Source organism: Lacerta agilis, chromosome 5 (genome assembly GCF_009819535.1).
Source record: "Lacerta agilis isolate rLacAgi1 chromosome 5, rLacAgi1.pri, whole genome shotgun sequence".
Lineage (NCBI taxonomy): Eukaryota > Metazoa > Chordata > Lepidosauria > Squamata > Lacertidae > Lacerta > Lacerta agilis.
The window spans coordinates 72,479,314-72,623,492 of NC_046316.1; the positions used below are offsets into that span (position 1 = coordinate 72,479,314).

Genomic DNA, 144,179 nt, shown 5'->3' on the forward strand with positions numbered 1-144,179 from the left:
AAAAGAAGCACGTAATTTTCTTTTGAGGAGACTTATCAGACTCGGATTGTCTGACAGGATTGGGTTCTTGTTTTTCCTTTCTTTCCCCAACTTGCCACAGTTTATTTTTCTGTGAAGGCTTAAAGAATGTGACTTCTTTACTATCTTGGCTCTGAGATAATTTTGCTCTTAGCCGTATCTCCTCCAGCCTCAGTCTTCCCAACTGCACTTCTCTCTCCATAGCAAATCTCTCCCGTTCTGCCTCAACCTTGGCTAATTGTATTCTTTCAGATTGCATTCTCTCCTCAGCAGCTATCTTAGCCTTTTCTGCCTCAACCTTGGCCAATTGAATTCTTTCCTTTGAAGCTATTCGCTCCTTCTCTACTTCAACCTTTATTCTTTCTAATTTGAGTTTCATTAACTCCGGTTCGGAACTCGGATCTTCCCTTGCCTCAGATCCTTCTGTTCTCTCATCTCCCCTTGCCTCTTTAGCTTTCCTCAAATGTGCCATTTTCCTGACTGGAAAATCTTATCAAAATCACACAAAACTTGGCGTGTGGGCTTTGTATTCGAATCGCGACGCTGCCACCAATAAATGTGAGGGATCCCACTCCCTCACCCTTTCGATTCTTCCCCAACCGTGACTCTCCCTAAGTTTCACTGTCCACTAGGATGAATCCTTCCGTGGTTATATGGGAGTGTCTCTGGGGTACCTCAGTGCTTTACGTTCGAAACAACTCTTGCCACCTTTGGGATCTCCCGCCCTGGGTTCCCAAAATACTGCAGCTTGCCTTCCCTTTTTGGCAACTGCGTGGCACCTTTGGCTTCCCTGCCCAGTCCTCTGTATGCCAGGAAAATAAGCCACCCGTTCCCTCTATCACAGGAAACCCTTAGTGCTTTTCCCCTCAGCCACACCTCTTGAGGCACTGACGCACTGCCACAGTCAGCGAACGTTTAAACACTTTTAACTTTATTAAGGTAACGTGAAAACATGGATGTCTTGAGTTGTTACTGGTACAAATCTTCTCATATAATCCAGCTCAGTTATAATCTTTCCTGCATCCCGTTAGCATTGGTAATGACCTTTCCTCCCATTCCCCAAAGCCTAACCTCGCAGTTTCTCTTTCTAAACCTCCACACCCAACTGCCAAACCCCCAACTGCCTTTTCAGGTTGTTCCCCCTCCTTTTAGAATGCCCAGTAGCTCCGCCTCCCAGGGAACACCTACCTAACATGGGAGTGATAGGTTAACCCATGATGAACCAGGCCTTATTCCGCCACAAGCTCCATGCAGGAACCATATTTCTGCTGACTGGCTCAGCTGTGGCTAAGTGTGGAGACATCCACAACCCCCCAAGAAATATTTTCTTTAGAGTTGTACCCTGGATTCAAACATAGGACTCCTGCATGTGAGACCTGAATTCTTCCACCAAACTTGGGCTCCTTCTGTAGGCAAATGTGACCTTTTTTGTTTTTGTTTATCTTACTATACATGTGAGGTTCATTCTCTACAATAGTGGTTAAGAGAGGAAGGTCAGAGACAAAAAAAGGAGATAAAAAGGCATAACTGCTTAATTTCTGTAAGCTGCAAAATGTGCAAGTGGCAAGTCCGTTTACTTTTTGTATTTCTCCCACACATGAGACAGAAGGTTCCAATTTTAATCTACAAATTTAACCCTCAATCCAACTCTCCAAAGACAGCACCCATTGTACATGTTGAGTAGCCTACACTGGATGGTCTGAAAATATTCCTCATTATCCATGAAAATCACACGCAATCTCTCTTGAGCCTTTACTCTTCAGTTTTTAACTAATTTTGTTTTTATATAAGCAAGTCTTTGTCAACTTTGTATAGGTTTATTTGCTGCAGTAAAAAACAACAACTGCAATTCAGTCCTCGGGGGGGGGGGGGAGTTCAGCTGTCAGTTCCAATTTACTAGCTTTCAAAAAAGATTCCCTCTCAATCTACTCCCCTCAGATGGAATTTATGTAAAGTACCATGCTGACTGCTTACAAGGCCTGTCAATTTACAGTGCCTGACACTAAGAGCCAAAAATATACAGTCACAAATTATATATTACATTTTGAATATATCTGTCTTATTAATATTCCATGATGTAATCCTCTTTGTATCTAATTGGTGGGGTGGGAAATACAGCTTAAAATTATCAGCAAATGTGTCAGGATCTCCAAACACAACTTTTCAAGATGGATCATCTCCAGCAAATGCTCGTTTCAAATGGAGGCTGGTAAGCGCACAGGTTTGTATATGCTTTTTTTAGCCAGGGTTCTTGCAATGCCAAGTTGTTCGAGCCAAGGTTTCTCTTTAAATGCACTGCAATAGAAGATTTAGATATGATGTCTGTTACTTTTCACTGTCAAAGATAAAGCAGAGAATAAGTACGTATCACACCTCGTTTAAAATATATATATAAAAACACAAACCCAAACATTCTGTTTTAAATCAAGGAAACTTAAATATGTGGCAATGCTATAGTTGGTTGATGCATTTCCATTTCGTACTATTTTTATTTATGTAGTACTGTAGGTGTTCGTAGAGCTTTGCAGATTAACAAAAGCAAAAGTAGAATTCCTTGCCCCAAAGAGACTGCAACTGGAATTTATCCAGAAGGAGAGATACCAGGGAGAAAAGAGGAAAAAAGAGGCAAGGTGATAAAGGAATAAATGTGAATATTTACATTCAGATGTATTTAGGGGTTGTTTCTGCAAGAGACAAACACAGAGAGATTAAACCAAAGGCTTAATGCTGAGGTGGCTCATCTGCAGCCCTTCTGATGTTGTTGGACTACAGCTCCTATCATCTCAGATCGTAGACCATACTGCTTGGGGCTGATGGGAACTGGAGCCTACATTGCCTCAAAACTTACTGAACACAGAAAGTATCTAGGAGCAACCTCCACAATCTGTGGTTACCTGTGTGCAGGATTCCACCCTCTTTCCAACGGGGAAAACATTCAGACATATTAATTCCCCACTTGCAGCTTGACGTGGTGCAGTCTAGGAAGTTTTGCTACGTGATGTGAGATCCTCAACTCCCATCAGCCCCAGCCAGCATGACCAATGATCAGGAATGTGGAAGCTGCAGGCTAACAACATCTGGAAGGCCACAGGATCCCCACTCCTAATCTATACCACACTAAATAGGGTCAGATAGGGACTGATTATCACATGGAGCTATTTCAGGAAACTTCCATGCAAACATTAGCCTGTTTCAGTTTCATGTATCATCAAAGAGAGACGACAGATCACAGCAGTGATCAGTTTTTACCTTTCACCTAAGATGGGCACAGATAATGCTGCAGAAATCTCCAATCATTTAAACTAGGGCAAAATATATTCATGGGGGACATCAAATGACTATTAGCCATAATAGCTATATTGCCTCTCATTGCCTCTCTGCATAACAATTAGTGGTGACCATAACCAGAAGAGGGCCATTACACTCATGTCATGCTTGTAGACTTCTCATAGGTATATTGCTGTATGCTGGACTAGATGGGCCTTCGGTCTAACCCATCAGGGATCTGCTATTGTTGCCTAGGAATGTCACAAGCATCTGCCTCTGGCCCTCCTTCCCCTTGCTAATAAAGATCCCTGTTTTGGTCTGGAAAATCCGCTAGTGAACGGTATTGCTCTTAAAAGGTCCATCGTGGAAATGTAGGTAGATAAATCCTCAGTAAGTAAACAATACAGGAACTGAAATCACAGTTTGATTCTTGCTTGGTTTTAACTCCCTTTGGTTAGAACAAGCCACCGTTCCCAGACTTCAGATGTTATGCAGAAGCCAAGGCTCGTGATAGTTGGTTCCCAATCAGCCTAACCTAAAACCATGTTTTGGGGTCATCATTTGATGCAGATCAAATGTTTTATTTCCCTGCAGAGTTTAGCAACTGTCAGCTTACTCAAGCAGTTTCCTGCTGTTTCCTACCATCCTTTAGCTTGTAGCTGCATAAGGTACCTGTTATTTTTCTTCAGATGGAAACACCAGGGTTACTATTGCTTAAATCACTACCACCACATGGTGGCAGTATGCATTCATCAGTGAGAGTCTCGCTCTCAAGTCTATCCAAGACACCCTATTGTACCTGGCAGGAGTCACTCCCAAATAAATATTACAGCTAATAAAGAAGATTCAGTTACTGCATCTACACTTCTCTCTTGCATATGCAGTTAAAAATAAAATCTTTAAGAGCGGGAGATTATGTATTCTGTGTTTTTTCTCAGAATAAAGTAGCCTACCCAAATCCTGAGTCAGATCCAGCTGTCATACATTTGTTAAATAAGCTGCAGACTTCATTTACAGTGGTACCTTGGTTCTCAAACGCCTTGATTCCCAAATGCCAAAAACCTGGAAGTAAATGTTCTGGTTTTCGAGCGTTTTTCAGAAGCTAAACGTCCGATGCAGTTGTCGGCTATTGTTTCCGGGGCGCCTGCACAAATCAGAAGCTGCGCCTTGGTTTTCGAACATTTTGGAAATCAAACGGACTTGCGGGATGGATTAAGTTTGGCGCTTTTGTTTTTGCTATTTATTTTGTGTTTTTGTTTTTGAGGCTTTTTCGTTCGTTTTTGTGACTGTGTGGAACGCAGTTCAGCTACTGATTGATTGTGTGACTGTGGAAATGGATAAAATCCCCCCACCCAAACAATGACTATCTTCAAATATTTTAATTTTTATCATCTACAATACTGTCTCATTTATTTTATAGTACAGTACATTGATTATTGCTTTCATTTTATGGATCAATGGTCTCATCAGATAGTAAAGTTCATGTTAGATTTCTGTTTTAGGGGTTGTTTTTAAAAGTCTGGAACGGATTAAACCATTTTGCATTACTTTCTGTGGGAAAGTGCGCCTTGGTTTTGGAATGCTTTGGACTTGGAACGGACTTCCGGAACGGATTAAGTTTGAGAATCAAGGTACCACTGTATTTAAGTTTTTAAAAAACAAAAAAACTTCAGTCCTGCATTATATCAACTGATTTCAGGGCAGGGTACATACTCCAAAAAAATAAGGCCAGGGGTGTAGAGTGAGGCACCCCTGAGATGGGGCTGTTCAGGCTGCTTTTAACCTACTGCGGGTCCCTCCAGGTGTTCAGATGAGCAGGGTTCTCTGTGAGACCTCAAGCCTCTTTTTCTGAACAGCTCTCCCCAGGATCTGAGTTGGATTAGATCCTGACAGTACAGCCTTTTCAGCTGTGGTGCCTAAGTTGTAGAACACCCTGCCAAATCAGGTGTATCTGGCCCCCCTCTTTTCTTGCTTTTAAGAAGATTCTTAAGATCAAACACATTTTATGTTGACAGGTGTTTTCAATTCACAGTCCAGGCTGGCATGTTTCCTCTGCTGGATGGATGCTGTGCTGTTTTTACGATATTTCACTACTGTATGGTTGATAGAATCTCGGCTTTTCTAGTGCTTTTGTTTTATGATTTAGGTCACAATCTTACGCTTATCTATCGAGAAGCATGTCCCATTGTTTCCAGTGGGTGATATCCCACTATGACTAATGGTTAGATGGAACTTCTTTCCAGGAAAGTATGCTTATTTTTATTTTCTTAAGTTGCCTCGACTGCTGTGCTCACCCATAGAAATACAGGAGGTAAATGTTAAATAAAACTGTAAAGATCAGTGCAGTTTGTTACTGCAAAGAAACACAGAATTGGGTGAACCGATGGAATAAAATAGCTTGTGGCAAATCAGGAAAATGCATAACACATATGCCTTTAAAGCACACCTAACACACTTTGAAAGAAGATGTTTCACCCAAAGAACCCTGGGGATTGTATTTTATTAAGGGTGCTGAGAATTATAACCCTGCAAGGGGTAAAGTATAGTTCTCAGGATTCTTTTGGGGGAAGCCATGTGCTTTAAAATGTCACTTTTTTATTTCTTTGTTTATATTTTATTCAGTCTTGACAGTGGGGTAGGGGCAGAATTATAAAGGATACAACACCAATAGGTGTGGTTAGCTGCTGCCTTTTAGACTGGGGTGTTTCTGGGTACATTGCCCGCCCTTGGTAAGAACAAAGAGAAACATACCTGGCTATGGCTAAGCAGTAAATTGCATTCTCCCTTGGTGATCTTCCACTATGTTCTGAAAAAGACTTGACAGAAGAATTGAGCAGAATTTTTGCATTGGAGATGGAATAACGAGAAAGAGGCTTGACAACAGAGACAGCGGGTAGAGGAACTCTTGCTAAACACATATTTTGGTCCATATTTTCTTCACTGCTAACATGCAGAATCTTTCTCCTGGCGTTACTTTTCTGTGTCAGTCTGCCCGCATTAGCAATGTTCTTTGCATCTGCTACCAGGGGCAATTTGACATTTGTCCCTAGGTACCCCTTTGAAATCGTCAAACACCAGTCACCCTGCCCGTGCTGGAACGGATAGTTTATGTTTGGGAGTTCATAGCGTCTGCTGCCTGTGCCCTTGACTGTGGCCGAATAAAAACTTTTGGAAGTCATTTTGGGTTCTGTGAAACCATCCACAAGGACGGTGTCCCCAACCCTAGTCCTGAAGACTGATGTCTGCTTGCGCCGCTTCTTTGTACAGATGTTATTTTGAGCCTTAAGCAGCCACAGTTTTAACTTGATGTAGATTTTCATGGGAAGAGAGAAATTAGGGTAAGAAACCACTGACCACAACTTGGTGACTAAATACAGCACACAGTTCTTGTGTCTGTGTTGGATGCATAGCTGCAAGGGAGTTTGTCCTGCAGAGTTCTGGCATTCCAGGCATAAGACGCTGTAATTGACAAAGGCTTTCAGAACCATGAGTTGGCCTGCTTCAACAGCTGCATGAACTGGACAATTGGTGACATCCGGCTGGCTGTTTACGTGGCACCACTCTCGATAGGGATGTATGCCAACTGGTTCAGTGGGTTTCACACCCTGTTTCAGGAGCCACGCCAAAAGCTGAAGGTGCCCGAAAAAGGCTGCCATATAAAGAGCTACCCTCTTTTGATATCTGATAAAGAGAGAGAGAGAGAGTACATGAATGAATAGTGAAAAGTATAACAAGTCCTTTGCAAAAACCATAGTCAGGCACGGAGTAGAGAGAGGATAACGCAACAAGTTTTTTTTCCAAGTCGTGAGTCTGAAAATCCTTGAATGAACTGATTGCTTCTGACTGTAAAAGCAACTACTCGCTAGGGCTGTGCAGATAAAGCTCCATCTAAGGCTGGATCTAGACACATCAAAGAAGCCTTTCAGTTTAAAGCGTTGCGAATTTAAACAAGGAAAACAGGTAGAGAAAAACAAGACTCCACATCTCCATCTGGTGGCACAATGTTATATCACATATACAATGCATATAAATCGCTTTTTAAAAAAAACAAAAACGCTTTTTCTTTACCAGTCTAGCTGAGTCCTAAGTACTTTTTGGTTTGCATCTTGTTTTTGTTTCTCTCCCTCCCTCCATTTGCAATCCATGAAGGGAGGCACCTAATTTGCCTGAGAAGCACCTTTCCTAAAGGTATCAAAGTAAGATTAGAACCTAGGCCAAATAATAAAGGTTGTTTTTCTTTCCTTTAAGCGGAGGGGCATTTTGAAACTGACCGTCTCGGTCTCAAATGGAAAACCTCTTTATAAAGTTAACTATCATTTTAAACTGTTTGTACCTGAGCACTGGTTCTTCCTTTGAAAGATAGCGCTGGACCTTGGGCTTGTTTCCTAAGAGACATCCAGTCAGGAATTCTTTCCACCCATCCCAAACATCCAGGTGAAGGGTTGTGCCTGCCAACAGAAAGTTCCAGTCCTTTGCTTTGCTTCTAGCTTTCTCGTGAAAATTTTAAAATCTCACATATTATAATAGACTTTTCACAAGGTCATTGGAATTGTGCTGGCGGGAACTGTTGTTAGTTGCCATCACAATCGAAGTGTCCTATTTGAATTCTATACGGTTCTGCTTCCCCCAACCTGCAAGTCCTCCAGATGCTTTGAACTACAACTCCCATCAGACCCAGCCAGCATAGCCAATGGGAGCTTTGGTCCAAACATTGAGAGCATCAGGTTGGGAAACACTAATACCGTATTGGCCTGAATATAAGCTGTATCCAAATATAAGCCGCGCCTTTAAAATTCAAAGGGGGGAGGGAGAGACAATACCCCAAAATAAGCCGCTTCCTTAAAATCCCGCAGGCACTCACACCCATTCCATTTTACCGTATGTCTGTTTCAGCAGCAATATCGTAAAACCCAATTTTTGTAAGATCACGAATTTAAGCCGCACTTTAACTTTTCAGAGTTGGAATTTGAGAAAAAGTGAGGCTTATATTCAGGCCAGTATGGTATATTCTTTGTGTTAGTTTGCATTTCTTAGTACAGTGGTACCTCGCAAAACGAATGCCTTGCACAACAAAAAACTCGCTAGATGAAAGGGTTTTGCGTTTTTTTAGGTGACTTGCAAGACGAATTTTTCTATGGTCGTGCTTCGCAAGACGAAAACGTTTTGCGATTTTTTTTCGCACAATGCATTCCTATGGGAAACTGCGCTTCACAAGACGAAACTTTCACAATACGAAACGACTCGCGGAACGAATTAATTTCATCTTGCGAGGCACCACTGTATAGAAAGTATTTATCTGTGTAGAGATCTTTCCTGTAGTCTGCTTAGTTCAAGAGGGTTCTGGAAGGTTTCTTTCTGTGTCAAAGAAACAAGCAGAAGGTTCTTGTTTAGGTTATTCCTTCAGAGAAGCTGAGTACAGCTGGCTTAAACTGGTTCTCTTATCTCTTTCTGTCAAGGTCATGCTGACTATAAAAGTAGGGCCAGAAGGAGCCAGGGTTTCACTTTCTCTTTCTATCTCTCTTCTGTCTGGTCTGGTGTTATGTACATAGTATGCTTAGTGTTAAGGTTTAGACTTATTATAAGTTCTTGTAAGTTTAAGTTAAGTCTGCTGCAACTGGATTTCTTAACAACAGTGCCAATCCTGAATGTATTGGATTTGTGGCCATTATGCTCATTTGCCTTTAGTAGCAGGAAAGCTCTGCTGGATGAAATATTAATTTCCTCTGGTCTATTTTTGGGAATCCTGCAACAACATGTTTAAGTTGTTGCTCTGCTAACTACGGTATACAATGGAATCTACTCTGGATCAATACTGAGTAGAGTTCCACGACACTTTGTACATCTTGCAGCCTGTTCATGCGCAGGTTTCTGTGGAAGTAAATATGTTTAATGGCTTCTCTGTTGAGTGTACGCTGGCATAGATTCTAAAATTCCAGGAGGGCAAAGCAGGACACCCCTGCCCCCACCATCCCACCTGTCCCATCTTTGTACTCCTTCACTCGCTCACCAACCCAATCTTGGCGCTACCTGCCCAAGCCATCTCTGCTCTCCTTCGCTCACACTGCTCCTACTCCCTGCCCTCCTCCCTTGGCCTGCCACCTCTTCCTCCTCTGCCAGCACTGCAGATGTACTTCTGGAAACTGGCTTCCAGAAATGTCAGGTCAGAAGTGAGAAGAGCAGAGATATGCAGGGGGAAAGGTGGGTTTTGCTTCTGGGTTGTTGTTTTTGGGCCCCGTGCTCTGGTGTGAGCCGATTGACTCGCACCACAGCACGGAAGCAAAAAATACACCAATGTTTTGGTCCTGCACTCTGGCACGGCCAGAGCATGGGACTGGGGCATCCAGGATTGGGATCAGAAGCCGGGAAGGCTTCTGTCAATCTGGAATGCCCCACTTAAAATGGGATAGTTGAGTGGTATGCACTGGACTGTAGCCTTACACTGCAATTCTATACATATATCTTTGCTCAGAATTACACCCCACCAAGTTCAATGGGCTTCACAGCCTGGTAAGTGAGCATAGGCTTGCAGCCTTACTCTATGACTGCACTTATTTTGCTTTTCTATGAGGCAAACCAGTGTATCAACAATGCTTCCTTTCAAGTCGTTTTTTGGAGTGGGGAGGTCTTGGCCGTTTCATAGGCTACTTAGATAAAGATTGCTTGCTACAAAGTGTTGTTGTTGTTTTTTTAATGTGCAAATTGCATCAGCAGTATCTCTGAACAAAGGCTGAATTATCTGACCTCATGGTTCTAAAAAGTTAAACTTAACTAGCTTTTTATCAGCTTTGTTCGTTTTAACATTTCCAAATACTCTATATCACTTGCAGGTGTTAAGAAGGCACTCACGGGAAGGCCCAATAATATTGCAAAATATGGTGTTGTCCAACATACACAAAAAAATATTTTTATTCAGGGAAACAGTCCAAAATGATACCTATTTCTTAAGTTCAGATATTTCTAGAAAAGTGTGGAGATCTATGTTATCACATGGGAGTAGATAAAAATCCACAAACATTCTTAATACCTATATCTAACTGATAATCACTCAAGGTATTGCAGTCGTACATCTCTCTGCCCTCTGGCGTCCTGAGACAATAAATGCTGTTTGGAAAGCCGCACTTCAGGGTTACCAGGCTTTTAAGCTGGGAAACCTTTAACCCCAGGAGATAAATCTTTCCCATGATGGGCATTTTTTCATGAGTGACAGCATTGTAAACATAGAAAACTGGCTTATCTTCTTCCTGGAAAGGAAAACCAACAATGAGATCAATATTCCAGTGGTAATATCCTTTGTAAAATTGTGCTTATAGCCCATGTAGAATTCTGACTATAAGACATGCGGGCATCCATTGCCCATACATAGAATGTGGTCTTGTGGATGATGCTGTAGCCCACAACAGCAACAATCAGCTTTGTTTTAAAATTCAATTCAATTCAAAATCTCTACAGTGGGGAGATACAGGAAGATATGAAGACCTAGCACTGTCCAATACTGTATACAAAGAGCTGGATTTGAATTCCAGATCAGCCTAGTTACAACTTAGTGCAAGTCCTTCTTTTGCAACCTTCATTCCCATCTGTGAAATAGGAATAACCACTGACCTACCTCACAAAGTAGAGGTGTTCAGAGAGAAACAAGACAGGAGTTGTAGTACACCTGTCACAATTAAAGGTCCCGTCGAATGGAAATAATGGTTTCTAATATAGGACTTCCAGGCCAAGAGAACAATGTCTGGCTATGTTTCTCCATCTCTGTAGATGCCCCAATATGAGTGCAGTCCTTTTTTTAGTTCAATTCTGTTTACTGCAACTGAGATCAGAGGATTGCATTCCTAGGTAACCGGGCAGAGAATTGCAGCTCAATGTTCTATTCTTTGTTTTCATCTTCTGTGATCCTAGTAATGCTGTGCCAGGAACAATAAAAATTCTGGCAAACTAACTCTCAAACTGAGAAAACAAAGCGACCTGGGATAAATTGTTTCAGGATTCTCAAACAACAGCTAAGCTGAATTCAGAAATTCTCTCTGTTTGCATATCAGCTTCAAAAGAGGGGGAGAGGAGAATTGCTCTGGGCATTGGGGGAAATCTAAATGGCGGTTTTCAAGTCACCCGGTACTGATTCAGGGCACTGCTGCCACCGCCGCCACCACCAGGAAAGTCCACCTGGTGTCACTAAGGTAAGGTTACCAATGTCCCCGTTTCCCGGGGACAGTCCCCAGATTTACAAATCAGCCCCCTGACAAAATCCATCTATTTAGTAGGAAGTTGAAAAGTGTCCCCAGATTTACAAATCAGCCCCCTGACAAAATCCATCTATTTAGTAGGAAGTTGAAAAGTGTCCCCAGATTCATTGAAAAAAATCTGGTAACCTTACCCCTTCCAACTTTGCCAAGAGGCTGGCTGTCCTCAAGTACTGCAGCCAGCCACCCCATTAGCACCTGAGATTTGTGTTTCCGGGACTCACCCTACTCTTGTGACTGTAAGATGTTTTGACTGTTTTTAATTCTCAATTTTTACATTGTTCTTAGTAGCTCTGGGACCTGCTGGTGAAGGGTGGGTAACAGATAACAATAACAATAATAGCAACAACAACACCCTGCTCCTCTGCCTCACCTAGGGCAAAACCAGCATCCTGCTAGATGCAGCAGGTAGGGGCAAAGAGGAACTGTGTGTGAGGCAGAACATCCTTTCATATCTCACAGGCATTGACATCCAGGCAAGGAGCTGGCTACCATATTAATATGCTTTCTGTCAATTATGTACAAGATCTACCTTTTCCCAGTTTCCATTTTTCTGAAGAACTACAGAATGTGATAAGATATGGGATACTAAGCAATACGGAATATTCAAGGTTTAGCATTTTAAAAGAGAGCCTTGAAATCTTCCAAAGGCTGTGCTCATACCATACATCCAAATCACCCCCCCCACAAAGAATCCTGGGAACTGTAGTGCTGGGAACGATAGCTCTGCGAAGAGTAAACTACAGTCCGCATGATTCTTTGCAGGAATTTAAGTGTATGCTGTGTGTGCCTGTAGTCAAAGTTCCTTACAAATCAGTGTGAGGCTAAAGTCTGTGTACATGTGGTATTTTATTCTATAATCAGTGGAGACTGAGTATCTCTCCCCCCCCCCCCCCACCACGTAGGCCACACACAATCAAGATCTGTTGCGTATTTTCCTGCCCCTGGAAAGCACTTATTGAGAAACTGGTTTCATTCCAAAACCAAAAGGTCACCATAGATTACCCTGCACAGCGTTCTTTTGAAAACAAGTGTCGGCAGCCCTGGCAACAGGGTGTGTATACATAACTGCCCAATGACATAGTGGGTGGGCACCTAACTAGGTCACAATCACCACTTCCTTCCTCTTTCACCTAGGATATGTGCTGGGAGGACAAGGTGTGGATAATAACCTAATCAAGGGGAGGGTTTTCAAAGGAGTATCAAGAAACCACACCCATGCTTGTGGATGGCAGGATCTAGAATCAATCCAGATTGAAAGCAAAACGCTGAGAATAAGCATGTACAATTCCAGATAGAAAAGGCATATTTTTTATGCTACAAACACGTTGTTGTGTGCACAGCCTAAGGTTTAACTCTCCTTGCATTAGCGCTTTCCTGCCATCGATATCTGAAGGTGACTGCATCTCACTGGAAGATCAGGTGCTTTTGATTCCTGCTGAGTGATCCTAGCCCAAGATCTATAATTTAGCGAGGAAATCAGCATGCATGGAGACTTTCCGTGCTAATTAGGCAGCCTAGGTTTGTTTGTTTGTTTCAAAACCATACTATACCTTAACAACACATTTGATGGTCGAAGAAACTGATATGCCCACATCAGCAAGTATCCAGCTGTCCTTTAACACTGCTCCTGCATAAATTAGCTCCAAATACCGCCTGCCTTGCTTATCTTCCGAGAGAGGAACGTGAAAATAATCCTTAATGAGGGAGGAAATAGATCATTTTAGAGATAGCCATAAACACTTACATCCAGGGCAAATAACCTGTTAGCGTTCAAGTCAATACCCACCACTGAGGGAGCTACAGGGAAGGCCTATTGCTAAGTGGCAAAATACCCTTTCCCAGGCTTAGTTCCTGGCATCTCTGTCTAAAAAATCAGAGGCTCACTGACAGTCAGTGTAGACAAGGGGCGGGGAACCTTTTCAGCCTGAGGGCCACCCTCCCTGGCAGGCAACTTTCCGGGGGCCGCATTGCAGCAGTGGGCAGGGCGAGAGGCAGAAGTGGGTGGAGCCATGGATGTGACTTGGACCTTTGTACAGCAGACTTGCATCCTAACCCTGCAAAAGTCTCTATGCATTCATCCACATGCATGTCCTCCATCCAGGCAAACGAGGGGTTGCCGCAGTCCTGAGGGCTGGACAGAAAGGCCTGAAGGAACCCATTTGGTCACTGGACCTGAGGTTCTCCACTTTGGTGTAGATGATGCTGAGCTAAATGGACAACTGGTGTGACTCAGTATAATGCCAGCTTCCGATTAAAATGGGACTTAATTGTTTATGTGGATCCCATCCCCTCACCATCCTTGCCTCCTCTGCAGCTATGTGGACTAGCCTAACATAGGCATTTGGCGATGACTTGTTGCTTCGGTACAGGAGGCAGGGCCTGCGCCCAGTACTAGAGACTGTAAGGCAGTGTTTTCCAAACTTGGGTCCCCAGCTGTTTATTGAACTATAATTCCCATCATACCTGACCACTGGTCCTGCTGGCTAGGGATTATGGGAGTTGTAGTCCAAAACCAGCAGGAGATCCAAGTTTGAGAAAATCTGGTGTAAGGGGTCCCATTGGAGTAGGGGGACACTTAATGTGGGGTGGGCAGCCGGCAGCCTTCCTGGTGCCAGTGGACTCCAATTCCCATCAGCCCCAGCTAGCATGGTCAACAGTCAGTGAAGCTGGTAGTTGTAGCCTGATAACATCTGAGAGGCCACAAGCTGCTTATCACAACTCAGTGCCAGATCCTGTGCTCTGTTTACGTTGTACAGTGCAGCTGAGGACCAGGTTCTCTCATGCTGTTCTTCATGGCTTGCGCTTATAATAGGCTTTAAAATATATCTTTTTTTTATAAAGAATTTATTGGTTTTTGCAAAACAAAGAACAACATAACACATACACCAACACAAACCCTAACACAAACCCAACAATCAAACCATAATAAAAACAAATACAAATCACACCAATAATTCTTTTTCTTGTTTACACAAAAAAAAACTTTTCTTGTTCGAATCAATACTAGGTGACTTCCCCCATTTTCTCTCCTTTGGTTCCAATTCTAATTTTACTTTAATAACTTCTCATCTCTAAAATTAAATCATTCAAAAATCAAAACTAAACATACTTCTTAAAATCTAGTTTTTACTCCAAAATAATCTATCACTTCTTAGCTTGAATCAAATCTATTCCAAATATAACTTCATAATAATTAATAATATAATTACATAACACAACATATTACTTCTTGTATCAAATCATACATCTTCTTTCACTTAGACTGCTGCTAATAAAGAAATTCAAATATCTCTTCTCTAGTTCAAAAACTTAAAATCTTAACACACCGGCTTCAGGGTACCATAATAAACCATCCTAATTTTATCCTTATTATATTTCACCCTATCCCTTTTCTAACCATTTTCTTTTGCCATCTCGGGGTCTCCCCCCAGACATTCCTCCATCTTACACCAAAACCATTTTTCAGAATGTCCTCTTTTCTTATAAGTCCACAGTTCCAGACGTAGTCTATAACAGTCCTTACAGGGAGCATCAGGGTACACAGATCATCACCTTCCAGCATCTCCGCTTCAAAATTCCGTTCGTCTTCTAATTGTAGATATATAAATCTTTTCCCCTTTAAAATATATCTATCTATCTCAGTTTTATTTCCCTGATGGAGAACATGAGCCCTTTTGAATTCAGTGGGATATACTTGCAAGTAAACATTCATACTATTGGACTGTAAACGTATTTGGGTTGCAATCCTATGCACACTTACTTGAGGATAAGCACCTTATAATTCAATGGGACATACTTAATAGTAGAAATGTATAAAAACTCTGATAAATTAAAACATATTGAACTGTATTTGTATTTTGTGTTGTTTCATATTGACTTACAGTGCCCTGGAGTGAATCTGAAGCCCCCCTCAAATGTTTTTGGTGGTTGCGCCAAAATACATAAATCTTTGTACACAAATTTAAACTTTCTCTTTGGCGTACTGCAACTGGAAGGGTTTAGCTGAACCTTACAAGACAGCTGAGCACTTAGTTATTTAAGTTTTTCTGCTCAGCTTTCATCACTCAGAGAGAATATACTAATCATCTCTCATGAAAATATATGCAGATTGAAAACTACCTAGTGAAGCTGAGGTCACATTCACACCATATATTTAATGCACATCTATAGCACATAACTTCTTCCAAAAAGAATTATGGGAACTGTAGTTAACCCCTCGGGGATAAATTCCCAGCACCCTTAAAAACTACAGCTCCCAAGATTTTGGGGGGAAGTCATGTGTTTTAAATGTATGGTGTGTCTGCAGCCCTAATCAGATGGATTGAAATGTAAAATACTATACTCTGATATAAAAACTGATAATATGAATTTAAACCAGGTGCTTGAAATGAAATACTGTACAATGAAAATGATTCCATTAAATTTGAACTCTCCTTTTTTTGAAGAACCCAGCATGGGTAGTAGGAAGACGTTCCTTAGAAGTTTCATTTTGGCAATGAATATTATCTGATTCAGATTCTCACATGCACTTAAAATCAAAATAATAGAGAATGAAGCAACTTGGCCAAGCCCTTACCTTTATCATCAGTTTTAGATCTTTCACTGTGTTCTCTGATGAAATGTCGAAGGGCTCCCAAAGTCCTTCAAAAGCGACGAAAATCCTCATTTTGGAAAAAAAAAGCTTTTTAAAAACGCCTCCAATGTCTTTCCACTCCATCAAATTCCATGTCAGATGCAAATCTTATCTCCACGCTGGAGGCAAAAGAAAAACTATTTAAAGCAGGCTGTAAACATCCGAGCGAAATGTGCACATCCCACCCTCCCCCCGCCTCCCAAAAGGCAGCCTGGAAAACCCAGGCTCAAGCAGGCAGTGTAGACCCTGCAGGAAACAATGAGCTGAATTTGTTTCCCAGGCTGCACTGAACAGCAAAAAAAAATGTTCCCTTCTCTAACCCGTAAACTTAATTAAACCGGCAAACCACGTATTGATCAAGGCAAGTGCAAGCAAGCATTCAGCATGTGCATGCATGTTCCAAGCTAATCACACCCATCGTATTTGCTCAACAGGCACTTTTCAAACCACAGAGCTCCAGAACATAAGTGAGTCTGGTGTTTGTTTTATTGCTTATGGTAGGCTTTGCACTTTCTGTAAATAAATCTAATCTCAGCACTCATGTTACCATAACAACTTTATAAGCCAGCTCCACCAGTTTGGATCAGAAGCCAACTGTACTATTCCCACCCACCCCCCCTTACAAGGATCAGACAGCTTATGTTAATAGCTTGAAACTATAGGTATCTGGGAGAGGGACGCGGGTGGCATTGTGGTCTAAACCACTGAGCCTAGGGCTTGCTAATCAGAAGGTCGGCGGTTTGAATCCCCACGACGGGGTGAGCTCCCGTTGTTTGGTCCCTGCTCCTGCCAACCTAGCAGTTCAAAAGCACCTCAAAGTGCAAGTAGATAAATAGGTACCACTCCGGCGGGAAGGTAAATGGTGTTTCCGTGCGCTGCTCTGATTTCGCCAGAAGGGGCTTAGTCATGCTGGCCACATGACCCAGAAGTTGTATGCCGGCTCCCTCGGCCAATAAAGCGAGATGAGTGCCGCAACCCCAGAGTCGTCCGTGACTGGACCTAATGTTCAGGGGTCCCTTTACCTTTACAGGTATCTGGGAAGCAAGTGCATGAGAACTGGGTAAAGAACCATTTAATATCCCTGTGTTATTTCATACGCTTTCAAGCTTGGGAAAGGCATATCTTAATGGCACCATGTTTGTTTGTTTACTAGTTTAGTCGTGTCTGACTCTTCATGACCCCATGGATCACAGCACACCAGGCACTCCTGTCATCCACTGCCTCCCGCAGTTTGGTCAAACTCATGTTGGTAGCTTCGAGAACATTGTCCAACCATCTCGTCCTGTCGTCCCCTTCTCCTTGTGCCCTCAATCTTTCCCAACATTAGAGTCTTTTCCAGGGAGTCTTCTCATGAGGTGGCCAAAGTTTTGGAGCCTCAGCTTCAGGATCTGTCCTTCTAGTGAGCACTCAGGGCTGATTTTCTTCAGAATGGATTGGTTTGATCTTCCTGCAGTCCATGGGACTCTCAAGGGTCTCCTCCAGCACAATAATTCAAAAGCATAAATTCTTCGGCGATCAGCAAATTGACTACCTGTAACTGGAGCCTTCTTTATGTTCCAGCTCTCACTTCCATACATTGCTTATGGCACCATAAAGACTAACAAATCTCTTGTGGCTAAAGCTTTCGTGGACTAGAGCCCACCATTAGGTGTGTGACATGTTATCCCTAGCTGGATGCTTGCAGATGCACTTATGGGACTAGAGGTGGGAAATATTTTCTTCTCCGTGTGCCCTCAGAAGGCCACTCAAAGGAGATGCAGAGGTAGCTGCATAAGAATGGGCTTTCTTTAGTGGCGCCCTTCACCCCGTCCATGGAATGCTCTCTCCAGGGAGTAGCACCTAGTGCCATCCTTGTCGGTCCTCAGGTGCCATTCTAATACCTTTTTGCTTACTCAGGCTTCTGGTCATTAGGCTCCTATGGTGCTGCCCGTCTTTTCGTGGGGTAGGAAGGACATGTCCTTATTAATGTTACTAGATGTGCATTTTATGTATTTTGTATTGTTCATTACTTTAAATTTTTTCTGGTTTTAAATTACTTTTATTTGTTGCATGTTATCCTGTCAAGTCGCTTTTGAGACTTTTTTTTTGTTATAAAGTGACTGTTAACTGTAATAAATCAGTGTCGTCGGCATCATCAGATGGCCAAATGACAGTGGAATTCAAGAGGCATGCATATGTTTAAATTTTAAATGTATAAAATATAATCAGAGCCAACTGAAATGCTTGACAACTTGTCTTTACATCAGACTCTTAGTTGGTTTTGCTGCAACAGGGCAACACAGCAAATCCTCTGGTCTGTATCTAAAACTGAAAATATTTTTGTGGCTAACAATTCCTGCAATAGTAAGCTAGCTGGTACTTCGAGAGCAGCCTTCCTGCACCTGGTGTCTGATGTTCCTTTTGTATTGCAGTAAGTTGTTGTATTATGCAATAGTGGATTTTTGATCACTCCATGTTCTGCTAAATTTCAAATGGCAGGAAAAACTGTATGCCAGTATTCTGACCCAAATTTAATCAATGCAACATTCCATTCAATGGGGTTGCTATTTGATTTTTGTCTAGTAACAGCACAGAAATGAGCAATGCACATTCACTGGATTCCAGTAGATTCCCAGAAGCAGCTTTTATGTTGTCTGAAAAATCATGCGAAATGTGAACATGAACAGGTACGGAAACATTGTGAAGATGGAATAAAATGCCAACTGAACACAGACACAGACACACCACAGATACGACACAATATTTTGTTACAAGGCCCTACTTGTTTGTTTTTATGTTGTTGGGGGTTTTGTTTTTTGTTTTTTGTTTTTACAGATGGGGCACTAAGGATAAGAGAATATTGCTTTTATATATATATAAAAAGCCATGGTGTTTCTCCCTTTCTAGGACTGAATTCAGATCTTCTACATTCAAGCATAGTACTCTGTCGCTATTAAAGTTCTGCCCAATGTAGGTTTTGCCTCCAAGAAATGAATCAGAAAATCTAAATGCTGTTCTGACACACCTCTATTTATGCTGAAAACCTATGTAACAATCAAGAAGTAGCCAGACAACCTTCTCCACGCCACTTTGTCATCACTGCCATGATCAATAACAACTGAATGTATGGCCTACATCTCTGTCACCTGTTAGTCTCTTTCTGCGATTCCTGGTGGTGCAAGAATTGGGCCCTAACCACAGTCACACTCTGAATGACCGATGGCCTTTAAAATGTCATCAGGCTGGTTTGCACAGGTTTGCTTTATCATCTGATGACTGTAACACCAAGTGAGAATAACTTCTATGCATACTATTTATTTCTTTACCAAAACTGAACGATCACTTAAACGTTGTCGATGGGCAGCACCAATATATCCAACAGAATTATAAATTGCTGTCATACCAAGCACAATGTCTTGAACGGGGGGGGGGGGGAAATGCTTCGGCAAAAACAGAAAACACATCTGCTCACACAAGGCTGGCCTCCTTATTTTCACCAATCCACCTGTCTACTGCTGCCTCTGCACTACTTTGCATAATGTATCAGAGGATCTCCCCCTCCCGCAACATCAACTTTTTAGTGGGTGCTGTGGCTCAAGGGACTTAGTGTAAATTTGGAGGCTCCAACTTTTGGCCACCTCATGAGAAGAGAAGAATCCCTAGAAAAGACCCTGATGTTGGGAAAGATGGAGGGCACAAGGAGAAGGGGACGACAGAGGATGAGATGGTTGGACAGTGTTCTCGAAGCTACTAACATGAGTTTGGCCAAACTGCGAGAGGCAGTGAAGGATAGGCGTGCCTGGCGTGCTCTGGTCCATGGGGTCACGAAGAGTCGGACACGACTGAACGACTGAACAACAACAACAACTTTTGGGGATGGAAACACGCTTTACTTGCAGAAGAATAACTCTGGATACAAGGCACCCTATCTGCATAATGTAAGGCCCTTTTCAACTGAGCTGTTACTTTTCTATGAAACCAGTTCACACCACGGGAAAGTCAGAGGACTAAGGAATGATATGGCAATAACAATGGCATGTGATCTTTTACTCAGAATGTACTTCAACTGTTCTGTAGTCACACGGCAACTGGTAACTGGAGCAGAGTTATATCTGGCAGTGAAAGAGGAAGGAAGCTCCCTTCCTTGATTGAAGCAATAGATGGGGCAAAGCCGCTCTTCCCCTTCCCGTGGTGTGAACTGATTTCATAGAAAAATAACAGCTGCATTGAAAAGCAAGGGCCTCACATTATGCATATATAGTGGCTTGTATCCAGAGGTATTTTTCTGCAAGTGAAATGCTGAACAGCCCCTTGCCCCTCAACTTGAGCATCTACATTGCTGTTACATGTGAGGAGACCAGGTTGGTTTGCGAGTAGCTACTACAGGCAAAACAGGCTAAAAACATTTTCTTTATTATTTTTCTGAAGCAACATTTTGCCACTTCCATTTGTCTCCTGTCTTCTATTCTTAATAAGCGTCATAAAACTGGTCTTGGGTGCATTTGTACCAGCCTCAAAGGGTTATTTCAATCCTTTGTGTGCCTACGCTATTTGGGAGCCATTTTGGAAATCATTCCTGTCTGGGGGTAAGAGGGAACCTAAGGAAGTTTAGTAACAGCTTGCCTAAAAGTCTCTGGTATGACTGTTAGGTATGGAAAGAAAAGAGGAAAAAATCATTTATCCCCTCCTGCTACATTTCGTACATCATTTCTGAAGTGCTAGCATGAGAATCGTAGACTATTCTTGCGTAACTTCAGAGTAGACATCAAATGTTATTCAGTCAAATCTACATCCAACTGGGGTAATTCTCCACAGACTAGATGTATAATAGAAGTGTCTTTTCTCTTTCCTACTCCCAAAGCACATGGAGCCTCTTTCCTTTTGCTTCCCACCCTGCACAATATGTGCATCTTCCATCTTGCAGAGATCAGTTTCCTCATTGGCTTGTTTTCCCTTATATTATTAGCGCTTAGCTTCTTTCCCCTGCACAAAACTCTACCAGTACTCCCCTCCCTTATTCAGCACTTCTTCAACAATTGCCTTTCTCACTTCGTTGCCTTGTCACTTATCACCTCTGTTCCGTGTCCCCTTGCTTTCCTTCTTTCTTTCCATTTTAAGCCACCTTTTCCCACCTGCAAGAAGGGCTTCCATCCCATGCATTGTTGAGGGACCAGCGTAGCTTCCTGATGGTTGTCTTCATGAGGAGGGCAAAACCAAACCAAAACCACTTTGCACATGCTCAAAGCCTCTGCTATCACTTGCAACTGGTTCATTCCAGCACATAATATCGTATATAGAATAAATGACCTTATCGTATATAGAACAAATGACCTAAGTATATTTTATGCCATCATTTTGCTTTAATACAGGCTCCTGGGGCCACCCGCCCTCACTCCCATTTCGCCTCCTGCCAGGGCAGGACCAGCCGCCGCATCCTCCTCCCTCCCTCCTCCTCGCGGGCCCCGCCCCTCTCCGGCAGGCCGTCACGTGCGAGCATCCGTGCGCAAAACACCGTCCACCCTCCTGCGACGGGCACCCGGGAACGGCCAATCCCCGCTGCCCTCTTCTCCCTCTCCGCCTATGCGTGGGCGCGTTCTCCGCCCGGGGCGGGATTTCCGCCGCTGCTTCGTCTGAGGGGTCGAGAGAGAGGGGTCCTTACACTATGGATTCCGCCTGAAGCTCTTCCCTCCCCGGGCAAACCCCACTCGCCCATCGCCGGCTTCTGCCTCCGGATTCCGGGTAAGCGAGAGGCGGGCTTCGCCGCCGCCACGGCCGGGCTGAGAGGAGGCGGGCGCCGGAGGCTCGGGGCTCTGCCGGCTCCGGCGTCTGCTGCGCGGGGTCGTTCGGAGAGCCCAACGGACCCTCTCGCCTTTCACGGCGCGGGCCATTCCCGCCTCTTTCCCCTCTCCCCTACTTGATCCAGCGAGAGCCCACTTTCGCGGGAAAAAGAGACGCGTCACACGCGCACGTCTGAATGGGGCGAAGGGCGGGTGCGTGTTGACAACCCAGAAATCGGGAGGAGCCAAGTTGGCAAGTTGCACTTCACTTTTTAAGGCCTTACTTTCAACTCCTCGTTTCCTTCTTTTTTTGCGCTTTGCGTCGAAACTCGCGCAACGCAGCGTCGAGTTTCGAGACGCTCGTCTTCGCAGAAGAGCGTCTGATGCGCCGGCCTTAAAATCGCTCCCCCTTTTTTTAACGCGGTACCGTGCCAGGTATGTAAAGGTGTGCTGCATTTGCCTTGGTTCTTAACGGGGGGTGGAACTGGGCGCGCGGTGGCGGCGTGTGGTTTTGTCAGCTGGGTTTTGTGATGTAGCCGGTGCTTGTGATGACACGACTTAGGTTTTCCAGAGCCTCTGTTGGGGTTGAGAGGAGGCTCAGGGATGTATACTGAATATCCTGCAAGCTCACCTCTTAGGCGTTGCTAAATGGGGGAGCAGACGAGGGGTAGCCGCTGCTTGCGCGGCACTCAGCTGTGCGAGTCTGGTTTGCTGCCCGGTTCTGTGCTTTGGTCGTACTGAATCATGAAGTGGGTTAGAACAGTGTTTTTCAACCACTGTTCCGTGGCACACTAGTGTGCCGTGAGATGTTGCCTGGTGTGCCGTGGGAAAAATTGAAAAATTCAAGAGAATTACTTTATATATAGTCAATATAGGCACAGAGTTAAATTTTTTAACATTTTCTAATGGTGGTGTGCCTCGTGATTTTTTTCATGAAACAAGTGTGCCTTTGCCCAAAAAAGGTTGAAAAACACTGGGTTAGAAATTCAATATGGGTCTCTTCCTCCTCTTGCTGTAAATTTCATTTGTTTCCAGCATGTTGGGTAGGTGTACCCACCAAAATCTCACCCACATGGCCTGATTCTGGTACTAGTGGTCTAAGCCAGCATTATATATGTATGAGTGTCCATGCTCAAGGCTGGGGTGTGTTCCACAATTGTGTAATACTTTGTGAGGCTTCCCTTGATGACTTCAGGGAACATTAGCTAGCGTTGAATACTGCAGTGTTTACCTTTACATCCTGTTATCTGCTACAGATAGGTCATAAATGGCTTGGGACCAATTTATGAGGGCTTTTCCTTCCTCTATGTAGCCAAGAATGCCCTCTTTGGACAGCAAGGATATACGGGGAAGCGGGGAAGCGTTTTAAAGTGACTGCTCTGCAACTATCAAGCTTCCTGGAAATCTGGTAAAAGCTGAGCATGCCTTTACAAGTGTGTTGTAGGCTTACTTGGGTAGGTAGTTTTAAAATTGCTCTAAGACACTGGGATTTACCATTTATTAATGTGCTGGCTGTACTGGGACAAGTTGACTTCTAATTTTGTCACTTGTCCTGAGTTTTTGCTATTTAGCAGCTAAGACTGCACCCTGGAAGCAGTTCCCATTCTACTCAGAATTGCATTGTAATTTTGCTACTAAAAACTTCTAGCTGTTTAATATACTTACTGTTTGGGTCTTCCTGCACCTGACTGTGCTATTATAGTAGTAGCTGTAAGATGTTACAACCAATAATATATTGGCTGCTCATACTGGTAGTGATTGCACCAACCTATCATTGATAAATTTAAGAGCCTTATTTGTGATGTTATTGTGATGTTATGATTATCTTAAACTCAGGGATCCCACTATGTGACCACTGAAGGCTATATCTATAGCTGCTTTTGTTTCTGTGCTGTAGCAGATAGCTGCTGGCACAGCAGATTTTTCTGTTCAATTTGAAATTTGCTGGTGCCACTGATATAGCTGAAACAGTCATTGTGGTGGCATATCCTAAAAACATTTGATGCAGCTTATTTTGGGAATAGGCTTTAAAAACATTCATTGATAAAGTGCCTATAGTTTACTTAAATGCTGCACACAGGACTGCATTATTGGAGATAACACATGTAAAGATATGGTGAGGGAAGGTGAAAGCAAGGAAACACTGTTGCTAGTCCTTGGAGGAGTTAAAAAGGCAGCCTGAGCCATTGGAGTGGGCCCTGCTGTTCGGTTTTTCTAATTCCCAAATGGTAATTGCCATGATAAGAACTCAAAGCCTTGAAGAAAACATCTGCTGAATATCAGACTTCAGCTGCCTGTCCCCCAGTAGAAGGGACTTGTTCAAGATAATTAAGAAATCACCATGGTAAGAATCAGAATAATTTTGAATTCTCTTCTTAGTTTAAAAAATGAATTACAGAATTTATAAGCAATAGAACAGGATTCAAAACCTGTTTGAATTCTTTTTAAAAAAAATTACTAGAATTATGCTAGGGATAGTAGACATAAACCAAATTATATTACCGTATTTTCCGGCGTATAAGACGACTGGCCATATAAGACAACCCTCAGGTTTTCCAGTTAAAATATAGAGTTTGAGATATACTCAACCGCAGATTCTCCATCTGACGTTTAAGACGACCCCCGATTTTTGAGAAGATTTTCCTGGATTAAAAAGTAGTCTTACACGCCAGAATATACAGTAACTTTCTGTATGCTCTTTGTGAAATAATAATTGCTTCTGACCACATTTTAGCAATCTGAACCAACAGGAAGAAATAGCTCAGTTGATAGAGCATGCAACTCTTAATCTCAGGGTCATGGGTACAAGACCCACATTGGGCAAAATTAGACTATATTACCCTTGTGGTCCTTTCCAACTCTACAATTCTGATTTTATGCAGTGCTAGAAATCAGCCAGGCGTGTTTTGCTCCTGGCATGGGTCAAATTGTGACTATGTGGAGGTCGTTGGATGCCAGGTTGGTGACTGGGAAAGGTATAATGTCACATAGAGAAGGATCTGAAATATTTTCCTTAAAGCTTGAAATTGTTTTATTCTGGATTGTTTTATTTGTTGTTTTAATGTGTTGTAAACTGCTTTGAAATTTGTTCTTTAAAATATAAAGCAGTATAGAAATGACATGAAGAATGATAATGATGATGATAAATCCCATTGGGGGGAAACCCCTGGTACCTAAACATTCCATTGTCTCGACTGGAACCCAGGTTTAAGGTGCAATTTGGTGATTAGATTATATACCTGAGTTTCTAACATCTGAGATTGTATGATAACGTACTGGTCCCTTTGGTGTTACCTGTTCTTTTCATTTCATTTCATCTCAATTCATTTTCAGAAAGGCAGGATGTTAACTTATAATACACATCAGTAGACTACATCTGTTTCTAACAAAATGGGCTCATATTAGTCTCACTGCATCCTTTCTTTGCTAAAGAATGAATTATATAGTCCTTCCCAATCTTCTGGCATTGCTGTTACTTAGATGGAAATGTGATACTGAGAAGATACTTTGATTTTTATTTGCATTTAATGCACTTTAGAATTCAGAGAGCACTGAGCTCTTAGTTCTTACAGATTGCCAGGGACGTGCTTGGTAGACTGCTGTTAGTTCAACACACTGCTGATCAACTTGTGTTGTCTGATAAAGCAGTCAGTATATTTGCATATGGATTATGTCTGTGTAAATGGTGAGGAGGCCACACACAGTAGGTCACCTGTTCAGTATCACTTTGTTTTCAACTAAATCTGTCAGAGCAAAAGTAAAGAAGTTCTGGACATGCTGTTTTCATACTTTCTGGATTAAACTACTTCTGTTAGATAAGTAGTGTAGCTGATGTGTTTCTCAAAAAATAAGCTTAAGTGTTATTTCTCCTGTTAAATGTGTATTGGGTGACTAGCTCCTCCTCCTTATATGTTAATGGAACATTGACTAAACCAAGGAAGATCCCTGCCCAGCTATGATCTGATTCCTGTTGTTGTAGGCACTTCGGTCTCGGAGTTGGTCAACAGCATGAGAGGATTATCACTTGCTAGAAGAGCAGGGAATTCCAATCTGGAAAAGCACCCTGTGGGAGACTGTAAAGGATAAAAAGACAGAATCTGTGAAACAGATTAAAGCTCACCCATCAGATGCACAGGAAGAGAGAAGGTTTCTGGGACAGCTATCAGGCACTTGGAGAATTAAGATTGGATATTTTATTCAACTACATAACTTCTAAAATGAGAAATGTCCCTATACTGGAGCTTGTGAGTCAAGTGATCTTCTGACTTGGCAGATTAAAACTACAAGTTTTCTAGCTAGAGCTCCAAGCTGCATTTAAGTATATTGGACCAGTTTTGGAAACAGTGAATTGGTGTATATATTGCCTGAAGCAAGGATTCAAGGCCCATAACACTTCTATCTCCCCAACAGTCCACCCTATTGCTTTGTTACCTGTTCAATAGGCAACTCTGAAGCAGCCTTACATGAACCAGGAGAGTGTGGAATATGGGCAGGGCTTTTATCGTATATAAAAATCATTTGAGGAGGAGGACAGTAAAGATAAATCCCTTAAAGGTACAGTGGTACCTCGGGTTACAGACACTTCAGGTTACAGACTCCGCTAACCCAGAAATAGTACCTCGGGTTAAGAACTTTGCTTCAGGATGAGAACAGAAATTGTGTGGCGGTGATGCAGCGGCAGCAGGAGGCCCCATTAGCTAAAATGGTACCTCAGGTTAAGAACGGAGCTCCAGAACGAATTAAGTTCTTAACCCGAGGTACCACTGTATATGTAAATTGCACTAGAGGCGTGGGCAGTTCTTAGCCTCAAATATGAACCTCTATTTCTGAGTCCCCAACAATCTGAAGACCTGTATTCCCTTGTGTCACACATAATTTCTCCTTGGTAAGAACAATTCTTGGAACTTGGAGCTTTTGATAAGATTGGGAACATCCGCTATCTGAAACCCTTGACATCTGATTCTCAGTTGCTGTAGAGAGTACTGAGTTGATAGGCAGTTTCCTGTTTTCACAGATGCTCAGGTAAATTCTGAGAGCAAAATGATTAAGCTGTTCCCCTAGTTATGGTATCGAGCAGCCTGATCTTCCAGTTGCTTTCATCATGTCTTAACATAATTTGCAGTCTTCTTGGTTTGCTCTAATTTCAGGAAAGTAATGACTTGGCTTCTGAGTGGGTATCATGAAGCTACCTGGGCTTCTAAATGGGGTGTAGGGACAGTATCTATTTCTATTGCTGTGCCTTAGGGGAAGGTGTACTGAGAAGCAAAATATGGCACCCCTGTATTTAGGCGGCTTGTAGATGCAGTTCTAGTAGTGTCACAAATATTGCACAATGTCCCTTCCATTGGTGCACTTAAGTCTTGGGGTGGAAAAGACAGGACGAAAATACTTGGCCCACCTTTCCTTTCAGGTGGAAGGTGCCTGGCCCAGTGAACCGAAACATGCTCCAATACCTGGATTCAAATATCCCTGGCAGGTGCTCACTAATTCACATTGAGTCATATTGAAGTGTGAGTCAGGGAATGTCTATGCAGTCAGAATGAGACGATGTAGACAAGGGATGGGTCTGTTTTTAGTTCTGTAGGGCAGGACAAATAGGCTTTCCTCTGGGTTACAGTCAAGAGGAAGGAGAGCCTACTGTTGGTCTAGGCATTGGGTTAGGGCAGGGGTTTGCAACCTTTTTCAGCCGTGGGCTGGTCCACCAGACTATATTTTGAAGGGGGGGAAATGAACGAATTCCTATGCCCCACATTCTACTCATGTAAAAACACACTGATTACCAGACTACCCGCGGGCCGGATTGAGAAGGCGATTGGGCCGCATAAGACCCACAGGCCTTAAGTTGCCTACCCCTGGGTTAGGGGATAGGTTAAGTGTTCCTGAGTACTGTATATTCTGGCGTATAAGACTACTTTTTAATCCAGGAAAATCTTCTCGAAAGTCAGGGGTCGTCTTATCCGCCAGGTGGAGAATCTGCGGTCGAGTATATCTCAAACTCTATATTTTAACTGGAAAAGTTGGGGGTCGTCTTATATGCCCAGTCGTCTTATACGCCGCAAAATACGGTATGTGCCTTTTATTTTCTCACATATAAGAAGTGAGTTATTCCTATGGAGGAAAATAAAGCCCTGCTTTCAAAAATTAGGTACTGTATTGACTGCTCTATCTGGGCGTAAAGTGGAGTGTTAAGTTTCTAAACTTCCCCCTGCCCCAACAAAAAAGTGCCCAGTAAGGGTAGCAAGAACAAGCCAATATAGAGCTGGATCGGGAGGGTAATTAATTGGAAGAAGGAGGTGTGGTTGTGGGGGAGAGAATATTTTCCAATCTTCAGCTGGCCTTTTTTTTTAAAAGGTGGTAAATGCTTTTTAATCAAGGCCACATTTTAGAGACTTAAGTCAGCAAGAAAAATGTATTTATTAAAAGCAAAGGGGGGGAATCTTCATAGAAGTTGGAACTTTACTGCCAAGCCAGGCATATGTAGGAGAGAGAAAAAATAAGTTACTGAATAAGTGTCTTCTGCTTCACAAGAATCCTTCAACCACTTGTCTATCTCAGCAGTTATAAACTGTTCTGAATGTGTTCATAGACTTCATTAAAGAGCTCCTCTCTTGATTTTCTTCCATCCAACTGAACCACATCAACATTAAGGTATTCCATTAGCATCTTATGTTTGACGTACATGGGCCAGACGTGAACGTCCAACAAACCCGGTGGATGTGGTACAGTGTAATTCCTTGAACTTCTCCTCCTCTTGCATTCTTCATAGGGAATAGAAAGAAAATACCGGTAGTCAAATACATTAATCAAGGGCCTGTAAGTATAAAGCAAGAATCCTACGATAAGAATATGGATGGTATTCTTCTCTGAATCCTCTGTTGCTCTAGTGTGTTAATGCCATGAGATTGTTCAAACTTGTTTGGGTTTTTCTTCCAAGCATTGATGGTACTCATCGTGGCATCCATGTCCAAAGCACTAATAACATCATACTGTTTAAATCCATCTCCAACCTTTATCTCATCCTGGGGCTTAAAGAAGTCGTCTTGATGCACAACTCTGCAATTAGGCAGTGCCTGCATATGTTTGTTGGTCAGAGTGGTCTTCCCACCATTGGTGATCCCGCCAATGCCAACGATGACTTTCATGATGGTGATGCTGCTGCTGCGTGCAAGGCGCGGAGGCGTCAGCTTCCCTCACAGTCGGTCCCTTCCGAGGGTAGAGGAGGAGGCCACAGAAGGGGGAAGAGAGGAACCACGAACGAACGTCAGCTCCCAAGGGGCGCCATTATCTTCGGGAAACTGCGGAAAGAGGGAGAGCCGTCCACGGCGAAGTGTTCGCCGAAAAGAAGCTTCAGCTGGCCTTCTTCATTATGATACCACTTGCTAACTCTCTAATCTTTTATCAAAAACTTACTTTTCCATGAATGTTTGATACACCCTGTAGTGTACATATCCCACTGTAACTAAGCTGAAGTCAACTCAAATAATACATACTCAAATAATACATACTTTCCCACTGTTTACACTGCCTCTGATTCCATTGTGTTGTATTTTAGATTGTAACTCCTTTGGGCAGGAATTTGACTTTTATGCTTTGTAAAGTGCTGTTCATACTCAAGGATAGCACTACACTCCCACATATCATAAAGATGCTTGCTTTCCTACTAAATATAGTAAAAGCTATACCATTGAATTATTGAGGACTGACCTTGTCTGACAGGGTTGGTGGCTTTATGGATTATAGATATAGCTTATTCTAAATTGCTGAGTTGTTCTTATTTATTCTAATGTTCTTGCTTTTGGTTATTAGCCACCTTTGAGGTTTTAAAAGGCATGCATGCATTTTTAATAAATATGAAAAAAGATCCAAAATGAGTTTGTGGAGCTATTCCTACTAGGCCTCCAGTTTTAATCAGTATATTTGTAGGTTGGATTATTAAAATGCTAATCACAAATTAAAATTTGCATGCACAGCTCATTCTTCCCTACCACCAGTGATTATTTTTTTTACCCAAAGCTAACATATATGCCAACTACTTTTCTCTCCCAAATTTGATATTTTTAAAAAGTAAAATGTGGGCTGCTTCTCCTTTAGTTTGAGACCAAAGACAGCAGATATCTTTCACAGGTGAAACTGCTGTGGCTTTTTCTCTCGCATTTATTTAGCAAGAAAGTCAATTAAGGCTAATAGTGTCCCATTGAAATCTTGGCAGTACTTCTTTTACCTGTACATCTTTAATCTATCTTTCATATTTCCAACAGCATAGGAACTCTTCTATGTTGCTGTGTTATTGAAAGATGGGTTGAGAATTGTTTATCAACTTGAGGGCCACATGCCAGTGGTGGTGGTACAACGAATACGATTCTTATCTTTGTAGTCCAGTCACACAAGTCAGAGTTTTGTATGTATGCATTTCCCCATCCAGGCAAGCAGTTGAAGGTCACATTCCAGCCAGGCAAAAAAACTGGAGGAGGGAGCAGAAAGGGGGCAGTGAGTCCTATGGGCTATGGAGAGATAGAAGGTCTCCAGTCCTGAAGTTCCTCATTCCTGCTGCAAGATTTGTGTTGGAGAATATTCTGTACTTTGGTTTCCAAAACTAATAAACATTAAAAGCTACCCTTGTTTTCAAAATGAGTGGTAGCGTTTGTAAAATGGGAAGTTGGAGCTGTCACGTTCATGAAGTCCTTATAGTCCTTTATTTTCTTGTTCCTTGCATCTATTTCTTTCTTTTACTGGAATAGGAACACATCAGGTTGCCCCGACACTTGCAGTAGCATATATTTCTTAATACAGAAAACAGTTGTTCTGCAGTCAAAGTTCTTGTGATATCAGTTTACCCTTTTTCTTGCATGCTCTACAAGTTAGTTCAGAACCTTCAGAGATCTGTCAGTTTTATGTATTTAAAAGCATTTATAAACCATGTAAGTGGTTTTTAAAAATGGGACTTCATGTAAAGTGGAGTCATTAAACTATTGACTTTGCTTGTGTTCAACATTTCATGAGGAGGCACATCTGGCTACAGCCTCAGTTATATTCTGTAACTGGACTAGGGTTCAGAAAAGTAACCTACAGAAGTATGTGAAAAGGAGTATTGGAGATGGGGAATGCTTTGGGGCTCTTTCAGAATATTAATTAGGCTTGGTTTTTGTTTCAGAGGCAACTGGGATTTGAAAATAGGTTGCATCTGATAGTTGATAACTGTCAAAAGTGAAGAAGCTTGCCCTACTTTAAAAGATGAATTGCAACAGCATAGGAAGAAATTAGGCGGCAAGACCTGGCCGTATGTTCTGTGGATGAATGACAGTTGTCTCAGTAAGCTACTGCTGGATAGTAAGCTTAAGAGAAGATGATGAAAAGGAAGTGAGGTTCAGATGGGCCAATCAGACTTAATTCACAAACTGTCCATTCCAGGTCTGCTGTGATGCTAATGATGACAGCTGAGGTTGGGACTTCAGCAGCCATGGGTGCTAAAAGGTGTGTCGTGGAGCAAATAGGTGCTGCGGCGGGAAGGTAAACAGCATTTCCATGTACTCTGGCTTCCATCACCGTGTCCCATTGCACCAGAAGTGGTTTAGTCATGCAGGCTACATGACCCTGGAAAGCTGTCTGTAGACAAACGCCGGCTCCCTTGGCCTGCAAGTAGAGATGAACGTCGCACCCCAAAGTCACCTTTGACTAGACTTAACCATCCAGGAGTCCTTTACCTTTTTACCTTACCTATTTCTGGTGCAATACTTCATGTATGTGATGACTCTGTCCCATTTCCAAAGAGAGATTTTTGCACAGGCAGGATAGTTGGAACATCTGTGAGATCAGTGCATGAAGCCTTGACAAATGGGAAAATGCAGATTTTTGGCTTTCAAAAGCCAAGGCTCTCTAGACTTGGTGAAGTGTAAGGATAATGGGTAGGGACGTGGGTGGCGCTGTGGGATCAGAAGGTCGGCAGTTCAAATCCCCACGACGGGGTGAGGTGTTGCTCGGTCCCAGCTCCTGCCCACCTAGCAGTTCAAAAGTACGTCAAAGTGCAAGTAGATAAATAGGTACCACTCCAGCGGGAAGGTAAACGGCATTTCCGTGCACTGCTCTGGTTCACCAGAAGTGGCTTAGTCATGCTGGCCACATGACCCGGAAGCTGTATGCCGGCTCCCTCGGCCAGTAACGCAAGATGAGCACCGCAACCCCAGAGTCTGACACAACTCGACCTAATGGTCAGGGGTCCCTTTACCTTTACCTAGGGATAATTGACACTAGTATTTGAGGTGGTTAACGCATCTAAAGGATCTTTGCAATATTGAGCAGTAGATTCTGGCCTGAAATTAGTTTTTGGAAAATAGTTAAACGAGAGCCAAAAAAGTGAGCATGTATTGTGTGAATGATTCAGCCGCTCAGAGTGTAACTTCCTGAAAGTCAGACTTTGCCTTTGAACATTAATAAGAAATGATAAGAAATTTAAGCTATTAACTATGCATTCCAACCTAGCATAGTTCTGTACTACTAAAACTCAGCTGCCATCTCTTGCCAAGTAGATAGTTAGGCAGTGTTGATGATTCCAGACACCTCTTGAAAATCAGGGGTGGTGGGGCTCTGCTAATGTTTCCACAATTCATACAGAGGTGTGTTTTAACACCCTCCCCAAATGTCCTGTGTACCTTAAAATAAAACGTTCAAGTCTGTAAAGTTTTGAGGTTGGGGGGGGGTAATTGAGATCTCTTTCCCTCTCCCCAACTTCCATTTAACTTAATTGAATTGCTGTTAGTGAAGCCCCTTCCCAATGGGCTGGAGTGCAGCGCGCAGGGGCGTCGCGGGGGGGCGGGCCGCCCCTAGGTCAAGGGGAGGGGGGTGACACTTTGGCCGGCCCCTGCCACCCCGCCCTGCCGGGCGGACCCGAAGGGGGGGCATGTCGCCTTTTCCCCCTTCCAGCGGCTATTTTTCGGCAGGGGGGCCGACCAGCGAGGGGGTGTGTCAAACTTGTCACCCCCTCCTCACTGGCCACCACCCCCCGCCAAAAAAACCGCTGGGTGGGGGGCGGGGAAAGGAAGCAGAACAGGCGCATTCAAGCGCTTGCTCTGCTTCTTTTTGCCCTTTCCGCCGCTTTTTTTCGGCGGGGGGGGGCCCGACCAGCGAGGAGGGGGTGTCACGCTTGTCACCCCCTCCTAGCTGGCCACCACCACCCCCGCCGGAAAAAAGCCTCGGAAAGGGGGAAATCCCCCCTTTCTGCATACACGTGCATCGTGACGTCGTGATGACGTCACGACGCACGCGCTGTGCCCCTCCCCCAGGGGGGTGCCTCTGCGCTGCCGCCGCCCCCAGCAGCGCAGAAGCTAGCTACGCCACTGGCAGCGCATCAAATCTTCTCCCACCGAGCTGCAGAATCTTCCCCAGGACAAATAACAAAACTCCTTTTTTAACTTCCACCACAGTTATAATTGTCTATCAGAAAGTTATGCCGCCCCAGTACAAAGTAACTGAGGGCTTTGAAAATAACACTCACTCAGCAGGATTTTCCACTTCCGTCTATACTCCTGCAACTCTGTTTCCTGTGCCATGGTTCTCACCGCTGCCTTTTTTAAAAAATGTATTTTTATTCATTTTCAACAAATCAAAACAGTTAAAACATACTTACAATAACAACGTTAAAGATACATAACTGACTACACTAACACACATATAAACTTTTTATAATCATATCTTTCCTCACGTGATAACATGACTCCTCAAATCACTCTTTGCTGAATTTCATTGTATTACATCTTTAGCAGTCTTCCAAATTCATTATTAAACTTGAATATTCATCAGAATTAACCTCCTTTTTACCATCTTCTATCTTTCCAACCATAATTTTCTCAATAATACATATTTAACTACAAACCTAGGCCTTTATTTACTTCTAAAATATTTTCTATTTTTCAGATATTACAATATTTTTTAAAATACACTCTAAATTTACTCCAATCTTCCTCCACCGTCTCCTCCTTCTGGTCTCGGACTCAGCCAGTCATCTCGGCCAGTTCCATATAGTCCAACATCTTCATTTGCCATTCTTCTATTGTCGGAATGTCCTGTGTTTTCCAATTTTTGGCAAGTAGTAGTCTCGCAGCTGTTGTAGCATACAAAAAGAATATCTTTGGGGGGCATTTCTTCCCCTATTATTCCAAGTAAAAAGGCTTCTGGTTTTTTAATAAACTTATTTTAAATACTTTTTTATCTCATTATATCTTTTCCCAGAAGTCTTTACCTTTGGACACGTCCACCACATATGGTAAAACTTTCCTTCTTTCTCTTTACATTTCCAACATTTATTATCATGTGTATGATAGATTTTGGCTAATTTTACAGGTGTTAAGTACCATCTATAAATAACAACAACAACAACAACAATTTATTATTTGTACCCCGCCCATCTGGCTGGGTCTCCCCAGCCACTCTGGGCGGCTTCCACCAAACATTAAAATACATTTAAAATATCACAGTTTAAAAACTTCCCTAAAGCTTTTCATCATATTTTCTTTCAACACATAGCATGCGGTAAACTTAACACCCTCCTTCCAAAGCCTTTCCCAGTCCTCTAACATTATGTTGTGCCCTATATATTTTGCCCAATCAATCATCACTGTTTTCAGCATTTCATCTTTCATGTGTAACTCCAGCAACAAATTATACATCTTAGATAGGTTTTTGCTGTTTGTATTCAACAACTCCGTTTCCAGCTTGGATTTTTCTATAGCAAAACCATTTTTCCTATCTTGCTTAAACATTTCATTTATCTGATAATATTGCAACCAATCATTCAATTTGTCTTTCAATTGATCATAGGATTTTCACTTAAATCCACCTTCTTTCTCCTGCAATAAATCCACGTATTTTAACCATTTACTCTCCATATTCAACTTTTTCTTTGCTTTAGCCTCCAAAGGTGATAGCTACCTAGGTGTTTTTCTTTCTAAAAGGTCTTTATATCTTATCCGCACATTATACAAAGATTTTCTAATTATATGATTCTTAAAGCCTTTATGAACTGTTATCTTGTCATACCATAAATATGCATGTCATCCATATACATTGTCAAAACCTTCCAAATCTAATATATCTGTGTTCTCTAACATAATCCAATCCTTTATTCAACAAAATGCAGCAGCTTCAAAATATAACTTTAAATCTGGCAAGGAAAATCCCCCTCTCTCTTTTACATCTGTTAATATTTTATACTTAATTCCGGGTTTTTTCCCCTGCCAGATAAATTTTGACAATATTTGTTTCCATTCCTTGAAGCATTTCTTGTTATCAACAATAGGTACAGCTTGGAATAAAAAAAACATCTTCGGCAGTACATTCATCTTAATCACAGAAATCCTACCCAACAGTGACAATTTCAAATTTGACCATATTTCTAAATCTCTCTTTATCTTGTTCCATAATTTATCATAATTTTCTTTATATAAATTGAGGTTTTTATTTGTTATATTCACACCCAGGTACTTCTTCACCTTTTTGGCAAAATTCAGACCAGTTGCTTCTTCTATATTTTTCTTTTCCTCAATTGATAATTTTTTTATCTAAAACCTTGGTTTTGCTTTTATTTAACTTGAAACCAGCAACTTGCCCAAACTCTTGTATTATCTCCAGTGCCCTTATCGCACTGGATTCTGGTTCTTGTAAAGTCAACACTGGGACGGACTCCCTTTTTACGCCCCTCAGCTATCCGGATCTTTTCCAAATTTTCAAACGATAAATTTCACGGGATGAAAGCATCCAATTGTAATCCAAAATCTGTTTCTCTTTTCTGGAAGCTCGCCACTTTCACCAGAAGCCTGAGACTGCACAACATGGGGTTAGTGATGCTTCCCCTTCGCGCCTGCAACTCAATCCTGTCATTCAGATTTATTGACAAAATCCGAAGATCGGGAGAGCACGCAAGGGCGCTGCTGGGTGCCACGTCCCTCAAGGTACCCCCCTTGAGGTTCCGAGGTCCACAGAGCCTTTGTGTGACCTCTAAAAACCCCCATGTTGCTCAGAATTCCCCAGAGGGCTATTCTGCACTTCTTTCCGATGGCCGCGGCAAACCGGAAGTCCTCTGTGACCTTGCATTATAGGGGAAGATCTGTACTGGTGGGCAAAGTGTTCTTCAGGGAAGCTTAACATAAGAAGATCCTGCAAGATTAGGCTAGTGTCCCATCTAGTGCAGCATCCTGTTCTCATCATTAGCCATCCAGATGTCTATGAGAAGCCTGAAAGTGGGACCTGAGTAAATTTCTGCAGTTTCCTGCAACTGAAAATTTGACAGCCATTGCTCTTCTTCTCACTGATGAAGAGTGTCTCATCATCTTCCAAGGAATCAAAGAACCCACTCCACCAATGACCAGTTTATTTTGTGGGAGAATTAAGGCAGAACAGAACACCAGAGGCGAATGACATCTGTGAAATTAATGGTAGTGTCCCAAATTGGAATGCCTTCCCCAAAGAAGTACACCTAGTGCTAATATTAGTCCTTGCAGTCACAAATTAAACATTTCTGTTTACCCTGGCATTTTAGGGGTTTCTTTTATTCATTTAACAGTTGTTTGTTGCTGCCTCCAAGCTTTAATTTATTGATGTTTTTAATTGTTTTAGTCTTATTTATTTCAATGGTTTTATATCAGTGGCATATAGGAACTGCAAAACATTAAGACTAAAATGAGTACAAAATTATAAAATTATTCAGTTTAAAAGCCTGCTGGAATTAAAAAGTATTCAGTAAGCACTGGAAGTTCAACTGGGAGGCAATCTATTTGACTTCAACTGAAAGGAAATTCCACAAAATACTGAACACATGGCCCCTTGTGGATACAGGCTGTACATCTGAGCCATGGGGTACCACTAGCAGTGATTCCTTCAGAAAAGATGGTGATCAAACAGGTATATGAGATTAGATGGTCCTGGAGGTATCCTGGACCTAAGTTGTGTAAATTCCATTTGGATAAAGGGTGGTTTATAAATATTTTAAATAATCAAAACATTTAAAACTCAAAAGCACCTATGTATCTAGTCAGAAATGTTGGAATTTGTGTGCATAATGTGAATCAAGAGTGAGACCATAGTAAAACCCAGTGAGGTTTACCTTTGGATCCATCATCTGGTTTTGGAATTTTTCACTTGTGTGGGGCACAATCCAATTACCGGTAAGCAAGAGCCTGTAGTCCCTGAAGGATGTGCTAAAATTCAAGATTTTTGTGTGCTCTGTTGGCCTGCATAACAACAACAACAATAATAATAACTAATAATAATAATTTATAATAATTTATACCCCGCCCATCTGGCTGGGTTTCCCCAGCCACTCTGGGCGGCTTCCAACAGAACATTAAAATGTAATAATCTATTAAACATTAAAAGCATGTGACTGCTTCTGTGTACTAGGCTAGCATCTGGAAGCTAGCACAAGTTCTAGCTGCCACAGTGTGGGTAGTTATGAGGATCACACTTTTCTTCTTCAGTACATTTTGTGTTCCACAATTTGGCAAGTTAAAGTCATACCTGTAGGGGCATTTATATTGGCTCTCAGATTGCAGCAGGTTAACCAACTTTAATTCTGCAACGACTTGTAGTAATCAAGTACAGTATGCAGGTTTTCAGGTGTGAAGCAAATTGTAAGTGAGCATTTCAATTTCAGTATGGTTTAGTGGTGCCTTCTAATTCTATTAGTACAAGTAGATTTCAATTAATCAGTGTTTGGAAGACTGAAACCATTAATGCAAATGAAAGCAGAAGGGTGGAGGAGTGTGTGTCACTTTATTGATAGAACTTGTAAATGACTCAGTAAATTTGCTTCAGAAGCCATTGTGCTTCGTGTGCAGAGAACAGTTGTCTCACTTACCTGCCAAAGTCTGGTAGAACTCCTTAGCAACTTTTAGCAATTCTAAGTAAATAATAAAGGAATTGAAATTCAGAATAAGTTATTCTTGCATATTAATAAAGCAAAATATTTCAGCATAGTCCTTGGGTGACTGACTCTGCTTATGATCTTTTTTCTACAAGCCACTGGACTGGTAGAACAATGTTTGGGGTGCAGCTTAGTATCTGCTGCGCTAGCAAGTCATCACAGCATTCATCTTTGCACTGGTCATGTGCTTTGTCTTGGGATTAGCACTTTGCATTAACTCAGAGGCCAGAACGGCACTCCTCTTCTGCCTGTCAACTGCACCCATCCCCGTGTATGATATAACTATGTGATATGAAGCCACAGAGCAGAAAGTGTATGTTTTGAAGATGAGGAAAATGCAGAAAGGGGTAAGATAAAGTACAACATGTTCTTTGTCTGAGCATTTCATCAGAACAAACCTGTGTGCCTGATGAACAGAACAATCTTCTGGGGTTGGGTGAGGGAGAATCTGGCAGAAGAGCTGCCAGATCCTTGATTGAGTTTCACTTGCTTGAGTCACTTTATGCGCAGTAGCAGCTATGTGTATTTATTGGATCAGAGTGTTAATGCCTTCTGCCAGTCTTGACTTTCTTTGTTTTTGTCTTGCAGGAATTTAATTAAAATGCTGCTGTCAATAGGAATGTTAATGTTGTCTGCCACTCAAATCTACACCATTTTCACAGTTCAGCTGTTTGCTTTCTTAAACCTATTGCCTGTGGAAGCAGATATTTTGGCCGTAAGTATTATTTAAACAATTTTTTTTCTGTGGTTGGGATTTACCCAATGGGCCCCCATCAGCGGAAGCACTGAACAAGGACTTCTGCTTGTACAGCGGGGCTCCCCCCCATGCACCCCAAAATTGGCTGAGAGCGGGGCTGGATGAGCATCACAGCAATGCATGGGGAGATGAAAGGGGGGCTTGTTCCATCTGGCAAGCTGAAATACTTGTGTAGATGGAGTATTCATCATAGTGCAGCATTAAATCACACCATGTGTGTGTAAAGCATTCCTAAAGAGACAATGAGTTTGTCAAAGGGTCCAAGGGGCTCTCAACCCTTAAACTGACATAGGAATATCTTTGAAAAATCTGAGCTAGCTTTTAGGTAATAGGTATGCATTTTCTGTTCTCTTTCACATGCTTGCTTATGAGTATGGGGTAAGGCAGTTTACACTTATTTTAAGATAGTAAAACTAATCAAGGGACTTTGCTACATTAGTTCATCTACTTGCAACAGTCTCTACTTAGAACTTGTAAACATGCATTATTTAGCATAGAAGGTAGTAAAATGTCTCCAATGCAAAGAGGAATTGCCTTAGGAATGCCTGCATGGGTGATACATTGCTTTAGATCTGCTGTTTCCATTTGATAAAGTTACTGTGTACCTAGTGGCCTAGCAATCTGTTGAGGCTGATCAGTTCTAGTCAGAGGGGCCCAGTTTGCATCTCAATTCAACCACAGTTTATGTTAAAAATGGTTTAATGTGAACTCAAGGTTCTGTTATATAAAGCCCTAAATGGTTAGTGACCTGGTTACCGGCAGAATGCCTCTCCCTACCATCTAGCCTGGGGCATGAGAACTTCTGTGGAAGCACTGCTGGTAGGTCCAGGCTTAACTTTCCTCTGGAGGTTACTTTGGCACCAACATACAGGGTTCTGTCTTGGGCCCAGTCTTATTCAACATCTTCATCAATGACTTGGATAATGGGTTTGAGGGCATCCTGATCAAGTTTGCAGATGACACCAAATTGGGAAGGGTGGCTAATACCCCGGAGGACAGGATCACACTTCAAAATGACCTTAACTGATTAGAGAACTGGGCCAAAGCAAACAAGATGAATTTTAACAGGGAGAAATGTAAAGTACTACACTTGGGCAAAAAAAATGAAAGGCACAAATACAGGATGGGTCACACCTGGCTTGAGAGCAGTACATGTGAAAAGGATCTAGGAGTCTTGGTAGACCATAAACTTGACATGAGTCAACAGTGTGATGCAGCAGCTAAAAAAGCCAATGCAATTCTGGGCTGCATCAATAGGAGTATAGCATCTAGATCAAGGGAAGTAATAGTACCACTGTATTCCGCTCTGGTCAGACCTCACCTGGAATACTGTGTCCAGTTCTGGGCACCACAGTTCAAGAAGGATACTGACAAGCTGGAACGTGTCCAGAAGAGGGCAACCAAAATTGTCAAAGGCCTGGAAACGATGCCTTATGAGGAACGGCTTAGGGAGCTGGGTATGTTTAGCCTGGAGAAGAGAAGGTTAAGGGGGGATATGATAGCCATGTTCAAATATATAAAAGGATGTCATATAGAGGAGGGAGAAAGGTTGTTTTCTGCTGCTCCAGAGAAGCGGACACGGGGCAATGGATTCAAACTACAAGAAAGAAGATTCCACCTAAACATTAGGAAGAACTTCCTGACAGTAAGAGCTGTTCGACAGTGGAATTTGCTGCCAAGGAGTGTGGTGGAGTCTCCTTCTTTGGAGGTCTTTAAGCGGAGGCGTGACAGCCATCTGTCAGGAATGCTTTGATGGTGTTTCCTGCTTGGCAGGGGGTTGGACTGGATGGCCCTTGTGGTCTCTTCCAATTCTATGATTCTATATCTTCAGGCACCTCCTGAGCCCCTCCATTTTTGAACAGGCCTTTTAAAGCTGCAAGATTGGCTTGTGTAGTAAGAACTGTTGCTACTATTTGTTTTTTTACCTTGTTCTGTGTGTTTGCAATTCACACTGGGGTCTTGAGATGAAGGAAGGATATAAGTTTTACAATATAAACAATTTTTTGCTTGTTCACATTAAACCACAATTTTAAACAAACTATGGTTTAACATGATGATGGTCCCTGCTTTTGGCCATTTCTAAGTGTTCTGTAATTTACAGTCTCCAAAACTTCCCTTTGTATGACCATTGCACTCCATTCACTTGTGGCAATAAATTCATAAATGTGAAACGTCCATTCTTTTGTCAGTCTTGAAACTCCTGCCAATCAACTTCATTGGCACGCCCTTAGTTCTTTTACTGAGAAAGAGGGGAGGGGAAAATTTCTCATCGCTTTCTCCCTAACATACACACTCCAATAAAAATTTCTCCCCTCCTAGGTCATCCATGCTTACAGGACTGGATATAGCATTACTGTCATGCAGGCTTGAGCTGTAGTGCCTCTCTTGATTTACAGTGGTACCTTGGGTTGCAGACATGATCTGTTCCGGGGTGCCGTTTGCACCCCGAAAACTCTGCATCCCGAGGGGCGATATCGCGCATGCGCGAAAGCGCAATATTGCGCTTCTGCGCATGCGTGAACTGCACAGACCGCTTCCGGGTTTGCAGTGTTCTCCACCCGCAAAAATGCAACCCGCAGCGGACGTAACCAGAGGTATGATTGTATAAAGAAATCTTCACCAGCAATAATGTGTGATTGCAGAACTTACTCCTTCCCCTCTGTTTTTCCCCTATCCCCCTTTTAGTTTCTTACAAAAGAGTTTTATTCTCTGATAGCTGTTCTCTCCTAGCAAATTCTCCATTCTTTGCTCTTCCCACATCTGCATTAATCCTGCGGTCAACCCAGGAATCTGTATTTAATAAAAGAGTCCCTTATTTCTTTTGACCAGAAAGTCCTCCGCTTATGACAAGGATTCACTATCACAAACACACTGCAGTGTAAAGATGTAGTTGGCTCTAGTTCAATTTTCACAAATAGTACAATTTCTTCCTATGTTGAAAAAATAACTTTTATTTTACTTAATTGTATTTAAAATGGCTCCCCCCCCCCCTTTGGTCAGAAGCAGTAAAAAGAGCTCAGGCAAAAGAATGCAGATTACATAATTTTAGGGGTTTTCTGCAATTTGATGGTTGTAGACTCTGAACTGCCGTAAAGAAAGCATTTTACAATGTGTAATTTTTTTTAACTGCCTAAAAAACCAAGTTCAAAACACACTTTGCCTCTTTTGTCATTTTAAAGACATAGTCTTGATTTTGCTTTGTAACAATTTCCAGGGGCTCGTCGTGTTAGTCTGTTGTAGAAAAACCAGCAAAGACTGTTTAGAATTAAAAACTTTAATGTTAATACATTTTGCAAACCACTCTTTACTTTTTACTGTGCTTTCTTTTTACAGTAATAGCAGACTTTAGAGTGAAATTTAAGGAACTGGAACACTTCCAAAGAGTTGTTCAGCATTTAACTCATTGCAAAAATGATTGAAGGGGGAAGAACCTTGGGAATTAAAATATTGCTGAGCTATGTTATAAACTGAAACTGAAGCAGGTCATTAGGTGAAGAAAGGAACTTCAGGGGTTGGTCCTGGGCGCAATGTGGGGCATATGACAAGATTTTGTTGAGACAGTTGAACTGTACTTTGAGAAATGAATCATTTGTGTTATTGGTATCTTATTTCTTAGTAGCATGACAATGGTTTTATATGGTCCCCTCTCCAGTTTAGTACATAATATAATCCTTCACTTTCTTTTTGCTTTTAGTTTAATTTTGAAAATGTAACACAAACATTTGATGACCTGCCAGCAAGGTTTGGCTATAGACTCCCGACGGAAGGCTTGAAGGTAAGAAACAACAGCTTGGAACAGCAAGTAACAGAATAGGAGCAAATAAATAAAATTTAACATGGTGCTTTGTGAGTTCTTAATATGTAGCTTAGTCTCAATTGCCTCTGGATTTTACAACTGCAGGACGGTCTTAATCCAGAATCAGCTGGAAAAGGTGGTAAGCACTACTGTGTCCCAACAGTAAGAAAAGGAAAGAAAAACTTTCTGCCAACAGTGTTGCCTAGAGCAACAGAAGACAATGCGGAGAATTTCATTCTAGTGTGGAGAATTTCAAGAATACTTTTACAATCCCTGCTGATATAATTAACGGACAGGGTGTTGAGAAATAAAGCTTTGAGATATAAACCCTTAGTTAAACCTGCAGAATAGCATTTATGACAACCACTGGACTTCTATGTGAAGATGTTATTAGAGAGCAGTCAAGTAAAAGACTGAGCCCAGAACATTTAAACTAAGGCTTGGCTTTAGAATGATACTAATTAAAATCTGGCTCTCTAAAATCACAATGTTGGAAGGAGTGTGGGAGGTCAGCCCTTGCTCAATGTTGGATCTGCAGTGCAGGATACCACTGTAGCATCTCTGACCTAAAGTAAAGGCAATTCCACCACTTTCCAAGGCCACATTGCCAAACATTACTTACAGTTAGGAAGCTTCTTCTAATGTTTAATCAAAAAAACTGCTTCCCTGCAGTTTTCACCCAATGATTCTAGATCTTTCCTCTGGAGCAACCACTTTTCCTCCCTTCTGTGGCAAACAGTAGGTCTTCCTTTCATCAAAGACCCAACCCTAAACCTACCTAAAATAAGTGTCCTCCTATTAACTTCACAGGCTTTATTTCTTGTCCTGCGATCGTCCTGTGCGCACTTGCTTGACAGTAACTCAGTGGGATTGAATCCTGAGGAAATCTGCACAAGATTGACTTGTTAGGAAATGTTTTTATTGCTCCTGCTTTTGCTTATAATACTTCTGATATACAACTATTCCCGCCACTTAATGGATCCAAATGGTTTCCAGAGAGTGGTAGGGGATACTTTATCCCATGTTGATGGCCTTTCAGCCGATTCCCTGGTGGCCCGCTGGAATGTGGAGCTAACCAGGGCTATTGACTGTTTGGCTCCGAAGCGCCCTCTCCGGTTGCATGGAGCCCGGACAGCCCCGTGGTTTTCCCCGGAGCTGAGGGCGATGAAACAATCGTTGAGACGGCTAGAGCGCCGGTGGCAGAAAACCCATTCTGAATCCGACCGAACACAGGTTAGAGCTCAACGTCGAGCCTACCAAGTGGCGATAGCGACGGCAAAGAAGACTTTCTTCACCGCCTCTATTGCATCTGCGGAAAATAGCAGCAGGAGACTCTTTCAGGTGGTTCGGAATCTATCGGAGCCACCTTCGTCATCGGAGCCTGGTAGGGACCCCAAGATCTCCTGCAATGCGTTTGCAAAGTTTTTTGCGGATAAAATCGCTCAGATTCGGAAAGAGATAGACTCCACCGTGGGAGCAGGGCCAGGGCGGGAGAGTGCCAGAGTCCTGTCTAGTCCAGTTGCGTGGGATCAATTTCAGTCTGTTACCTCCGAGGATGTGGACAGGCTGCTTGGACGAGTGAAACTGTCTCCTTGATCCTTGCCCATCCTGGCTTATAAAAGCTAGCCGGGAGGGGCTGGGCGATGGGCTGCGTGGGGTGGTGAATGCTTCCCTCTGTGAGGGAGCCTTCCCAGCCCCACTGAAAGAGGCGGTCATTAAACCGCTTCTTAAAAAAACATCTTTAGACCCGGCCAATATGGCCAACTATCGCCCAGTCTCAAATCTACCATTCTTGGGCAAGGTGATTGAGCGGGTGGTTGCTGAACAACTCCAGGCACGCCTGGAAGAAGCGGACCATTTGGATCCCTTCCAATCGGGATTCAGGCCTCACCATGGGACTGAAACCGCCTTGGTCGCGCTGGTCGATGATCTCCGGCGGGCTAGGGACAAAGGTGAGAGCTGTTTCCTAGTTCTGCTGGATCTCTCAGCGGCCTTTGACACCATCGACCATAACATCCTTCTAGACCGGCTAGAGGGGTTGGGAGCTGGAGGCACTGTTATACAGTGGTTCCGCTCCTTCCTCCTGGGCCGTGTTCAGAAAGTGGTGGTGGGGGATGAGTGTTCAGACCCCTGGGCTCTCACTTGTGGGGTGCCTCAGGGTTCTGTCCTCTCCCCCATGCTTTTTAATATCTATATGAAGACGCTGGGAGAGATCATCAGGGGGTTTGGGCTGGGTGTTCATCAGTATGCAGATGATACCCAGCTCTACCTCTCTTTCAAATCAGAACCAGTGAAGGCCGTGAAGGTCCTGTGTGAGTGCCTGGAGGCGGTTGGAGGATGGATGGCGGCTAACAGATTGAGGTTGAATCCTGACAAGACAGAAGTACTGTTTTGGGGGGACAGGAGGAGGGCAGGTGTGGAGGATTCCCTGGTCCTGAATGGGGTAACTGTGCCCCTGAAGGACCAGGTGCGCAGCCTGGGAGTCATTTTGGACTCACAGCTGTCCATGGAAGCGCAGGTTAATTCTGTATCCAGGGCAGCTGTCTACCAGCTCCACCTGGTACGCAGGCTGAGACCCTACCTGCCCGCGGACTGTCTCACCAAGGTGGTGCATGCTCTGGTTATCTCCCGCTTGGACTACTGCAATGCGCTCTATGTGGGGCTACCTTTGAAGGTGACCCGGAAACTGCAATTAATCCAAAATGCGGCAGCTAGACTGGTGACTGGGAGTGGCCGCCGGGACCACATAACACCGGTCCTGAGAGATCTGCATTGGCTCCCAGTACGTTTCCGAGCACAATTCAAAGTGTTGGTGCTGACCTTTAAAGCCCTAAACGGCCTCGGTCCTGTATACCTGAAGGAGCGTCTCCACCCCCATCATTCAGCCCGGACACTGAGATCCAGCGCCGAGGGCCTTCTGTCGGTTCCCTCACTGCGAGAAGCAAAACTACAGGGAACCAGGCAGAGGGCCTTCTCGGTAGTGGCGCCCGCCCTGTGGAACGCCCTCCCATCACAGGTCAGGGAAATAAACAACTACCTGACATTCAGAAAAAACCTGAAGGCAGCCCTTTTTAGGGAAGTTTTTAATGTTTGATATTTTTGTATTTGATTTCTGTTGGAAGCCGCCCAGAGTGGCTGGGGAAATCCAGCCAGATGGGCGGGGTACAAATAATAAATATTATATTATTATTAAATATTATTATAAATGAAGTTGGTCTAAGCTGTCAGTTAGTTAGCTTTAAAACTGATAAAAATAACAGCCATGTTTGATCTTGTCTAAAACAAGGGACCCCTGACCATTAGGTCCAGTTGCGGACGACTCTGGGGTTGCAGTGCTCATCTCGCTTTACTGGCTGAGGGAGCTGACGTACAGCTTCCAGGTCATGTGGCCAGCATGACAAACCCGCTTCTGGCGAACCAGAGCAGCGCACAGAAATGCTGTTTACCTTCCCACTGGAGCAGTACCTATTTATCTACTTGCCCTGGTGGGCTTTCAAACTGCTAGGTTGGCAGGAGCAGGGACCGAACAACGGGAGCTCACCCCATCATGGGGATTTGAACTGCCAACCTTCTGATCAGCAAGCCCTAAGCTCTGGTTTAGCCCACAGCGCCACCCACGTCCCTTGTCTAAAACAAACTTTAGCATAAATAACCATACTATATTTTAATGCATGCTTGCAGTTCTTACCTTATTTGGTTGTCCCATAACAATTGTACAATTGTTGCAATACCCCAGTATCTCTTGTAGTTTGATTGCAAGGTTTCTGCTGTAGGCAGTGACTGCCAATAATTGCTCTGCAGTGTTGCCACCAAAAGAGGGGTGGGCAGAAACTCTTTCTCAGTCAAATATAAGTCACTTCTGCATTTTGAACACTTTCTTTAGTTAGACATTCTTGGATAATATGACCTTGTCCAACAATGGCAGTGAGTCATCCTTTGTGTTTCTTTCAGTTGATTCTAAACATTTACAGCCTTAATGAATGTGTATGCTCAAGGACCTCTGCGAAATACAAAAACTTGGCAAAAAGTTTTTTAACAATGCTGGCAAACAATGTTCTTGGAACAATTTGGTTTAAGAGCTGTAGTAGCCTCCCACCCAAACCCTGGCAATTTGAATTATGAAAGCACCAAGGAAAATCATACTTGAGTTTATTTCAACTGTTGTTTAGAACTGTGGTGACACATGTTCTGGTCATATATCCTCGTGAATCAGGTTGTTCTTGATAGACATGAGCACAACCGTATGTACACCTGGAAAGGTGAGCCTGTAGTCCAGCAGCATCTGTGGGCCATAGGGTCTCCTCTGCTGATGTTGTCTTCTCCAGAATTTGTGGTACTCTTGACTTAGGGCAGAGAACAGCTAGCAGTAGGTTGCAGTATTGAACTCACTTGTACATCCCCTCAAAGACAATATTGTTTGTTCTGAGAATGAGTGGTTTGAGGATTGTGAAAACACTACCCACAACTTTGATCCTCCTCAGATGTCTCTGCAATACCTAGAGCTGATTTACTATTGAATTTAATGCAAATACTTTCAGGATTTGATGAGTATCTTTAACTTGATACCACCACACACACACACACACACACCACACACACCATCTAGCCCTTCACAGTTTCTGATGTGCAATAGTACGTAAGGGAACTAGGAAGCAGCAGTATGTTGTACTGCTGTTTGTAGTGCAACATATTCCAAGAGCGTTTTGGTTTCTCTGGATATTGACTGAGGTCTGCCTCCCTTGCCTGGTAATGTAATTGCAGCAAGCAGCAGCATTCAGTGTCTCAAGGTTAAAATCAGTACATGATAGATGGTATGAATGCTGAATGCTAGCAGTGTTTTTCAAACCTTGGTTACTGAGAGTCTTGTACGTGTATTTTCTAATAGTGGTTTTTGTTAAGTTAACTAACAAAATATAGGGGTTTTGGTGAAGAAATCTAAAATCCAGACGTATCTGAAAGAAGCTTTTATCATGTGCCCTAATGGTCGGGAAGGTGATAGAAATACAGTTGCAGTAATTTTATTTTGTTTTCATTTTATTTTTTGAGGCAAGAAATAAGAATTGCAAGAAAAAATAGAGGTATTGGGATAATTGCCATGTTGCTATTAAGAGAAGATTATATTTATATTAATTTCAAAACAACATACCATGCAACAGTCAGATGCTATTCATTTTTTTCATATATCAGTAGAGCATTTGCTTTAGTGCCAGTCTTTATTCAGATTTGCAGTTCAGGAAAGCAACACAGAAAATTCTGCTACTAATGTGGGAAACTGGGGAGCAGCGGGGAATGGTAAGATGTATATTGATATTAAATTCATTGAGAGCAGCTGAGCTTCTGAATGTACAACAGACTGGACAGAAGTATTCAAATTATAGGAATTCCTTGCCCTATAATGAAATAGTCATACACCTGGAAGACATGTTCCTCCTTTTGGGAAGTATGGTTGTAGGTATCCATTGTCTGTTAGCCTATAGTGAATACGAAACTTGATACAAAGCACAGTAGATAAATAAAATGGGGATTTTAGGATATCCTCGGAAACAGTTGCTTGCTGAAGTAGTGACATGTGGAAGTGGGTGCTCCGATGCACACTTGGAACCTCCACACTGTTGGTGTTCATATTGGTAGAGGAGATGGCTCTATCTGCTTTGCTCTAGGTCAGGCACCCCCAAACTCGACCCTCCAGCTGTTTTTGGATCCCTAACAGGACCAGTGGTCAGGGATGATGGGAATTGTAGTCTCAAAACAGCTGGACGGCCGAGTATGGGGATGCCTCCTCTAGGTAAAGCTTCCACTTCGTTTAAGTGACTATGTTAACAGTCATGCAAGAGATCCATGTTAGCACTAGAGTGCATAAAGTTTTCTGGTCACACGGTTTCAGAACTGCTGAACAATGAAACTTGGGTGAAGACAATGTGCAAACAAGGCTAAATGCACTGCTTGCTTTTTATTCTTAAAACCATAATGCTGTTCCTAATATACGGATTCACAATAGCTACTGTCACCAAATCGCTAATAAAAGAAGATTGCACCTAAACCTGTGTTGAGGAGAGAAAGTTGTGACATGCTCTTTTTTTCATTCCAGCTGCTTCGTTCTGTGTATGGTTACATTTGGCAAAATAGCTAATCCTTGTTAAGTGACCTTGGGTGTTCTGAATATTTAATTTCCTGGCTTTCCTTTGTTGGGGCGGGGAGTCACTTGAAAGTGATTCCTTTAAAAATCCAGCAATTATTCCAGATTTGAAAGGCTTGCTTGAACAAGGTGATAGAAATGAATGCTACCCAGTACCTGCCATGTTTTAAATGCAGATTGCAATAAAAATCCTACCATCATGCTGCCCATGAAAGTACCTGAAAGCTTCATTAGTGGAGTTCTGCTTTTAAAACACTGAAATTGGCAGGCTTCACTCCAGTAGAGCACTTCAGCATATGTTTAACTTTAAACTTTAGCTTTAGCTTTCATGAGACAGTGTGCATGTTTAAAACAAAGTAAACACTTAAGTGCTTTGTTGGATTAATGCCCAGGTGAAGTGGTACTGGAAACATATCTCTTTCATATTTGACAAGTTGTCATTACAAGTTATACCATACTTTGACTTTTGATGATTTTTAGGTTTTGCTGAACTTAAGCCCCCTCCCTCTTACTACTTTATTTAAATTATAAACTATTCGTTTCCTGGTGTCAGAGAGAGTGATAAACTTCTACCATGTTCCTAATCATTGTGGCGAGAACTTTCTAAAAATAGGCATACGTGAGAGGGTCGATGTCATGTGAGGGTTAGAGGATTGGACTGTGACCTGGGAGACCAGGGTTCAAATCTCCACTTTGCTATGAAGCTCCCTGGGTGACCTTGTGCCAGCCACTGTCCCTCAGCCTTTCCCTACCTCACAACATTCTTAGGAGGATAAAATGGAGAGAGGACAACAATTTGCACCACCCTGAACTTGGAAAATCTAAGTAACTACCAGCCAGTTGCCAATCTCCTCTTCCTCCCTCCCTGTTTGGTCATTTCCTTTTGAATAGCTTATACCTCTCAATTTCCTCATTATTATTATTATTTATTATTAAAAAGTTGTATACCTCAGTGTGTTCTGAGGTCTGCAACTGCTGTCCTTGTTCTTCTGGCCCAGAATTGGTATCCGAGGTGAGGGCATGGTATCGATTTTGCAGCTCCAATGACACAGCATGGCCCCTGACAGTCCTGCTTCTGTGTGTCAAATTCCTCCAGGAGTTTGTCTCCTACACTGGGCGATCTTCTCCCTCTCTAGGGGCATCCTCGCCCCTCATCACTGTTCCAGGACAGTCCTCTCTGCTCTAGCAAGAAATTCCTCATCTTGTTCGATAGCTCCAAGTGTGGAGAGGTGGACCTTAAGTTGCTGTACCTTCCAGCAAGGCAACCATTCTGCACTTGCTGCAGGTATAGTTTTGCACTTTCTCTGGCAGAGGTGTTGCAGGTATAGTTTTGCACTTTCTCTGGCACAGGTGCAGTAGCTCCCTCACCACCAGTGTATCTTGGTCGTACGTACACCGTGAGACAGCACTCCTGTTTACAAGTCCTGGCCATGAGCTCCCAAAGACAGCAGTCAGCTAAACAGAACTGCTGCTGGCTGCTAACTTCTTCCCCAGCTCACTTCCTACTTTAAATTTGAAACCAAATGTGTAGACATGGGTGCTGATCCTGTCTTCTAATCAAAGGAATATGGAGAATAGCAAATAAAGGTTCTAAAACACACCCTAATATAGTTTCTTAATGCTCACCGGAAAAAATCCAACTACTTGTGGATACAAAACCAACATATAATATGTTGTTCCCTCCATACTAGTTTTCTAGTTAAAGGAATTGTCTTTAAAATAATACAGGGGCATTGAGAAAATGTGATCCTGTCACCAGCATCTTAAAATAGTAGTCTGTTCTACCACTGCTACATGTATCAATCTGGTCAAAATTATTTTCACTAGCTGCAGTGTTAAGAATTTTCACAACTTGCATTGGAGTTCAATGATATGAGGCAGGTAGCTTCTTCTTATGCAGTCATTTTGTGACTGAGAACTGATTGATTTGCTTTTCAGGGTTTTCTAATAAATTCAAAACCCGAGAATGCATGTGAACCCATAACTCCTCCACCTCTGAAGGACAACACGTCTCATGAATTCATTGTATTAATCAGAAGACTTGATTGCAACTTTGATATAAAGGTAAGTAATTTCTCATATGTAAGCATTCTGAACAGTGTTTTTGAGGATTCAGAATAATCTTTAAGTTTGTTCCTTTAAAAAGAGCCATGCAGATCTGGTGTATACACACACATTTCTTTAGGAACGTGTTACCAGTTTTCACCATTTGTGGTAGTTGCTTGGGTTCTACACAAATATTCTTTTAGTCATTTTCTGCATCATTGATTAATGTTCTGAATGTCATTTAAAGTGTAATATTTTGTGCTTTACTTTGATCGCCTCTATTTTTCTTAATTTCACAAGATTTATATACCACTTGATTGTAATAATACCTCAAAGTGGCTTGTGTCATAAAAAAGATTGCATGAAGATACTTACCCTCAGCAAAATCAGTGTTATCGGTGTTGCTGTTGTGCACCCCACATTTCTGTTCTGTAAAGAAGGAACAGTGCTGGAGGGTTTTTCTTGGGGGGGGGGGGTGACTTGTATTAGAGGGTAGGATCATATGACTTCCCTGGAAGCACATTTATGAGGGCATACTTCATGGAGTGTAGCCTACTGTACATAGGAAAGAGTTATACTGGTTGTTCTGGTTCCACCCACCACTAGCATGTGACCCCTTGACGTGGTTCATGAGGCAGTGTGGCCCTTGGACTGAAAGAGATCCCCCAGCCCTGATGTAGCAGGAAACAACGGTTTCCTCATGCCTGTCTGATCTGGATAGGTTCTTATATAATATATAATATATTTTTGTTGAATATTGCATACCTTTCACCTCATCTGTAGTATTAGGAGTGTGGGTGGAAATACTACATTATTATTATTATTTTGTGAACAAAGTTGACAAAAAGAACCTAATGAAAAATTGTGTGCGCCCAAATGGAAAAAATAATACGAGAGTACCATATTTGAGTGGAGTGCCCCTAGCAGTCCAGTTAAATGACTTACTGTTGGCATACACTGATTAAAAACCAAGTCACCTGATGTTATGCTGCCATTGTAGGGATGTTATTGTAGCCAACGAGGCACCCTCCATATACTGGTTTCCCAACTCCCCTCAGCTCCAGCCAGCATGGCCAATGGTAAGGAATGATGGAGATTAAAATTCAGAAACACTTGAAGGGCATCCCATTGTGTGGCAGTATACAACACTGTTTAGGATAAAAGGTAAAATAGTGCTACATTTTATCTATCAATGAGCTATGCTAATGTATTGCAAACGATATTTCAACACAAACTTTTCTTTTTTTAAGATTCCACTTTAAGATACATGGAATGAAACTTTGTTGCTTAGTTCACATTGAATGCAGTTTAAGGCAGTACAGTGGTACCTCGGGTTATGTACTTAATTGGTTCCGGGGTGCCTTCGTAACCCGAAAAGTACGTAACCTGAACAGCGATATCGTGCTTTGTGCATGTGCAGAACGAGCGCACAGCAAAAAACACTTCTGGGTTACCAGAGTACGTAACCCGAAGCAGATGTAACCCGAGGTACAACTGTATACCTCTGAATACCAGTTGCTGGGGAGCACTCATGCTTAGAGTGCTCTTGCACTCTGGTCCTGCTTGTGTGCTTCCATTAGCATCTGGTTGGCCACGGTGAGAACCGGATGCTGAGAGTGGGTGGACCTTTGGTCCGATACAGCAGAGCTCTTCTCGTGTTCCTAGACTTTGCCTTTTTATCATCTGCCCATCCTTGCAGTTGCAAGATGGAAAACTAAAGCATCTCAGTATTCTAGAAATAATCTAAACTGAAATAAACACTGTGTACTGTATTAGGTACACTACACTGGTGGCTATAATTCCAACAGATGAAGTGTATTAGGAGAAGGCTGATCCTAATTTACAAAAAACTTACTTTAATGACAGCAGAGAAATGTCTCGCAGGAAAGGGTAACTCCCCCCCCCCTCTTTTAGTTTTGTGTAGTATTATCCTTTCCCTTCTGGGGCTGAATGCCATTAACACTATGGCATGCTATTCATTATTCAATAGGTTTCTGATTCCCATACTCCTTTTATTTTTGTTATAAGAGCCAAGCCACTTTGAAGCTGGAACAATCTTGGAATAAATTTTCACAAGTAGATGAAGGAATGGCATGCATTTTTACAGCAGGAGCTTTGACAGCCTTAGGGTTGCTTTTGTTAGATGGAACGGAATACTATAATGTTGCATTGCTAATGTCACCTCTGAAAGTGAGAGCAGGAAAGCAAAACAGCATTGTCAAATCAAAGCTTGAAATGTTGGGCTTGAGCAGGAGTGGCTAACTTGTGGCCTACCACTGCCTTTTCATTTTCAGTGCTTAAAATCCTGGGTAAATTACCTAGGTGTTCTGGGATTATAGTACTACTACATACACCATAGCACACAAAACTTTCTGTGGTTCTCCAAGGTGTGCATGCACATCTCCCTAAAACAGAATCAATGTGTATAAATACAGTGGAACCCCGGGTTACGTACCCCCCGTGTTGTGGACGTTCAAGTTGCGAACGCCTGCAAACCGGAAGTGTTTCCGGAGTGCCCGCGACCCCCGGATGCGCAGAAGTGTTTTGCACACCTCACGCATGCACAGAAGCGCTCAAATCGCGCTTCTTCAAGGTTTTTTGTTTTTTCTCGTGCGTTCGTGATACGCCCGCCCGCGTTACGTACCGCAGCCCGGAACAGATCACTTATGTAACCCGGGGTATCACTGTAAACTTAGTTGCAAAAAAACCCATATAGACTCACTGCACATTTTTTCTCTTCTATTATCATTGTCTGTACTGTTCCAGTTACTTGGGCAAAAAAACTTGTTGATTTATTTCGAAAGTACTGACTAAATAGCGGCTACGTTTGAACGAGCCTTGCACACTCACACAGTAGATTTGTTCTTCCGTTCTCATGAGCCAGGAAGTGTTAGTTAACAGTAGTTTCCTGCTGCACCAAAACTGGTTATTGATGGTTAATGGCTTCTAAACTATCCGGAATATTAAGCCATGCTTTAAAGTTGGCTTCATATTCTAGCTTTTTTGGAAACCATTCCCCATTGATGCCTATTTCAGACTTAAAGGGAAGCTGTAGTTAATGGAGATGTCCCAATGTGCCAGCTCCTTCTCAGCAAGCTACATGAGGCATGTTCATATTTATTTATTTATTTCATTAAATTTATATACCACTTGATTGTAGAAAAAGCATCAAAGTGGTTTACAACAATAAAATGACCACTACAAAATTTACAACCATAATTTAAAGCATACAGAAAGTTAAAACCACAATAGAATAGACTAAAACAAATCAAAACTCATACAAACTTTCTAAACATATGGGTAGACACATCTACATAAGAATGACTTTAGCAGGCACTGAAAATAATAGAGTGAAGGTCAATAGGCAGGGAGTTCCAAAGTGTCAGTGCTGCCACTAAATGATTGAGTTTTTATAGATGCAGTGCAGGTACTATGTGGCACCTGTAAAAGTTCCATTTCTGCCAATATCTCAGCTTTACTATGCTGAGGTATGATTGCTTGCCCAAATGGGGCCAGTGAGTTGCATCCAACGGTTCCCATCATCCAATGGAAAGGAGCCTGTCTTGGATGGAGGGTTGATCTAACCCTGTGTGTTCTGTATAGCTGTGTTAAAATATTCTGTGTTGTACAAAATGAATAATATATTCCTGTAACAGTTTATCCTACAATTAGCTCAACTTAAAATCTTCTGTGGTACCCAAATCAGAAAAAGTATGAAGCATATCTTGTGTGCTTTCTGATCCTGTGACATCAGCATAGAACAGATCTTGCCTCAAAACTTCACAGCTGAATGCAGTAATGAGAACTGCCTGTAGCTCGTTCATTTGATCTCTTGCTGCAATGGAAAAGCAAGCCGTGGGAACAGATGACAGCTTTCTCTGTGCAGCATCCAGAAGTATAACCTATGCATCTCCCAAAGGATTTGGATGCCTGTAGCAACAAGAGCTGTAGGAATGTAAATGCCAGTTTCCTTTAGGGGAGATAATTGCTGTGACCTGGTGGTAAAAAGTGCAGTATGGTTAACCTACTGTAACAGACGAGGCGCCAATGTAGGACAGATTCTACTGATGGATCCAGTTAGACAGCCCACGCCTAAAGAAATGCTATTGACTTTGCAGAGCACAGTTGCCAGGAGAGTTGGGTTATTTGTGCTTGAGAAATGCCTACTGAGCCCCAGGCAGGTTGTAAATTATCCACTAATAGAATAAGTAGCAGGCAATTGGGAATGACACAGAACTTGGGCATGGACAAAGTCTGCTGAAGTTGTGTGTCTAATAACTGAAACAATAGACTGAAAACAACTGCAATCAATTCTTGATTCCTGGATGGAAAACCCGCATGATTTGTTTTTGTTTTTTAAGGCAACACATTTCCACAAAGTTTTGTTTTTAGAGCTCTTTCAATCTATTGAGAGGAAATATTCAGAATTTTTTGGGGGAGTTCAGTTGAATAAACAATAAGTGAACTTGTGAGTTGTTGGCATATTTTGCTGGCTCCTTTTGTGTGTGTTTCCTCTTTTGTAGATCAGCAGGTTATGAATATCCATGAATGTCTGCCTGGTAGATCAAATGGTTGTTTAGACATCAAAATCTAAGCAATTCAGTTTTTTGTTTATGTATTTACTTGGTGCTGGAGGAGACTCTTGAGAGTCCTATGGACTGCAAAAAGATCAAACCTATCCATTCTGAAGGAAATCAGCCCTGTGTGCTTACTGGAAGGACAGATCCTGAAGCTGAGGCTCCAGTACTTTGGCCACCTCATGAGAAGAGAAGACTCCATGGAAAAGACCCTGATGTTAGGAAAGATAGAGGGCACAAGGAGAAGGGAATGACAGAGGACGAGATGGTTGGACAGTGTTCTCGAAGCTACCAACATGAGTCTGACCAAACTGCTGGAGGCAGTTGAAGACAGGAGTGCCTGGTGTACTCTGGTCCATGGGGTCACGAAGAGTCAGACATGATTAAACAACAACAACATTTACTTGTGAGGACTTGCAACAAAGTGTTCCAATCTTATCCCCAGCCCCTACCAAGACTGCTTCTGTTTCTGCTCTAGCTAGATTGAAACAGGAGCCTTGGAGTGCTGTTTAGGGCTCACAGAAAACTGCTGAAAGCTTCCTTCACTGTGCTTTCTGATGCTAAAGGCTTCTTGGTTTGGGCAGGCTGCCAGCCCTGAACCTTAATACTTTATTTGTGGTATAGCAGAGGTAGAGAACCCCAAGGTCGGGGGCTCTTAGAGTCTCCCCAGGTTGTACTTCCCTGACCACACCCCTCACATGTTCTGCTCCTTGGCTGCCTTGAATTGACCTTCAACTGTGGAAAATATATCTTGTTTGCCTGAATGGAGAGAGGTGATGGTGAAGGTGGTAGAGATGGAGTGTAGAAACCTCTGCCTTTTTGCACTGCGGTATACAAATTGCCCACTTTGGCCTCTGGTCCTGTCCACTACTGGTAAGTGATACCCTCCAGAAGGTTGCCTGCAAGTTAACGTAGTTCTGTGGCTGGAAAAGGTTTCCCACTCCTGCTGTATAAATTAGGTTAGTGTACTAACCTCATGATGCATCTTTCTGGCTCAAATGCTTACCATAAGAATAAACTGTTGGGGGTGGAAACAGGGCCATACCCTTATTCTCTCTCTCTCTCTCTCTCTCTCTCTCTCTCTCTCTCTCTCTCCCACACACACACACTGGTATTTAATGGGCACCTTCAGCATCCCATGACTTAGCTGGCCTATAAACCTAGGCTCACACTAGCTGGTTTTTTGTTTTTGTTTTGCACAAGCAGCCACAGCTCTGTACAGCATATATTTAACCTGTGTTGTCCTTGTGAGAGATGTTGCTATAACTGCTGAGTAAGAGAGGGTGGTTTATCCAGAACACATTTTCCCCTGTTTTGCAGGATGTGATGAGAGATGGTTTCATGTGTAGAGAGATTCCTCTGCTCTCTTAGAGGCACAAGCCTCACTGAACATACCAGCATTGCCTGCCATGTTTTGATATGGAATTTGGGGTCAGCCTTGGTATCAGTTGGCACCTGCAGTATAATGCAATGGAGCTATGAGAGCATTTTAAAACCCTGAAAGGAAAATAGAAATTATTTAAAAGCATCATTACCTTCCGGGAGCTCTGTTCTAGCACAGTGAGCATTACACACTGCAATTAGTTTTTGTTTTTTTTTGTTTTTTACTATGCTGCTACATTGAATCCTTATAGTTCTAATTCAGATCACCATATGTGATGAAGATTTAGGACTAGATTTTGAGGAGGCTTGGGGGGATTTTTTAAACCCATTTATCACTGTGCACATGAAAGGAGGAAATAATCTACAGTTTGAAAGTGTGCGGTTTTGCATGAATGTGCAAGCTTCCAAGGAGGAGATTACAGCTATTTTGCACTTCCCCTGGACCTGCTACACTGCTGTAGGCTAAGCCATGCTTTGACTTAGTATGTTGTCTGAGCCAGGACTCATGGTTTGTCTGAAGGAGACAAACCATGAGCCTGGATATGGATGACACGCTAAATTAAACTGTAGCTTAGCTTGGAGCAGCAGGTGAACTGTGGGAAGAATTCTGTGGTAACTCCAGGAACCTTCACAGAATTGTGCTAAGCCATAGTTTGGTTACGCTTATGTTTTAACCAGCTTATTTTATTTTGGTTATGTCTGTGATTAAATTAGGGAGTTTCCCCTTCCTTCCTCCACCAGTGGAAAGCTCTTAACAGAATAATGTGATCAAGCCTAACGTTTTTGCATGATTATGCAGAAACAGACTGTTACTAGGATCACTGTTAGCTATTTTTAGTGCAGTAGTATAAAAGTAGGACATCAAATTCTGTTGATAGTGTAACATACCTCACAAAGTTCCTGGAAGTATTCTACAGAGTTAAACAAATTGATGTCTAAATTATATACTTAGTCAACTTCAGTTGGAAATGCAGGGTATTGAATAGTGTACATTAACGGCGTTAAACAGTAGTGCACAAAGGACAGTATACTTCCAGTGTGGTGGTGTGATTAGAAGGCTGGACTGAGACCAGAGTTCAGATTCCCTACTTACTCATGAAACTCACTGGGTGATCTTGAGCCTGTTACTATCTTTCAGCCCAACTTACCTATTTAACAAGCTTGTGGTGATGATATAGTGGGAGAAGGGAAGGTGGATATATGGATGTATTTTGCGTAGCAATTTGAATACTGCATGAATGAAAGGGGACTTGCTAATATCTTTAATATTTGCTAATGTTCTTATGCACAAAATGTTCTGAGTTATTGTCTCAGTTCTGTGCAGTTTTTTTTTTTTTTGTTGACAGGCATTTTGTTTGGCTCACAGGTTCTGAACGCACAAAGAGCTGGCTATAAGGCAGCCATAGTTCACAATGTTGATTCCGATGACCTCATTAGCATGGGATCTCAAGACAGTAAGTACAGGTATCTTGCTTGATGACATTCTCCCACTCTTTGCAACAATCAAAAACAGAAGCTTCAGAATGCATACAATTCAAATGAAAATTCATTTACTTCCAACTCAGCCAGTTGGAAGTAACATTTTCAGGCCTGCTAATGTTTTGAGCATTGTAAGCCTGTCAGACGTTTAGTCCTCCTCCTTAAAAAGGACTGAAATCAGTAAAGGCTATCAAGATAAAACAGTATGACTAGAGGGCATAATAGACTGGGTGGTATATAAATGCCAAAGATAGATAGATAGATAGATATCAAAAATATGTGCTATTTTTGTTGCAATACTCTTTATAGTGCTGTGCTCTCCTGAGGGCCACTTTCCATAACTTATTTTCCTCCTTTCCTGTTTCTAAAACTTTTTTTTTTGTTCTCAGAGTGTTTTTTTAAATTGCAATAAAATTCAACTGGGGGTGGAGGGAACTAATTGACTCGAATTTCTTGAAAGTACTGATGGTTGTATACTACAAATGTGTAAAGTGTGGAATCCAGCTTCTGCAGTAAGAAGGCCAGTTCAGAGACAGTAACTTGTCAAAGCCAAATACCAAGCATTTTGCATAGCCAAAGTGTTCCAGCAGATGCATAATAAAAATGCTGCTAAAACTTTTAGGCCTGGAATGTTAGTTCTGTTTTGCTTTAGTGAAGGTCATGAAGAACACCCACATTTCCAACAATAGTCCTTGTAACTGGGGTTCTGTCAAATGCTAGAACCTCTCACACCCTGACATGCTGCTATAAATGGAGATTTAATGCTCTTTCATTATGCAGTGATCAATACTTTTGCTCTTATAAGCCCATGAGCTTGCAGAGCAGGTACATACAGCTGGTATAAGTCAACTAGCAATACCACTAGAGGGCATAATAGCATAGCCTGTAACGGACATAATAAAATGAGCAGATCTTAGAAACCTGGGAACCACTTGCCCACAAAACCTCCGTCTTGCCAGGATTCAGACTCATTCAGCCTACCACTGCATCCAGACACCAGTCTAGTATTGGGCAGCCATTTCCAGTTTGGATGTTACAGAGAATTAAGAGTTGAGTATCATTGGACACCTTCCTCCAAAACTTACTAGGACCACTCCCAACTGTGTTGGTATTTGAAAGTATTGAAGCAAGGGACAAACAAGATACTCTGTCTTAGATTGTAACTCAGCTTTTGGTGTATCACATCATCAAATCTTGCATTCCTAAAATGTGGTTTTGTAAGTGATTGGAAAATGGCTGCACAGGAACAAGAAAAGCAGTTGTGAGCAGCAGACTTGTATTTGCACATTACATTAGAGCTTTTTGCAAGATATGAAAGCACACTATTTCACATGTAACAGAGGTGGTGAGGAGTAGGAAACATGAGAGACATGTTTGTTGTGCCCCCTCCCTGCTGCATCTCCCATCACACTTGGAGTCACTTTTGATTGAGGTCACAAATTACTGTACCTACTTGCACACCACCAGAAAGTTCTTTCTGATTGTGGCTGTCCATTCAGAAGCAATTGCACCTGGGTGTTCATTACCCACTGCAAGGCATAGTTGTATGTAGGCTATCGCTAGGATATTCCAGAGAATAGAGGGGACATGCATTCTTATGTGGTCATGTAGGCTAAGGAACGTTTACATGTTACTGTGTCCATGTAAAATACTTTTGAAGGAATTGGATTTTTCACAGCACACACACACACACACACATCTGAAGAAGTGTGCATGCACACGAAAGCTCATACCAAGAACAAACTCAGTTGGTCTCTAAGGTGCTACTGGAAAGAATTTTCTATTTTGTTTACACACACACACACAGAGAGAGAGAGAGAGAGAGTACCTGAACAATTGTTTTACAGTGGTACCTCTGGTTATGTACTTAATTCGTTCCAGAGGTCCATTCTTAACCTGAAACTGTTCTTAACCTGAAGCACCACTTTAGCTAATGGGGCCTCCCGCCGCGCCGCCAGAGCACAATTTCTGTTCTTAACCTGAAGCAAAGTTCTTAACCTGAAGCGTTATTTCTGAGTTAGTGGAGTATGTAACCTGAAGCATATGTAACCCGAGGTACCAGTGTATTAAAGGTGCATTTGCACAGTGATTTGCTTATATTCACCAATTGTCACTAGTATTAAACCCATATATAGTAGTATACAGCACTCATAAACTGTATATTGTTGCTCATCTTTTCTCCCTTTCTGTTCTCTCTCTTTAAACAGTTGAAGTTTTAAAGAAGATTGACATTCCATCTGTCTTTATTGGTGAAACATCAGCTAAGTCTCTTAAAGAATTCACCTATGAGAAAGGGTATGCAAAGATTTACTTTTATTTTAGTTGTTTCTGAACTGTTATTATCTAAAATTTTCTTCCAGTAGCACCTTAGGTGCTGCTGAATTATTATTATTATTATTTTACTATGGCAGACCAACACGGCTACCTACCTGTAACTGTTATTATCTAGTGATTTTTCAAACTTTATATGGATTTTTAAATCAATAAAGTGTGATTCAGATTTAAATATTTCAGTAAAATGTGGCACAACCTTTTTTGTCAGGGGATGAATGTGGATATAGGACATATGCAATGGTGATTTATATTCAGCTACCTTAATATGAATTCCATAATCAATCCTCCTCCTTTTCCCTCCTTTAACAGAGGCCATATTCTGTTAATCCCAGAGTTCAGCCTTCCTTTGGAGTACTACCTAATACCATTTCTAATTATTGTGGGAATCTGTCTCATCCTTATTGTTATTTTTATGGTGAGTATAACCTTCTCTCCTGCTCCCCTTCCACAAGTGATATAAACATACTGCTGTTGTATTGCTGGGATTAGTTTAGCCTACGATAGGGTGCTTCTTTTTTTAAATGAAATCAAGACTTTGTGGTGTTGTGCACACTAAAGCTCTTAAGACATACACTAAGAAATATCTAAAAATGGCTTTGAAGCTGTCAGCCAATGGAGATCCCCGACATGTATACACCAGTTCAATGAGAGATTCTGTGGGAATGGGTATTCATATGTATGCAACGGGCTGTAAACATGAAGTTCTGCATCTGTCAATATGAAAAGGGAAGCTGGTGTGGGTCGGGAGGATCTCTGTATGCATCTGCTTTGCTGCCCACAAGAAATCAAAAGTGCACGTCCTTCTTTCCTTCTTACTGAAAGTTTAAATGGTGCCATTCTCAAAATTCAAAGCTGTCACTCCTACCACTCAGTGCTTATCAGTTTGGATGTGAAACAGTGCTGCTCCAGAATAAAGTAATGATTTATTTGGGGGACTCTGTAGGTTGGAGGAAGTTCATACATAGGTAAATTAAAATTTTAAAGAATTAGAAACCCAGAACAACAAGGACATGTGAGCTTCTAGAATTTTGGGACTGTTATTGCAGTTGATCCTGTAGAGCAGAAACGGAGAGCCTCCAGCACATGGGCCTGTCATCACCCATCAGTGGGTGCACTTTGGCCCACGAGGAATTTCCCCCCATACTACACCTACCTTCCCATCTGTAGACATCACTGCTGAGGGAGGACAGAAAAGAGACAAAGCAGATCTGACTGCTGAGGCAATCCCTCCATAAGGCCAGTTGGAGTTGTATATTTTATGCTACAGGTGAAATTGATAGTTTTCTGCATCACAGTTGACACAAGCATGTTACTTTGATGCTATGCTTGGTTTGCAAGTTTCATGGATGAGATTGCAGCAGATGCTCCAGAGACAAAACTCTTTTACTCTTTTTAGACCTAACTTTTTTATATATAAAATTCCTTGAAGACCGAGATACCATGTTTTAGGCTATACCCAGTGATTTTTTTCTGAGTACTGCTGTTACGTTGAAGACACAGCAGCTTTAATTAGATTGATTCCTTGCAGGTTCAGTGTCTTCCTTGTATGTAATTTTGAAAAAAAGAAGAAGGAACCTTTACAACTCTCCTAATTGTCCTTCATCAAAAGGGAATTACCAAAGAAACTGCATGTGGTCCCTAAAGTGCTTGCAGCTCTTGTTAGATGCTCATGAGTTATGCCTTTATTTTAAAAGCAATGTAAAAGATCCTTGCCTTTTTAGCCTTGCTGAGGTAGCTTAGAAATTAATGACAGAATAACAGTGAAATGCTAGAAACAAATAGGTTTTTAAATAGCCTAAACAACATATCCCCAGTTAAGAAAATTATGTGAGTGCAGATGCTCACATATATATGTAGCCCATGCATGGGTTCTTGTTCATTTCAGTGGGGGAAAACATCTGCTTATACAAAGGATCTTCTTTTTTTGATTTTACAATGTCATAGTTACTTTTTCAGATTTATTTCATCTATAGAAGGGGAAAAGTAGGCTGTGTATTCATTTACTTGCTTAAAATTCAGCTAGGTCATTCTTTTTCTCAATTCAGATCAAAGCTGGTTTGGGAAAAACACACATCAAAATGCAGTATTTAATAAGAAACAACAGGATAGATTTGGATTGTGGCTAACGTCATGTGTACACCACTTCCCAAACCAGTGGTGGGAGTGTACTGGATGTAAGTGATAAACACAATCCTCAACTTTCTGGGGATTTCTTGAAGCATAGCTGGCCATCTGAATTGGAATGGACAAAGGTTTTTTTTTACCTTAGAAATTACACTTTCAGTTCTATCATACATTAAAGAACAACAACCAGAAACAATGCTGACCTCAAAGGGTAACGCCATAGAACAGTGCTGCTAGGAGACAACTGGTCATATACAATGGAATTCAAACTCCCAATGGAAGAAGCATCACATGTTATTAAAAAACAATTGTATCCCTGGGGATGCTGCCTTTGATAAGCTTACTGTATGTCCAATTACAGGAAGATACGGAATTGCAAACCTCTGGAGAATTTTTCTGCGGAATACACAGCTATGTACTATGTCTAGTTTCTCTAATGTACGTATCAGTCTGAATTGTAGAAAAGAGGCAAAGCAAGAGGAGGTGATACCCAAAGATGATAAACCCAGGGTTTAACTTTCATTAAGATTATGCAGGCTCCATCTCATAACCTTGTTCCATGGCCACAGCTGAGCCCAGAGCATGAGATATAGCAGAGAAGGGCAGTTTCTCAGCCTCCTCTTTGGCATCTTTCCACAAAGGATGGGTGCACATTCTCATTTTCAGTATACGTAGCCACTTAAAAACTCAGCGCATAGCAACTCTAAGCACATGGGAGAGACAGAATCACTTGTAGCATCTGGCCATAGCATGGTGGCTCTATTTTCCTGCAACCATAGCTAAAGGCTATAAAGCAGATGGGGAGATGGCTTGAATACAAACTTGCAATGAATCGGATGGAACACAGGTGAGAGCTGTTTATTGAACCTGCTCTGTGGCAGTGATGATGGTGAAGGGTCATTATTTCTCTATTGCCATTTCATCTTCATAGTGCTGTCCAGCTGAGTATTCTGAGTGGCTTTAGGTCCATCCTGTTTTTTTTTTAAAAAAATGCATTTCTATCACACCATTTTATCTAGGTAGCTCAAGGTGTTGTACATGGTTTCTCCCCCCCCCTTTTAATCCCCACAACAACCTTGTGATGTAAGTTAGGCTGAGAGTGAGTGGCCCAACGTCACCCAGATAGCCTAGTGGAGATTTGAACCCTAGTCTCTCAGATCTTAGTTTGACATTGTAACCACTACACAACACCAGCATTTTGACCCAGCAGAAGATGTGAAGGAGGACTCATATGACATGTACTTCAAGGGTGGAATTGCTCACAGCAGCTGCAGCCTGGAAGCCACTATTCAGACAGTTCAGTCTGTGATGTATCCAGAGAGCATCTGGTTCTGATGGATTATTTTGTTGAGGCCTGATAATATGGGCAAAGTCCAATCTTTCCTACATGACATTGTGTAGGTAAGAGCTGACCAGCTTGGTTCAAGAAATAAATGCTTTGCTTTGAGGGGGGTGGGTCAGTCCCATCTGCAATAAAGGAGGTAGGAGTGCAAACACTCCTGGAAAAAGTCATCCCTGGGCATAAAAGATTGTAACAGCTTGGCTAGTGGGTAAGAACCATTCACTAGGCAAGGTGCTTGAGCAGATGGTTGCTGTACAACCCCACAACTCTCAAATTATAGTAATTGTGTAGATCTACACCAGTCAGGTTTCAAGCCTGAGTTTGGTCCAGAGATTGCTTTGGTCGCCTGATGGTAGGAGGGAGACTGGGAAGTGTGACCCTAGGTAGACTTCTTTAGAGCTTGTCACTTGTCCACTAGCTATACTAGAGCTGCTTTGGTCTTGCTCATAGTAGCCTTGAGTAGTGGCCACTACAACGACTTCAGAGAAGATGAAGCAATATAACCTTATGGTGGTGTTGGTGTGCGGGATAAGGATGTGTACATAGGTTTTTCATTCCCACTATTAAGTCATGTTTCTATGTGGCTGATTTTGTCTTTCTTCTTTTGAACAACTGTTCTCAGAATGAAAGGAGACTTGAATTGTGTCGTGTATTACTCTTAAAAGTTTCTGTCTTCTATTTCTGTCTCTTTCAAGATCACAAAATTTGTCCAGGACAGACACAGAGCAAGAAGGAATCGGCTTCAAAAAGATCAGCTTAAGAAGCTTCCGGTACATAAGTTCAAGAAAGGTAAGTGTGGCTTTTTAGAATTGATTGAATAATCTATGCCATTTTAGAGCTACAGATGACACAGGCTAATTTTGCCAAGACTGCAATTTATGCATATTTACCACGGAGTAAGTCCCATTGAATTCAGTGGGGCTTGCTTCTGTGCAGACCAGTACAGGATTGCAATGAAGAACTCTACGTTGAGTTTTCAAACCTGAGCAGGTTTGATGTAGATTGAATGGCATCACATGATTGATGTTACAAAGACATTGTGCTCTGTCCCCAGCTTCTCTGGTTAAGGCACTCAGGATTGGAAAATATCTCTGTGTAGTTGAACTGGCAATACTGTATAGGTTACTACTACTGAACCAGTTCATATATTGCTGGAGTTGGCTAAATCTTTTCATTAACTACTCATAACCAAGTTCTATGGTGGAAAAAAGCAGGCTATAAAGGTACTTTTAAAAAAATTGTACAGGGTACAATTTGTGAGGGCAGTGCATGCTGAAATGCTAAATTATTACATGAACCAATAGACATTACAGTGCAACTATCCCTATTATCCATATTGGTAAAGGTAAAGGACCCCTGGATGGTTAAGTCCAGTCAAAGGCAACTATGAGGTGTGGCGCTCATCTCGCTTCAGGATGAGGGAGCTTGCGTTTGTCCACAGAAGCTTTCCGGGTCATGGGGCCAGCATGACTAAACTGCTACTGGCGCAGAGAGGACTGTGACGAGTGCCAAAGCACACAGAAACACTGTTTACCTTCCCACCACAGGAGTACCTATTTATTTACTTGCACTGGCATGCTTTTAAACTGCTAGGTTGGCAGGAACTGGGCAGAGCAATGGGAGCTCACCCCATCGCGCGGATTCAAACCACTGACCTTCTAGTCGGCAAGCCTAAGAGGCTTGGTGGTTTAGACCACAGCACCACCCGCATCCTATCCATATTGGACAGGCCAAATGAGGACATTAGAATGAAGGACTTACTAAGGTTTTTGTAAGTGGTGGCAATTCTGTCTGGCATATAGCCATAGTGGAAATAAGCAACTGGGGCGGGGGACAAAAAGTTTTATGCCATGGAAATGCAATGGCACAGGATTGAAAAACACTCTGCCAGCTGCATCTTACAAATATGATCTTCAGGATTTTGTATATACTAATTGTACTCCTGATCATCTGTATAGACAGATTGGAGCACCTCTGGAGTCTCCTGGACTGTACTTCCACATTATGTTGAATTACTGTTGCGGGGAAAAGGAAAGAATAACATAATTATCACCTTAATACTAGCAACTGGTTTATGTGGGTTGGGCAAGTTCGTTGGTTGCAGATCAGTGTTATGTATTTAAAAAATAAAAAATTAAAAATTAAACTTGTGCAAGTAGCCTATTCACATGAGCTTCTTTGGCAATCACTCGTAGCCGAGTAAGACATGAGCAGAGTGATATTAAAAAAGGAAACTTGTGTGATTACGGTTCATCTTCCGTGAGTCTGTGACTTACAGCAGCACGGCCATGATCGCTTGCGAGTTCCAGACTCCCACAGAGCATTGTTTGCATGAGTAGATTGCATAAGCAGTTATTTGTGTGTGAGTTAGTTGCAGTATGACCTGACTGCTAATGTAGCCTAATAGTTTGGACACATAAGGACACGGGGGTCTTGATTTTTTGCTTTTGAAAAGAGGAAATATGTTTAATCATTGTATATGTGCTGTTGTATGTGTTTACAAATCAGTTGTTAAGAACTGAAGGCTTATGCTTGAATTGGCTCATGTTTCTCTTCAGTCTCCTTTCCATTTCAACCGTGATGACTGTATTAAAAGGTAAAGGACCCCTGACCATTAGGTCCAGTTGCGGACGACTCCAGGGTTGCGGCACTCATCTCGCTTTATTGGCTGAGGAGACGGCGTACAGCTTCGGGTTATGTGGTCAGCATGACTAAGCCGCTTCTGGCGAACCAGAGCAGTGCACGGAAACGCTGTTTACCTTCCCGCCGGTGTGGTACCTATTTATCTACTTGCACTTTGACATGCTTTTGAACTGCTAGGTTGGCAGGAGCAGGGACTGGGCACGGGAGCTCACCTAGTCGCGGAGATTCGAACCGCCAAACTTCTGACCGGCAAGCCCTAGGCGCCACCCGTGTACCTGATGACTGTATAGTCAGGCACAATCTGCAACCCTTTCCCCAACTCCAACATTCATTGAACCAATATGAAGCCCTTCATTTCTTGGGGAGGGAGGGTATATATCTTTTTACCAATGTTTTTGCCTCTACATGTTTTGCCTAATTCATTGGACCTTTCATCCTTAACCTGTAGCATGCAAACAATTGAGGGGGAGATTTCATTGAATATTAATATAACTACAACATTGTCACTGGCAACATGAAGAATGAGGCTTACACATGGGCTTGGATTTCGGGGCAGAGCTGCACCCTATTTGCTGTTCACCCTTGATTGCCGTCTTCTATTATTGATGGCATTGCAAAGCAGATGTTCAGCTGAAAAGAGTGTCAGAGTGTCATATACAAAGTTAGTTTCTCATAAAAAATTAATGAGGCTTTTACCTTTGCAAGGCTGATATTTGCTGAATATTTTTGTTTCTTGGGCTTAAAATTTAATAGAATTGAGTATTAATTTCTTTTCCTGGTGAGGATTTCTGATGAAGATGAATTAAAGAGGAAAATATGCAAGAAGTATTATTTTCTTCTTGTTTTTATTGCATGTTATTTTACTGGATTTGCCAGTATGCCTTGCTTATGGAGCATGGGAGGGGTGTGGTAGAATTATGGCATCCATGTATGTGTTTAGTAAGCATGTTACTTTTTGCTTTGCTTCATAAAAGTGGAAGAGATCCAGTAGGCTACAATATCATACCCAAGGCTGATTTCAGCAGGTGGCATGTTTGGACCATTGCTGAGGCTGACTTCTGCTGACCTAGGCCTTGTTTTCCAGTCAGCCCCCACTGCAAAGTTGCCCACCATAATGCTATTTCACTGCAGGGCATTGTGGGTGCTGATAATGGCAGCTTGCCTTGTGCTCTTTAGAGGAGTGCAGTCATTGTCCACTCATTATATGCCTGCCCATCTGCCACTGTGTCATGGTAGAAATGAATAGGAGCAGGGCCACCCACTGATGTTTAGGAGGCCACATTGACATAGGGAGCCCCATGCTGAGCGTCTCCTCAAACCTGAAGACTGCTCTGATCAAACCTTTGCTCTAAGGTAGGGCATCCTATTACCAAATTTTGATTGACCACCTTCATTAGCAGAGATCTGACTAGAACTAGAGTCAATTTGCATGTGTTTGCTGCCATGTGGAGGTACCTCAAAATGTGAAGTGGTATAGAAATGTCATGAGAACATACCATTTCCAAAATGTGGGAGGCATGGAGATGAAAGATTCCGTGTACCGTATATTTATTTATTTTCTATTTATTTCACAAAATTTATATGTCACTTGATTGTAGAAAAAACCTCAAACAGCTGTCACGAGTTTGCACATATAACTGTAGAACAGGTCTATATATAGAATTGAGTTCTAGACTAAGTGCTGATTTTGACAGCCACACAAGTATATTAAATCTTTAAAGCTGTTGCTGGGTGCTTAGAATAGAAAGTCAACCCTTTGCCTAAGAACTGACTGAGGAGGAAAGCAATGGGGGAAGGAAGACAAGGTGTAAGGCTCTTCAAGATAAAAAAATCTGTCTGGTACTTTATATTGCTGGAGGCACACATATGAACACTTGAAATATGAGTGGAATAACACTGCTTATCATGGAAGAAACACATTCTCCTAAGCACTTCTGAAGAATAATATCCATGGGGCTTAATGGAGGGGCACACTGCAAATGCTCAGCCTTTGGGGGGGAGAGAGAGAGAGAGAATATTTCTCCCATCTCCCCTGATGAAAATAGTTCCACAAAGCTGTTTGCCACACAGGTGCCCATATGGTATTTTTCTCTCTACAGGGCAAATGCTGACTTACTAGCGCTGTAATACTTGCGTGTTTTGGCAAATAGTAGCTTTGGAGTGTTGTGATTTTAATCAGAAAAGTGGCATAGAATAATGTGTTACATACCCCTCCTGGTGCTGCAGTCATGATCAGATGACCTTTAAACTTAAAAAAAGCAGGCGATCCAATGACACACTTCCAATGTCACATCTAGTTTGGCCCTAAACAGCCAGAGCTTTGCGAGGGTATTTGGAGGGCACAACACTCTTCCCTGTCTAACCATTGACAAGAGTAGTGCTCCTTTCATGGTGACAGGTCTGCCACAAGTTAATGGCTAGATTCCAGGCAGTTTTGTTTTATGTACTAATTTCAGGCACATATAAGCTGCTGTATTAGCTGTCCCCATGAACACAGCCGCAGGCTTCTGAGATGGGTGCCAGCTGAAAGTCCTCGGGCACATACTATTTTTGTTTCCACTTTATTGAATATTTGCACTCTTCTAATGGAAAGAACATTCCAAATTACTATTTAAAAAAAATTCCAATGTCAATTGATTTAAGACAGCAAATAGACTAGGCTTTACAACACTGTGATATTTTGTGTTCTTTGGAGGCAAGACAACAACCCAGAAATCTTCTGTAACTCCAAGGAAAGCTTTTGGATTAGTCTGTTGCTATCCCTTGCTCGTCTTTCCCTGAAGTCTTTAAACAACTACATTTTTTTATTGTAAAGGCTATTACTAACTGCTAATGCTAATTAATTACACTGGAGCTCTCCGATGTGTGACATTTAAGGTGCAGTCCATTTATACTCAAACACACGGCCAAATTATTGTTTAACTGTACAAACCGCTGGAAAAGTGATAAATATTTGATCAAGTGGAATCAACTGAGTGGGTGCTGTATTGAATCTATTATTGAGACAGTAGCATAGAGCTCTTCATTCTGGTCTTCCATGATAGGCAGAATCACAGCTAACTCAATTCATTCAGTCTTTCACAGGTTTGGAAGAGCATTTGAATCTTAAAGATGAATTACCCCCCCCCCCCGGTGGCCACTTTTCCATCATGGCAAAAGCCAGAGAAACCACAAATATGTTTTTCAATCTGAAATGTTAACTTCCTGGGGGTGAAATGAGTGGAGAGAGAATGTGAAAAATAGAGTAGATCACTTAGACAAGCTGTTCTCTCCTTGCCACAAATTGGTTTGGGTCTTAGTAGACCGCCATACTCATTCATTCGTTTTACAAATCAAAGCACATATATATGGAAGTATTTTGATAACTGTAGTCTTGTCTTTCTAATGTAATGTGATTGTGAGCAAATTTCTGTGAAATCAGATGTTAAAAGTTTCAGCTCAGATTCAGCATTCATCCCACTTGCTGGCATTAATTCCCCATCTCCTATAACCAGTGCATACTATTACAATCACATGGTGGCCATTACTTCTCAAATAATGGTTGCATCCCTAATCTGCCAGGTTAGAGGTGCAGAATACATGCATTTATTATTTCATATAATTCATCATCTAGAACACAGGGACCAAACATCTACTAAATTAACACATTGGGCAGCATGGCTTCTGCAAGAATAAGATCCATCTAACCAGCCTCTTAAGAGTTTTGAGAATGTCAATAAGCACATGTACAGCATGTATACTTAAGACTCTCAAAATGCTTTCTATACAGTCTCTCAACGAAGATTCCTAAGTGAGCTTAGCAGTTATGGATCAGTAACTGCTTGAAGAGCAAGAAGCAGAGAGCAGGAATGTAAGAAGTGGGTTCGTCCAAGAATCTGTTTGGGAACCTCTGCTTTTTAACTTGTTCATAAATAGTCTGGAGTTAGAAGTGATCTGTAAGGTGACCAAGCTTGCTGATGACACCATATTGTTCAAGGTGATGGCGGGGTGGGGTGGGGTGGGGGGGAAGAATGATTGCAAGGAACTCCAAAACGATCTCTCAAATTGGCTGAAATGGGCATTAAAATCACAAATGCAATTCAGAAAAAGCAATGGTTAAGTGATGTACATTGGGGCAAAAAATGTAACTTCAAGGAAATGCTAATGGGGCCTGAATTGACCATGACTGAGCAGGAATGAGACCTTGGAATTGTAGTAGATTGCTTGCTGCAACTAATGTGCAACAGCTGTGAAAAAGAAAATTCCCTGTGAGGCATCATTAGGAAAGAGATTGAGTATAAAACTTCCAGTACATAATTCTGTTACTCGAATCTATGGTTGAGCTGCAAAATTGGGTAGCATTCTGAGTGTACCTCAAAAAGGATACTGAAGAGCTGGAAAATGTGAAGAAAAGGGCAACAAAAAATAGGACGTGGATTGAGTTGGCTTCTAAATGGCAGGCAGAGTCTCCAGGGGTGGAGGAAGCTTCCTGCTATAGACCTTCGCCCTCAAAACTATTAAGACTTGGCAGTGCCCTCCCTCCCTGTTTCTCCTTGCATATTTGCTTGCACATGAGTGAGCCATACCCCTCCCCCCTCCGTGCATGTTGTTAAGGAACACAACATTTTTTAGTATGTACAGGCAAATATTTCTTGCCACATTGTTTGCAAGGTTTCTTATAGTTATTTTGGAAAAAAGCCATCTTTAGTGTGACCCCCTCCCCCCTCAAACTGCTTTAATTCAAAAGCATAAAGACAGAAGCTAATATTCCACTGATAGTCTTAGATGGGTTGTTAATGTCGTTTGCTAAGTTGCATATAAATCTGTGTCAACTTCCCGTAGGAAGACCTAAGGGGGGGGGAACTATAAACCTGTTGGGGGAGGTGGGGAGTAGGGCACATTTCAGTCTTAATTATTCTTCAAAGCTCCTTTAAACAACTTGGTAGCTCTAAGTATGCTGGCGTCTAGACAGAGCAAGCGTTATCCCTGGTGTTGCCTACAGAGGGAAACTTGTGTGATGGCCAACTCTAGCCCCATATTGGCTCTTTGTCAGATTTGGCAAGGGAGGAATAAAAATGGCTTGATTGTTGCTAGATAAGATTTCCCAGGACAGTAATGCAAAATCCATTAGCACCAATAACAACAGCTTCAGCCCTGTTGATGCTAAAGGATTAACCTTTCAGGGCTTTCCTGGTTATTTGGATAGGAAGTAAAGCAGCAGCTCCAGAGGATTGTAATCTTGGTATTAGGCATTCCTGGGTTTCTTTCAACTGCATCCTACTCTGCTGAAAAAGCATTGTGTGATTCCTTGCATTCAGATGAGGCTAATTAGTCAAACTTTTTAGAAAGGGAGAGGGATCCAGCTATTCTTTCGCTTTTTTGCTTTAATTCTGAGCCAACAGTTCTTGCGTTTCTTGGTAGCTTGCATTTGGCATGAGGGGGTATTGTGTCAGGGATGGCCTGTCTCCAGTAGTAAGGGAAGAGAATCAGACCTTCTTTTATTATATGTGATGCATATAATGGTCGTGGTTGAGAGGCAGTCTCTGAAGTGTTGGGATCCTGAGCTGCAGAAGGTTTTATAAGCCAAAGCCAGTACTTTGACTTTGGCCTAGAAACCAATTGGTAGGCAATGCATTTGGGCCAGGATTGGTGTTAAGTGCTCAGACAATTTCGTCCCAGTGAGCAGCCTGGCTGCTGAGTTCTGCACCAGGTTGTCTCCATCACATGCCCACCTTTTTAACAGAAGGCTCTGTCTGTACTAGTAAAAGAAGAGACACACTGATCATGTCCGTTAGATCACGCCCATTGGAGTCAATAGGGAAGTCATCCTGAGGGGGTTCATGGTTTTGAGACCTACAACTAATTTTGGAGAAGGTAGTGTTTGAAGGTGCCTAGCGTAGGCTGAAAATTCTACACCAAGTTAACCCTATGTGGCAAAATTGGGAAGAATTCCATATGTTCATATAACTGGTTTAACTGGTATAGTTAAACCAGAGAAATGTTGAACATAGTTTATCATGGAAGTCATATTAAGGATGCTGATAAGAGGAAAACAGTGATTTGTGTAGTTTCTTATTATAAACTAAAGTAACAGAAGTACAATTCTGTCATTTAGAAATTGTGTTATTCTTTCAAATGGGATTGTCCTTTATCCTGTTACTGTCCATTACTGGCCCATCTGCCTGACTTCACAATGCTGTACAACTCTTCATATGGTTAATCAAGTCTTAGTAATTTTATTTCCATGGCTTCCATTGTTAGTATCTTAAAACTCTTCAGCTATACAGGCATTTAGCAATATAAGGTTTACTAGGGGCTGCCCCTGCTTGTGTTGCTCAGATAGCTTAGTTGGTGGAACATGGGATTCTTAATCTCAGGGTTGTGGGTTCAAGCCCCACGTTGGGCAAAAGAGTCCTACGTTGCAGGCAGTTGTACTAGATGACCCTCATGGTCCCCTCCCAACTCTACAATTCTGATTCTAACCAGTGCTCTCTTTTTTTCGAAGCAGTACATGCCGGCACGCCATACTGCCGCAACCCTTTTACGATTGCCAGACAAGTTCCTAGAGGCGCTTTTGGCATTTCCATCCCATGTTACACAAAACGTTGCAAAAATACCAAACCACACCCTATGCAAAGTGTTGTGCACTTTGATGCACACACAGAGCTTCTGAACAAGTCCATGCATTTATTGTCAGGTGCCCATCCACTGAAATAAATAGGGAAAGAATTATTGTCTATAGAGGAATTGTGTACATGTGCCTGAGCTTGGATGTTTATAACAAATGCTGGCTTGGGTACAAAGATGCATATTTCCTGGTCTTACTATGTTAAAAGAATCAGAACTACTACTATTAACTCCAAAGTTTAATATCTATGCAAACATAAATTCACCATAGGTATCTTCCCTTTCAAATTGTGTATTTTCATCATATTGTTGGTTTTTATATTTATATATATATATATTATATATACACACACACACTCATTCCTCACTCTCTCTCACTCTCTCACACACACACAGTCATGTTGTTGTTATTATTTATATTAATATTTTTAGGAATCATGACTCCAACAATTAACAAATTACTATTCTGTTGTAAAAATATTAAGATGTCTTAGATTGCTTAACCTCTCTACATTATAGCTTCTCTCCAGGACTAGAAATGATACACATTGCACTTTCTGAGAAAAGATCAGAAATAATTTTGGTATTGCAGGCAGCTCAGAAACATCGTCTAATGAACCAAGAGCTCTAGTTTTCTTTCAGCCTAGTGTTACGCAGATCTCAGTGCAGGGCTCTTTTTATGACTGCTATTCTCTACTGTGTTTTGGGCCCATCATCACCCATTTTTCTTACACCTTACTCTCTGGAGGTTGCAAGGACAATACAAAGGTTCTTATTCTCAGTACTGTATTATTCTGAGAGAAGCCTGCATTTAGCAGTATTTTAAAATGTTATGGAAAGTATCCTGTAAGAATGTGAGAAAATAGCAGTAAATAGCTTAACATGAAGAACAGATGAGACACAGTAATAGAATAAAAACAAGAGAGACAACATTCTTCATATTAATTGTCCTGCATTCTAACAGTCTTGCAGCATTGAGGAGAAATGCCCCGTGGAGCCAATTTCTATCTCATACTTGAGTTTCCACTTTTGTAATGCAAGTTTATTCCATTTTTTTCTACTGCAGGAGATGAATATGATGTTTGTGCCATTTGGCCTGGATGAATATGAGGATGGAGACAAGCTCAGAATCCTTCCTTGTTCTCATGGCAAGTAACTTCATTTGGGCTTGATGTTAAAATGCAACGAATAAGAAATCAAAACCTGTGTTTTTGTTAACAAATCCTTTAGTGGTCCAAGATGCACAGTGAAATAAAAGGGTATTGTTGGGACTTCTGAATATAATAAAACTGGAAAAACCACTCCTTCCTACTTGCATCTACCTGTTAGGTTGGTTAGTATGTGGAGTTAAGCAGGAGAATAGTTTAAAGTGCTAAAACGGACAAATACATAGTATTTGTTCAGCAGACTGCCGCAGAAGCACAGATGGAATGGCAACTTTCAGGCAGCCCAGTGCCAATGGCAGTCAACACTATCCAATCAGCAGGTGGTTCCCCTCCCCTGGGGTCTGCACCACTGCCAAATGTGGCAGCCAGATCATGCATATGCTGTGTTTGACTGCTCTCCCATGTCAAAAACCCTTTCCTATGAAAAAAGCTTTCTTTGCCGCTGGCTGGGCAGGGAGAAGGGCGGGCCAGCGAGAAGGGGTGACATCCCTTCTCGCTGGCCCGCCCCTCTCCATTCTCCGGCTCCACTCAGGGAGCCCAGCGGCTTTCTTCGCCGCTGACTAGAGCAGTGTTTTTCAACCTTTTTTGGGCAAAGGCACACTTGTTTCATGAAAAAAATCACGAGGCACACCACCATTAGAAAATGTTAAAAAATTTAACTGTGCCTATATTGACTATATATAAAGTAATTCTCTTGAATAGGAATCAAATAAACAAACTTTTTCCCACGGCACACCAGGCAACATCTCGCGGCACACTAGTGTGCCGCGGAACAGTGGTTGAAAAACCACTGGACTAGAGGTGCCAAACACGGGGGGCGGGGTCACCCCCCGGGTGCTACCCGGGGCGGCCCCGCCCCTCGCCGGTGAACTTCACAGTACCAAGTCTGTCTGCTACTAGGAATGCCAGGACTCAATAGACCAGTCTGATGCAGTGAGACAAATGCTACATTCTGCCACCAGCAACACTAGTTTACTGGATGGTGAGGTTTCTTTTTAATATGAGAATGGAGCCACATTCAAATATGCTATTTCCTACTTGCATTGGAAATGGTTATCTGAGGAAATCTATGCACTTACTTATTTGAACATGTAGGTCAGCTAAGTTAGGAAGTGTTACACACATCAGTGCTTCGATTGCAGCTAGAAAGTGGTGTTTGCATAGTTTGCTCCCTCCCTGATTAATTCTGCTACCTGAGAGACAGTGTAATGTCTGCCTTAATCCAGAATAACTTTCTCAGTAATAGGCTGAAGTATACATCTAAATGAGGGCAGTACATGCATTTGATTAGATTGAGAGCTGCAGACAGGGCCACTTTCACTTTTAATTTTATACAGCACTTTGTGCTTTTAAGCAGTCTGACAAAAGTATTTTCCTGATACCAGTGCCACCTAGAATTCTGCACAGGAACAATCAGGGATTCCCAGAGGGCTTCTAAAAGTTGCAGCAATGCTGAGCTAGATCAATTATGTTGATTTGGTACAAGGGAGTTTATACCAAGTCAGACCTTTGGTCTATCCTGTTCAGTATTATCCACACTGACTGGCAGCAGCTTCCAGAATTCAGAAATAAGATATTCCCAGTCTTACCCATTGATGCCAAAACTTGAATCCAAGACCCGAGATCTTCTGCTTGTAAATGTCCTACTATTGAGCTGTAGCCACTTATTTTTAAAATTGAAGCTTGACAAATGTTCTATTGCTGTTCCACCAATTGAGGATAACACCTAAGCAGCACATGGTTGATTGGGGCGGGGAGCGGGTCCCACTAAGCTAGCTGCTATAGAACTGGTAGGGTTTTTTGGGCAGTGTGTGTATGTTTTATCATTAAATATAAACCACCCTCTTTATAAAACTACTGATAAAGTTAAGTGATTCTCTCTTTCCCCCCAAATAGCATACCACTGCAAGTGTGTGGACCCCTGGTTGACTAAAACCAGAAAACATGCCCAGTCTGTAAACAGAAAGTGGTCCCTTCCCAGGGAGATTCAGACTCTGAAACAGACAGTCAGGAAGAAAATGAAGTCTCCGAGAACACTCCTTTGCTTAGGCCGCTTGCTTCCGTCAGCACTCAGTCCTTTGGGGCACTGTCAGAGTCTTATTCTCATCCGAACATGACAGAGTCTTCAGACTATGAGGACGAAGAGGACGACGACAATGAAGATATCGACAGTAGCGATGCAGAGAATGGAATAACTGAAGAGAGTGTAGTAGTCCAGCTACAGCCCAATGTGAACAGGATTACAGAATGGCAAAATACCGTTTGAACTTCAGAACAAATGGTGTTAACTGAACTCCTCTTGTCCAGAGAGCTCTACTTTTATGTACACATCATAGGGAAGCACATTGTGACCCTGCTGTTGCTCAGTAGAAGCAGCTGTTCATAAGTGTTCTATATAGTTTAATCTCATTACAGGTTTCTTTGTGTTGTTTTTTTCCCATTTGTCTTTTTAAGACAAGCGTTTTAACTGGACTTCACAATGGTAATGAGTAACAAGGGGCACTCCCATCACTAGAGACGACAATGCACACAGAAAGAGATGTTATTTCAGCACCTTGTTAAATGGAGTTTAGCCAAGACAGTAAATATTTTTCTTGCTACAGGTGTAGGTAAGCAGAGGTTATATTGACAACGTTATTTATTACATGTATGGTACGTTCTACCCTGCAAATCCAACCAAAAAAAAGTATATGGGTATGGCTGTGAGGGCTTTTCCTGGAACAGCTAGTACTCAATGAAAGAACAAGGTAGGCAGGCCTGTTTTAGTATTCATTTATCAAGAGATTCTCCAACAGATGAGGGAGATTGGCTTGATCTCCATAGAAAAGCAATTTGCCAGCCCTTCCCATTATCCTATTGTGCTTGCAAGAACTGCTGGAAGTAGTGAAAGAAGTTTCAGCATCACTTAGGCTTAAACATCTCCTGAGGAAAATAATCAGGATACAAATGTATTCATCCAGCACACTTCGCTAAAAGCAACTCAGTTTATTCTTAAGACGGGTAGGGACCAGTGCAGAAAGGCACCATCAGGCCACACCACATATAGAAATACTGAATTTTGTGTGTGCGCTATTGATTCTCAAAGGATATATACCTCTATACAGAGCATTTGAAGATCCATTAGTCTGCTACAACTATGCACATAGAAAACTTAAGTATTGGATTTGAAAATTGAGTGCTTATAAATATCTAACAGGATTCTACTTACAGTATATCATGGAAAAAGATAAATTATATACAATTGTAACTATGTAGAAAGTAGCCACACTTCTGTATAATTAAACTGCAGAGATTTTTTTTATATGGCCTTGTATAGGAAAGTTTGAAAGGATGTTAATAAAACATGTTTTCCACTTTAATAACCACTTTATTACTGTATGTGAAAGAACCACATAACTGAGTGTTTAAAAACTACAGTTGAACCAAAATGTAGTGGAATGCTGTGAACATAGAACCACAAAAGCAATCTTCCCAGAGGATATGCAAAGCGGGGATAGGGAGAGAAACAGTGTTCATGCAGTAAGAAAACCACTCCCCCGCCACTATATGGCATTCCAGCAGCAGACACTAAGTGCCATTATCACTTTGCCATCTCTGAGTAGTTACAACAGTAATGGAGAAACTGGCCTTCCAGGTGTTGCTGGACTACAACTCCCATCATGGGCAGGGCTCAGGAGCAGTTCAGCAACATCTGGAGTCTCCACCCCGTTTATAGTGTCACATAGCTGTTCTGTGTTTTCAAGCAAGAAATGGTGCAGAGGCTGCAGTCGGTGGGAGCTATGAGCCAGTAGTATAAAGTAAACTTTGGGAAATGCTTGTGGGCATCAGCCATGTTACCTGCTGAAGATTTAACCTAGTTCCAGCTGTTGAATGCATAAATATTGCAGCAAATAGATTTTAGGGCACAACACATCAAAAATTTCTTGTGCAAGCCTGTTGAAATAAAGAGCCCTACTGAAATAGCATATTTTGCTTTTCATGTCCAGTGACCAATATAGAACCAAGAAAATGAACAGTATATGTTTGTCGGTTATAATATGCTCAATTCTAAATTACTTGTTGCAGTTTCTGTGTTAAGCATTGTGCAGTTTTTTTAAGAACATAAATATAAGTCTCTCTTTAGCCTGAGTGCAACAATGCCTCTCATCATATTAAAATATCCTATCTTAGGGATGGCTCTGCCAACTTAAAAGAAATGCAAACGCTGTCAGTAGTCTTCTCACAGCAGCTGGGAAAAGAAATCATTTCTGAAAGTTGTGTTACTGTGGTAGCTGAGGAAGTCACTCAATGTGACTGGAGAAAAATTAGAGGGGCGGGGAAACGAGGACACACAAATGAGTCAACAATCATTAGATGAAGGACTCTTCTCTCCCCGCCTTCCATGCACACATGCATACACACTCAACCTGCTTACAAAATACACGGTATCACTAAAGTCCTAAAGCTTTCGGTGCACAGTATCCCTATTAAAGCTAATGGGCAATAATAATATAGATTGTAGCCCTTAATTTCAAAGTCTTGTGGCATTTCAAAGACTTACATTCATAAATTAGAGCCTGCTTTTTCACCATGAAAGCTTATGGCAGCCCATCTTGACATACCTTCCAGATTTTTGGACTGTAATGCCTATCAGCTCCAGCCAGCATGGCCCAATGGTGAGGGATTATGGAAGGGGTAGTCCAAAACAGCTGGAGGGCACCAGTAGCTTTGCACTGCATCTTTCACTGCACATAAACTTTAAAATGTTTTTAAATGTCTTTAGTTTTTATCACTCGTGTGTTTGTCACCCTGGGATCCTCTGGGAGAGATATAAAGTTAACCAATAACCACCCTCCCTGGCCCAGTGGTTCTAAACAGGTTCTATAGTAAAGTGATACTGAGAACACCTTCATTTAGACGGGGAAAAAATTCAACAGTTCATATGTGCAGGTTGCATCAAGCATTGCATTGGGTCAAATGTCTTGCAGGGGATGCTTTCCTGGACCTTGGGTGAATCATTTGGAGTGGCAAAACCTTACACTGGGGGAGCATATCCCAAATTCATTTAAGAAAAGCATATTTTGGCAAATGGCACAGGTGAGGTTCAATACTATCTCATAGGAGGGCAGCCTCACAGAGGTGTGGGTGGTTTAAAACTTATTCTGGAGTGCATACTCCCAATTCCTTATTATGTTCAATGCATTTTGGCTATCACTGGTGTATAAGCACATGAAAATAGCAGACAGCTACATGTGATTCAACACCATCTCACAGCAGAGATTCTCCTGGAACTCTGATGATCCAAGTTATTTTGGAATGTTTGTATGTGTTACACATGTCTGGCTAATATTTACATCATTTCATGATGTTGGCTGTTAATGAGACATCAAAAACTTTGACAAAATTCATAGCTGTCGGTGCCATGGCTCATGAGATAGATGCTGCATGCCAGGTGACAATTTTGGGAAATGGCTTTGTGCGGTCTTTTACCACTTGTACATGTCTTCCCAATCTTCCTGCGCCCCCATTGCAGCCAAAGTGGAAATTGCAAACCATAACATAGGACTCTCTTGTAAGCACAGGTACAGAAGTGCATGAACAGCTGAATAACCATCAATCTGGTTCCTTCCTCATGACCATGGATAGGCAAACTAAGGCCCGGGGCCGGATTCAGCCCAATTGCCTTCTAAATCCGGCCCACAGACGGTCTGGGAATCAGCGTGTTTTTACATGAGTAGAATGTGTGCTTTTATTTAAAATGCATCTCTTGGTTATTTGCGGGGCATAGGAATGCATTCATTATTTATTTTTTTCAAAATATAGTCTGGCCCCCCACAAGGTCCGAGGGATAGTGGACCAGTCCCCTGCTGAAAAAGTTTGCTGACCCCTGCTCATGACAGCTTAACTATGAGCCGAAAACTTCTGTATACCCAGCAAGTACCCTCTGTAGAGATATGGAAGTTTATCAAAGCCCATCAGTACACAACCCAGTCATAAGCAGAAGTCAAGCATCAAAACTAAAGTGTATGCATTAGAGAATGTTGATCTAAATTGTCACTGAAGGTGCATACTTTGAATACACCCATCAGAAGCCATTTATCAGTTACATTAAATGAAGATAATACACCAATGGTTTGACAGCAGCCCCTGTCCCAATGGAATGTGTAGAATATTCAACAGAACACACCAGCTAGTACAACATAGTTGGTGGGCTGTATAGGGTTTGATGGAGGGGCAGGGAGGGAGTTTTAGCTTTATGACTCTTTGAAAGTATCTCTATGCAGTCAAAGAGTATGAGCTATGAGAAACCACAACAAGTGCAGGAGAAAAATATGGTAGATATTCACACACTTAAAGGGTGCATAGGAACATGGCAGAACATCACCAAGCCTTTAGCTATAGGAGAGCAAATTGCAGGAGGTGGTGCTGTATAGAGCAATGGCTGATACAGACTAAAGTCAGGTACTGAGATCTAGAGAAACCCAGGAGAACAATGAATGTAAGATCAGAACAGCAAAAACTACTTAATTTTAAAAATGCTTAGGGTTATGGTGGTTTTAAACTCGAGAGATCTGCAACAAAGAATAGTAGAGTGGCTGCAAAGCAAGTTTTTGTACTAAATGTACATAGTGAGAGCTACTAAAAATGTTGTAGAGCAGGTCACCTCCCCCATAGCTTCTCTGTACCCCCTTCTCCTTCCACTTTCAGCCTTTTTAACATTTTCCCACAACAAACATGCCCGTGGTCCTTGTTAACACTCACATTAAAAAAATCTTACTACTCAGAAGCAACTATCTAGTTCAATGGAGCTTACTTCTAGGTAAATGGATCTAAGATTGCACTCACTCTCTCATATGCATGCACACAGTCCCCTTGTTCACTGCCCTTACAGACTTCTTCACAATGGCAATGCAGTAATATTTTTGGTCTCTGTCCTGACCCTTAGGGTTTTTTTTAAAGAGCCATTTCAAGCACTTCAACTTACAGAAATTGATCAGTAAGTGGTAAATCTATTGCAGACACAGGAATGATAAAACATGCTGCTTTGCCACAATCCTGTGGGGCCTACCCCACGTCTTGTTATGTATAACCAAACCATACAGAAGCTGCTTCAATTGCCCTTTTCACCGTTCATCACTCAGACTGCCAGTCAGGTCACGCCTGTCATATGCCAGCATGGTGGGGTCCCTGTCATTAGATGCATTAGCTAAAATGCACACACAAGCCCTTCCACTCCAGGCATTATTGTGCACAATGGCTCCCTCCCTCCAATATTGTTTCATCAGAGAAAAGGGTAAATGGAGAAGCTGACAGCAGTTCTACGAACCATGCTAAGTATTGAGGTGACTGCTTAGTGCAAATTTAAATGTAAAAATGTCTCCCCCCACTGAAATTATTTTGGAGGAAAGCACCGGATTGATCCTTTCAAACATGACTCTGAACTCCTTCCAAAACCAGCATGATTTCTTCATTTAGCCCTATCTGTACCCAGTGGCCTCCTAGTAATATAGAAGAGTCAGACCATTGGCCCATCTACTTCAGCACTGACCATATGATGACCGGGAACAGCTCTGCAAGATTCCAGAAAGAAGTCTTTCCTAGCCTTATCAGGAGATACCAGGGATTGAAACTGGGGTCTTCTGCATACAATGCTGGTGTTCCACCACTGAGCTGCTGCCCTTACCCCTTGCTATTGTGATTAGCTATCCCAATTGATGTTTTGAATTATGGAGCTGGAGGAGACTCTTGAGAGTCCCGTGGACTGCAAAAAGATCAAACTTATCCATCCTTAAGAAATCAGCCCTGAGTGCTCACTGGAAAGACAGATCCTGAAGTTGAGGCTCCAGTACTTTGGCCACCTCATGAGAAGGGAAGACCCCTACAAAAGACCCTGATGTTGGAAAGATGGAGGCACAAGGAGAAGGGGATGACAGAGGAGTGAGATGGTTGGACAGTGTCTCGAAGCGACTAGCATGAGTTTGGCCAACTGCAGGAGGCAGTGAAAGAAGGCGTGTCTGGCTGGCGTCTGGTCCATGGGGTCCAAAGAGTCGGACAAAACTGACAACAATGAACATCCCATTTTATTTCTTTAGTATGTCAAGTTTAAGAAAATGCAGTTCATTGAAACAGAAAATATCCCTGATACAACCAGCAAGTTCAACCAGTTTGGATACAGCTTTTATAACCTGTTCCACAGTGAAGGCAAAATGTTGCATACTACAATATTGAAGCAGCCTAGGAACACTAGCCAGAACCATTCAGGACTTTTGTATCAGGGTGAAAATTATAGTGTGCCTTAATGCGAGGATCAGAGCCACACACTTTGCATGTATTCTGTAGAAGTAACAGACTGGTGAAAGAATGCCGAATGTCCGCTATTTAGCCCACATTTTGTAAAGCAGGTGTGGAAGGAGAGGAATGTTTCAAGCATGCAGAAATATCCAAGATTAACCTGAACAACCCACTGATAGATACACCATCCCATTATATCCAGTTATATCTTTCCAAATCAGTCAACACAATTGCTGACGCAGTAACAGAATCATATGAACTATTAAAATTCCAATGTACAACTTCTTGTTAAGACCCAAGGATCACTGGGCAACAGGGCTAGTCTTTTCATGGGGTGAAATGAGAAACTGTCTTAGGTGGCAGGGGCCAGGAAGCAGTGCTCAGCCACCCTGCTTGCCTTTCCACCCAGGTCTGCCACCCTCTACCTCTGCAGCCACCCACCTGCCAAGATCCCTGGTCAGCTTTCCCCCCGCCCCCAAGGTTCGAAATCCCTGCAACGGGGTGACCTCCTGTTGCTCGGTCCCAGCTCCTGCCAACCTAGAAGTTTGAAAGCACACCGAAAAGTGCAAGTAGATAAATAGGTACTGCTCCAGCGGGAAGGTAAACTGTTTCCATGCGCTGCTCTGGTTTCAGTGTTCCGTTGTGCCAGAAGCGGCTTAGTCATGCTGGCCATGTGACTCGGAAAACTGCGGACAACGCCAGCTCCCTCAGCCAGTAAAGCAAAATGAGCGCCGCACCCCAGAGTCTTTTGTGACTGGACTTAACTGTCAGGGGTCCCTTTACCTTTTTACTTTGCTTACATTAGTTTTTTTTTTTTAAGGTTTTCTAGATGCTATGGCAAAGCAGCAGCAGCACAAGCACTCTCAGGTCACCTCACCTGCTTTTAAGAGAGTGAGGGAGCACCAGCGCTGCTGCCATGTTAGCAGCATCAAATCAGATGGGGAGGGGCACCCACTTCAGGCAGTGCAGTGCCTTGCACCAGCCCCGATGGACATTTTGCAGTCCCTCCGCCCAAGATAAGCTTGTAAAGCAAAAGAAGATTGGGGGAGAGAGAGAATAGCTAAAGGATATTTGTACAGATGTACGTTGGATCCGAATGCCGGAAACCCGGAAGTGAGTGTTCCAGTTTGCGAACATTCTTTGGAACCCGAACGTCTGGACACGGCTTCCAATTGGCTGTAGGAGCTTCCTGCAGCCAATCAGAAGCCACACTTTGCTTCCAAACATTTTGGAAGTCAAATGGACTTCCGGAAAGGATTCCATTCAACTTCCGAGGTATGACTATAATGTAAAACACTGAAAGAAATTGCTTTCCTTCCGAAGTGCTGGAGCCTCTACTACCTGGTTCATATATACCGGTATCTCAGTGAAGAGTTTGAGAAGCATCTGCACAAAAGAAAACATCTGAGACCTACTGAAGTCATAATCTATTTCTATTATGAAGGAAGAGTGAATAATATAAAAATACCAATAAAGGGAATGCTATTAACAGAATAAAGATTGCGAAGTTAAAATACAAAAGTGTGTATAAAACTTCTATTCTTCTCCAGACCAACCAACCTTGCACCCAGCTTAAAAGAATCAACTCATTTTGATCAGATAGACAAAATCAGACCCCATCAATGCTGCTTCTATTTATATAAAGTTGCAATGATCTACATATATAAACTGACTGTTAATTACAGGAAAGTTTCATACTACGGTAGTAGCATTTTTTTTAAAAAAAAAACAGCACAGTAGTTTCAACACTCATTTCTTGAAAAGACAGGCAGACTTCAAATAAGGGTTGCAAGGGCTCGTTCATATCCTTGAGAGGAAGTTGTGTGTGTGGGGGGGAGTATTACAGCTGTTCCCCATGCTGACTCACCTCCCAACACTCATAGTTCAACTTACTTCCATAAAAACAAGCATTTGTGATTAACAGTTCATATATACCACCAGGTATAGATGAAGCTTAGCTAAGATATTAAGCTAGGACTGCAAATATTTAATTAAGAGTACTTAACTAAAAGTCCCCTGATGTTGAAAAATCCCCACTTTTCCCCCTCAGGAAGCAATACCACTTTCATGATAATGCTTACCACAGCACATGTGTACAGTGGTGCCCCGCTAGAAACGAATGCCTCGCTAGACAAAAAACTCGCTAGACGAACGCATTCGTCTAGCGGAAAGCTGCCCCGCTAGACGAAAAGTCTATGGGGCTGCCTCGCAAGACGAAAAATTCCGGCTTTTTTTCCGTTTTGCGGAGCGCGGCTGTCATTGCCGCTCCGCAAGACGAAAAAACCCGCTAGACGAAAAATTTCGCAGAACGAATTATTTCGTCTAGCGGGGGCACCACTGTATATCTAAAACAAAGTATGCTTTCCACTTTAAAACTATGTTTATATGCAAATTTTGCACAACTGTCAATTAAGGTTCTGAATAGGGCGGCAGCCTTTTAAAAAGGAAAAAAAAACAAAACAACCACATCACGTAGCTGATTCATAGCCCATTTCAAGAAGATTTAAGCTGTGGCAATTTCTCTAACCCAGCTGTAACATGCATTGTGAAGTGGTTCCAGATTTTCCCTGCCACACAAGGCTGTGATCAGGATGTGTAATGGCAGTCTTAGAACAGTATGCATATGTTCAGTCCAAGCTGACAAATCACCATGGAGAAAATTATGTAGAAAGGTGGGGTAAGAGAAAAGGGTGTAACACACCACAAATGATAATTTAGCACTTGCCTATGGTATATTACCTCCAGATACTCTTCTGCTCTGGAAAGAAACATTATTTACAATCTCTAAGTGCACATATCCCTATAGGACTGCATATGGTGATTCCATGTTAATTCTCCCTTCCAACTAAGAGCTGCTGGCTACAAGGGAAAAGGATCTCCACGTGCAGATATCATAACCCTTAGACTGAAGAGACACAAGGCTAAATAAGTGCTTGCTGCAGTGGAAAGATTCTATAAGCAGCCTTACAGCAATCTGGGGAAGCAGTAAGAGAAAGAGGAAAATCTACATAATTTACTTTTTAAAAATGGTACATCCTTTAAGAAGGAATAGCTTGAGGGTGCAAGACCATAGTTCTCCTCATCTGTAACAGAAGCAGAATTCAGCAGTGCAACACCATTCTAGGCTATACTCAGTCTCTAAAAATAACCTGGTTTAAGACAAGTTGTTGTATAGTACCAGAGGTATTGCCTCAGGATGCTCCACTCCCACAAATGCACCTTAACTGGTATAGGAATGTCTCATTTATTACTAAAAGCTAGTGCACAGTTTTATAGTTCAAGTAGTAATCTTTGTAAGTCAGGTCCATAAAGAACTATACTCAAATTTTACACCAGAGTGACTCCATTACAATGAATGGACTGCTCTTTATTAATAAAGACATGAGCCAGGTAAATGTAATACAACATTAACCCACCCTTAACACAGTCAGGTCGCCACAAGGGCACAGCAATATGACACACCTTCATAAGGGGTGGAGCAGGGGGCAGGTCAAAACCACATAACACACTAACTCATACTTTATTTGGTTGGAATAAATTTATTTCATCTGTCTGTAAACAAGGTGTTTAATAGTTTATGGCATTTTTGAAATGCATATTAAATCAGATGAGTTAGACTGTATCCCAGATGTAACAAAGTGCAGGGAAATAAATGGACAAATCAGCAACAAGAATTTGTTTTAAGTCTGTACTTATCCACAAAGGCCCGAACAATAGAAGCAAATACTAGTGTCACTAAAGTAGTGCCATTCAGAAGAAATCTTTCTTGTCAGTTAAAATCCATCTCACAATAGCAACAGTTCATTTTCTTAAAACATTAGTATGGCACAGAATACATTAAAAATTCATCACAGACAGCCAACTCAGTTATTCCAACCAGACCATCTTCCATTTCTCTTTTGTATCAGAGTTCTGCAGTTCTCTTTCAAATGGACATACAAATTAGTACTGTGCTCAAACTGACAATGTGGTTACACATTGTTTCGGATGACTAGTGCACAAGGCAGTTCACTCCACAATTTCTGCAGCAAGGGCATAACAGGCCAAATGAAGATTAGATTTGAAATGGTATCCGTTTGGACCGTTTTATCTTACAACTACCAACCTTCAAAAACATACACTGATATCAGAGCAGCAAATCTTATTTCTCAGTTGATGATCTGTCAGACTGATCTCAGACAGGCTATAGGTGTATAGCTGGAGGTGGTAGTTTGTTGACAATGACAATGCAGTTTCATATAAAAACCCAAGCTGCAAATCAAAATTGGTCCTATGAAAATAAATGAAACCGGACACACTCCAGATGGTTACACTGGGATATCTAAAGTCCATGATGGCAGCCTTTTTTACATTTCAACTACAGAACAGGAAGCTGGCAAAACAAAAACAAATTACTGTGCCTGAGCTATTGCGGTGATGGAATGTCCTGGGGATTCATTCAAGATGGGGATGGTGGTGAAGGGGAGGGGAGAAGAGCATCGGCACCTTTTCATAGTTTTGCAGTTACCCTTTAAAGCAGGATGCGCTTCAGACACCATGAAGAGTTTTGCAAGTCTACACAGAAGAGCAACAACAAAACTAAAGCAACACTTGTGACAGCTTCAAGCAGCAAATTGGTTAAACAAACCAGGCACTGTATTTAAAAATGTATATATATATAGATAGATAGAGATGGAAGCAAACAAAAAAGAAGAGTGGATTAAAGGTAAGGACAAGGGGGAGGAAAGTAGAGATATGCATGCACTTTTTCCCTCCCAACCATGCTCTACAAAAGGAAGACTAATGAGCTGTGTAAATGCTCAAAGTGCTGAGGAGGCATTGATCAATCTGGATTGTACAATCGGCACCTTATTTTGTTTAATTTAAATTGGTTAGTTCTCAATGTCACACTAATTGCTAAGACAAGTAACGCCTGGACTTGGCATGATTCCCTCCCAAGGCTTCAACGTATCATGCATATCATCTTTTGTGTTGCAATAGATGGTGCCAGATACAGAACATGGGTACAACAGTGATTAACATACAAACGAAAAGGGTACTGGAGCCATGACAATAGGGAAATGTGTAAATAAAACCGCCATCTATAGGCTGGTAGTACTTTAACACAAGAGGGTGGTGATGAAAACAGTTGCTATGTGGATGGGGAGAGGCTGCTTAGACGTCAGGCCTCCTCAGGTATAAAGCCAGTTCATAAGCTTTCTTGTTGAGTGTCCCTCCATGGACACCTTCCCTTTCCCATGGCCATAACCAATGCTGGAGTACACAAGGAAACAAGGATGAACAGAATTAAAGAAAGAATAACACCTTTCCCCACCAATAGAGGGATACAAAGGAGACACAGGTTCATACCCCATCACCCTGCATTGCTAATAAAGTTTCCCACAATGTAGCTCGAGGCCAGGAAAGTTTATAGCAATTTCCCCTAATACTTAACAGTCTGCCTAGCAACTAGAACCCAGAGTCTCTCAAGTATTTTGCCATTGAGTATGCCTTCTTATTCAATCCGCCTCCATGGACCCCTTCTTTGCCCATTACAAAGACCAAGACTGAAAGAGAAAAGAAAAGAAGTTTTACAAAGGAGTGTGTTAGACAAGGAATATTCCAAGTTTTAATAAAGCAGTACAATAGCATATTCAAATATTGGCATATCAGAACATTTACCTGCACAGCATTACTATCTTGTTTTGAACATTTACCTTGTTTAATTGAAAAGAATGTTCAGCAGATGCAGATGTTAATTTAATATGACCAAGCATTTTAAATGAGACACATGGGGCATACTGGGGTCAGGAAGCTTTGGCTATTTCTTGCAAGGTAAATGCAATGTGGGTAATTGAATTGGAATAACTGAAATGAACCTATTGTATCATATTCACTTGCTCCAGTAGTTCATAAGTCAAAAGTTGTCCACAGTACAAAAATAATCCATTGTGTTTATGCCAAAACAGCAGTCCTGAAGACCTTTAGCAATGCATGTACTGTTCTATGCCAGTAGGTGTCACTAAAATGTGTTTTAGTTCTGTGCGCAAAACAATCTTACATTCTCACTGTCCTCTCACTTTTGATGCTTCTACTTCTATACTAGTTGATTTGCCTCAAAGTAACTTGTAATTAGTCCAACAGGCCAACGTTTTATCTAAATTTAAAAAAGAAATCAACAGCACACATAGATGTCAACACAGAAGTAAACTCTATAGAATTTAATGAGTCTTACTCCTACATAATAGGTACAGGACTGCAGTTTTAGAGCAAATGAAGTTGAACAAGCTGAATGATGATCAGTACCATATATCAAAGTAAAAAGTACAATCCTAAGCACTGGGTTTTTAATAGACTAGTGTGCAGCATTTGTGGGAAACCTATGGCACTCAGCTGTTGCCAACTACAACGCCCATCATCTCTGACTACTGGCCATGCTGACAAAGATGGATGGGAGCTGGGAGTCCAAAACCAACTGGAAGGCCACAAGTTCCCCACCCTGTTGTATAGGATCAGGTTGTTAGAAGTTCCTTTTGGAACACCATCCAACATGCATTTCTTATTTACAGTGGAAGGTTTATATGAGAAGTCTGCATGGACTGGCATCCTGAAGTCTTGAGGATGTCTTGGAAATGTAAAGCAACAGATGTTCCATATTTAGAAACTGATATATGCATAAATATTCTATGAACTACTTAGCTAAGCAACCAGGTACATGTGCTCTTTGCCATATACTGCTGTACAATAAATAACATCCAAAATTAGAAGCCTTAACTTGCATTTTTATTCTACCTCAAGCAATTAATTTCAAATGCCAATATATTAACATCCTGGGTGCCTAGTCTTAAGAATATGGTCTTATTCTCCACAAAGCTATTTTGACAGCCAATGTCACCTAATCCAGATCTTGTTGGACAGATCAATTGAGATAATTTAAAGCCTACATGTTTTTTAAGCAGTAGAAAACAAAACACCAGATCAAACACTAGTGAAAGTTCCAAGCTTACCTCGACCAGCTCTGCCTACAGCAACATATATGTTGGCTCGCCACCTTGGCTCTTTGTCCTGATGTCCATTGTACAGTCACCATCCACATAGAGGCTATCTCTGATCACAGAGCACTTCTTTGCACCCAGAGTTAGACCATTGGTGAAGAAACCCTCGCGGTCTTTTCCTACAATCATATCTATTTCTACAGGCTGTCAAAAAGAAAGTCCATAGAATTTTAGAGCAACCTCTAATACCTGGATTCTGGAGTCAACTGTAGCTTCTAAAGTCTAACCCTGTATAAAGTTAAGTAGTTCTGAGTGCTACAAAGTAGGATGATACCCATGTAAAGTCTTCAAATATGTTTTTCATTAATGTGCAATTAATGATCAAACCCTGATTTTAGATTGTGCATATACATCTATGGGAGAGAAGATCAGCAAAAGTTATATTAGAGCTTCATGCTGTCTACAGGACCACTCCCTGCAATGTGCCAAATAACTAAAGCACTATGGCAGAAGCACAAAGGGTCTATGTTCTACATGCAACATAGGCACAAAATGCAGAATAACCTCCATTACTTATAGCTACATGGCTGTCAATAAGTTTCAGGGATGCTATCAAAGCATATTTTTAAAATTACAGTGTTCTCAAGGTTATGTTTCTAACACTGTGCATTTCTGTTCCCACACAGATTACAAAGTTAACATTACAGCTTCTCCAATGCAGGTGGAAAATGCACATGCTTTGCAAAACTGGGTATGGTAGCTCAATGTTAGACAAGCATGGGGGAAATTAATTAATTAATTTTTAAATTTAAATTTGTATGCCGCCCTTCATCCGACGATCGCAGAGCAATTTTCAATATAAATACCAAAAAATGCATAACATAGTAACAAGAGCATGGTGGGTACATATTAGCCCCGTTTTCTCAGGAATAGTGCAAGGTGTGTGTATTCATATAGTAAAATGGAAAAGGCAGTCCAGCAAGAAAACATGCTCCCACAGCACTGTATGATGGAATAGGCATCTTGTTCCAGTAGAACTGCAGAGTCATAGCAGGCCCCAGCCATTCCCAAAGCATAAGCCAAGATTCTACCCATAAACATCTTAGCAGCAAAGAGACTGGCTCAGCAGCTACCAAGGGCACCACTTCTTTTAACCCATTACTATGCCTCCTACAGACAGGACAAGGCTAAGCCATGCTTTAATACTGCTGACAGAGCCCTCAGTATTATTCCCAATAAGGGGCACTGACAAGAGGGGCGAGCAGTGCGGTTTAGAATAAGGGAGCTCACTTTTCATGACATTTGCCTGCATAGACAGGCAGCCAGCCAAAATGGCATTTTGGAGTGGAAGGGGATAAAGCCAGCCAGCCACCACCCCTGTTGTAATGCAAGATCACATTGCACACCTAATGCACTTGTAAATAAAGGGGAAGCGCCAACAGAATCTATATAATTTCAATATACATTTCAACACTCTAAGCCTGCAGATACCATATCGGTGAGTTAAGCAGGCAAGCACACAACCTTCTCACGGGAATTCCCCCCCCCCTTTCTTTTTATAAACTCTTATCTCGAAGGACCAGAAAACTTTATGGCAAGAGAAAGATGAGAGATGGAAAAACAGAGGAGATAGAAAGACTGCAGTGCAGAAACGGGGTGATTAATATCTCGGGAGAGAAGAGAAAAGGAGGGGTTAAAAAAAAATCAGCGGCAGTGCGCCATCTTGGAGGTGAAAAAACATGGAACCAGTAGCGAGGAATGGATTCACAAAAGCCTCCTACGCTGGATTCGCAAGTCTCTCCCCAGCAGTGCGGACCAGAGACGAGGGAATCCTACGCAAAGCCTCTCCAAGAATCATCGTCTCCCTTCCCCGCGCCCGGCCTTTTCCTCTCCTCTTCCTCCCCGCCGTATTGCCGGCAATTGCTCCAGCCCAATTGCCGTGGCAATTAAGGAGCCCCGCAGCCTGGCATACAAAATGGTCCCCCGAGAAGCCTGGGGCTATTCCCGTCCCAACCTGGCCCCACATGCCTTGGGAGGCTAGGGAAGGCGCGAGGTAGCAGCCAGCGCAGGGAATCTCAAAACGCCAGCCTGCCCCCTCCTCCCTCCCTCGCCCGCCCAGCCACCAGATAAAAGGGCCCTTTTCTCCCACTGCCTCAAATCACTACTTGGGAGAGGAGCCTTGGATCCGAGGGGGGGAAAGCACAGCAATGCCCGGGGCCTAACTCGCGCGGGCTGCTGCTTTCTTCCCATTAAAGGCGCTTTTACGGCCATCGTAAGCTGCGGGTGGGCGGGAAGGACAGGAGACACCGCAAGGAGGGAAACTCGCTGCCATTTACACCTTCGCCCAGCTGGGCCTCTCCTGCTATTCCCTTTTCTAGCACCCCCCGTGTTTCTTTTTTGGGGGGGTGGGGCGCTACGGCCGTGGCCCAAAGCTGGGAAGGGGACGCACACACGGGTGCGCGCGAGCATGAAGCAAAGGGCAGAAAGCGTTTTGCACGAGGGCGCTCCCCGCCCCCAGATTTCTCGCCTTGCCTCGGCTCCCCCACCCACCACTACTCCAAGGTGGGGGGGGCAAGAGAGAAATAATTATTATTTTTAGCTGGGTGGCAGAGGAAGAAGAGGGAGAGATGCAGGAACACAGAAAGCCCCTTTCCCACTCCCTAGTTGTGGGAGAGAAAAGGAGTCGCCTCCGCCGCACGCGGCGCTCCTTTTTCTTCCCTCGCCTGCGCGCGCGCTATGCATGAAAAAAGAAAAAAGGCTGCACTTTGCAATCCGCCCCTCGTGGGATTAGGTGCAACTCCGTGGGCTCATCCCTCCTCCCCCCCAAAGCCGAAGCCTAGTCGACCCCCCCCGCCCTCCATCCCTTCTCCAAGGGCCGAAATATGCCCACCCGGTTTTTTTAAAAAAATAAAGGGGGGTTACAATCATTGGGTTTGCCATCCATCCATCCCTACCCCCCCCCGGCACTTGCTTCTCTCCGTGACCGGGACCCCCCACCACCACCACCACTTACCTACCTACCTACCCTTGGCCGCCCTTACCGTAATGCTCTGAAAGATGCCCCCGGCCGTCGCTGCCCCGACAACTTGGCGTCACCGTAGCCGACAATGGCGGCCTCCTGCAGCCCCATCGCACATCAGGTTATCCCCGCGCCTGCCACGGAGGTCGGTGGCGGAGGTTGGCGGGTGAAGGAATAAGATGAATGGAAAGAAGCGGAGGGGGGATAGAGAGAGAGAGAGAAAGGCAGAGGGAGAGAGCAGCCCCGCAGCGGACGAGACTCTCTGACGGACGGGAAGGCGGCGGCGGCTGAGGAGAAGGCAGGCGGGGGAGGGGACCGAGGGGGTGGGTCCACCTGAGGCGCTTGCGGCGGCAACCACTGCCGCGATGGCCGCCCGCTCGCTTTTCTCCTTTTTTATTATTATTATCGTTATTATTGTTGTTGTTGTTATTAAATGGCAGCTTCCCCCACAGGGAGGCGAGGAAGAGGAAGGAGGCGGCCACTGGGCAGCGCCCAACCGACCCGCAGCGACGAACGGCGCGTGTGGAGGCGTCGAGAGGGAGGAGGAGGAGGAGGAGGAGGGGAAGGGCAAGCCAAAGAGTGCGGGTGGCCGCCGTCGCCTCCACCGGTCGCTCAATGCCGCGGACGCTTCTCTTCGCGGCAGGATCCCTCCGCTTCCGCTGCCGCCGCCTATTGGCATTGTGGGTCCTCCCGGCGGAGGGATACGCTGCGCTGCCGCGTGCTGAAGCCCAGGCACGAGGGAGAGGAGGGGGCGCTCTTCTGCTGCTGCTGCTATTGCTATCGCTATCCTTAGCGGGGGCTGCTGGACACCAGCTGGCGCCTTCTTCTTCTTCGCCGTGGCTGCTCTGGTGGGCTCAGGCGGGGCGAGGCGTCGTGGCAGCTGCAGAGCAAGGGTATGTGCGTGGGCCCGCGGGGGTGTGGGCAGGAGGGGGGAAGAGAGGTGAGAAATGCTAGCCCCCCCCCCCCGTACTACTTTTGCGGTCTACTGAAGCTTCGGTTTTTTTTTAAAAAGATGGGTCAAAGTCAAGTCACGCTTTGCAGCTGTTCTCTGCGTGGCGATGCAGTGGCGGAGGCGAGTGACGCTTCACCTGTTGGCTTATCCGCCTGCAGTGTAGGTGTTGGGGTAGAGGAGAGGTGCGGGAAGGGGGCAAGACGTTGAATCGTTATTTCTGGTGATTCACGTGCGACTGGTATCCAGGCTGAGATGCTGCACGTGTTTTCTTGGGAGTTATTTCGAGTTTAGTGACACAGTGCAGTCCTAACCACGGTTTACCGGGAAGTAGTTTTTATGGAGTTAATGGGGCTTACTCCCAGATAGGGTTAGGATTGCAGCCCTACTAAGGATCCTGCTGCCTAGAGTCTTGCAGAATAGGTGTTTCTTCTTCTTGCCTTGCTACACACTTATGTGTGGAACAAGAATTGCCTCCACCGTTTGCTAAGTTAGTTGCCCTGCAGGCTGATGCCCTAGCTTTAACTGGTTTTAGTGAAGAGTTGAACTTCAGGTCAGGATCCCGGCCCTTCACTGCAAATCCCAAACATGTCTACTCAGTTCAGTTAATTTCAATTTAAAAAAAATCCTTCCAAGCAAGAGCATCTAGGGTTTGCTGCCTTGGGCACCGAATCTAGATTCATCTCTGAGAGATTTCAAGGAGATGGCTGGAAGAGTAAGTAGTTTGTAAATTGGAGCCTCTGTCATATTCTTGGCTGGGATCACCAGATGGTTATCTGACCATACTGTAATAAAAGAGAAAGGGTTGCAGGCTTAATAAGTTTTGAGTGTTTGCTTACTTCCCTTCAGCACCTCTTAGATGGGAGGAGAGCAGCGGCTTGGCACATGTAATTTTATCACTTCTGCTGCAGGTTAAACTTTTAGGTCTGTATAAGAAACAACCCAGAATTCTGGATGTTTGTAAGACTTAAATGTATGCAGTTTTTGTTATGTGCCTGCATTTGAAAAAGAGCATCCATTGAATTCCCTGAGAGTAAATTATGACTTTCTTTTCCCGCTTCCTCGCTGAAAAAACGTGGGTGTGGGTGTGTCACTTTTTGATGCACTTGGACTCAGTTTTTCTTCAGCGCAGTCCCACAAGTGACTACTCTCAAGTAATCCCAGAGAAGACCATAGCCCTCAATGAAAATTGAGCAGGCTACTTAATTGGATTGCTCTTTAAATGCTGTGGTACTTGGTTGGCAGTCAGACCCATTGGAATTAACAGGAGTTCTTTCAATCCTCAGCTCTTTATTGAAATGATGTTTGTTGTGGAATCCATATACTATTTAAACCAGCATTGTGACATGCAGAGGTTCCATTTGACATGTTGGTTACTGCTCCCCAAACCTCCACAGGCTGCAACTTCGAGAATTGCCAAGAAGGGAGAACCTTCCTTGTTAAATCTTTTCCCATCACAGTGCTGAAGTGACAGCAGAAACCAACCTGGTTTTTCAGTGCAATCATACACATCTCTGTGCAGAAATGAGTTCTGTTCAGTGGCAGTTCACATGCCCTTGAATATGTGAATAATAAAGTGAGGCACCCTTTGAATATTTGCAGAGATACTTCATTCATCGCTGAGTAACTGCAGCCAGCCTCCATACACACACACATTCCTGGAAGTAAGGTTAACTTATTGGGTGTCAAAATAAAAAATTCCTTCCAGTAGCACCTTAGAGACCAACTAAGTTTGTTACTGGTATGAGCGTTTGTGTGCACGAAAGCTCATACCAGTAACAAACTTAGTTGGTCTCTAAGGTGCTACTGGAAGGATTTTTTTTTATTTTGTTTTGACTATGGCAGACAACATGGCTACCTACCTGTAACTAGAATTATTGGGTGTGTTTTCCAGCTAACCTGGAATGCTGTTGCCTCATTTTTAAAAGTTATGTGCTATCTCTAGATTGATCTTACTATTAGGCAATGTGAGGTGTTTCACCCCAGGCAGCACCCATGAAAGGGTATTCATTCATTCATTCATTTTTGCCACCATGTGAGGCTTCTCACTTGGTTGTTTTGCTTGAAGCATCAAAACGTCTTAAACTGTGCCTCCTCAGCATCTCATAAATCTGTTTCAAGTATTGTGCAATTAGTGCATTTACATGTAGTAAGCCACCTGCTTGTAAATGAGCGTCTTTGGTGTGTTCTATGCAATTTCTCACATACAGCAGAATTTTAAAGCTGAGTTTTGTTATTTGTTTTTTAAAAAAAGCAATCCTTGCCTTCCAAACCAATAGGCAAGAAAGTGGGAGAAAACGCAAAGGAGACAGCAACCCCGAGAACATGCTGCATCAGAAAATGGCCATCAGGCTACCCTGTTCCCATCCATATGTTTACTAGATCACATTCAAACTGAGCTACTTGCCCCACTTCATATCTGTTTGCAGCATGGTGCATGTACACAGGTGTGCCCAGATGATAACAATAAAGGGCAGCCTCAAACTGCCCCTGACCTATGACAGCCAAGGATAAATATGTCCCAACTGAGATTTAACCAATTGATAACTGATATCTCGTATTGGTAGTTTATGGATTAATGCCCAGCTCCAACAAAGGTACGTGGCACATGAAGAGAACCATTTACATAGATGACGCTTCACTTGCTGTTTTCACTAGTCCTAGAAATTATCCCTACCAAATAGACATCTTCCTGTCCTGTTTTAAAAAATGTCTAAGCTATACAGTCGTGTAGCAAAACAGGAAGTGATGTTTAAGCCACGTATGTAGTTTTCTCTCAGGCACACCAATGTGGTTCCTTTGCCAATCAGTACTCTCACAGCAAGCCCTTTGGAATTCAGTCTGCAGGTGTGGCTTGCATTCAAGTCATACCTGCGAGTAGACATTTTCCCTCCATAGACTGCCAGGCTGCTGGCAAAGGAAGAATGTCTGTTTGCAGGCATGGCTTAAATCCAGGCAAGCCCCTTTGAAGGCATGCCTGGTGCAGTTGATCAGATTGGGGCTCGCTGTCACCGCCAATCAGCTGATCAGGGCTGCCATGAGCCCCACTTACAAAGGAGCAATTAGGAGCTGACTTTGAGCTCCCAACTCTTTATTTGGAGCCATGTTTTTACCTGCCCTACACGTAAGTCAGGTGTGGGGCAAGTAGGCATGGTTTGGGGTGTGTGGGAATGTCCTTTTGGGCCCAAGGTTTCCCACCCCTTCATTAAACTTAGATGCCTATAATCTGACACAGACACTTGGGCATTCGCAATCCTTTTGTTTTCGCCCTCACTGCCGGACAAGTTGATGTGGCCGTTCAGCAGCTCCCTCACATTCAAGCAGAGGGAAATGCTGAGGAAGGAGCGGGTGAAGGCAGGCTGCTACTAGTGCCAAATTCAAATGCACCATTGCATTACCCCCAGATGAGTCCCAAAAGCTCATCAGGGCATGCACACAAGCAGTGCAAAGGGGCATTATGGGAAATTAGATATCCTTGAGCCCTTAATGCACCCTCATCCAGCCATCCTGCCATGTGCCATGCATGTCGCTCATGTTCCAGATGATGTGTAACCTGCAGGGCTCCAGATTTTGATGTGGGAGGGGTGTGTGGGCCTCCCATTCCTTGCATCACTGCTTTTTGCACAGGCGCTCGCAGTGCTGGGAAGGGAGAAAGAGAAGATGGGGGGAAAGAAGGCTTCTGGTCCCTAGTGTCTCTTGATTGGGCCGGGAAAGACTTATGTATGAACCTCTGGAGAATGGCTGATCTAGGTCAGGCTTCCTCAACCTCAGCCCTCCAGATGTTTTGAGAGTACAATTCCCATCATCCCTGACCACTGGTTCTGCTAGCTAGGGATCATGGAAGTTGCAGGCCAAAAACATCTGGAGGGCTGAGGTTGAGGAAGCCTGATCTAGGTGGACTTACTATCTGACTTGGGATAAAGCAGCCTTTGTTGAGCCCTGTGGGCTCTGAGTCCCATATCCATAATCACTGGATTGAATGCTAGTCATTTATATCTTGCCTTTTTCACCAGGACAAAAAACCCCAAAGCTAGGAACAAATGGTCACAACAGGCCATCTGGAAGGGGTCTCACTCATCCTCTTGTCTCCTGAAGTGTAGCTGGCATGACAGTAATATATCTGTCTGCCTTCCCCCCCCCACCCACCCTGATAGAGGGTGACAGACAGCCACCCACCCTGATAGAGGTGACAGACAGCCACCCACCCTGATAGAGGGTGACAGACAGAGGCAGGAGCTGCAGCCACAGTGTTGTGCCCTGCAGCAGAATTGACAAGAGATCCTATCCCACCTACAAGCAGAACCGAGGGAGACCCAGAATTTCATGCACAGACCTGTGGAGTCCATGAGGATATTTATAATCCTGAACAAAGAGTCGCCTAAAATGGAAAGGGTGAGAGTGAAGACAACCACACACAGAGAGCAAAACCAATTAAAGCATTGTTCATTAAAAATGTGGTAAGCCTATCCTGCAGAAAAATGGAAGGAGTAGGGGCCTCAGGATTTCTTTCAAGAGTAGATTAACATAATTTTAAATCATGGCCGTGCCACAGATACATTTATAGTAGCTGTGTTGTAATTTAGGGTACATTTTTAAAAAACAACAACTTGGAATTGTGGTGTTTTAATTCCTGACCATGTATTAAAGCCTTTGAAAAAAAACAAAAACTTTCCACAATGCCTTTAAATAAAAGCATGCTTTTGCAAATGTGCTGTTCAAGTAACCTAATTCAGGGAGAATGAAAGCCAGGCCTGGAAGAGAATGCACAGAAGTGTTTGCCTGCAGTGGGAGAGAGAAGGATAAAGGAGCACTTTCCCCAAAGTAGCTTTTGTGATGGTGCCAAAACACTGTGTTCAGTGCAATGAGCTATGTTCAAAATGTCATTGATGCTCAAAAGCGAACTTGAATCTGGGCAAGATGCATTTTTGCAAACTTGGATTTTACACATGTGTTCTAACTCTGGAAGGGCACTGTGTGGGTTTTTCAAACTGATCTTCTTTCTTTCTTTTTTATTTAAAAAAGTATTTCGTTTGAAAGAGAACCATAGATTCTAACAACTGATACAGAGACTCTTAACACAAAAGGAATGCGGGAAATTCCACACTCTTAATAGAGTTTTTGGTTACTGCTTTTCATTTAATGATATGGTGCCTTTAAACCAGGGTTAGGGAAACTATTTTAGATAAGGAAACCTCGTTGCCAATTTTAAATTGCCCAGCAAGGCTAGCAGAAAACAACACACCACGCAAATCTGTGCTCAGTTTTTGATGGTTTCATGTTTTCTTCTTAGAATGATGATTTACGCATCTCAGTGCTTCCTTAAATGCACACTCTGTCCCACCCAAACACACACACAATGTTCAAAAAAGCTTCTATTCCTTTGCTCTGGATAGCCAAGAACAGGAGCCAGTCCTGTGCTTGTTTATTTCCAGCAGCACTTTTCTCCCTGGAGAGCTTTGTTTCAAAATGCCCTTGAGGCTTAAAGCCAGTTCACACATTTCCCAGTTGTGGAGTTTCTAGAAGCAAAAGCAACCTGCACTTCTCATTCCCTTCTTTCAATGCAACATTTGTAACCCTTACAGGTCTCTGCCAGATCATATCCAAAAGTCCCTATGCATCCCCAGTGGGGGTCAGCAGTATGAATGGCAGGTCTGCTCCATAGCTGTCAACTTTTCCCTTTTCTTGCGAGGAATCCTATTCGGAATAAGGGAATTTCCCTCAAAAAAAGGGGGGGAAGTTGACAGCTATGGTCTGCTCCCCTGCCTGAGGCAAGGTGAGCTCCTTGCCTCCAGCAGCAAGATATACAGGTGTAGCAGATCTGGCTGCCAAGGAATTGATAACCCATTGTAGATCTTCATTCACCCCTTTTTTCCCTAGTGGGGGGGGGAGGGTGCCATTTTGTGGTTCGCCTGAGGTACCAAAATGTCTTGGGTCAGCCCTGGTAAGTGGGATGTGCCTCTACGGGCCCTGGAACTAATGAATACATGAATTGGCCCTTGGCCCCTGGCCACTGACTAAAAAAAGTGGCACCGAGTGGAATTCATTCCAGCAGCAGGGCCAACCTTGAAGGTTCAGGGCTCTCTTGGCAACATTTGGTTCTCTGTGTTCATTCTGCCAACTGTGGAGGTCAAATTAAACACAGCTGCTTCACCAATAGTCCGAAGGATCCTTTTGAGGGGTGTGAATAGGGCCTTTCTATTCTCGCAGGCCAAACTGGAGGAGGAGGAGGAGGAGGAGAAAAAATAAGAGTTTGGGGATTATAGTTCTCCTGTATCTTGCATATGCTTTGATCAGGTGTATGAGGACAAACAGTAAGGCTGTGTACACACCATATTTATATTTTAATAATAGGGAAAGAGGCCAGGAGGGGGAGAGCCACAGTATACATTTAAAACATGTCCCTTCTCCAAAAAAAGAATCCTGGGAGCTGTAGTTTGTTAAGGGTACTAGGAATTGTAGTTCTGTGAGGTGAATACAGGATCATGAAAAAGCATTCAGAGAAGTGGGTCCCTTTTTCTGTGTAAGCATTCCAATCCCATAAGCCCTCACGTGTTATGCACCCAACTATGCATAGTTTTTAAAGCTTCTGTCTTGTCTCCAGTTGTGCTAGGACCTAGGTAACACTCCCCCCCCCCATTTTAATTGCTTTTCTGTATGTTTCCTAGAGTAGGTAGGGTGATTGGAACTATACAGAGTGGCTATTGGAAAGATCTATAATAGCATCATAGAAGCCAACAAATAAAAGTTGCCTGAAGTAAGCTAAAAATAATATATATATATTTTCTGGGATGGAAGTCAATGTAAAAAGTATGTTCGTGGAGTGAACTTCATAAAGTCCTGGTATGGGTGCATGTGTTTAGGGAAGAAAGCAACCATTTTCCTGCATTAAATATCCCTATATTCATGTTATAAGAGTCACACTGCAATTATTGTGTGTGTGTGTGTGTGTGTGTGAGAGAGAGAGAGAGAGAGAAGAGAGAGAGAGAGAGAGAGAGAGAGAGAGAGAGAGAGAGAGAGAGAGAGAACTGGTGCCAAACAACTGCACAGGACGGAATCACAGAGTTTAGAAATGCTGATGAACCTGAGCCAGAACTGAATCAAATTTTAAGAATAGTTTGACTCCCTGCTTTTTACCACTATAACTCTCCCCCTTGAGTCAAGCCTCCCAGATCCCTTTGAAACCCCACCCTTGAGGAACTTGGCCCATGGAGATAGGTTAGAAACTGACCGATGACATGGTGATACCAAATTAAATTTCCAAGGAGCCAGAAGACGTTTGGAAGAGCTGATTTGGCCCGTGGTCTTGAGGTTTCCCACCCCTGCCTTTAAGCCAACATACTTTCAATTTTTCCCCTCATTATTTCCTGTGTCAGTTGTGGTGATGCTTTTAAATACTTCTTTCTAAACCACATTGTGTTTCCTGTTTCCTATCTATTCTTTACCACAAGTGGTTTTTAGAAATACAGTGGTTGAAACAGATTCAAGTGACTGTAGTTGTTTATGCTTAACTTGTGAAGATTTTGCTTTGTTGTGGTTGTAATCCCATGTAAGAATTACGACTGACAGTATTTTAATGCTCTTCAGGATATCTCCTTGCATCTAATTCCATAATTAAGGGTTATTGCGCTAGGACTGGAAGCAAAACCTGGGGGAAGAAATCATCTGACTTGCACCAAACCTAATAAAAAATATTAAATTGGAATGTTTAAGAAGCTTTGCTTCAGATACCACATTACAGTGAGTGATATCAAGTTAGTCATAGTCAAAATAGGTCTCCTCTGAGCATGATTTAGTTGGATATCGCCCAACGTGTTTTTAATCTTTTATCTCAGAAAACAGATGCACACACTTCCCAAGTTTTATTTCTCAGCACCCAAGGAGATTTTGCTTTATAGCAGCTATAAATTTAATGGCAAACCATAGTTTGTTTTATGAGCATGAGTAGCCTTGATCTCATGCACCTTTTCCTCCACTTTTCCCACGTGAATGGAATAGGTTAGAAGTTCCCATTCCGGCTTTGTGGCAAACCATTGTTTCTCCTTTTGTCTGAACAAGAAGTGATGGTTTGGCACAAACCAGCTTCTAGACTTAGTCTTACATGCACAGGAGAAGGAGAGGAAAGAATGTATGAACTTGAGGCTGTTCGTGCTCATAATGGTTTGTTTTGTTACATTTAAATCTGGCCAGTATGTGTGTCAAAGCTTTCCTGACTCCCTTAAAAGTATGTGAAGGCGTCAAAGTAGGGTTCAAACTTGAAGCATAGGATTGGGTCCTGAATGTGCATGCCATTTGTCTTTCTGGTATATCATTACAATGTAATTATTGTGCCCCTGTCCCCTTCCTCTTTAAATCAGACATGGATGGGGTTTGGGTTGATGTTCAGACATGGAAAACAGAATTGTGCCCTGATCTTAATGTACCAAATTCCATCTAGATATATTGGAGTTCAAGCAAAAGACTATAAGAAACCAGCGCACTAATACAGGCAAATTAAACCAAATCGTTTCTCTTGAAGAGTTTGACGGTGGCTGGTGGGTACCTATGCAGAAAGTGTACTTTTTGCGCTCTCGCCCTGCTGAGAATGCATATTCAGGCATGTCATAGATGCAAATAGACCCTTGTTCCCTGGATGCATCATCTAACAAGAAAGGATTCCCTTGAGACCCCACCCACCCACCTTCTACTGGGGTAGTGTACAGCACCCATTTGCAGTCTCGCTCTCTCGACCAAATTGTAAGATTTTGAAAATGAGATAGATGCCAAAGCATTTTGCTTATTAAAAGGTCTACAATAAAACTATTCTTTAATTCCCACTGTAGGGAAAGTTAAGGCTAACGTTACCCTGGCTTACAAAAAGCACTTAAATCAAACACTGTGTTATGTTGCCCACCCGGCATTCCGAAGCGGTAACATTGCAGGTCATCTAACTTGTGATGTCGATGAGTAAGACGCAGCTCACCTTTTGGTATGAGCAGTTGTGCATAGTAACTACATATGGGGGTAATCAGAATTCAGAACATTATTACTATGATGGTGAGCAAAGTACATTAGCTAATATGTGAGCCGTCGTTTGGCAGGATGTACACACTGCAGAGCGCTTCATAGGAGCTAACTAAATCACCCATTTTAATTAGGAAAATAGGTTGTAGCTGGTGGTGGCACTAAATGCCTTCTGCTGGAAAGAGGAGAAACTGGCGCACAAATTTATCCATTCAGATATTTGATACGCTGTTATTTTAAGTGGGAGGCATCGGAGCAGGATTGTGTGCCTACCAAGTGGAGTTGTTTTGTTAGGGTCAAATTCTGTTGTCGGTTTCTCTCCCAGAAACCTTGCTGATGTCAACAGAACTGCAGAAGTATTGAAAATAAAGCGGAGACTCTGTCAACATTCATTTCGCAATACATTGTTGAACAATGCCATCACTAGAGGAAATCTCCCATTTCTTTGAACCATGTCGCTGAGCAATATTTTTTGTAGGAACCATGATAATTCAGAACACACTGTTAACAGTGACAAGGTCATATGTCTCTACTCTCCTTCTGCCTTAGCCTAGACACCTACTCATGGCCTATCGGCTCTTGCTAGAAAGCAACATTCTTAGGGTTTCTTTCTTTCTTTCAAAAAACAGGTTTTGAGACCTCACATAAAAACATATAGGCAGTAAGCCTGAAAGTAGAAAAAAAATAAAGTTATAAAATCGCTTTCACATTTCATTTTCAAATCTCATTATTCTGAGGAGCCCATCAACAAAACTGAAAACGAGAGAAGCATGTTGGCCCCAAGATATGATTCTGATTTTGATGGTAGGGATGTCTCAGGTTCAAATCCCCAAATAATAATCCTGTGAAAGAGGGCAAAGAGCCATACCCTTGAGGGCTGGTGTGAGGTTGCATGGACAGCCATGGATTCTAATCCTTACTATGAGGCACGCATGCCAGTCACAATCTCTGTACCTGACCTACCTCACAGGGTTGTTGTATAATGATAAAGTGTAGGATCCATTCCAGAGAGTGAAGAGGCTGGCCATCTATCCCAGCAGCAGTGCTTCTCACATATGGAGTACCTAGGATGTGGGTAGCATGAGAAAATTCTCAATTTGCATACAAAAAGTCAGTTGGCAACTCCAGGTTAGGCTGGAAAAGACCCCTGTTTGGAAACCTAGAAAGCCTCTCCAGATCAATGTAGGTGGTACTGAACTTGATGGAGCAATAATGCAGATTGGTGCAAGGCAGCTTCCTATATTCCATTCTCTTGTCTTAAAGATGGCTGCTCTAGGTTCCTTTAAGGAGCCTCCAAAATTCTAGAGCAAGGACGTTTTTTTAAAAAAATACGTCTTCCCATATGGCTGCTTTTAACTCCTTAGTACATGGTATAATCTTGATTAAAGTATACCAAGTTTCAGTAGATGGGGAACCATGTAGAACAGGGAGGGAGAACCTGTGGCCCTCGAGGTGGCGTTGGACTCCCATCCGCTCCAGCCAGCATAGCCCATGGTCAGGCATGATGGGAGTTTGAAGTGCAACTTCTGGAGGTCACCAGTTTCCTCATCCGTGATGCAGAGGAAGGGAGGGAGGTTATTATGAAGTGGCACCAAAACATTTCCTTAACAGGAAGTTCCTAGTGTTAGCCAGCCCAGAGTTGTATAAAATACATTGCATTTGCCTGTGCTTTCAAACCAAGGACAAATGGCACACACATCTTGCTTCTGTTTAAGCAGTTGGGAGGGTTTTGCCAACAAGCAGCGTAGGTGTGAAATTAACTTCACTTCAGGTGATACACTTGCCTGGTTCATCATGGCACCTAGCTGGGTTTTTTCTCCCTCGGCCCTCCATGCTCACGAGAGGCATTTGCTGTATACCTCCGATGAATGGAAGGCACTGTGAGTGCTTTCTTGGCCATGTAATTAAGCTTTATTGAACAAAGATAATGTCAGATTCCAATCAGAATTTCTGCTTGCAGTTCAGAGTTAAAGGTCTGAGGCAGCAGCTCTGCAGATCATTATGCTTATCTCCCATGGCTAATGCAGTTCTGCTCAGCCTTGTTGAAACCAGCAATCCATCTCTTAAACAGTCAGTCAACATTCTCAACACACGTTCAGCATAAAGAACAACAATAACAATACATTTTTATGGCTGCTCAGGTGTTGAGTGCGGCTCAATCACTGTCCCCCTCTTATGCAGAAGGGTGGAAAGTGCTAGTAAAGTTAGCAGAGGTATATTGTTGCATATAATTTCAAGTGACAAAAGCTAGCCCAGCTGTAGGCATGTTTCAAATTGCTGGAGTATTGAAAGCTTAGCCTGCTGATGATGCCCTGTTTCCTCCTTGTTGCTTTCCCATTTTATTAAAACCTAGCCTGCAAGAAAAGACTGTACTGTGCTTGGGAGAAAACCACAAGGTATATTCTCCAGTGCCCAGAATAAAATGAAGGTTAATAATAAAGAGCACATGTTGCACCCACACAATCTTCTCCAAAGTGAGTGCCTGAGCCAGCAATTTGTTGAGTGCTCAAGGTCCTGTTGTGCAAATTCTCCTCCCCAAGCTGATATTAAGGCTGGTCCTGTACATGTTTACTTGGGCTGGGGGGAGCCGAATCTTTCTAAACTCAATGAGGCATATTCCTAGGTACGGTTGCAGTCCCTTGCATGCTTACCTGAGATGTATGTATGTATGTAATGTATGTATGATTGCATTTGTATCCCATCTTCAAGGAGCTGAGCTCAAGGAGAGTCTCATGCTCTACTGACTAATGTTTTGGCTAGATCCATTCTCAACAAACCTGAATTCTATAATTCCCTTTAAATAATAATACAGTGGTACCGTGGGTTAAGTACTTAATTCGTTCCGGAGGTCCACTCTTAACCTGAAGCGTACTAACCTGAAGCACCACTTTAGCTAATGGGACCTCCTGCTGCCGCTGCGCCGCCAGAGCACAATTTCTTTTCTTAAGCGGAGTTCTTAACCTGAAGCGTACTTAACCTGAGGTACCACAGTAATAATTATTATTCTGGAACATGTTATCAGCAATGTGGTTGTGGTTGAGTAAGAGCTAAATGAAAGTGTTTTGGGGAATACAGTGGTACCTAGGTTTGCGAACTTAATCAGTTCCAGAAGTCTGTTCTTAAACCAAAGTGTTCTTAAACCAAGGCGTGCTTTTCCATAGCAGCGGGGGACTCAAATTACAAATGGAACATACTCAACAGGAAGTGGAACATGCCCTGCTTCCAAGGCAAAGTTCACAAACCAGAACATCTACTTCTGGGTTTGCAGCGTTCTTAATCCAAGTTGTTCATTTCTTAAACCAAGGTACCACTGTACTCTGCCACTGGCAAAACAGCCTTACCACATACCGTATTTTTTGCTCCATAAGACGCACTTTTTTCCTTCTGAAAAGTAAGGGGAAATATCTCTGCGTCTTATGGAGCGAATGGTGGTCCCTGGAGCTGAATTGCCCAGGGGCCAAAAGAGGATCATGCTTTTTATTTTACAAAGAGAAAAGGGAGTGTTGAAAGGACCCTGCTCAGCAGCTGATCAGCAAGAGATCGGGAGAGAGATAAGAGTCCCGGCTCCCTTTCAGCCCCGCCCTCCTTTGTTGAATGTGCTGCAGAGGGAGGTTGTTTGTTTCCCCAGGACATGTGACTGGCTGATTAGATTATCTGTCTGGAAACTGTAGAAATGGCTCCCTTTCCTTAAGATTTTTCAGAAATGTGAGTTAAACCTCATAAAAATGGGGCTTTTTCTCTTTGCTTTTCCCCCTTTGCAAAAAAAAGCTGCAAAACCTTTAGCTGATCCTCGGGGGGGGAAAAACCAGGGCTTTTCCCTTTTCAAAAAAAGCTGCAAAACTTTTAGCTGATCCTAAAAAAAGCCTTTTGCCTTTGCAAAAACAGCTGCAAAACTTTTAGCTGATCCTAAAAAAAGCCAGGGCTTTTCCCTTTGCAAAAAAGCTGCAAAACTTTTAGCTGAGCCTCAAAAAAAAAAAAAAAAAAAGGCTTTTAGGGGAGGAAAACCAGAAAAATATTTTTTTTCCCCTTGTTTCCTCCTCTAAAAATGAGGTGCGCCCTATGGTCCGGTGCGTTCTATGGAGCGAAAAATACGGTAGATAATATACCACACAGATAAATAAAAAATAAGCAACTGTTTTTTCCTCCTCGGCTAAGCTATTCTGCCATAACCAGTTCACCTGGAAATTCCATCTCTTCTTAATGACCCCCCCCCTTCCTGTATCTTGAAAGATCTAGGCTTCATTTGCACAAATGTCAGCAAAATGGTCCTTCTGCAAGGATGGTTCTAAAACTAGAGAGAGTGTATTTCTACTTGGTAATAGAGACCAGGGTTCAAATTCCGCTCAGTCATGAAGCCCACCGTGGGCCATTCACTTAGCCTGATCAGGGTGGCTATGAGGATAAAATGGTGAAAGAAGCTTATACATCACCTCGAGCCCTTTAGAGGATAGATGGGATATAAATTTAATAATAAAATTAACAATGACTAGGCAAAAAGGATGTGGTTCCGTATTAGAAATCATTCTTTTGCATGCAAAAGATACTGTACTCTGACCAGTCCTTGGCCTCTCTAGGCAAGGCTAGGGAAGGTTCTTATCCCAAACTCTGGATGGTTGGTTCCAGTTAGGGTTGACAACCCAGAGGTGGAAGGAAGGAAGGTCTGACTTGGTATAGTATGGCTGCTTCCTATGTCCATATATGCACTTTTTAAAAAATCAAGAGAATCACATTTTGTGGATGTGCAAAAGGTATTCATTCTCGGCACTACTTACAAAACAAGTAGCCCTCTTCTGTGAAGACAGAGATTCTAGGAAGGTGAGCAGCTGGTCCTGTTTTGGTAAGGTTTTCATGAGCAAATCAGGAAGTTACAAGCTACTTTGTCCTTCTCTACTCCCTCTCTGAAGTGTACTTTGCATATGACAGCATTTCGTAGTGGAGTGACATATCATTTGCTCTGTGCACGTGCAGTATATTTAGTGCTGGTCCAGTTACAGTCCTCACTTTGTTTCTAGCATTTAGACAGGAGGGGCCTGTAGCTCAGTGATGATGCATAAGTTTTGCATGCAAAAGGTCCCTGTTTCAATCCCTGACATTGCAGTTAAAAGGATCAAAGGGAAAGTGGGGGAATAGGCCACACTGGGTTGTCCTTGGAAAAACCTTTCGGAGGCCCTCCAAGTAGATAGTACTTGACCAAATGAACCAATGACCTGAAGGTATAAGGCAGCTTTTTATTTTCATATTATTTGCACTGCTGTCGGAGGAAGCACCCATTGTTTTATCCTGTGCTGCAGTAAAATGGCAAACCATTTTGAGTTGAAAGTAAAGCAGGAGAACAGCAACTGGCCCAAGTTTCAGACCTGCAAAAGGGAAACCTGACTTTGGATATTCATAAACTTGGTGGGAGGGGAAGGAAGAGCACTTGCCCCACTTCTTGCTCCCTGCAATTCACTTTCGGCATCTGAAGTGCTCCTTGTATCTTCCCCTCCCTGCCCTTCTTCATGGTGAGATGGGGATACCTCTGCACACAAAGCGATGGGTCAATTCCACTTTGTGTGTTATGGAGAAGCATAGGAGCAAGGAAGTAAAAGGGCATTTCATATGCTATTCATTCCACATCTTTAAAACGTCCAAAGTGGTGCAGACATATCCTGCGGTTAATATCAGACGTTATCTCACATTGACAATTCAATAAATCCATCCAGCACAATCCATAAAATAATTCTATGGTTCATCCTTCTTGCCTTGTTGATGATAAGGAGTTCCATGTTGTTGTTGTTTAGTCGTGTCCGACTCTTCGTGACCCAATGGACCAGAGCACGCCAGACACTCCTGTCTTCCACTGCCTCCCGCAGTTTGGTCAGACTCATGTTGGTCGCTTCGAGAACATTGTCCAACCATCTCATCCTCTGTCATCCCCTTCTCCTTGTGCCCTCCATCTTTTCCAGGGAGTCTTCTCTTCTCATGAGGTGGCCAAAGTACTGGAGCCTCAGCTTCAGGATCTGTCCTTCCACTGAGCACTCAGGCCTGATTTCCTTCAGAAAGGATAGGTTTGATCTTTTTGCAGTCCATGGGACTCTCAAGAATCTTCTCCAGCATAATTTTCATGTTACTGATCATCAAAGAGCAGTAAGACAAGCAAAACTTCCCGCTCCGCTCCCCAGAGGTGAGATTGAGGCTAGCACCCCTTAGATCAACACAAATTCCAGTCATTTATGCAAACAAATAAACAAATTGTACTTTAAAACAACATTAGTTGGAAATTTTGTGGTTCTGCTGCATCCTTTGTAGCTTTCTCCATAAATAAAGACATAACCAATCCATTGTAAATGTGTCCTTTCGTTCCCAACCCTTCGCAAGTACTGTATTAATTTGTTAGGTTTGTGTTATCTATCAGGAACTGGTTGAGCAAAGCCAGCTAAGGGGATTTAGCAAAGTTTGGGGGCATATAAATAAAACAATGTATGTATATAATCCTCTTTTAAAGTAATCTAAGTTGGTGGCCATTACTGCCTCCTGTGGAAGCTTACTTATGCACTGTTTCTTTTGCCTCTCCTGAATCTTCCAAAATTCATCTTTCTTGGATGTTTCCAAGTTCTAGTGTTATGACGGAGTGTGGAAAGCATTGTTCTAGCTACTTTCTCCACATCATTCTTAAGTTTAAATACCTCTTTATTGTATATCATCTAACCTGCCTCCATTTCTTCCCCTTCTACAGTGGTACCTTGGGTTGCATACGCTTCAGGTTACAAACACCAATAACCCAGAAATAACGCTTCAGGTTAAGAACTTTGCTTCAGGATAAGAACAGAAATCATGCTCTGGCAGTGCGGCGGCAGTGGGAGGCCCCATTAGCTAAAGTGGTGCTTCAGGTTAAGAACAGTTTCAGGTTAAGAACAGACCTCCAGAACAAATTAAGTATTTGTATTTGCCAGGAGGTGATGGGACCAGAGGCCATGATCCATAGTCCAAATCTATTTCATGCAACATTGTGAAACGAAGTTAAAGCAACTGTTTAAATGGGAACTGCATGTGAAAATCATTCGGTATTCCTTCCTGTAAAGAGATCTCCCTTTACAAATTAGGTGTTTCATATAAGGGATGCTCATCACTAAGATGTATGTTAGAAACAGGTAATTAGACCTTCCTCTTGGTGGAATGATGTAATACATTGGGGCTGCATTTTGTTCAACTTCCGGTACTAATCATACAAATTCATTTGTTGACATCATTAGCATATGTTTGTGACTATAACCATAATCTATAGATTGGGGACGTCTAGCTCCCAAGAAACTGTGATCTACTCATAGATTTAAAAAACTAGAAGTGATCTACCCATTGAGGGACAAAGTTGTTGAGCTTTTTTTTAGGGGAGTAGTCGCTTCTTGGTGGGTTGACATGACATAAATCGGTTACAGAGTAGAAAACACAGCAGCAATAATTCCGTCTTCCGTTTTTCAGTCATGCGCTAATGAAGGGAAGAGCGAGGGGGCGGGGCCAGGTGCTCTTTTTCCCCCTGCGAAAGAAAGTGACCCTGCGATTGACTGCGATCTACTACTATCACCAGGGATCAACCTGTCGATCTCAGTCGACCGGTTGGACATCCCTCCTGTAGATGATCGCTGGTAAACTATAATTGCAGGTTATATTTATATTACTTTCTGCCTGAACCTTTGGTGACCGTATTTAGGTGTGCAGTCGCTATTTTAAGACATACACCTTTTCTGCCTTTTTACAATGCAACCCCATGCTGTATATGTTTGCCGAGGAGTAAGTTCCACTGAATTGAATTGGACTGACTCCTAGGAGAGTGGCTATAGGAGTGCAGCTGTCAGGTTGTTGATTTTAATCTATGCAGAATCTGTGAGGAGGTTCAAGATTTGGTATGTAAGATACAATGTAAGGAAAGACCATTTTTCACCTTATAGAAGCTTATTAAGTAGGTTATGCTGTAACCAGGTGAAACCAGATGTGTCGCTTGGCAAATGTCTTCTGCCAAACACTGTGTTGTGACGAACTTGATGAAAATGTCAAATATGTTCCGCTAAATGAAACAATTGGCTCACTTTGCTCCTCTTTTGTTTCTTCTTTTTAGATTTTCTCCTTTCTCGGAGAACATAACAAAATCCTAAAAAATTCAAGGAGGACTTGGCAACGCTATGAGTGATCTCCGTGTTCCTTGGAAATCTGTTGCAGTGTGCGTTGCCGATTCTTTCTCTCTGTTTCTGGAATTGCGTTGTAAGATGGCTCCTTGTTCTAAATCAGTTTTTAATCTAGTTCAGTTTAATGCTAGCTTGATCTCAACCGCTTGCATACAATAAAATATTTCCATTTATGTTTTCCCTGTAGAATGACCAAAAATTGTTAAGTGGGAGGAGAACTAAAAGTAGGACTCCTAGGATTTGAATCAAGGCATCTGCCTGTGACACCAATGGCACACTGTCTCATGAGAGTAGTAGATTACTTATGCTATACTTTACACATGTGTGCTGGTTCATCAAGATTCATGATAGAGCTAAACAGCATAAAGCATAATATTTGATGTGGAACTAGATGTGATATGGGGAATCTGGTGTTTCACTCCTAAGACTAATGTGAAGGGGAGGGATACTTGCAGGACAAAATAAACAAGAGGAAGATAATGCCTAATTCTTCCTCTATCTGCAGATTCTCACCTGCAAATGCCACCAAACCTCACACTTTGCACTGACTTTTTGTTTCGTTGCCACTGCCAGGCTCAAAAATCCTCAAGTTAGCCAATCTGACAAGAGAAATGACCTGGGGGGTGGACATTAGCATGGGAGAAATGGCAGTCCCGGGAGGGTTTGCTGATTGTGTCCGGCAGCTGCCCACCCTCAAGAGTTTCAATCTCTTGGCAAACATGGGTTTAGAAACACCTTTTCCAAGATAATGTGCTTAGAAAAGAGATACTAACTCAGCTATGGACTGAAGCTTCATATTGTTTCTTTTTCTGGCTATAGTTCTGCCTCTTAATTTGCCTCATTCTGACAACATTAAACAAGAACGGTGAATATGTCCCGTTGCATTTATTTACTAATTGGTTTTAGGATAGGCCAAGCCTATATATTTCATGCCCTGGGAACTTAGTTGCCTCATTATCTAGTCTCAAGCTTTCTCCCCTCTCCCACCAGCATCTCAATTAGCATCCCTGGCTGCAGTTGTGCACATTCAGCATTTAGCCCTGTCAGCTTTTGAACCGGCCACTGTAACTGCCCCTTTAAGAGCAGTTTGATCTGCAGTAATTAGCAAGCAATAAACGTTTACCTCAGTGCCACTGAAAAGCTTCCTGGGCGGATTTTTTTTCTACATGGCAAACCTCTATTTAAAAGGGAAAGTGGGGGAATAGGCCACACTGGGTGGCGGCCGTTGTTTCTTCTTTTTTTCTTGGGCAACACTATCAGTATCCGTTGCAAGGGGTACATTTGAGAAAACTTGAGAATTGGCAAGGGCACAGCCAGTCTCTTCCTGGATTAAAAGGGGGTTATAGTTGGGACGTGGGTTGCAGGCATGAAATGGAGCTGTTTTCCCAGCGGTTACATGGGGAAGAAATTCAGCTTCATGGACTTCAAATACAAATGATGTATTCAATTCACACTTTCTGAGCTGTTTTTTCTTTTTGGGGGGGGGGCAACCTTAGGTGTATTCCTCCGAAAATACTTTTGGTATTTCTGAAAATCTTCAGGTTCTGCCAAGGCTGGCGAAAATACCTCGTCTGTGTGGTGGTGGGTAGCCGTGTTGGTCTGCCATAGTCAAAACAAAATAAAAAATTCTTTCCAGTAGCACCTTAGAGACCAACTAAGTTGTTCTTGGTATGAGCTTTCGTGTACATGCATGGGACCTTCTGTTTTCAGTGTATCTGAAGAAGTGGTGCATGCACACGAAAGCTCATACCAAGAACAAACTTAGTTGGTCTTGTAAGGTGCTACTGGAAAGAATTTTTATTTTGTTTCGTCTGTGTGGGTGGCAGCGCTCTGGCTAAGTAGACAATAGCACACACAGCCTGAATATCAAAAACAGAGGGAACAATCTTGTACACTATACACCCATGCCTATTTATCAGCTTACCAAACAACTGTCCTGACAGATACCTGTGTATATATTCAGGAAGAATTGAATGATGTGAGGCCAGTTTTAACTAGTCTTTTTTGTCCCCTTTGTGCCCGTTCTTTTGGTTTTCAGTGGGTATGTTAGTAACCCATTGTCGACTGGAAAAAAAACAACAACAGCTGCATCATGATTGGACTCTGTCCCATCTGAGATGACGACATTGCTCTTGTTCAAAGAACTTTGCCCCAGAAAAAATAGTAGGTATTTTGATAGGGCCAGCAAGCAAAAACAAAAACTAAGGTCAAACTGGATTTGCTTGCTGGCTCACCCATTCCCACATACACTGCCTGAGGAGCCGGGAGAATTCCACAGGCGTTTTGCTGACCCTTGTAAGAAGAGCCTGCAGGATCAGGCCAGTTGGCCCATCTAATTCAGCATCCTATACTCAAAAGTGGCCAACTGGATGCCTGTGGGAAGCCAGCAAGAAGCATGTGAGCACAAGAGCAGTTTCCCCCTTCCTGTGGTTTTCAGAAGCTGATATTCAGAAGGATACTGCCTCCGACTTTGGGGCCAGAGCAGAGTCAACATGGCTAGTGGCCGTTGCTGGCCTTATCTTGCATGAATGTCTAATCCTCCTTTAAAGTCATCCAAGTTGGTGGCCTCCTGTGCTGGTGAGTTCCATAGTTTAATGACCTACTGTGTGAAAAAGCACTTCCTTCTTTTTTTAAAGTTTTTATTTATACTTTTCAAGTTTATACATTTCATTAGCTTTACAATCAATTTAACATTTCAAAGTTGGACTTCCTTCCCTCTCTGTGGTTCCTTGAATTTATTTTTTAATATCTTTTTTGCTCATTTAATTATCTACTTTAAATATACACTTATGAAACTGCAGGTTATTACAATAATCCTGTTGGTGTTTTTGTCTGTTTGCAATTTATCTGTAAATATTCAATAAACCATTTCCCATTTATAAAAAGTTTGTTATCTTGATTTCCTATTCTTCTGGTGAGTTTTGCCATTTCTGCGTATTCCATAAGTTTTTGTATCCATTCTTCCTTTGCTGGGACTTCTGCATCTTTCCACTTGGGGCAAGTTATATTCTTGCTGCTGTAGTAGCATACATAAATAAATTTCTATAAAATTTAGGTAGTTCTGTCTCTATAATTCCCAGAAGAAAATACTTTTTTCTAACCACCCAGAATCTTGCAGTATTCAGCTTCATTGGAGAAACTTTTTCAATTTTTTGCAACTTATAGCACTAGCTACATTGTGCCAGCATATTATTCAAAGTTTTTTTCTTCCTTAAAAGAAATCAATAATTATTACTTGTATTCTGAAAGGAAAGACACATTCCTGTTCTCCAGGAGCTAGTAACCTAAACAGTTGTGTGTCACACAAAAAGGACCGCCTCCCTGACCTCTTCTGGGGAGGAGAGTTTCTTCCTGTCTTAAGGGAACAGCCGTAGGAGACAGAAGCATTGCCTGTTTCACAAGGTTGGGAGTGGGATAAGGGGATTCTTTCACCAGATTAAACAATGCGCCCACCAGCGACGCACACATTTGGGACCGCATGTTGATACTGTATAAGATATTCCAGACCAGGCTAGAACAGACACTTCCTCTTTTCAGAAGTTAATTGGTTCCCTGATTCTATTGCCATTCTAGTACAAAAGCAGCTCCATCTCCTGGGCTCATCCTACGTTTCCATATGGGGTATGGCGCAGTCAGAACAGGGCTTCAAAGAAGAAGAAGAGTTTGGATTTGATATCCCGCTTTTCACTACCCGAAGGAGTCTCAAAGCGGCTAACATTCTCCTTTCCCTCCCTCCCCCACAACAAACACTCTGTGAGGTGAGTGGGGCTGAGAGACTTCAGAGAAGTGCGACTAGCCCAAGGTCACCCGGCAGCTGCATGTGGAGGAGTGCAGACACGAACCCGGTTCCCCAGATTACGAGTCTGCCGCTCTTAACCACTACATCAAAGCTTCCCCATTGCCTTGAGGCGCCACTTGTGAGTGAACAGACCCTCTGATCTGACTCAACTCCTTCCCGAGGGAGAGTCCTGCTGGATTAGGCTGAAGTCCTATCTAGTCCAGCATCCCACATTGCACATTAGCCAGCCATATGCATATAATAAAATTATTATTATTATTATTATTATTTATTTGTATCCCGCCCATCTGGTTGGGTCTCCCCAGCCACTCTGGGCTGCTTCCAACAAATATCAAAATACATTAAAAATATGGGAAGACTACTCATATTAAGGCATGAGGACAATTGTCCTCTCCTGCTGTTATTCCCCAGCAACTGGTACCCTGCTCCTGATAAACATAGTAGATACCCATCGTGTCTGATGGCCATTGATAGCTTTATCCTCTGTGAATTTGTCCACTCCTTTTTCAAAGTCACCTTAGCAAGCGAGCGTATCTTGTATCAATTCCATACTGAACTATGTGCTGTGTGATGAATGACTTCCATTTGTTTGTTTATCTTACTGCATTTATAATATTCCACCTTTCCTCCAAGGAGCTCAAAGTGGCATACATAGCTCTCCTCCTCCCCGTTTTATCCTCACAACAACCCTGTGAGGTAGGTTAGGCTGAGAGTGAGTGACTAGCCCAAGGTCATCTGGTGATATCCGTGACTCAGTGGGGTTTTGAACCCTGGTCTCCCAGGTCCTAGTCCAACAGTCTAACCACTGCACCACATTGGCTTACCATACCTTCTCTCTGTTCTCAGTAGCTTTCCATTCTGCTTCATTGGATGACCCCGGATGTCAAGAGGTTGGGTGCATAACGTTAGGGGCTGGCCAACAGGTGCAGTTCTGTCCCTACCCCAATGCACAGACAAGACTATAAATCTAGAGGTTGGACTCTGGAGATGAAGAGCTGACCTCTCAGAACGGGAACTCCTTGCTTTGCTTGGAGAACACACCCTCTTCTAGGGCCAGGAATAGAATCTACCAGCCCTCAAATCCTGTTTTCCCTCCTGTAAAACCATAGTCTAGTAATTTACGTGTCACAATTTCAAGAAGCAACAGTGAAGGGTTGTTCCTTGCTCAAGTAAAGCTCTCAGTAATTTGTCTTTCTCCAGGTTTAGACCAGTTTAGCTCAATTAACTTCGCTGGGTTTCCCTTTGCATTTACACTGGAGTGTGAGGAAGAAGCAATCCTGGCACAAGGTTTGCCAGAGAACGACGTAAGCAGAGTTCAAACAGAGCCTAAAGAAGAAGAAGAAGAAAAGGTCCTGAAAGGAAAACGTTCCCCTCAAATAGAAACAACTTCTCTTTTAAAGCAGCGATCCACTTTAATAACAAGCAGTCTAGAGTTATTTAATTGAGTGTTCTCTGGGTCAAGAGAAACTTCTACCTATTGAGCAAAGCAGCCAAGATCTACTCTCCATAACTTGCTCTTTTACCGAAGTACAAAAGGGTTTTGAACGGAGTCCATTTTAGAGCAAACTTTACAAGAGTCTTTGCACAGAACATTCAGTGGTAAGAAAAGATTCGTCATGGAGCCAGCAGAAACTATACAAAGAATAAAGGGAGAAGGCTTACCAATACAAATTAAATATTCTGCCTTGGGCTGTGTATGCACCAAGTATCCAAAGCTTATTCAAAACTGCCCATAAGGATCCTGGGGATTGTAGTTTCCCCCCATCAGAACTACAAACAGCAGTTCCTAGGATTTTTGGGTGGGGTGATTGCTTTTAATGTATGGTGTTTTTGCAGCCTTGCCTCTCTTGATTTACAAGGACTAGAGAGTGATTCAAAGCTTGTTATAACGGCCATGTCTTCAACAAGTACAGTCTTCCTTGCATTGAGATGTAATGAGCTGTACTGTTTGTTCCACCTGTTGAATTTCTGGCTACTGTGGCAGCTTGTAAGGGCCCAGCCAAAGAAACTAAAAAGTGTGTGGGGGGGGGATTACCTACTTATTTTACTAATGGTATTCATTACATCAGTCAGTCTGCTTCATGAGTCTTTACTCTTTGCCAAGCTTTTCGTTTCCTGTGGGGTCTCATGTGTTACTGCCCCTTCAAATTTTACGGTACTCCCTTGTGACTTTCCAGTCTTAGCACGTCATGGTGCTCTTTACTGAGAAAAAGTAGCAGTCCTGCACTGAGGAGAATATTGCCAGTCATGGGATCGTCTTTTATTTGTAAATCATAGGGTAGTGGTTGGCAACGCAGTCTTTTCTTTCTTTCTTTCTTTCTTTCTTTCTTTTCTTTCTTTCTTTCTTTCTTTGCTTACATGCACACACACACACACCACTCAGCCAGACTAAAAGGCTGAATCATCAGTTCGGCAGACACAAGGGTTGTTCAGGATTTTGGAGTGTCTTTATTCATTTAAATTGGTTCTAATAAATGTTTGAAGTGCCAGGAGAGAGATGTGTTTTTTCTTTTCTGGGTTGTTGTTTTTTTAAACCATTTGCTTGGGCATGTCGAATTGAGTGAATTGTGTAGTCAAGAGGCCCTGATCTACATGCTTACTCCACAACCATCAAAACGGGTCCAAAAGAAAGCTTAGCAACCAGGTCACAAACAGCAAATAAAACCCAATTAACTGGGCGCTTCTATTTCTCCTAGGTTTCCATCATTGCAGTAGGTCACCTTACTCCATTGTACTACAGTTGAGAATTTGCTTTCCCCTTTTTCTTCCTTCTCATAGAAAATGTAGCACAGCTGGCAAACTTGCATATTGCAAACGTCGAGTGGGCTATTGCCTCACTTAAAAACACTTAACAAATTTTGGTATCTGGTTACCACCAACCACGTTCTCTTATGATGTCGTCCTATAATAAATATTAAATCATTTCATCACACCCTGGAGTATGTAATAAGAAGTATAAGAATTAATAGAAAATTATTATAAATTAGTTTGGAGGTGGTATTTAACAGCAGTCAGATTAAATCAAATAAACAAGGAATATTCGGTGTTATGTTAGAGGGGATGCCAGGAAACAGGGAATTATGTTCACATGTGGGGGGGGGGTGTAAATATGTACAATTGGGGGGGGCAAAGGGTGTTTAAGGAGATAACAGAAATCACTGGGTTAAAGCTGACTGAAAGTCCAGAGGTAGCATTCTTATCAATTACGATGAGGTGGAAGGTTCACAGGCTATGAAGGACTTGTTCACAAATTTATTGACAGCTGCACAAATTATTATATAGCTAGGAAGTGGAAGGGGCAAGCAGAATATAAAATGGAAGAATGGTATAAAGAGGTGTGAGATATAGCTGTTAATGATAAATTAATATGTGCCATTAAGGTAAGATGGGGACTATGTAGGAAAAATGATTTTGATGAGATATGCAGGGTGTTTGTGGAATTTGTATTGCTAAAACGGAAACGAGTCAAACCAGCACAAGAGGTGTTGATATTTTGGGAGGTTGGATAGTTACAATGGAATGGTCTCGGTGGTGGGGTGCACATGTTTATTCTTATTTATTTATGGTTACTTTCTCAAAATAAAAAATAAAGAAAGGCAGTGAAGTGTGCTGTGTCATAAAACAAACAAACCACGTTGTAACGATGCCTAAAACAGTGGGTCACCTTTTCTGTAGCCAAGGGGGAAGATCCAGCTGCTACAGGAATAAATCAGCCACCTGTCTTTGCATTTCAAGCTCACCCAGCCATGCTGTTATAGCAGGCTTGTTTCAGTTCTCACTGCTGGGACACAATAAGCAAAGCTCTGGTGATAAACTCTTCAGACATTGAGTTATTCCTTAAAGACTCTTCGTTCTTGTGAAATGGAACCAGTTACCTGTAGGGATAGTGGGATCTGCTTTGCCAGGGATACTGGCAGTCCCAATCCTGTGAAAGCTCTCCACCAGGAATGGGGATCCTCTGGCCCTCCAAACCTTTCTATCTGGCCCTCAGGACTCTCTGTAAGCCACAGCCCTCACCAACCCAGCTTTGCACCCTCCTTGAGTGTCTTTGCCTGGCATAGAAATATGACAAATCAAATCAATCCCTAATATTGTGTCATGGAGTGCCTGGATGCAGAGGAGGGGTGAGAGGCACAAGCCAGGGAACCCCCAATGGAGTCCCCATGGGAAGAAGGCTCAGAGCCTGGGGATTGGTGGTAGCAGGACGGTGAGTGGTCTGAGGGGGGATGAGAAGACTGGGAGGAGGAGGTGGTGTCATAAGCAGGGGAGGTAACAGGGTTTAGTGAGCAAGCAGAGTTGGTGGCAGAAGACAGTTCAGGCTCTGAGGCAGAAGAGGGAGATGGAGAGGTGTGGTGCCAGGAGACAAAGAGGAAGAAGAAGCCAGGGAGTCTCCCCCTCCTGCTGCACCCGGTTCCCCTCCCCGGTGATATCCTAGAACAGGCAGAAAAATGAAAAGGGCAGAACAGAAGTCAGTTGTGTGCAGGCGCCTCTTCCTCTAGCATAGAAAAAGACCACACGTTCAGTAAGTTATAAATGGATTACTTACAAACTCCAAAAGTCAGGTTCATGTGTTTTTCCATACAGCATTCAGAAAACACAGGCAGTTGCAACATGGGGAAAGTTCCTAAATTATTGGTATGGAACACAAGAATGGCAGCTAAGCTGGAGAAGGCTGGAGGAGAACAAAACGCTTGATTACCTATTTCCTCCCAAGATGAGGCAAGTGGACATAGCTGAGCGTGGCAAGACAGCTTACTCAATGGTATCACCCCCTTCATGTGTTAATCAAACTTAAGCACATTGGTTATTATGAAGCTGGTTATTCCACAAAGATCACTGCAGCTTTTATAACATGGGTTAAAATCAGTGCAGTTTTGAAAGATCCAGTCCATTATTCCATTATCTTTATTCAAAATTGCATCCAGTTGTAACCAGACACAGACAAAAGCCTGCTCCTTGATCTCAGGAAGTACCATGCAATGTTTGGTTAAGATTGCTATGCATCTGGACATCACTTAAGCCAACAGACAAGCCCATTCCCCCAAATGCCTAGTAGTTGATTTTGAGAGCTTGTTTAATTTCTGTGAACTGCTTTGAGCACAAACGTGTTTATGTAAAATGCAGGATATACCTGACCGTGTCTTTGCTTCCCTGTGTCAAGAAGAAGACTGGACTTGATGTCCTACAAGATCCTCTCTGTGATACTATGCTTCTGTTGTGCGCTGTAATTCATTTTATTTAGCTTTAGGCTAATGATATGCTGCTGCACTGACAATTACTCACATGCCTTCAGCTCTAACAGCAGCCTCCCTCTTTCCAGTGGCATTTTTAAAGGATGAAACCAATTCACCCTCACAGTTGCACTCACTGGCATATGATGGGTTCCTCCAGACAACCTATTTATTGAGTGTCCATCCTGATTTGCTTACACAGTGCTTAGATTATATCTGGTCTTTATTGAGCCTTCATTCTGATTTGTTTGCAGAACCCGGCATTTACCCAAACCCTATGGAGAAGAAATGATGTGCATGCATTCTCTCTCTCTCTGTGTGTGTGTGTGTGTGTGTGTGTGTGAGAGAGAGAGAGAGAGAGAGAGAGAGAGAGAGAGAGACCTTGCATGTCAAGCTGTCACTGGTTCTTATTTTGTCATGCTTTCACTAATACATGCATACATAATTTTATTTGTATACCGCCTTTCCATAGTTCAAGCCATGCTTAAGGCAGCACGCAACATGAAAACCACATGATTAGAACATAACAAAAGTAGTCATAAACAATAAAGAAAACAGTAAAAAGTGAACTGAACAATTTCCACATAAATCATAATAACTAAAATAAAGATTAAAAGAATGATATCAAAAACAGCAACAACCCACTCCCCAGCCAAAAACCCCTAACAACACCCCAGCCCAAGAGTCTGTTCAGCAGCCTCAGCTTTTGTAGCTGGAGTCAGTCAGGGCCCCGCTCTCCCAGCCCAGGTGGAAAAAGGCCTGCAAGGCAGGGAGCAGGTCTTTCAGGACTTGTAGCCTGCATTGTAATATTAGAAAACACTGATTTGGCCAAGGCACTACATTGCAGTCAGTTCCACATTGGAGAAATGTGGTGGACCGTAGGTGTCTTAACAGTCCATCCATTAAAAACAAACAAACCCCAGTATTAGAGTTTGCACAAGATGGGAATGGATATTTATCCTTCTCAAATAATGCTGGTATATATCTTTCTTTAACCCAGCTTCCAAGATCCTGGATAGGAGCTTTCTAAACCTTAATTATAAAAGCTTTCTAATTTCTGTGGCTGCCAACTTCTTTATTTGGCAAACAGCGTGCTGAGAGTCAGGAACTAAGAAAATAAGATCACTGAATTTTAAATGATATACAGTTGTATTAAGAATGTCAATATTTAATTTAATGAAAGCTTCTGTGATGGATTGTTCCCTACCTTTCAGGTTGCCAAGTTCTTCATTTGCTGCAGATTCTAGCACTGGTTGCGTTGAGAAAACTAGGTTTTATATTCTGTGACACAGGGTTCATGGAGTGGTACACTCTTCGCTTCTGTTAATGGCAAAATGTTCCAGGGACAGCAAAGCCAACCCAGGTTTTGCATGGAGACTTGTGACATTTTGCAATATTTGCTTTGTTTACACATATACAAAGAGAGTGGAAGCTATCAAGAGGCACTTCTTTCAGGAAACAGATCCACTACTCTACATCAGGGACTCAGCTATACAGCTGCAAATATAATGTTTCAAGTGCATTATACACTAGAGGGCGCTGGTGAGCTAGTGGCAAATTCCATATATATATACATTGTTTGTTTTTTAAAAAAAGCATTTTCACAGTGTTTTTTTTTTATAAAAAATATATCCACTCCTAATCCCCAGAGAGTGAGATTTCTGAACCTAACTTGATGCTCTCCAAGAGTTTTGGACTACAACTCCCATCTGCCCTATCCAGCATGACTCATGGTGAAGGGTCTTGGGAGCTGTAGTTGAGGCAGGCTGCTACATCATTGAGATGCTCCCAGTTTCCAGCTCTCTGGTGCCATCTGTGAACTGCAGTTTAGCCATCGCAGTTCTCAAGGTTCTTTGGGAGAAACCGCATGCTTTGAATAATAATAATAATAATAATAATAATAATAATAATAATAATAATAATAATAATAAATCTTTATTACGGTCATAGACCAGTAAAAGCATGCTTTGAATGTGATTTAAATGTACAGGGTGTATGGCACCTTTCTCTAGTTTCTGACTTCTCCTTCTGCTCCAAAAATTGCTGTTTCTTCTTCACACACAGTCTGCCCAGCGCAACACACAGCTATGCACAGCCATGAAGAAACATTCATCATCTTTTGCCTAAAACCCAGAGTCCGGTTAGGCATTAGGACAGCAAAGCCACAACCACCAGTTCCACCTTCTAAACGGAAATAGATAGGAGATGGTTGGGAGAAGAATGAGTTCTGCCTCTCTTTATTGGTTGCGGGGTTACAAGGGGAGGAGGAGACCAAAGAGAAAGATACCAAAGGACAACAGTGTGTATGTATATAGTTAAATAAAGGTTGGGGTGATTTACATGGTTCCACCAGTGGAAAAATTTGGGGTATGAGCCGGAGGGCCCCACAAAGACTTCAGGGCTGGCTTGCTACATTTTAAAAGTGAATTAATACACATAAAAAACCCTTCCTCAATAAGAGGATTAAGTAAGATAAAAAAAGAAATAAAATAAAACCTACATACAGCAACAGTGTTTTGAGTTGTGTAGGCTCCTATGATGTAAGTAATGGGCCCCACCTGCTAGCCTGCTCCCTAAAATGTTTGCTCATTTCTAGATTTAGGGTACCTACATTCTGCATGTGCAAATGGCTTTAGATACCTATTAGGTCTATAAATTACCATATAGCATATATTCAACACAAGAAACGGTGGCAATTTATTGTTGACAAAGGACAGCTGGACATATAAAGGGCCCCATTACCTTCAGTAGCTTAGGGCCTCATCAAACCTAAATCCGGCCCTGAACCTGACATTATCTAACTGCATCATTGGTTAGGTGCCAGCACTGGTGTTTTCACACTGCAACTCTGAGCACGTGCAAGAAGTATGCCCTACTTGTACTATGTGCAGTGGGATTTACTCTCAAGTAAGCAAATTTAGGATTGCAGCCCTAATCTACAGGTAGGCATGAGCACTCCTGCTCAGGGCTTTCAGAAGGTGGTGAGAGAGACTTTGGGTCAGAGTTGACCTTAACACAAGGGCTCCTAACTTTTGTCATTGGCTGGATCTAGACACATCAAAGAAGCGTTTAAGTTAAACGCGTCACAGACTTTGCATGAGAAATCGGGTTAGCAAAAGCAGAACTCCACAGCGCCATCTGGTGTCACGGTGTTAGAATGCATAAACAATGCATGTAAAGCGCTTTTTTTTTTGCCAATGTAGCTGAGTCCATAGTAAGGCTTCCTAAAGATGCACCCTGTGCTTTGATTGGATGATAGAGGGGACCCTGGGAATTGCATAATTCGCTAAGAGTAGTTCGCACCTCTTTTCTGCCTGCATTGGTTTAATGACAGGCTTGTCAAGTCCACCTCCCTCCAAACTATCACAGCTCGACACAACGTGCCAGTAAAAGGTTGGTAAAAGTGTTTGAAACTGATCCTTTGCTGTTGTCAATCATTCTGTGGGTTCTTGAAGCATGAGTAGTTTTGTTTTTCTTTTCTGTATTTGGTTGTTTTCCTGTCCGTGACAGAATTGCACTGAGGATGCAGCAGAGCTGGGTGCAAGGATTTAGAGGCAGAAAAGAAGAGAGAGAGAGAGTAGCCAAGCTGGCTGGATAATGTAAGATTTACAAGCTGGTCAGTTTAATGTTACTACTAAGTATTAAGCTCAATGAAAACTACTTTAGAGGCAACAAAACAAGAGCTTGAAGACTGACCTGCTGTCGGTTTCTCCCCTTTCTTTCTGCCTGCCTGCTTGGTTGATCTGCTTGTTTCTGAACATATGGAAGGGAGCTCACCAGCAGACCATACAAGCAATAAAACAACTCATTGTAAGCTGCTGCACCTGTCTGAACACTAAACCAAAAGGGGTACAATGGTACTACTTTCAGTAAATGTGAAAATGTGTCCCTAATGAAGGTAACAGACCAAGAGTGATTCCACAGGGCAATTTATTGTGGGCTCAGTGCTGCTCACGACAAGATCCACCCCCCAGGGTCCACATGTTGTGATCATCATAGAAACACCAGCCCATACAGTTTCTTCACTTAATCTAGATTTTCCCTTACCATGGAAAGTCTGATAAGTAAAAACCTGCTTTACACCTGTACACACTGCTAGTCTGGAAGCTTCTTAGTTCTCTAAGAGCTCATTTTTGTTTTTTGACTTGAGACAAGCATGCAAACAAACACAAGAAAACCCTGATTGTTGCCTTGTTGGCCTTCAAAAGTAGTTGCAACCATGTGGGTAGGGAAATGGGCTAGAGCTCTATCACTTGCCCAAGTCAAGAGTGTCAGCCTTATGCTGGAATCCTAAATATATGATACATTTACTAGGGATTGAACCCTATTGAGCTAAGTGAGGCTCCAGAGTAAACCTGTTTACAATTCCAATATTAGACATTTTTGGAAGACCTGAAATTATGCCCTGTTGTCAGGAATGCGGCTCATCTGAAAAGAAAGCAAAATTAAAAAATGAGTGAATGACAGGCCACAGATTAAGACATTGTGCCTATGTGACATCTCTCTTATCGGTCCAGTATACCTGAAGGAGCGTCTCCACCCCCATCGTTCTGCCCGGACACTGAGGTCCAGCGCCGAGGGCCTTCTGGCGGTTCCCTCGCTGCGAGAAGCCAAGTTACAGGGAACCAGGCAGAGGGCCTTCTCGGTAGTGGCACCCGCCCTGTGGAACGCCCTCCCACCAGATGTCAAAGAGAAAAACAACTACCAGACTTTTAGAAGACATCTGAAGGCAGCCCTGTTTAGGGAAGCTTTTCATGTTTAACAGACCATTGTATTTTAATATTTGTTGGAAGCCACCCAGAGTGGCTGGGGAAACCTAGCCAGATGGGTGGGGTATTATTATTATTATTATTATTATTATTATTATTATTATTATTATTATTATCATCATCATCATCCCATCCCCCAATTCTTCATTAACGCTGTGTCTTCACTATCAACCAGGCTGTTCTTTTTCACAATTCAGATCTAAGCTGGTTTGGTGGGGGAAACACATCAAAATGCAATATTACGTGAGAAGCAACAGGGTAGGCACAGGATAGATGTGGCTTGTGGTTAACATTGTGCCTACATTGCTTCCCAAACCAATGGTGGAAGCACCCTGGAATACAAAATAAACAGGAGTCGTATCCATGAGTTTGCTGGCTTCCTCTGAATGTGGGCCGTCTACAATCATTATGCCGGCATGTTTCAGAAATGGAGCTACTTTCTCCAAAAAAATATACCCTCAGCAGTCCATTGGGATTCTGCCAGTTGTTTAGCACTGCCAGCGCCAAAAGGTATAGGAAAAATTAAAAAAACAATAATAATCGGGCTTTGCTCTTTCATCACTACAAGTTTTGAAATGAACAAGCTCGATACTTCCAGCAGCCCGTTCTTTTGTAGTCCCGTTTTGTGGGGCCGTGGGGAGGAGATGCTTTGAAAAACTTTGGCAAATGTTTCATCTTGACTCATCTTGGATTCTTTCTGGGTGGGGTGGGATTTGCACAGTAGGGCTGTGAATAGATTGGTACAGTACATAGCTGAAGAATTGATTCGAAAATCCCTTTAGGTCTGTCTATTCTGGCTCTCCAGCTTCAGCAGTGACTACTACACAGATTCCCCACAGTGACTTGCTCTTTGCACCAGCCATTTATATCCCACATCAGTCACTGAAATGATCTGGAGCGGCCCAGTTACCCTATTTTTCCATGTATAACACGCCCCTGTGTATAAGACGCCCACTATTTGGGGGGGCTCCAATTTAAGAAAATGGAAGATTGCCCAGGGTTGCTGAGCTATTTTGGGGGAGAATTGCCCATAGTTGTTGAGTTTTTGGGGGGGAGGTTGACAAAAATCGCTCACCCACGTGCATCGCTAAGACCACCTATCGTCTGTCCCCTTGCCAGCAGAAGCTGCCAATCAACACCACCCCTTGCCGCAGCCACCAATAACATGCAAAATAGCCGCTGACAATCTCCAGCTTGCGGCAGCAACCAATCACATGTCCCCCCATCCACTATCCATGTATAAGACGAGCCCCAATTTTAACATTTTAAAATTAAAAAAACCTCGTCTTGTACACGGAAAAGTATGGTAGTTTCCCACTGCATTAAAGAACTCTAGTTGGCCTCAAGTAGAAGTTGCGTATTTAGGGCTGGTCCACAGTTCTGCGAATTGACTTGTGTTCCAACTCAGCATTAAACAGCATTAGTCCCCCTAGTCCACTGACCCCACGCCACTGGTGTTGCTAGGTCCCATGCTGTGGAACACTCTTTCAGCAGAGGTTCAACAGGCAACATCACTTTGGACTCGCCAGAATCTCTCGAGTTTCTTTTTACACCTATGCAGTTGCTGAAAAAATTCTTGGATATCCAGTCATTTTAACGATGGTTGAGTTCTGTTTCTAATGGTTCTTACATTGCTGTAGGCTGATATTTTATATTTATATTGCCGTATGCTGATATTTTATGAGAGATCAACGTATCAATACTTTTCTGAAGCAATCAGAGCTACTGAACTAATGACAGTGGCTCCATTTGGTTTCAGTTACAGGTGGGTAGCCGTGTTGGTCTGCCATAGTTGAAACAAAATAGAAAATTCTTTCCAGTAGCACCTTAGAGACCAACTGAGTTTGTTCTTGGTATGAGCTTTCGTGCACACGAAAGCTCATACCAAGAACAAACTCAGTTGGTCTCTAAGGTGCTACTGGAAAGAATTTTCTATTTTGTTTCCATTTGGTTTGTGATAGACATATTTATTAATGGACATATTTTCCATGAATTTTCCCCGATTGTTTTATTTTGAAACATGCCATCTGATGGTGGTCATCACTCGGAAAGTAAATTTCAAATTCTTGTTACACATTATGCGATGAATCATGTATGAGCACTTTTAGGGCTAACATCTGATTACAAATGTTTTAGACGATTAATCCTCTGCTCTTTAAATTTAAGCAAGTAGGCACCAAGACGGTGGTTTGGGGGTGGGGTGGGGAGAACCTGACATATAACTTCCAGTGTAATTAACTAAATCTGTGTAATTAACCAAAGCAAACAGACATGGACCACTCATGGTTTGAAGGTGGAGAAATGCTCTCAGGATAGTACCTTCCAGATATGCCAGGAATAAGCCATGGGGCACATGTTCCATGAATTTATGTTACATTAATTAGCACTGTTACGCTTCTCAATTGTTTCATGCTAGTGAAGCACTTAATTTTATGAAAATTGACCCTTAATGAATTAGATAGGCAGGATCTCTGGTGTTAAATTAGATTCTCCCCCCAGTGACTGCTGCTGGGTTGCAACCCACTCTGTTAGATGAAGAGAGTCTGAGCTATTCTAATTTAACTAAGCAATTAGAGGTGGCAGACAGAGGCAGTAAGGGTGATGAATGACACCCGTCCAATGCCTAGCAAGGGATATGGTCAAGTTCGTCATTTCTAACCTACCTTGGTTGTATCGCCTTCCATTGCTCAACAGTTTCTATGCCGCAGCAGCTGGCATGTTTGCCAAAGGGCAATGTATGTACAACTTAATATGAAAGTAATAATTTCAAACCATTTGAGCTGAATATAGAACATCCTTGTGAAAATAAACTCAGCTGGGCTATTTGAGTCCCAAATAGACTAGTGCATAGGAATTTATAGAGATATCCCTGTCTAGAAAACTACACAGGAATCTAAACAGCGGTGTTGCCTATGAACAGTGATGCCTGCTGCCCATTGAGACCAGTAAGGCAGAAGGCAGGGAGAACCAACTAATTCTAGTTTTATCCCCTCATGATATTTGATGACACCCAACTCCACACCTCATATGACCTGTCAGTGGCTTCTTATCTCTCTCTGTCTTTTGCCAATTAATTTATATTCATTTTCAAATTTATAACACATCAAAACCAAATCAAAATTATTTTAAGACATTTTTTTCCAAAACAGGTTTCCCACTCTCTCAGATATATTCCAATCCATCCCCTTTTACATGCTGCATATTTTACAGATTTATCTCTAATTAACATCTTTTTTTAAAAAGCAAATTCCTCATCCTTTGTCAATGGCTTCATATCAATATTCAGTGCTTTTTTTCCTGGGGGGATGCAGGGGGATGCATACCCCTAAATATTTTGTGACTCTAAGTTTGGCCTCACTGAGGGGCAGTATTTCAATATGAGCAGGAAAATGAGAGTACTCCTAAACCTTTTTTTTAAAGAAAAAAAATGCACTGTCAATATTGAACAACATAATGGGAGGGACAGAATGGATCCTTGAGGGATGCCACAAGGTGGCTTTCAGAGATCAAGAGGTGAGACAGGCCCCTGATTTGCCGTGTAATCAACCAATCATTCCAACTTCTTTTGCATCTATTGCCCCAGTGTTCCATAACACAAACATTTAATTCCAAGAAATTAAGCAGAGGTGTGCAAGTAATCGTGTGTCAGCTCATCAAATTCACACAGATCTGATGGGGACAAACTATTCCGGCTTGTTGATCAGAAGGTCAGCGGTTCGAATCCCCACGATGGGGTGAACTCCCGTTGCTCGGTCCCTGCTCCTGCCAACCTAGCAGTTCGAAAGCACATCAGAGTGCAAGTAGATAAATAGGTACCACTCCAGCGGGAAGGTAAACGGTGTTGCCGTACGCTGCTCAGGTTCGCCAGAAGCGGCTTAGTCATGCTGGCCACATGACCCGGAAGCTGTACGCCGGCTCCCTCGGCCAATAAAGCGAGATGAGCGCCACAACCCCAGAGTCGTCCGCGACTGGACCTAATGGTCAGAGGTCCCTTTATCTTTACCTTTATATTTTATAGGGAAGGATCCTTGATTAAGAGTATTAGCTGGGATAAGGAGAGCATAAATGAAATCAGAAAACTAGGAGTAGCCAGGTGTGCGGTCTTGGGATGTGCATTCACTCTCTGAAGATGCTCTGCCAAGTGCATTTAAAAGCTGAATCCAGACAAAGCTCCGTGAGTGCAACTTATTAGTATTCAAACTTTTGCAGAACTATTAAGCTAGCGAAAGTTGTCTTCTCCCCTTCACTCTAGTGACCTGTTTGCCCAGTAGTGAATTGGGTTACTATTGCCCTCTGCTGGTTAGAATGCCAAGCTTGCTCAGTAATACAGTATTTCCAAGTGTTGCTACCATGTTAAAATGAAAAACAAAAACAAAAACCATAGAAACAAAGATAGCTCGAACTAATCAATCTCTCAAAGCAGCGTAAAGGTTTTGTCCATTGTCTATGACTATCCAAAATATATTTCTTTATACAAAGGTCTTGGCACTTGAATATTATTATCTACTGCTAAGGAATCACTTTGCAGAAGAACCAGATATGCAAACTGGAGTAATAGCTGTTTGTTACAATAAACATAGTTTGATCATTTCTGTTATTTTACTCAAACCCCAGGGAAAGGGTCCATACTGTAACTTACTTGGATGTCTTGGTTGCAGCAGTGCTATTTATTGCCCAGCTTTCTTCCCCCTGACTTGTCAACGTATTGACTAGCAGTCATTTGCTACTAGTTTGTATGCTGGTGGTATATTGCCCCAAGCCACCCCAAGCCCATAGGGTGATAGGCAGTTGAAAAATACCATAAAGAAATGAAAATCCATCTGAGTTAGAGTGACCAGATGGAAAAGAGGACAGGTCTCTTCTTGCACCTTTAACAGTTGTATAAACCCCTGAAATTATCTCTTCCACACAAATATTAAAGGTGCGGGACACAAATGGCGCTGTGGTCTAAACCACTGAGCCTCTTGGGCTTGCCGATCAGAAGGTCGGCGGTTCAAATCCCTGTGACGGGGTGAGCTCCTGTTGCTCTGTCCCAGCTCCTGCCAACCTAGCAGTTCGAAAGCATGCCAGTGCAAGTAGATAAATAGGTACCACGGCGGCGGGAAGGTAAACAGCATTTCTGTGCACTCTGGCACTCATCACGGTCCTCTGTGCATCAGTAGTGGTTTAGTCATGCTGGCCACATGACCCAGAAAGCTGTCTGTGGACGAACGCCGGCTCCCTTGGCCTGAAAAGAGAGGTGAGTGCTGCACCCCATAGTTGCCTTTGACTGGACTTAACCGTCATGGGGTCCTTTACCTTTACCTGTTAAAGGTGCAGGAGCACCTGTCCTCTTTTTTACCTGCCACTTTATTCTGAATGCCAGTGGCTGCCTGAGCGCACGAGTGCTAGCCAAGGCCCTGTTTGTCCCAAAGCAAACTGTTGGTTTAGCAACTGCTGCTCAGTTAGATTCATGCAACAAGGTGTGAGAAGAAGGAATACCAGTTGGGATTTGCATGTGGGCAGAGTCCTCTTGTGCTAAGGTCCAGCTTTAGGATTTCTCACAGGCATCTGGTTGGCCACTGTGAGAACAGGATGCTGGACTAGTTGAGCCATTGACGTGAGTAAGCAGGCTCCTACTACGCCCTTGTGTTCTTAATGTAAGTCAAATTTGGCTGCTGATGCCATAACAGAACTGAAACTTGTATACGCAGAAAGTTTTGCTGTTTATTCCTTGTAGTTTCCAGAAGGAATAGTAATTTTGGGAGATTGCTCATCACTGGAAGGTGACATATGGATGAAAGTTAAGTGATTAACTTAATCTCCATCAGAGTTTTCCCAGAGTTAACTCATCTGGCCAGATTATTTAAAAAAAAAAAAAAAAAAACAACCAGTGGGGCCAAGCGGAATAAAATTTAGAGGGGCCTAGTGGCAGTTTTGAATTTAAGAGGCCTGCATTCATTTCATCTCAACTGTGAGTAACTCAAGGTGGTTTTCTCTAAAAAGGAAATAATAGTGACTTATGACACAAGGAGGTTCCAGGTGGATACGATACTGTCAGCAAAGCATACGGACATTAAAAAGAAAAGTGTTGCATAGGGGGTTGATTAGCATACTAAAACAATATGCTTTGAGAATTTTCTGTCATTTAAGAATAAGAATAACTTTTATTATTCATACCCTGCCCATCTGGCTGGGTTGCCCCAGCCACTCCCAGTGGGTTCCTACACATATGAAAATATGATAAAACATCAAACATTAAAAAACCTCCTGATACAGGGCTGCCTTCAGATGTATTCTAAAAGTTGTTATTTATCTCCTTGACATCCGATGGCAGGGAGTTCCACAAGGAGGGTGCCACTACCGAGAAGGCCCTCTGCCTGGTTGCCTGTAACTTCACATCTCACATTGCGGGAACTGACAGAAGGCCCTTGGAGCCAGACCTCAGTGTCCGGGCTGAACAATGTGGGTGGAGATGCTTCTTCAGGTATACTGGTCTGAGGCCATTTGGGACTTTAAAGGTCAACACCAACAATTTATCATCAACTGATATTAATGCTGCGGCAGTGCAGTTTCCGCAATAAGTAACAGGATAACCACAGTGCCTGTCTCTATGCAACTACACAGAAGTACATTGGTGCTCTTTCAAATGCACCCCCCTCATTTTGGGGGGATATTTATTAAATCCCCTTGAGCCACGAATTCAGCATGAACTACTCTGCATGTAAACCTTCCCTCCTTTTATGTGTATTTTACTTGTGATCTGTTGACTCAATTTCAGACTGAAATCTGAAAGAAGGGCAGCAAGCTGATTGTTCACAGAGACATCTGTCACCCCGGACGCCAAGTGCTTCCTCCATCCACGAGATCTATCTGCCCTTCAAATGTCAAGCTAACCCACAGCCTGAGCATTGCATCAAAAGCAAGCAGCCTTTTTTTGAAACCTAGGCAACAGCCCCGAAGAAAAAGGCTGCTTACCCGCTACATCTGTCTTACTAGGTGATTAAATCCCTTTCTCAGCAATGATCCCCTATATAATCTGTACTTCTCACTATAATTCTAATACATGTGGGTGAATTGCATTGTGTGGGTGAACCGTAAGTGCCTGGCTATTGTTACACAGTGTGTCTACAAGGCTGTGAATCACCTCTCTCTTTAGTGACACACACACACTGGCCTAGATCTAGGCATGCTCGCTTGAGGGGGGTGATGCATACGTCAGCCGGTGAACAGGCTGCATCTTGCTCTGTTCCCTTGTCCCTTGAGACCAACCTAGAATCCACAAATGAGAAACATGCTTACGCTGGAAGAGAAAACTGTCAAGATTGAAGAATGCGACCCAACTGTATCCGCAAAGGCTTTGGTGCTCTTTCCTTGTGCCTGTGCCATGCATTATGCTTCTTAGACACTTGAGAGAAAAGGAAAGCAACATAGCTGGCAGAAATGACAAGAGTCTCTGTTTGGGTATGTTCATCTAACACAGCAAAGCAATTTCACTAATGTGGACGTTGGCCGACCAAACCTTCAGTGTTCGAACCGAGGATAATAAATGGCTTTCTTTGGCAAATGCATTTGCAAAGTATGGATGGTTTTGATATGAAGGCAGAAGCGGAAATGGGTATGAATTTGCCGCGTCGGGGATGACAAATGTATGTCAGTGGGACATGCAAGTAGCATTATTTGGCACTGCAGAAATCATTGTTTCACAAAATCTGCTGCTTCTCAACTCTGTTGCTTAGAATAGCAAGGAGGGGCTGTTGCCTGGTAGTAAAGCATATACACAATTTGCATGCAGATGATCCCAGGTTCAGTCTTTGGTAGCCGGCGAACAAATCCTTGCCTAAAAGCCTGGAGAGCTTCTACCAGTCAAAGTAAGCAATATTGAGCTAGATGGTGGTCTGGTCAGATATAAAGCAGCTTCCCGGTGTGGTGTAGGAGAGCTGGTGTGGTGTAGTGGTTAAGAGCAGTGGACTTGAAATCTGGTGAACCGGGTTCGATTCCCCGCTGCTCCTCATGCAGCTGCTGGGTGACCTTGGGCTAGTCACAATTCTCTGAAGTCTCTCAGCCTCACTCACCTCACAGAGTGTTTGTTGTAGGGGAAGAAGGGAAAAGGAGATTGTTAGCCGCTTTGAGATTCCTTAGGGTAGTGATAAAGTGGGACATCAAATCCAAACTCCTCCTCCTCCTCCTCCTCCTCTTCCCATATTCCCAAAGAAGATGATTTAAAACATGTCCCATATCTTAATGGGGGGCAATATGCAAAAAAGTGCCATAACATATATAGGAAAAAGCACAAATAGCTGAGAAGAATTCCTAGATCTCTGTCAGCCACAAGATTTTGCAAGCTGGTATCTGGACTCATGATATTCATGGCCCAACTTGCCTTCCTTCATGAGGAATCTTTCTGTGTCATTGATTTTTCCTCCTGGGAATTTTAGTTTTTTTACTCAGGCCCATCCCTCTTTTTGCAATAAGAAGTACAGAGGAATTATTAGTAGGGCTGGGGTTTCCGCAATGTTGGGGAAAGTGTGCCCTTTTTCATGTGGTGCAGTGGTTATCTTTGCACGCTTTCTCTATATAGGTTAATAGATGTGCATTGTGAAATATGGGTTTTGTCTCTGCTTCCTGTATACCCACGTTAGGTCCTCTCTGTCTTGCATTTTATGAATGCACTAAGGTCAAGCGAATCAGGGCACATCCTCTTGGGAAATATCTATCTATTGTTGAGAATTCCAGCATTTGTTACCCAGACATGAACAAGAAAGCCTGTTCGCAGCCAGGGAACACTGGCATATGGTCTTTCAGAATGAATTACATTTGTTGCGGAGGGAAGTTTTCCGAGTTCCCATTTGACAGGGAATAAAATCGAGGTTTTCTTGCTGGCGTTCTGCGAAGGCAATATGAACCACGACCTTTAGATACTCAAGGTCGGCTGTCTTTGCTTTGTGCGGCAAGATTCGAAGCAGCATTCTTTATGGCAGAAATGAGGTCACTGTGTCTCTCTGGGTTTGTTTGGTTTTTGTTGTTGTTGTTTTTACAAAAAAGCTGCTCGCCAAGTCTGCTCATCTCCTCTTTTCAGTCCCTTTGGGGTATATGTCGTCTTGGATCAGTGAATGCAGAAGCTAATTTAGCATGATGGTGTGCTCTACCTCCCACTCTCATCTCTCCACCTTTCCTCTCTTCAGAAAACTTTCTAAGAATACCCTTTTGTGTGTTGCTCTCTTCCCCCACTCGCCTCCACCACTTTTTGTTTACCTCAGCAGCAAACACGACGATTTAACTGAAGAAACACTTCTGTTAGCGAATATATGAAACTAGTTAGATTGTTGGGCATAGAGATGGGAATCTTTGGTTCAAATCCCTGCGGCCTCCTCAGAAGTTGTTGACTTCAGCCAGTCGCTCTCTCTCTCCTCCTAACCCAGGGGTCACCAACCTTTCTATGCCTGTGGCCACATTTGGATTTCTGAGAGAGTGTTCTGGGCAGTGGCGTAGCAAGGGAGGGGCAATAGGGGTGCCCCGGGTTCCAGGGGAGGGGGGTGACACTCGGCAGCGCCTCCCGCCACTCCCCGAGCCGAGCCCCGCCGCCTGGCACCCCGTCCGTGCTGCTTTACGGACGGGGCAGCCCCACAAGTCGCCGCTCGCTCGGCGGCTCGCTCGGTTGCCGCAGGAGCACCAGCACAGGCCCGGATGGACTGTGCACGTGCAGCATTTCCGCACATGTGCAGTCCGTCCGACGTGCGCGTGTGACGCCCAGCCCCCCAGGGGGGTGCCTCCACGTGGCGTTTGCCGCCCCGGGCAGCGAAGAGGCTTCCTCCGCCCCTGGTTCTGGGTGCCACCCTTTCTTGTCACTTTTCTCCCCCTATTCCCAGATCAGCTCCCACCCACCTGCCCCATCAGAGGCAGAAAGAGGGAAGGCACGTCTACACATGATATCTTGGCAAAATAGAGCTGAACGAAGAAGTGAAAGTGTTATGTATTGAAGTACTCACCCTAGGCCACTAGGGGTGTTGTGTATATAGTTTCACTCTCCCTACTGTGGCTGCAGTTCTCACTCAGGTCCGCACATGCAAATGAAGGATTGAGGGTGCCGCTCACGGAATGGGTAGCTAGAGAGAGAGTTGCTATTGTTGCATGTTACTGAGTACTATATAAGCAGGCTGGCTCAGCCCTTCAGTTCAGTTCTGTTCCAGCCGGAGAATAAAGAGAGCTGCTTGGAGAATCACTGTGTTGTCTGCTATGTCCACCCACTACTTAATAGAAAGAAAGAGTCGCTCTTTCAACTTCCAATGGGGAAGGTGGTAACCAGCCTTAACACCTCGTGACCTAGGTGGAAGTGAAGAAAGTGTTAAAGCTCTCCCTATATGTCATGGTCCAGAAACTGCCAACGCCTCCGACACCCACCCAGTGTAGTTGATATTTAAAGATAACAGGAATTTAATGTCCAAGAGGGCTTCCTGTTCTAGTGAAACCTTGCTTGTGTTCTAGTGTGTTCCAATTTCCTTTGGTTTGCCTTTCTGTTCAGGGCTGGTCCTACCGTTAGGCAAAGAGGTAACTGCTTCAGGTATCAAATGCTGGGGGAACTCTCTTAAGCCTTCTGGCCTACCCTTCTGCTGCAGGACAGAACTATGCGTGCCTGCAGTATACTGTATGCCGTGTCCCTGTAATTAGCCGGCTTCCTTCAGGGGTTGCAAAGGAAACTGTCAGTGTAGAAAGTAAGTCCAGTCCATTTGGCTTTTGAATGTGAAATGGGAGGTGCCATCTTGTCTTTTGCCTCAGGCAGCAAAATGTATTGGGCTGGGATGGCTTCTTTTTGTGATTTAGTAGCCCCAACTTTTCAAGCGTGTAAAGCTGGTTAAGCCAAGCACTGCATGCAATGCTCATAAATCCCTATGGGGATTATTTCCTTCAGAATATGAATCTGGGGGTCTGCGGGGATTCTTCGCTGGAGCTTCCCGCGTGCAGGACAAGGTCAACTGCACACGGGATACCAGTTGCTGGGGGATCTGTGGCCAGCGCCTCACGTGCGTCCTTGCACGGGCACCGGCCAAGCCTGCGGACGGGACGGCCGGTAAGTCCGGAGCCCAGCTCACACTGCGCCGTGAAGAAAGTTGTCCGCCAGGCTGAATCTGAAGGATAAGTGCCTCGTAGATGTATCTGCAAGCACTTGCGACCTCCTAAGTTGTTCCCAAAAAGTAAAGTATTCAAATAAAGGGCAGCCAAAACTGCAGCCAAATAAAGTGCTAATAAACGGTAAAAAATTAAATCTAAATGAAATGAAGACAGACAACCATGGTTTCTTTGGATGGCTTTGGCTGACCTGCGTGGGCTGTTTCTTCTCTCTGTACCTTGCCACGCAACTTTCTCTCTGGGCTTGTCCGCTCTAAGGCCATCTAAGCTAGCTAACCCTTTACCGAAATATCTTCTGCGATCTAACCCTCTCTACCTCCTGCGCGTTCTTCTAACCTGACTAACCTGCGTTCTGACCTGCACGTTCTTTTACTCCGACTATCTGCCCAACACGGGGAGCCGCAGCCTTTTATTGACAACGAACAGACAACGTCATGATCAATACTTTTACCAATCAGAACACTGTTGCTGCCCTTGAAAAGGGCAGGAAGCAGATTAACTGACCATTAACAAGTTTAAACCTTGGAGCCAAAAAGTCTTAGCGGAGGGATCTCAGCGGCAAGACGCCCACTGGATCCTTCTTTCACTTTCGCTTTAACTCGGAAGTATACATTAAATAGTGCACATAATTGACATTTAAACAGGTACAAACGATCGCAGGTGCAAGCGCACCCATGGAGTGTATTCCCACAGGGGTCCCATTTTTTAGGGATTCCCCAGAATGGTACACTTTGGCTTTGGATTATTGAGCCTGCCTCCAGGTTTGTGTTTGGTTTTGACCTTGTCTTCTGCCCTGACTTACTGTATGGATCATGGTTCATTGGTCACCTCGAACTGTGGCCCATGGCCTACCCTTGACAGGTGGTCAGTGCAAAACAGTGACCACCTTCCCTCCAACAATTCATGGGACCACGCTGCCCTCTAGACACTGTTGGACAACAACTCAAGGCACCAGCAGCCAATATGGCCAGGGTTTAGGGATGATGGGAGTTGTAGTCTAAGTCACCACATTGGCTATCTTCTGCGTGAGGCCACATGAATGAATTATAAGGTTATTGCCTCTTAGAGAATTAGCACTGTACCCAAAAGGGAACAATCTGACTTTTATAAATGCCAGCAAATCATGAAAACTGTTGTGTTGCATGGAGTTTCATGGGAGCCGCAGTCTATTCAGGGGTTTGGGTATGATTTCAGGAACATATTTATTTATTATATTTTATTTATTAAATTTATACCCTACCCTTCCTCCAATAGAGGCTCATGTATCACAGTCTTTGAACAAGGAAGCAAGCTTTTAAAGGCTGCTAAATACTCAGGGTGTGAGCTGTCTTTTTATCAGCAACTAAGGCATTTAAAATGACATGAAGCAACCTCTTTATTGATTGTCCACCAGCAGTCATTGCTCTGGATTTTTACAGTTGTCTGCTCTGTCCTGAGTATACTATTTTAGGCAATGACAGAGCAAGTGTGGATTCCCTGCATGCAATAATTAAGGATAGACATCTGCCCTTTCTGCAACCGTGATTTAAAATGAGATTTCAACAATTTAACTCCCTGACACCCCAAATGGGCTTATGGTACATGCCAGAGCCATTTGTGTTTGTGTGTGTCTTGAAAGGCTAGACTTATTGGTCATGTCTTGCTATGGACAAACGCCCAATCTCTAGATCTGAGTGCCTGTTGGTTTGAAATGACTGGTTTATTGCTCTTGCAAAATAGCAAGGCAGTTAAAACTTAAATCTCTTAGTCACACAAAACTTCCTGTGTGCATATTCCTGAAGGCCTGAGTTTCTGACCCCAGAAGGTGACTTGGGAAGTAGGAGATAGGATCTGTGAAGGAGAAAGGGACAGGAGTTCTTTTCTGCTTGCCTTATCCTAATTTTTGTGGGCATTTTTTCTAGTTTATTTTTATAAACAAGTGAATTAAGAAGAGTTTGGATTTGATATCCCACTTTATCACTACCCGAAGGAGTCTCAAAGCAGCTAACATTCTCCTTTCCCTTCCTCCCCCACAACAAACACTGTGTGAGGTGAGTGAGGCTGAGAGATTTCAGAGAAGTGTGACTAGCCCAAGGTCACTCAGCAGCTGCATGTGGAGGAGCGGGGACGCGAACCCAGTTCATCAGATTATGAGTCTACCACTCTTAACCACTACACCACACTAGCTGTCTATTTAATTACTTAAATATTTAATTACCCGGTACTTAAATAGTCATTGAACAAGTCATGGATAGGAGACAGATCCTATTTTATGTGAACCACCCTGATTTTTATGTGAACCGCCCTGAGACCTTCAGGCATAGGGTGGTATATAAATTCTAATAATAATAATCATCATCATCATCATCATCATCATCTTAATATTTCTGCATGGATTTAGCTGTAGAGTGCAAATATGTTATCACGGGTCAATCTAGATTTTATACTTCAAAACTCCACTTGCCGACATGAGTATCCATAACTTGAAATCATAAAAACAAAGGACCCTTTTTCAACATATGTGAGACATACCAGGCCCACTGTTATGACAGTAGTGACACATGTGTTGAGGCAGGGCTACCTGTATGGGGAGTGAGCAGTGATGAGCTTCCAAACGTTTGATTGGACCAGTTTGGACCACCGCCACCAATCTGGCAGCCTCACCGGTGCAACCGCAGCATCCCAACTTTGCCTTCAACTCAAACCAAATATATTATTGAGGCCCTGGAATGATCTTCTCAATAGAATGTGAAGCAGACCTCCTCCCATCCCCTTTTTGATCCCGATTAATTCCAAAATACTTTTCTGAAGAATGAAGGCTGCTTAATCTTTGTGTCCTGACCAGATGTCTCCAGCATTCTTCAAATTCCCTGCAATTATCAGGCAAGCTGCTCCTCCTTTGCGACGCTAAAGGTTTAGAAACTCTGCAAGAGGCTGTTAAACAGCTTAATAAAGTGATCTTCACATATGGTTTGCAAAAATGCCTAGGAACTCTCTGTAATGGAAGAGAGCATTGTAAGATCATTAAGTGCCTTTCCACGGGATGAAATGTTTCTGCATAATATGAATGTGCTGGTTCTTTTGCAACCTTCTCTCAGGGTTAGTCTCTATTGTGATGCTCCTCCGCTCAACACTGAGCCGCCTTTAGCTGTGCACACATTCCTGTTCAACTGGCAACCTGTGTGTGCCCACTGCAAGCTTGGGAAGAGGCGTGTGCACAACGTTAGCCGTAACCCTGTCTTATGAAATATTGCATTTTCATCCAAACCAGCTTAATCTGAACTGAGAAAAAGAATGACCTGGTTGCATTTCAAGCCAGTAATGTGTACATAACCCTTGCGAAGCTCTTGGAAACTTCAGTTGGCTTGGAATACAGCATCCCAATTGTAGAGAGGAGAGGACAGGAAGCCTTCATTCTGCAAACACCTGGGTGCCTCTAGACTGTCAGCATTTTGTGGGAGAGATTCGAGGGCACATAGAAATTCTGGCCGTGTGCATTTAAAGTGGATTAAAGGGTTCCTAGCAGCACGTTAAACACACACACTTTTTTAGCAGGAAAATGCACTGAAAAGCGCGGGATGAACAAATGACTGAGAGCTTAGCCACAGTTACCTGTTGCCCTGCTCTTTCCAGCCACACCCAAACATACCCTCTTGCACATCCTCCCTGTGGACCATTGGGGAGTAGCCCTCTAAATTACCGCTCACACCTAAAGGCTTATTTGTGCAAAGTACATTTCCTGACCTCCGGGATGTGTGAAGAAGACCTTTGCTTCAGCACATGCTTCCTGTGTCAAGTATATAATTAAGCGAAGGGCTGCTTTGGCATGTGTCTCTGTGTAGGAAACATATGTTGTATGAAGCAGCCTTAAGGTGTGAGCAGTTTGTGGAACTGCAATTCAGAAGGGCTGCCTTGACAACTTTCAGACTACTCCCAGCATCAATTTTCTGTGACAATGCAACAGTGCATATCAGTCCCTTCAAGCATAAAGACACACACCTGCCAATGTGAGAGATGTAGCAACACCTCCACCTGTCTTCATCAAAGGTAGATCTGATGGCTTCCCAAATTATGTATTAAGAGCATTTTAGTAGGGATGGTTTTGAATTTCTATCTGTTCAAATTTCTGTCTGGATTTGGGGGTTCCAGTTGTTTTTCCCAGTTGTTTTTCACAGAGTGGTAACAATAATCTCTCCCCGCTCCCCTACCCTGGATTCTTGTTTTCAGAATTAAGAGTGGAGGAAATACATTCTGTTTGCTTTCCCCTGTTTCAGTTTTGCATTATTGTGGGCTAAGAGCAATTGATGTATGGGAGCACTTTGCAGACAGGGCCGTCTCATCCATAGGGGCTAGTGGCACGGCACACCAGGGCACCGGGCCTCCCAGGGGTGCCCCCGTGAGCCAGCCGGCATACTGGGCGCCCCTCTCCCCAACCCGCCCCTGCCCCCACGGGTGGGCTGGCGGCCGGGCGCTCGTGCACTGGCAGCGCAGCCGCTGCCGCCCATGCCACTCCCGGGTGGGCTGCGAGCTGGCCGCCCTCGCCTCCCATCCCGGGAGCACTGGAAGGGCACGCAGAGCGCAGGACTGGAGTAGGGCACGGGGGAGCCAGAAAGGAGCCTGAGGGGTCCCGGGCTAGGCACGATGATCCCCAGCAGCCGCCACTCCTTTGAGCGCTTCTCCAGCCTGCCGCTGCGCAGGACTGGAGTAGGGCGCGGGGCGGCGGGAAGGAACCCGAGGGGTCCCAAGCGGGCGGTGTTTGCCAAAGGATGGGGGGGTGTGGGGGCGCCGGAGAGATCCCTGCACCACGGTGCCAGATAGGCTTAAGACGGCCCTGTTTGCAGGAAACATGCCATTAGAGCAATGATGCACTTGGCTGCATTTTTTAATTATTATTTTAAAGAAGTAATAGCAGGAGCAAGTACAGTACTGGGGAGCATATGCAGATTTTGGAATTAATGCTGGAGAGCTCAGTTTTGCTTAATTGAAGGCAGGCAGAGTGAAACCAGGATCTCAGTGGAATGACAGGTCAATGGAAAGAAATTAGGGACATATAGTCATTCCCACATTTTAGATGCAGGAACAGCATACTAGGTCCAGCCGTGATACAGAAGATACTGAACACTGATCAAATAGTCTTTGCAAGCTCTCTGCACCGCCAAATATTTTCTCCAGTCTTATACTTCTGACCAGTGTGAAGACAAACAATGGTTTCTGCTTTTTTATCTTGCCTCTAATCTTTTGGCTCTAGCAAAATGCAAGCTTGATCTGGCAGTCTCTATATTCATGGCAGAATTCCCCACGGTCTTATTCTGGTACATTACCGAACACCTGACTCCGTGGTGACAAGTGGTCTTTATTTAGAAGATATGTATGCCCCTAAAGGCTGCAAAACAATAACCAGAGAACTGAGAAAGCTGGACTCTTTGGAAAGCACAGATTGCAACTTCAGAGCTGGGCAACTAACTGCCTTGAAAAGCATTTATTGGGTGAAGGAGACTGCGTTTACTTGCATGTGTATGGCCGCTGGTGAGTACCAGGTCACCCTCAGAAGTTCCTGTGCATGCGTCACACATTGGTGCCTTATTAGACATTTCATTTTTAGGAAACATGACTGTCTAGGCATTGTGACACGTCCCCTCTCACCAGCTGGGTATTTCTGACAGCTGGGATGACTAAGGGCAGATGTCCAGAGGACTCCAATTTCAGCGTGTGCGGTTCCAGCATTTCTGACCTCCCCCTCCCTACTTTCCAGGTGTGCGTGGTATTTTGGTCCATGTTTTTTTTTTAGGAGTTGAGGCAGGTATGCAACTGTGATCCTGTCTGACAAGGGCAGTGTTTGTGTACTAGTTGTTAGGGTGCCAACAAGTTGGCGTGCTGAAGTGCAGCAGTCAGTCAGATAAGCCGAGGTCAAACAGTCCGGGTCAGAAGCCAGCTGAAGTCAGGTATCAGTACGGGGTCAGGAGAAGCCAAAGTCAGAAACAGTCCAAGTCAGGAACCAGCCAAGTCAGTCAGGAACAAGTCAGGAGTCAGGAACAGAATGAGCAAGAGCAACCACACATTCAGCATAGCAGTTGCAGGTGCTAGTGAAGGGAGCAGCCAGCCTTTCTTTTTTTTTTTTTTAATTTTTTTAAACTTTATTAAATAAATACAGAAAAGCAATCCATAAAATATATATATCCACTCAACCAAAAATCCGATACAAGATAAAATTTAACAAAACCAAATTAATTGTAACTAAAGTATAAGACCTTAACGATACCCTTATTGTGATAAATCATAAGATACAACATTAAGTTCAGTATCGCGAAGCATCCAAAAATATACATCACCTTTATAACCTCTTGCAAGTTCATATAATTCTTTTTTCTTCTTTTCCTACAACCTCCTCCCTCAAGGCTTCCACTTGTCTTCATCCTAGGAATCAATCTAGCATTTATAATACTACTCTGATACACCTTTATTCCTTCTAGTCTATTTTGTGCAATTTTCCTTTCTCTATATACCTCTACTTAATTAAGATACAGATTGTCTAGAAATGGAGCCAGCATTTCACTGTGGGGCATTGCTTTTTTAAATAATCTCCAAACTTCCCCCAGTCTTGTTGAAATTTTTGATCAGCCCTTCCTCTAATTTTATCCGTTAGCTTTGCCAGGTCAATATAGTTTATTAATTTTTCTTGCCATTCTTTAATATCTGGCCCTTCCTCCTTTTTCCAATATTGTGCTATTAAGGTTCTGGCCGCAGCAGTGGCATAGTGAAATAATTTTTCATCTTGTTTACTTATTTCTCCATCTACGATTCCCAGCAAAAATAATTCTGGCTTTTTCTTTACATTGTATTTCATCATTTTTTTTATTTCTTCTAATACCTGGGTCCAAAATTTTTGAATCCTCTCGCAATGCCACCACATATGTGAAAAGGTCCCCTCTTCCTTATGACACCTCCAACAAGAGTTGCTCTTAGCTTTAAACATTTTATGTATTTTACTTGGCGTCATATACCATCTGTAGAACATCTTAATCATATTCTCCCTAATCCCCTCTGCCGCCGTAAATTTCCACACTCTATTCCACAGACCTTCCCATTTTTCAAGCTCTATTGTTTTTCCCAAATCTTTCGCCCATTTAATCATGGTTTCTTTGACCATCTCGTCCTTAACCTCCCATTCCAGTAAGATGTTATACATGCTTGAGATTACTTTACTTCTCTTTTGTAAAAGATGTTTTTCTAACAGAGAAGGCTCATTCAAGAACCCTTTTTGTGTTCTATCTTGATTAAATTTACTGTTTATTTGGTGATATTGAATCCAGCCCGTTAGGAAATGTTTAATCTCATTGTAATCTTTTATTTTTAAGTTCCCATCTTTTTGTTCTATCAAATCTTTGTATTTACCCCAATTTCCGTTTGAATTTCTTTTTTTAAGTGTAATTATTTCAATTGGGGAAACCCATCTAGGTGTTTTAGGTTCTAATAGTCTTTTGTGTTTATCCCAGATTTTCAATAGAGATTTTTTGATGATATGGTTATTAAACCCCTTGTGCGCTTTAACTTTGTCTTCTACCAGATATGCATGCCAGCCAAACTTATTCTCGAATCCTTCGAGATCCAGCATCTCGTGGTTTTCCAATACGATCCATTCCTTTAACCACATAAAGCCTGCGGCTTCGTGGTACAGTTCTAGGTCTGGCAATGCCAAGCCTCCTCTACTTTTGATATCAATCAGCAGTTTGTATTTAATTCTCGGGGGCTTATAGTTCCAAATGAATTTCGTTATTTCTTTCTTCCATTGTTTAAATATGTTGGTACATGTTCCCAATATTGGGATCATTTGAAAGAGAAATAACATTTTAGGGAGGATGTTCATTTTGATGGTTGCGATTCTGCCAAGGAGGGATAGATTTAGTTTATTCCAGATATCAAGATCTTTTTTAATTTCCTTCCATATTTTAATATAGTTATCCTTGAATAAATTGTTGGTGTTATTCGTGATCCAAATTCCCAAATATTTAGTTTTATCTATTACTTTCAGTCCTATCTCATTTTGCAGTTTCTCGTCTTCCTCTTTGGACATGTTTTTAGTCATGATATTAGTTTTATTCATATTAAGACTAAGTCCAGCCTTTCTTAAGTAGCTGGCCTGTAACCACGTCTCTTACGAGTTGCAGCTGCCTCTAATTGTTCCCTGCGGCTCCCAGCTCTATGCTCTACAGCTGAGAAGGGAGGAGGGGAAGGGCCCTGCCTGTATCTCTCCTCACAAGGGCCTGATTCTGGCTCGACATCCTCCTCCTCCTGTTCTGGTCTTTCCCCCTCTCCATCTGACTCTTCCTCTTCCGAGGAGTGCCGCCACCAGTCTTCTCCAGGTACGAACTCCTCCATTTCCCCAGGTTCTTCTGTGGGCGCAGCCTCACCGGGGGGGGGCGCTTGCCACCACTCCTCCTCATCTGGCTCAACCCTGACAATAGTGACAGCAAGGCACTCTTTATGAAGCTGCTTTTAAAGATGTTAGTGCCAGCCGCCTGACATACATTACACTGATATGCTTACCACAGTGTGTCTCAGGGCCTAATTTAAAGCGCTGAAGATTATCTTTGAAGCCCTAAATGGCTTGGGAGCAGGTTTTTTGAAGAAATGCCTTTCACTCCTGCCACCCTGCTCATACCCTATGATGGTCTGGCTGTGGCCTGGTGCCAGCCATGGAGTCCTCAGA

The 144,179-nt window shown here is 42.8% G+C and overlaps 4 protein-coding genes across 5 annotated transcripts; 1 reads left to right on the top strand and 3 right to left on the bottom strand.

Moving 5' to 3' along the window:
• Positions 1 to 1,917: 1,917 nt before the first annotated feature.
• Positions 1,918 to 16,361, bottom strand: ANKUB1 (ankyrin repeat and ubiquitin domain containing 1). 2 transcript variants are annotated; one of them, XM_033150428.1, is made up of 6 exons: positions 16,105 to 16,361; positions 13,121 to 13,222; positions 10,310 to 10,526; positions 7,619 to 7,733; positions 6,037 to 6,966; positions 1,918 to 2,313 (listed from the first exon to the last, which is right to left on the bottom strand). In XM_033150428.1, exons 1-6 carry the CDS (start codon positions 16,243 to 16,245, stop codon positions 2,214 to 2,216), a joined length of 1,605 nt encoding a protein of 534 aa, XP_033006319.1. In that variant the 5' UTR covers positions 16,246 to 16,361; the 3' UTR covers positions 1,918 to 2,213. The 2 variants fall into 2 exon arrangements, with proteins under 2 accessions (XP_033006319.1, XP_033006318.1); XM_033150427.1 differs by having other exon boundaries at positions 13,079 to 13,222.
• Positions 16,362 to 23,348: 6,987 nt separating this feature from the next.
• RNF13 (ring finger protein 13) lies at positions 23,349 to 77,575 on the top strand. The gene is given in 12 exon segments (XM_033150430.1): positions 23,349 to 23,371; positions 38,416 to 38,542; positions 42,279 to 42,359; positions 50,455 to 50,580; positions 57,889 to 57,976; positions 60,209 to 60,296; positions 60,645 to 60,750; positions 64,497 to 64,590; positions 74,117 to 74,145; positions 74,147 to 74,198; positions 76,113 to 76,151; positions 76,154 to 77,575. Coding segments are annotated over 11 exon segments (1,146 nt in total). The 5' UTR covers positions 23,349 to 23,371; positions 38,416 to 38,428; the 3' UTR covers positions 76,483 to 77,575.
• Positions 28,266 to 29,081, bottom strand: LOC117047369 (nicotinamide riboside kinase 2-like). The gene is given in 2 exon segments (XM_033150431.1): positions 28,266 to 28,804; positions 28,807 to 29,081. Coding segments are annotated over 2 exon segments (582 nt in total). The 5' UTR covers positions 29,060 to 29,081; the 3' UTR covers positions 28,266 to 28,475.
• An 8,431-nt stretch (positions 77,576 to 86,006) lies between the features above and the next one.
• PFN2 (profilin 2) lies at positions 86,007 to 92,649 on the bottom strand (the record flags this gene model as incomplete). Its single annotated transcript, XM_033148183.1, is given in 7 exon segments — positions 86,007 to 87,947; positions 87,950 to 88,033; positions 89,474 to 89,500; positions 89,503 to 89,665; positions 92,503 to 92,546; positions 92,549 to 92,583; positions 92,585 to 92,649. Coding segments are annotated over 7 exon segments (456 nt in total), but the record flags the coding sequence as incomplete, so codon positions are not given.
• Between the last annotated feature and the right edge of the window lie 51,530 nt (positions 92,650 to 144,179).

Bases quoted from the DNA above. Each gene is read 5' to 3' on its own strand.
- ANKUB1 (XM_033150427.1), bottom strand. From the start codon at position 16,245: ATGGAGTGGAAAGACATTGGAGGCGTTTTTAAAAAGCTTTTTTTTTCC. The intron at 7,734-10,309 runs GTATTAAGAATG...TTCTGTTGGCAG, and splicing joins TGATTATCAGTTAGATATAG to GCACAACCCTTCACCTGGAT. The intron at 2,314-6,036 runs GTATGTTTCTCT...CTTCTATTGCAG, and splicing joins TACTGCTTAGCCATAGCCAG to TGCATTTAAAGAGAAACCTT.